This window comes from Oryzias latipes, chromosome 18 (genome assembly GCF_053564925.1).
Source record: "Oryzias latipes strain Hd-rR chromosome 18, Olatipes_Hd-rR_3.1".
Classification (NCBI taxonomy): Eukaryota; Metazoa; Chordata; class Actinopteri; order Beloniformes; family Adrianichthyidae; genus Oryzias; species Oryzias latipes.
Window position 1 is genome coordinate 8,131,938 of NC_136254.1, and position 130,399 is coordinate 8,262,336.

At 42.9% G+C, this 130,399-nt stretch overlaps 4 protein-coding genes, 5 long non-coding RNA genes and 2 pseudogenes across 12 annotated transcripts; 6 read left to right on the forward strand and 5 right to left on the reverse strand.

Moving 5' to 3' along the window:
* Nucleotides 1-4,558: 4,558 nt before the first annotated feature.
* LOC101164787 (uncharacterized) lies at nucleotides 4,559-6,001 on the reverse strand. Its single transcript, XM_004086753.4, has 5 exons — nucleotides 5,923-6,001; nucleotides 5,104-5,808; nucleotides 4,883-5,014; nucleotides 4,776-4,813; nucleotides 4,559-4,687 (listed from the first exon to the last, which is right to left on the reverse strand). Exons 1-5 carry the CDS (start codon nucleotides 5,969-5,971, stop codon nucleotides 4,559-4,561), a joined length of 1,053 nt encoding a protein of 350 aa, XP_004086801.1. The 5' UTR covers nucleotides 5,972-6,001.
* Nucleotides 6,002-29,007: 23,006 nt separating this feature from the next.
* Nucleotides 29,008-30,599, forward strand: LOC144981236 (uncharacterized). The gene is made up of 5 exons (XM_004086754.4): nucleotides 29,008-29,199; nucleotides 29,304-29,996; nucleotides 30,085-30,198; nucleotides 30,281-30,318; nucleotides 30,390-30,599. Exons 1-5 carry the CDS (start codon nucleotides 29,145-29,147, stop codon nucleotides 30,516-30,518), a joined length of 1,029 nt encoding a protein of 342 aa, XP_004086802.1. The 5' UTR covers nucleotides 29,008-29,144; the 3' UTR covers nucleotides 30,519-30,599.
* A 7,963-nt stretch (nucleotides 30,600-38,562) lies between these two features.
* On the reverse strand, nucleotides 38,563-41,137 carry LOC101169278 (uncharacterized; annotated as a pseudogene). Its single transcript, XR_013651189.1, has 4 exons — nucleotides 41,015-41,137; nucleotides 40,520-40,910; nucleotides 38,783-39,074; nucleotides 38,563-38,678 (listed from the first exon to the last, which is right to left on the reverse strand). The product of XR_013651189.1 is annotated as an uncharacterized LOC101169278 (transcript).
* Nucleotides 41,138-43,887: 2,750 nt separating this feature from the next.
* On the forward strand, nucleotides 43,888-69,715 carry LOC101165291 (uncharacterized). Of its 2 annotated transcripts, XM_078936735.1 has the most exons (4): nucleotides 44,410-44,762; nucleotides 44,860-44,982; nucleotides 45,053-45,090; nucleotides 69,566-69,715. In XM_078936735.1, exons 1-4 carry the CDS (start codon nucleotides 44,540-44,542, stop codon nucleotides 69,692-69,694), a joined length of 513 nt encoding a protein of 170 aa, XP_078792861.1. In that variant the 5' UTR covers nucleotides 44,410-44,539; the 3' UTR covers nucleotides 69,695-69,715. The 2 variants fall into 2 exon arrangements, 1 of the variants encoding a protein (XP_078792861.1); XR_013651240.1 differs by lacking the exons at nucleotides 45,053-45,090; nucleotides 69,566-69,715 and adding an exon at nucleotides 43,888-43,967 and having other exon boundaries at nucleotides 44,069-44,762.
* LOC144987141 (uncharacterized) lies at nucleotides 56,087-58,072 on the reverse strand. The gene is made up of 3 exons (XR_013651015.1): nucleotides 56,992-58,072; nucleotides 56,782-56,912; nucleotides 56,087-56,607 (listed from the first exon to the last, which is right to left on the reverse strand). It is a non-coding gene; the product is annotated as an uncharacterized LOC144987141 (long non-coding RNA).
* Nucleotides 68,343-69,465, forward strand: LOC101165542 (uncharacterized; annotated as a pseudogene). The gene is made up of 3 exons (XR_013651039.1): nucleotides 68,343-68,397; nucleotides 68,475-69,171; nucleotides 69,259-69,465. The product of XR_013651039.1 is annotated as an uncharacterized LOC101165542 (transcript).
* A 12,668-nt stretch (nucleotides 69,716-82,383) lies between the features above and the next one.
* LOC111949288 (uncharacterized) lies at nucleotides 82,384-82,630 on the forward strand. Its single transcript, XR_002875300.2, has 2 exons — nucleotides 82,384-82,455; nucleotides 82,521-82,630. It is a non-coding gene; the product is annotated as an uncharacterized LOC111949288 (long non-coding RNA).
* Nucleotides 82,457-82,873, reverse strand: LOC111949289 (uncharacterized). The gene is made up of 2 exons (XR_002875301.2): nucleotides 82,737-82,873; nucleotides 82,457-82,650 (listed from the first exon to the last, which is right to left on the reverse strand). It is a non-coding gene; the product is annotated as an uncharacterized LOC111949289 (long non-coding RNA).
* A 4,273-nt stretch (nucleotides 82,874-87,146) lies between these two features.
* LOC110014849 (uncharacterized) lies at nucleotides 87,147-87,461 on the forward strand. Its single transcript, XR_002289852.3, has 2 exons — nucleotides 87,147-87,286; nucleotides 87,352-87,461. It is a non-coding gene; the product is annotated as an uncharacterized LOC110014849 (long non-coding RNA).
* On the reverse strand, nucleotides 87,288-87,704 carry LOC105353773 (uncharacterized). The gene is made up of 2 exons (XR_908504.3): nucleotides 87,568-87,704; nucleotides 87,288-87,481 (listed from the first exon to the last, which is right to left on the reverse strand). It is a non-coding gene; the product is annotated as an uncharacterized LOC105353773 (long non-coding RNA).
* A 9,310-nt stretch (nucleotides 87,705-97,014) lies between these two features.
* LOC101165792 (uncharacterized) lies at nucleotides 97,015-98,520 on the forward strand. The gene is made up of 5 exons (XM_004086755.4): nucleotides 97,015-97,144; nucleotides 97,220-97,909; nucleotides 97,998-98,111; nucleotides 98,196-98,233; nucleotides 98,310-98,520. Exons 1-5 carry the CDS (start codon nucleotides 97,090-97,092, stop codon nucleotides 98,436-98,438), a joined length of 1,026 nt encoding a protein of 341 aa, XP_004086803.1. The 5' UTR covers nucleotides 97,015-97,089; the 3' UTR covers nucleotides 98,439-98,520.
* Nucleotides 98,521-130,399: the final 31,879 nt, after the last annotated feature.

A 130,399-nucleotide genomic window follows, 5' to 3' on the forward strand; every position in this document is an offset into this window, starting at 1 on the left:
CCTGGCTACAGTTAGGTGAAGGCGGGTACACCATGAACTGGTCATCAGACTGTTGTAGGGCCTCAAAATCACATATTCACTCATAGAGGCAATTTAGAGTCATTATATATCCAAGAAGCATTATTTTTGGACAGTGGGAGGAAACCGGAGTACCTGGAAAAAACCCACACATGCATGAGGAGGACATGCAAACACCACATAGAAAGATCCCAGCCGGGATTTGACATGGTCAATTTTTGTTATTTAGGGCCACATTTATCATTAATTGTCTATTTTTTGGGATAGTGAATAACTAAATAATGAAAATGATGTTTCTTTTCATTCACTACCAGCAGAGGTACTTGTGTAAAAACTAAAATCTTAATGTGAGCAGTGAATGCTTTCTCATGAGGTGGAGAAGACTGCTGTGCATTTATCCACCACTTAGGGCACCACTGCATTAAACTCAACACAAATCAAAGGATTCCCATAGGTTCTCTGTTGTGTTTCAATTTGCTCTTTGTCATGTTTCAAAGTTGTTCATCAAGAGCACTTTCTGCCACCAAAGGATTCTTCTGAATTTGAATTCTTCACAGATAGGATTTCGTGACTAAAAGATCTGGCATCTCTGTTGGAAATTCTTTGCACTGCAGTTCATGTCATGCCACCCAAGTGTTATGAGAAGCCACATCTTAAGCCTTAGTCAAATGAACACGTGCGGAGGTCGTCCTTTGGGTGCTACAGGTTTCAGAGTTGTTTAGGCCCGTAGATGGTCGTAGACAGGAGCGGCTGCATCCTAAAGGGAGAGCAGATGTGTCTTCCTTGTGGCCAATGCATCCATGTCAAGCATGTGGTAAGTATAATGTGAAGTAATAGTAAGGATAATGTAAGTTACACACTTATGACGTACAGGTGATGCTTATGGCGCCCTTTACGCAGCACTCCAGTCGCTAGTAAAGTGTGCGCACTGGCTTCTCACTGACTGTGTGCAAATGCTGCATGCACGAGGTGTGCATAAGTGCCCTTAAGATGCCCAAACTTTGCTCTGCCTAATTTCCTCCTTTCTAACAGCAAGGCTGCACGCAATGAGAGAGCAACAGACACTCAAAGAGGGCAGACCCATCACTGGAATGCCACAAAATGTCCCCTTGTGCAATCCACAGGGTTTGGGGGGTAAAAAAGGTTTCAAAAAATCCAATAAACATGCTTGCATTTAACGTACTTAACCCTTACTTATTCTAAAGTGTTGCCTATGTGTTTTGCTACAGGTTGTCGCCTGCAACACGACGGTAGTAAAAAAAATTGCATGAACATTTTAGCCATGGGGTTTCAGCGAGTGGTTTATGATCTTGATGTTTTGCTTGGACCGCCTGTGTGCCCTGTTCAGATTTGACCCTTTTTTCAAATCCTTTTTCTGAAGAGATTGCTGGGCCAAGTCTGTTTCATGTAAAACTGCACACTTGCACACAAAACTTCGCTTGCACATTGAACATTTTGTTTTTGTTCTGGATATAAATGTTTCATTTTACACAAAGATAGTACATTTTGCAGTGGCCCGTTGTTCCTCTCCTTTCCAGAGCAAACCTCCAACTCTAGATGTTCCTCCATTTGCTCCCTGCTCTCACTATAGATCACAATGTCATCTGCAAACATCATGGTCCACAGAGATTCCTGTCTAACCTCAATTGTTAGTCTGTCCACAGAACCAAGAGGGAGTTTAAAGTTGATCCTTGATGTAATCCCACCTCCACTTTGAACACCTTTTACACAACCACCGGTCATCTCAACACTGTCATCCAGCTCTTACTCATGTCCTGCACAGCTCAGAAAGGTGTATGTTTCTCCTAGACTTGATATTTGTGACACACCTCCTCCTAACTCCTGCGACTTTCGATTGACAGCTACCCCTCTCGTGATTCCTCTGAGAAGACCCGGATGTGGTTTGTCATTTGTTCTTAGCATTCATTTGTCCTTTCGTGGGGCATTGTCTTCTCATTTCTCTGCTCAGACTGTTGAACTTGAGGCTTTGACAGAAAATGTTAAGTGGTAAACGGTGTATATTTATATGGTGCTTTCCTACCTTCTCAAAAGGCCCAAAGCACTTTACACTCATAGTCCCAGTCACCCATTCACACACACATTCACAACACTGCAGAACACTGGCAACTTATAACCACCAGCACCAATGTGGGTTTAAGGGGGTTTTAGTCAAAGACACTATGACACGGGGCACATGACATGGGTGCATCACACAGAACGGGAACTGAACCTGCGATCTTGCTCTACCTCTGCTCCATGACCGCCCCATGAAATCAATAAAATGAACGACCGTGGGAGAATTTCTGGCAGTGTGTTTACCTGGTTATTCCCCGTGGACGGTTCAGCCCAATTAACTCAGCTGTTCTGTGACCTACTTGAAGAACCAGGTGTGCGCCCTACGCCCTCTGTCATCTATGAGTGCTGCGTTTGTCGACGGTTCTCCATGCTCGCTGTTAACCTTCTCGCTTTTCTCAGCATCATGATGTCCCTCGTCCTTTTCAGACAGCGATCATCTCTCCTCTTCCGGTGTGGAGGCGTTAGTGATTTTAGTGTTCTTAACACCATATTTCCACCACGAGAACATAGGAACAAAACACTGGAGCACGTGCAGAGAGGCAAACATGCAGTAACAGCAAGAAATGGAAAAAAGGAAGTAAAGGAACAAACAAAGCATCTGTTCTTCTTGTTTTATGTTATTAGAATAAATACAGTCTCCATATCACAGAAACACACAATAATTAAAAATTAGAGCATTATCAGTAGCCAATAAATAAAATCTTGACTAACATCCTATGTTTTATCAGTGGCCTTTCATAGTTATTCCACCAATATTCTGTATACTTGCTAATTTCAGTTCAAGGTGAAGCGTGGAGATTCTGTTGGAATGAAAGCACACAGACGGGGGTTTCCAATTCAAGCCAAAGATTTATTACCCTAACAATATTTCTAGTACAGATAAACGGGCTCATTCAATTTCCCTGAATGCCTTTTATTAAAACAGGGCTCACAGCAGGAATACAAAGAATGAGCACTGATTTATACAATGTATGTATGGATATGTAAATGCAGAAAATGAGGGTGCAGAATCCGCCTGGTCAGTGGTCTCCACGGGTCCCAGGGCCATTAGCTGTCAGGTAACCATCTGCACAGAGAGAATCCAGAACACAACCTACAAAGAGCCTTCCCCCCACCGTGAGTGCCTGGCACCCACCTCCCCAATCTGACCTCCCATGTGTCTGCTCCTCAGCGGCTGTACTTTCTGAGGAGGCTGAGGAGGTTCGGCATGTCCCCAAAGATCCTCAGCAAGTTCTACAGCTGCATGGTTGAGACCATTCTGACCAGCTGCATCACAGTGTGGCACGGCAGCACTACCGCCATGGACCGCAAACGCCTGCAGAGAGTAGTGAAGTGCGTCCAAGATCACCAGGACTCCTCTTCCCTCGCTGCAGAGCATCTACAAATGCAGGGTCTCCAGGAGAGCTGCCTCCATCATCAAGGACCCCACCCATCCACAACAAGGTCTGTTCACTCTCCTCCCCTCAGGACGGAGGTACAGGAGTGTGAAGTGCAGGACCACCAGACTCAGGAACTCTTTCCCTCTGCCATCAGACTCCTTAACAGCTGACAGGAGTCTGAAACAACAAACTGCACCTTTGCACATCCTCATTGTTCGCTACTGTTATTATCACTTTTTGCAAATTTGCACTTTTAGAATTGCCATTCGACATTTTGTGCTTTGTGTGTATGTTGTGTGTGAATTGTTTCAGTTTCCTCTATACTTTTGGCATTCGGAGCAGACAACAAAGAAAGAATTTCATTGTCCAGGGAAACCCGTTTCTTACTGTGTATATGATAATGAACCCTTTGAATCTTGAATCTAAACTGCAGTGGAGCCTCTCACATGTATAGCATGCATGATGTGCTGCAAATGATTCTGAACCAGTTCTATGGGTTACATATTGTTTAAGTTCTATGTGTTATGTATTTTTCAGAGGCCATGATTGCTGGAGCCTGCGCTTCTAAATGGCAAAGGTGAGGTAAAATTTAGATAAGGCATTATTCTAAATTCATTTTTCATACACAGTGTTTAATCTCTCAATGTTTCTTCCTATTCTGCAGATTTCTCCCTCAGAAAAGTTGAATTGCTCTAGCTTTAACACAGCATGTAGTTGGTCGGCTCAAAAGAAACATAAAAAAAAAACTCATTCTGATGTGGAACAACCATTTAGAAAAAATCAAAACGTGTGAAAGCACAAAACAGTGGATCCTAAAAATCTTTGTTTGCCCTCTAAATAATTTGTCACAGACAGATATGTCATATCTAAAAAAAAAGATCTTTTACATTTAAATAATGAGCAAAAGGACCATAATTCACTATATAAAACACAACTATCAAAATTTTTCAAATTTACAAAAGACATTTATTCAGAAAAAATCCAGTATTTCTATTTGAATGATAAAAACTTAGAAAAAAATACAGTTTAACATTTTTTGTTTTTAAGAGAAAAAAATAATTTAAGCTCTTCAGTGACCTAAAGGTTCAGTTCTGCTGTCTCACACTGGCATAAACACAGTCTGTGTTTATGTCGTTCTTCTGACTTCTTGATCTGTTGGACTTCTTAACATTAACAGCAGCATAATGGAGGCTTTCTGTGTCTTTGTTCTCAGCCTGAAACCAAATTGACAGAAGAGAATCACAGTGTGAACTTTGTGAGAATCCAAGATTAACATGATAACTGAAGAGAGTTGAGTCTCACCTCTGTGCTTCTTAAGGGGGCAGCAGGCGATCTTTCCTCTGGTTATTGAAGACAGAAAAGTTTAATTCAAGAACACATTTGTAAAACAGTGAAAGAAGATTGTGTACCTGTGGAGGTGCAGTTGTTGCTCTTGTTGATTTTCCAAAGCAGAAAAAGCAGAAAAACAACGAGGACGCTCATGACCGTCAATAATCCAACCAAAGTGTTCAGAATCACAGAGTTCAGAGGAGCTGCAGAGTCTGGAACCAGATAAAAATAATGATTTAACTTTAAATTCCCTGGAATATTGTTTCATCCACAAAATTTATTATTTAAAGGTAAAACTCACCTATGAGATCCAGCTTGGTCCCGTTTCCAAACAGTATGTGTCCACATGAGACAACAGCACAGTAGTAGATCCCAGCATGAGACTCTGTCAGGTTCTTCATGTGCAGCTCATAGACACAACTGTGTGTTTGTGTGTTCTTTCTCTCACACTGATCATTCCTGCCTCCATGAGTGTAAATGAGTCCTGGATGAGAGTCTTCAGAGTCTTTGAACCAGTAAACTCTGTGTTCTTCATCACAGCTCCCAGTGTGGACTGTACAGTTCAGAATCACAGAGTCTCCTGCATGGATGTTCTCAGAGGACGACGGACTCACTGAAGTCTGGATGGTTAAACCTGAACCTTTTACATCGATGGTAAAAGCTGATGAGAAATTCAGATCTTTTCCAAAGTTTGCTACACATAGGTAAGTAGCAGAATCTGAATATTGTAGATCTAAAATTGTCAGGTGATTATTTTGGTTTTCTGTATGCAGTAAGAAGCGTGGATTGTCATTAAAGTCATGGAAGAAATTGGGTTGTTTTCTATATCTGAAAAATCTTGAGACCAGCTTTGGTTTCTGTCCCAAAGCTTGTTTGTACCACGAGACCCATATTAGATCATCCACTTCATAGATACATGGTAAAAACACAGTTTCACCTTTGTGAGCTGATTTGAAATCAGTCTGTTGATGCAACAACGAGGACGATGTCAGAAGAATCTTTCCAACTAAAGTGAAATGCAGAAGAAACATTAACAACTAAGTTTGCAGCCAACATTTCTATCAAACTTTAGTGAAAAGCATCTAACATTTGTATCAAAAGTTTTTTAAAAGAAACTCACCTGAGAGCAACACCGTCAGGAATAAGACAAACTGAGCAGATGTCTTCATGTTTGCATTCTTGCGCTAAATTGCAGACAGTTGGACTCTTTCTCCTCTTTGGCTGAGAAGAGAAAGTGTCTGATTGGCTCATTTCATGTCACAACCTACCCACCTCTTATGACAGGAAGAAATGATCAAAGTGACAGGAGCTTATATTAAAAAGGTGAATTTAGTTCAAGAAATATTGGAAACATTGACAACATTTGAATTCCTTTATGCTTTACTAGCTTTTGCAAATTCTTTTCAAATTATATTACATGCAATATCTTGAAGTCCCAATGTGCAGGCTTGGACACAAATGGTCAACTAACAGCTCTGGGAGCTCTGTATCTAGCTGTATCTACCTGTTTTTTGTGTCCTCCTCATTGAGGTCTGCAGTGCTCAAGTTTCCACCTCAATGTCCCCTCTCATGCCTGCAGCAGAGCTGAAATCAAGAACCAGCATTCTGTCTGAGCTTGAGCCAACATTCATGCCACTCTGTACAACAAAATTCGATTAAGAGGTTTTTTTTGGTTTGTTTAGCAGAATCTTTTCTTTGCCACATATTATTATTGTATTCCTTGTTGGGGTGTATGATAATTCTTTAACTTGTTTTGTTCAGCAGTTGAGCAAACAGAAAAGAGCTGAAGGCCTCTTGTGTTGGACACATTTTACTGTTACAATCGAGGTTCATGAATCTTCTGACACACAAGGTTTATACAGGGGGCAAAAAAGCATTTAGTCAGCCACCAATCGTGCAAGTGCTCATACTTAACTCTTGTGCTACCCAACTCCCACTTTAACATTGGGAGTTGGGTCATCTAGACCCACTAGACAGTGCGCTGAACCTTTTTTCTTCAATGATTTGTGATCTTCACTGGTGTCCATGGATTACATGAAATCTTTCCACCTTTATCCACCTTTTTCATGGTAGGGAGAACACGTCAATGTAAGGGTGGGGTCATCTAAGATAGGACAAGGGTTAAACAGATGATAGAGGCCTGTTATCATAGGCATAATTATGAGAGACAAAATGAAATCTAGAAAATCACATTGTCTTATTTTTTAAGATTCTATTTGTGACATTTTGGGTAAGAGTGCTTTAGTGCCGCTGCAAAGACCCTCCTGGAAGGCAGAAATAAAAAGATGAACTCACTGACAAAATTATACAAATCCTAACATCGTCCACCTCCACAATCAGAAGATTGGAAATATTAGCAGCTATTGTGCTTTCATTAGCCATTGATGAGTCTACAGATGTCATATATAAGGCCCAGCCTTTGGTCTATGTGAGATTTTTTCAGAAACAGACCAAAGAGATTTGGGAAGACTTGCTGGGTGTAAGGCCGCTTGGGATGCACGCAGTAAGGGAAGACATTTAGGAAACTATTAAGGAGATGCAGATCAAGATAATCCACCTTCCGGGCAAGCCAACGTCAGCCACCCAACCAGGGCCAGAATGATTGCCACAGGGCCTCCCAGCACCAGAGAGCAGGAGGGCACAGGGGACAATGAGCTAGAACCTAGCCCAGCCAGAGAACAGACATTTGGCCATGGCAGACAGCACCCCCAGCCCCAGGAAAGCAGCCCACCACCACCAGGGAGTTCTGAGCATCCGGCCACCGCAACCTCAGGCATGAATTAGGGCGCCCAAGGGAGACACGCTTCAGGCAACCACCGTAGCCCTGAGTGAAGTCTGGCATTGAGTGAGGATGGGCCTCTCCCCCCGTGCCCAAGAGTGGAAGAGGTCCCCGACTAGAGTGGTAAACATGGGCCCACCAGTCTCCCCCAGTGTTGGGATTTAACCTTTTTTTTTAATTAAATCCAGACTTTTTTTCTTCTAAAGGCTTTAGGTTCGTTTTTAGAAATGATTAAACAGTGAGAAATTTTTACCAAAAACAAATGTAAACGCGATAGTAGGCAGCACTTTGTTTCAGTTCAATTGAATTGATTAATAACACGGCATTTCACAACTGAAGCCTTATACACAACTGTCCTTACGGGTGGATAAAGGCTGTCTGCAAGTGAAAAAAGGGCAAAGGGGCTCGCAGGTGGCCCTCACGGAAAATATTAAGATTGCAGAGAGCTTGGAGAGCCGTTGAAGACAAAATGTTCATGCACATTTATTTATGGGCATGCTGGGGGGTCGGGTCATAGTGAATAATTGAACAACACATAACATTTAGTAAGGGTGAAGTAGGTGAAAAACAGACAGACATACAGATTTTAAAAAAGCTTTTGAACTCTGCGCACTGTGCAAAGGGCCAGTGAGGGTTCATGTGACAAGTATTCAAACTCTCTTGCCTGAAAACCCTCATTAGCAAGTACAGAGGTGAGACGTTTCTTGTATTTGATAAGGAGATTTCTGCACACATCAGGAGGACTTTTGGTCCCCTCTTCTTTGTAAATGACATCTAAATCTTAAAGATTTGGTGGCTGATGCTGAGCTTCAGGTTGATGTTATATCAAGGGCACTCCATAACCTTGATACACGTCTTCAGCCACTCCTTGGTTGTCTTGGCTGTTTGTTTTAGGTCATTAACCTGTTAGAAGACCCATCCACAACCTGATTTTACCCTCCTGGCTTAAGGAGGGAAGGAGGTTCATACTCAGGATTTGGTGGTACATGACTGTCCATCTTCACATCCACATATTGAAGTAACCTTGTGCAGAAATACACCCCCAAAGCATAATGCTTCCAAGTCCATGCTTGAAAGTGAGGATGGTGGTCTTGAGGTCAACTGGCTTGGAGCCCCAGACCTATAGGTATACTGATGGTCAGGTTCTTCTATTTTGGTACAATTGCACCAAAAGTTGTCACCTTAACCCCCAGCTTGTTGCTGATGGTTTTGTACCCGATTCCGGTCTTGTCCAGGTCTAATCTTGAAAGCTTTTTAGTCTTTCCCATGTTGGAGAGTTTGCAGTCTGACTGATTCTGTGGACAGGTGTCTTTTCTACAGGTGATTAGTTCAAACAGGTGTCTTCAATTAAGGTTGATTAGCAGAGTCTAACTGTCTGTGAGCCAGAACTCTAAATGGTTACAATGGGATCAAATACTTAATTTGCTCAATGAAATGCAAAACATTATATAAATTCTTTAATGTAATTTTTTAAATTGTCTTTGTGATTTTCTATCTGTCATTGTTCAAATGAACCCACCATTAGGATGACAGAAGGTTAGTTTCTTGTAACCCTTGTGCTATCCTAGGCACTTTAACATTGGGAGTTGGCTCATCTAGACCCACTAGACAGTGCGCTGAACCTTTTTCTCCAAACAGAACAAGGGTTAAAGTGAACAAATTCACAAAATCAGCAAGGGGTCAATTACTTATTCCCTCAACTATGAGGGAAGTCAAGTCAGATGTTCCGGTCTCTTTCATGTCCTCTGTGAAAGAACATTTATTCCAAAGCTACGGTCACATATACAACTGTCACCACGCAGTGGAAAGTCATTGGCAGAATCTTCAACGTTAGCCCAATTTTTCTAACAATTGTTGGGGTGGTCATAGATGCACCCTGCAGCAGTCAGGTGGGGATGACGTCATTACAAAAACTGACAGCTGGGCGGTCCCAGCCGGGTGCAGCTCTGTCTGGACGATGTATAAATGTCCCTGGACGGCGGCCGTCAACATTAAGCGCCCCCTGCTGCCAGCAGCCCTGGGCAATGTTCCCTACTTGCTTGCGCAATCAGCACTGCTTGCACTTTCTCAGTGCACAAAAAATATGAATAAAATATATATATATGTATATGTATATATATATATGTATATGTATATATATATATATATATATATATATATATATATATGTATATATATATATATATATATATATATATATATGTATGTATAAATATATATAAATAAAATTTCACACTACTTACATACACAATTATACTATTTACATCAAAAAGCAAAGTTACAAAATCAAGTTCACTAGAGATGTGGCGTTCACGAACAAACCAAACGGATCATTAATGTGACCGATGGGAAGGGACTTGAGGTCAAGTGGGAACTGTTCTGTATTTCTGTTTTTACCTACTTCCACTGAGTTTCACATGGTCACTTAAATGCTTAAACAACCTCATTCTTCTTATCTCTTATCTCCAGTGCACACCCCAAAAAAAGGAGAAAAGGTAAGCCTCAGAGTTGCAGTGCGTACAGCGCCGGGGGGGGGCAGAGGCCACAGTGCATTTAGCTTGTGTGTATGCACAGACTCATGAACAATTGGAGGGAACATTCTTGCATCCAGACTACCACCCCGCTACCTCCAAATGTGTCGGGGGGGTTGTTGACAGATGAAAAAAATCGTCCGGTCATCGTTGATTTCTTTTTCCTATTCTTTTTTTAACTTGTCCTGTCCAACAGCTGAGCAGATAGATGAGAGCAGAAAGCCTATAGTGTTGGACATATTTTACTGTTACAATAGGGGTTATAAATCTTCTGACACACTAGGTGTGACTCTTCTCATGACAACACAGGTCGGTTTACAACGGGCGTTTATTTGTACTTCTGCAGGTCATCACACTTCTTGTGGGACATTGCGTGCCTTCGCTTTCATTGCGCCTTCATTACGCCGTGAAAACTATAACAAAACATTATACATGTTTGAGGAGAAAATAAACAATACAAAATAACACAAAACAAGCATAACAAATACCTCGTTTCCGCTTGTCAAGTAAAAGAGTCTCTTTGAGTCCAAGGTATTTCTTTTTGCAGCTCTTTCTCCCAGCTTGAACTCCTAATTGTTGCAACCTCGTGAGCAAAAGACCGTGCTCACCTGCGGCCAACATAAAAGGCTCAAATTCTCCTGAACAAAATCAAACAAAATTCACTGTACACTCCAAAGGAATAAAAATTAAATCACCAATTATTAAACGTTTCACAACCCATGAACTTCAATAAAATATATAAATTTCAGCTGCATTTACACTCCCACCAAAATCACTCCTATGAAGAATAAATGGGATTTTCATGTCAAACCACTACTGCTTTGGTTACTCACTCTGCTTCTACAAGCGTTACAACCTTATGAACAGGTCTATCTAAATGCAGTAGTCTAGTGTGTGAATTTCCTTTATTCTGTGTAGTCTCACTGACAAGTAGAGTTAACTTTCGTACGATGCCATCTTGACTAGGATAGGTTTGTAAGACTCTAGCAAGCTTCCACTCATTTCTTGGTGTGCTTTCATCTTGTAGAATCACAATATCATTCACTTTCAGGTTTCGTGTTGAGTTTTGCCATTTCTGACGTTGTTGAAGGTTTAGCAAATACTCTCGCTTCCATCTTTGCCAAAATTCATTGGCCAGGAATTGCACTCTTCTCCATCTTTTATGCAGATATAAATCTTCTTTGCAAAACTGTCCAGGAGGAGGCAGTATGACTGAAGATTTCATAGTCAGTATATGGTTTGGTGTAAGAGGCTCTGGTCCGGTGGGATCATTCAGGTGCTCCACAGTTAATGGTCTGCTGTTGATTATAGCCATTGTTTCATAGAGAAAAGTTCTCAGAGATGTAGTGTCAAGTCTGGTTCCTGTCTTGTCAAGCATGACTGCAAGAATACTTCGGATCGTTCTTATTTGGCGCTCCCAAACTCCACCCATGTGACTTGAAGATGGGAAATTTGCCACAAACTCACAACCAAGAGCCCTTTGACGTTCTGGGTCCACTTTCTTGAGCAACTCAGAAAACTCCTTTCTGGCTCCCATGAAATTGGTGCCTTGATCACACCTTAGTTGGCGAACTGGTCCTCTGATTGCCACAAAGGTTCGAAATGCATTTATGAAAGCATCAGTCGTCATATCATCCAGTGTCTCAATATGAACAGCTCTCGAGCACAAGCAAGTAAACAAGAGGCCATATCTTTTTAATTCTTTCCTTCCATCCTTTACTATAAATGGACCAAAACAGTCAAGGCCACAATATGTAAAAGGAGGGGTTGTTTCCGTCCGCTCTCTTGGCAGATCAGCCATCTTCTGAACTTCTGTATTTCTCCTGTATCTCCTACATTTCACACATTTGTAAATATGTGAGGAGACCATGTTTCCACATCCAATTATCCATATCCCATTTGCTCGCAGTTCATTCATGGTCATTCCTCTGCCCTGGTGACAAACACGCTCATGATAGTGTTTCACAAGCAAGGATGATACATGAGACCTTTTGGGAAGTATAGCTGTATGTTTTACACTAAAGTCCAGGGTTGATCTGCAAAGCCTTCCTCCAACTCTGAGGACTCCGTCGTCATCAAGAAAAACATTTAAACGGTATAACTGATTGTGTTTGTTAAGAGAGTTGACTTTTCCTTGTTTTAATTTCCTTATGTCTTCTGCGAAGGCTTCTCTTTGTTCCAACTTAATTATAAGCAGTTCGGCTTGTCGCCTTTCCTCAAGACTGCTTGTCTCATTTGATCTTGGTTGTACTCCCTTACGTTCTTGGACAAATCTTCTCAGCCTGGCAACAGCTTTCACAACTCTAGACCAGTCTGAAAACTTGGTGAAGCGGCTCAGAACTGAACCCGTTTCTGTTTTCACAGTGTTGACACAAGACTTGCGAAGCTCTGGGTCGGATATTTCCAAAACTCCCACCATCTCCTCTTCACCAACTTGCATTTCAAGTGTCTGTTGCCAGAGATAATCTGGACCCGTTAGCCAGTTAGATTCTCTTAACTGTGATGCAGTTAACCCCCTTGAGGCATGGTCAGCTGGATTGTTTTCTGAACTGACATAATGCCATTGCTTTGGTTCTGAGCTCGACCTTATGCGCTGAATGCGGTTGGCTACAAAGGTGTGGAACCTCTTTGCATCATTGTTCACATATGCAAGAACAACCTTTGAGTCTGTCCAGAAGTACACATCCAAATTTTCAATCTCAAGTTCCTCTTTGACAGTATCACTGTTCCGAACTGAGGTTACTGCCGCTGACAGCTCCAGTCTTGGTATGGTGATCTGCTTGGTGGGGGCCACCCTTGCCTTTCCCATTACAAGTGAACAACACACCTTTCCTGATTCACTTACTGCTCGGAGATATGAACAGGATCCGTATCCATTACAACTTGCATCTGAAAAGTTGTGGAGTTCATACTGTATGAACTTGCCAAAGCTTGAAGATAAGTAGCACCTTGGTATCCTGATTGTTGGCAGTTGGGATAAGTCTCTCAGCCATTACTCCCATCGAGACTTGATTTGCTCTGGGAGGTCTTCGTCCCAGCTCACTTTCTCTTTACAGAGCTCTTGAAGAATTTGCTTCCCAAGCAATATGTAAGGAGCTACAAATCCCAAGGGATCAAAGACTGAAGCAACTGTTGAAAGAACTCCTCTTCTTGTCATGGGCTTGTCCTTGACAATAACTCTGAACTGGAATTCATCAACTTCAACACACCACTGGACACCTAAAGCACGCACGATGTAAAGTTCACCAAGAGCCATGTTTATGTCTTCACTCTGTGCACGTTCTGCAGGTGGTATTGCAGCACAGACTTCTGGATGGTTAGAGACAAACTTGTGGAGACGAAGATTCCCAGTTCTACATAGAGCTCTTGCCTCATTCACCAGATGTATGGCTTCAGCTGGAGTTTCACAGCTTATTAGGCCATCATCAACATAGAAGCTTCGTTGAATGAAATTGATAGCCTCTTTGCTAAAGGTTCCGTGGCCCTGTGATGCCAAATATTTGAGTCCAAAATTAGAACAGCCTGGCGATGAGGCAGCTCCAAACAGGTGTACTCTCATTCTATATACTGCAGGTTCGGAGCTTAGATTTCCATTTTCCCACCACAAGAACCTGAGGTAGTCTTGATGGTCTCTTACAACATGAAATTGATGGAACATCCGTTCAACATCACACATGATAGCTATTGGACCTTTTCTGAACCGGCAAAGCACACCAACTAAGGTGTTTGTGAGATCTGGCCCAGTAAGAAGATGGTCATTTAGAGAGGCATCTTTGTATCTAGCTGAGCAGTCAAACACCACACGGATCTTACTTGGCTTGTGTGGATGGTAAACCCCATGGTGTGGAATGTACCATACAGGCTGGTTATCCAACTCAGAATGTGGAACCTTTTCAGCATCTCCTCTTGATATTATGTCATTCATAAAATGAACATAATCTTTGAAGTACTGTTCATTCTTTCGCAGCCGTCGCTCTAATGAGGCTAACCTGTGCAGTGCATAACTTTTGTTATCTGGAAGCTCAGGCTTGTCCTCCCTGAATGGCAGTGGGAGTTCATAGTGGCCATCTTCTTTCTGCCTGATGCTTGCCTTTACCTTTGACAAGAAGAGAAGGTCATCTTGAGAGACTTGATTAACATCTGATGCTTGATCTGAGAAATCTGACTCTAATGCTCTGATAATTTCTGTTGAAGTGATTTCTCTTATTTGAGTTTGACATGCAAAGCTTACTTCTCTCCTGAGTTCAACTGATGACTGTGCAGACGGTGTTACTTGGCAGACTATTATTCTGTGGCTGACTCCTATAGAGTCAACGCAATCACTTGAGGATTGTGAGCAGCCAACAATGCTCCAGCCCAGATCAGTTCGTTGACCATATGGCTGAGTTTCTTTACCAGGCAGAATCTCCTTTGGTTGAAGGGCTTGGTGGCAGTTATACCCAATAAGAAGGCCGACTTCACAAGACAGCAAAGGTGGGATCTTGTCAGCCAACTTTTCCAGATGAGTCCACTTTAGAGCAGTAGCTGATGTTGGGATGTGTGATCTATTTGCTGGAATATATTCTCGTGTGAAGACTGGTGGCAGTGAGATTCTTCTTTCCAAGTTGTATCCTCTTACTTGTAGGTTTGTTAGCCTTTGACATGAAATACTTGCTAACTTGGATGACATTGTGGACAAACGCAGACTTACATTTTCCTTGTGCGTGTTGAGATCTTGTGCTACTTCATCTAAAATGAAAGTAGTATCACTTTGGGTGTCTAATAATGCGTAAACAAGAATCTCTCGATCTGGTTCCTTTGAGGATGATACCCAAACTGGTACTATGGAGGAGGTTTGTGAAATTTGACTTTCTTGTATCACTCTGTTTGATGTTGCTGCTTCAGTGGTTTTCTTCGTGTTTTCATTTTCTGTTATTTTATCCTTTGGATTTTGAAGTGTTGACCTTTGCTGCTCTTTAAAGTCATCATTGTGCAAACAGGTGGGATGCTTCTTCTGACATTTTCCACATGTACTTCTTTTGTAGCACCTTTTTGACTGGTGGCCAGCCTTCAAACAGCCAAAACAGAGCTTTTCTGCTTGCACAAACTTAACACGGTCTTGCAAATTCTTTTCACAGAACTTTTTACATTCTGCGATGAAATGTCCTGAATGTTTACAAAATGCACATGGTGGGTTACTTCTTTCTGTTGTGTTTGTGAACAGAGTCTTAGCTTGAACTGGTATATATTTTGGTTGTTTGGGTTTTTCTCCTTCCACACTCTTTAATGCTTGTACTGAAAATACAGGATCACAAGCAAGATCTGCTTCTCTTGAGAGGAAGTCCACTAGTTCTTTAAACCTTGGATACGTGTGAAAGGTTTCTCTGGTTTCCATAACCTTGCGGTTCCAACTGGAAACTAACCAATCTGGAAGTTTGAGCAAGATCTTTTGGCACTCATTGCAGTCATTGAGAACTTCCAAGGTCTTTACATGTGACATAGCCTTTTCACAGCTCTGGAGGAAGTCTGCAAATTCTCTAAGTTCATGTGCATCCTTTGAACTTATTTTTGGCCAACTGTAGAGTTTATCACTGAAAGACTTCCCTATGATGAATGGATCACCAAATCGTTTTTCCAAAATCTGCCACGCTGAGTCATATGCAGCCTCTGTTCCGAGCATGAAAAATCCTTCTACAGCCTTTTTTGCAGAACCGCCTACATACCTTTGAAGGTAAAACAGCTTTTCATTCTTTGGTATATTTTTTTTGTCTATTAGTGTCTGAAAAGACACTTGCCAATCTTTGAATTTCAAAGGATTTCCAGTAAAAACTGCGGGCTCAGGTGTTGGAAGACGATTAGCACTTATGCCTTCTGCTAAAATACTAACAAAGTTTGCACTGTCTTGCATATGAGTCGTTGTTGTTAGGGGTGTCGTCATTTGGTATGTGATTGCTTGTGGAATAAATGGAGGACTTGAGGCATCAAGTGTTTGAACAGGGGCTGGAAAAGACTTAGGAATCACAGGAGGTCTTGGTCTTTGAAGCATAGATGATGACTTTGTCAAAGGAAATTTTTGAGAAGTACTTACTCTTTTAGTGTTACCTTGTATGAGGGAAACTTCTGCTTGGTCGTAGACTTCTACTCTAGCTTTAGCAGCATTTAGCCTTTTGACTTCTTCGAGTCGTTCAAGTTTTCTACGTTTGTCTTGTATAGCCTGAAGTCTAGCTTGTTTCTCTGATTCAAACTGAACAAGACGCTCCTTATCTTCAGCCTCCAGCCTTTGAAGTTCAACTGCTTCCTTTTCTTGTTCCTCCAACACTGCCAAAACCTCTTGACATGCAGCAGCTTCTGCAGCAGCTTCTCTTCTTTTAGCTGATTGGACACTTGAGTGAAAAGAATCACACTTTGACCTATCAGACATTGACTGAGATGACGAAACTGTTGAATTTAATATTGATCCAATATCTGGCCAAGGTTCCTCATCTTCATCTGCTGGTGACCCTTGAAGCTGTCTTTTAGCCCTTTGGATAATAAATCTTGACAGTGACATACAGGTATCAACCTTGCGCCGCAGGTCTGACTCAGGCGTACATACTTGGCGCAGCTCATCGTACATTCCCTGTACAGCAGAAGAGGTAACTTGAAGGTCCTCAATTATTTCATTTAGCTCCTCCTTGGAAACTTTATCTGATAACATTTCTTTACTGATTCTTGCATGATATCTCCACTTTTCATATGTCATTTTGTACTTGCGTTCCATTGTTTTCAGTTTTTCTTTTTGGAGTTCTTCTCCTTTTTCAGTCAAGCTTCGAATTCTTTCACTTCTTCGTAGTATTTTTGCTTCTTCTTCAGGAGTAAGGTGAACATTTTCAACTTGGGCAGATGGCTCAGCTTGCTCCTCTTGCTTGTGTGTTTGTGCATGTGACATCTTATCAAGTGAGTAAGTGTGCAAATATTTAGGAATATATATTTTAGACAATATTTTTAACTTGTTTAAATTTTCAAATGTAATAAGCTTATCTAAACATGAAAGTCAAATGATCTGTCACTAAATTAAATAAATGAAATTTAAAAACACTTCAAGCCTAAATTGCAATGGAAAAACATTTAAAATAACAATAATAATACTGATGAACTGTAGTATTAACTTTGCTTTCAAATATTTTAACCCCTTAAATGAACTTTTTTTTTTCTTTTTAAATAAGTCACAAAAACATTTTCTTGATATGTAACAATATAGTAGAAACGCCTTAGAATTCCAAAGATAACAAATAACTTATTTCCTTAGCTGCAACCTTTAAATCCCCTTTTTACACTATTTCTTTACTTTTTGGAAATTAACTTTCTGGGATTCAATGGACCAGCTGCGCTTCCGACAGTCTTTTCATCTGCTTGCCTGCATGCGGTAAGGAAATGGGCGTCGGCTTCCTCGTGCCTCTCGGCTCTGCTTAGCGGGCTTCACGCTGCAGTCTCCTGTCTCCTCCCCGTGTGGAGCAGTCGAGTTTTCACTGTGACTCTTCTCATGACAACACAGGTCGGTTTACAACGGGCGTTTATTTGTACTTCTGCAGGTCATCACACTTCTTGTGGGACATTGCGTGCCTTCGCTTTCATTGCGCCTTCATTGCGCCTTCATTACGCCGTGAAAACTATAACAAAACATTATACATGTTTGAGGAGAAAATAAACAATACAAAATAACACAAAACAAGCATAACAAATACCTCGTTTCCGCTTGTCAAGTAAAAGAGTCTCTTTGAGTCCAAGGTATTTCTTTTTGCAGCTCTTTCTCCCAGCTTGAACTCCTAATTGTTGCAACCTCGTGAGCAAAAGACCGTGCTCACCTGCGGCCAACATAAAAGGCTCAAATTCTCCTGAACAAAATCAAACAAAATTCACTGTACACTCCAAAGGAATAAAAATTAAATCACCAATTATTAAACGTTTCACAACCCATGAACTTCAATAAAATATATAAATTTCAGCTGCATTTACACTAGGTGTATGTTGGAATAAACCCCTTTTTTGCTAGATGTTTACAATTATTACAGTCAGGTTAACAAGTGATATAAACCCTAAAGGGGGCGGGGCCTGTCCACACTCAAATGCCACAAACATAGCTGTTGGCTCCAAAAAAAGCCCACATACAAAACGTGTCAAGATGTACACAGTTCAACTGAAGTACACACGCATGCTTTTGCATTCGGACCTACCCTTGTGAAATATTTCATTCAGTCACACGAACTAGTTGTGCAAAGGTGAGCTAACACCTGTGCTCGAGTGGATCTTTATGTTCTACTAAAGTGAATGATAGAATGTAAAAAGAAGGAGGGAGAGTGCCCAGCCATCCCCACACCAAGACCCCTCCCGTGGCATGACCCCCCAACACCCGCACGATAGCAGATAGAGAACAACCGCCTGCCAGGCGATCACATCCGCCACCCAGGCCAGGGCCAGTAGAACCGCCACGGGGGCCCCCCAGAGCCAGAGAGCAGGGAGGCATGGGGGGACAGAGAGTGGAAGCTCCAGCCCAACCTGGAGAGCAGCCCCCCGGCCACGCCGGTAGGGCCCAACGCAGGTCCCAGCCCCAGATAAGCAGCCCATCACCACCCAGGAGTTCTGGGAATCCCCCCCAAGGTGACCTCCCCCCAAGGCTGCGGCTCTCACTGGGTTTTTAGCGAGCTACCAGAACATTTTCTAAGGCCCCCCAAGGGGCACTCGCCCCACGCCCCAGACAACCACCCACCCAGTCCCCGGTTGGCCCAGGTGAGAGCAAGGCAGGGGCAAGCCACCCCTGCCCAGGAGGAGGACACCCAAGAGGGTCCACAAGGAATGTTGTTACCATGGCCTGACCAGGCTCACCCATAAATGGTATCTGGAGAAGGTCGGCGCTCGAGAGCAAGGACCAGAACCCTCACTGCAGGGACAGGGACAACCCGGGGCTCAGATGTAATGTGAACTCCGGCCCCCAGTCTTGCCAGAGAGACAGGGATTCCTCTCCCCGCGTGGAGAGAGGCCCGCCGGGCCCAGGAAGCCAGCACCCAAGGAACACGGCCATTGTTGCCAAGGGCCTGGTACCCCCTACCAGGGATGGGGTAGGGGACTGTTGGTTGGAGGTCCCACCTTCCTTGTATAATGTATGTGTATTTATGAGCGTGTGTGTGTGTGCGTCCATGTGTTGGGGGGTATATTTTTAAGGGGGTAAAGGGTGCGTGTACTAAAGGGGTGCCATTAAAATTGGCGGGTAGGGCACTGAGGCAAGGCAAGGCAAGGCAAGTTTATTTGTATAGCACAATTCGTACACAAAGTAATTCAAGGTGCTTCACAAAACAGAAAAATGCATTAAAATTAATCACAGTAATATCCAAACACCCCCCCCCCCTTCCAAGGGTCCTACATGTCTAAGGAACTGAAAGGAGGGGGAACCCGCTCCCCTACGATAACCAAGGAAGGGAACCTTCATCGCAGGCTGCCCCCCCCCCCTCACCCTAGTAAGTAATTATATGAGGACGAGGGTAAATAGGGGACAGCTGGTGGACTGTCCCCGGGTGGTGAGACAACCGTCCCCCAGCCACCCCAGCATTGGGCCCATGTCCCGCAGCGCCAGCCCCCCAGGCCCCACACCACACAAGAAGAGAGGGGTCACTGTTGAATTTTAACTTTTTGTTAAAACCGCGCAGCGCAGTATGTATAAATGTGACTGCCGCTGCCCGATTACAAGTGCCACCGTGTGGCCACTGGAATTTAGATGGCATCATCGTTGTTAATCAGCATAGATGCTGCTGGTTACATGAAGTCAAAGAGAGCAGCATCAACCACACGCTGCTGCTCCTGGGGGGGGTTTCAGTGTTCCTCTGTGGTTTTTCACACTGATGCTCCTGTTCAGACACGACTAAAACCTTAATGACTTTAAATGAACCTTAATATTTTTAAAGTTTTAAATTGTTAAGTTTCATATCAAAGTTTATTCTGTTTTTCAGAAAACTGTTTGTGGTCTGGACTGAAATCTTCCTGCAGCAGAAACACACAGAGCAGCTCAGTTTTTGCAGCCTCTTCTTGTAAGAATGCTGCTAAGATTCCCCCCCCCCCCCATCTACCTTTTAGTATGAGTCACCGGTGACAGAACATGCAAATGCTTGCTGATAAAAAGAGTTTTTAAACAACTACTTTACTGAAACATAAGTTGAGGCCCATCTTTTAACAGAACTAAGTGAATCAGCATCCAGGTCTCCATCTTCTGTGCATCTCTTGCTTCTTCTGTCCTTTGGTGGGAAGTCCGGACCGGCAGAGTTCTGGATTACGGAGATGAAACGTTTAGGCTGAAACCAGAACCCAGTCTGTACTCATCTCTGTGTATGAAGGTCTCTGAGGTTTGACAGAAGTTTGTCTCAACAGCCTCCACATCTGTGCTAAAGTCCTGAATGCAGCATTGCCAAACTTCATTTCCAATTGCTAAGGTCATGATTGAGTTATGTCTGTCCTAAAGTACGGCTTTAAATACTCTTCTGTCTGGCATCAAGCTTCAGCCCTTAACTCTGGTTCAGCTTATGACACTAGTTTTCAACATTAATTTATTTCTGATTTGTTGGCCAGCAAGATTAAGACCAAAACACTAATGGGGTCTAAAAAAGTCTCCACCTTCTGATCAAATGATGCAGTTTTTATATTTTTTATTTATAAGAACTGTAGTTTGTGTGTGGGTGGGGAGGGAATAATTATATTTTTAAAATCAACTGTTGTTTGGCTGCTTGTCCCTTTGATTGACAGGTGGACAGGCCCAATGGGTGAACTTTAAACGTCCTATACTTTGTTAAACCCAGTGGCCCATCTTTAAAGAAGCAAAGTTTGTCAGAGTAAAATCCTGCTTTTCTGTTCTGTTTTTGTCTGAGAATCTTCTCATTTTCACCTCAGTGAACTTGCTTTAGTGATAAAATCACTGGCTTCTTTTATTAACATCTGTAACCGTTTAACCCTCTGCATATATTTACCTTCACCTCTCATCTGGTATTAGTGTTATCTAAAATTATCTCTGTGATTCATTAAAGATTTTGCTTAAAAAAACCTTATGACCTCATTAATGTTCTCTTATAACATCTCAGCTCGTTCTTATAGACTTTCATTTTATTTAAACAATATTTTTTAGGATGATGTGTCAAAATGTTTCTACAAATACTTTTATATTTAGACTCTGGTATTTAGAAAAGAAACTTTCAGTTTAGAGGATAAGAGTCATTGGTGTGAAAGGTGAGCAGGATCTGCTAAATGTGGTTTTACTGCAATGAGCTCAAGTGTCAGAGAAAAATACCCCTCACCACTGTATTTTCCATGGGGGTCTGGGGGGGTCAGTGGACCTTTTGTTTGCTCTGTCGTTCAAGCAAACATTTTTATGCACAAAATGCAGTAACTTAATGCGTGTCATAAACTGCCCAGTGACTCATAAATGTTTTAACTTCATCAAATCTTTCAGTGTTTGTTCAGCAAAGACGACAAAGCAAAATGTCTACAACACTGCAATCTAGAGAAAAATATATGGCTTTTCTTAAACTAAATACTCTGTTAAATCATAGCAATTTTAAACTTTTCTAAAGGCTGACTCCAAAATCGAGCCTTGTTTTTCTAAAAGCATAGATGCTGTTGGTTACATGAAGTCAAAGAGCAGCTTCAACCACACTCTGCTGCTCCTGGGGGGGTTTCAGTGTTCCTCTGTGGTTTTTCACACCTCACACTGATGCTTCTGCTAAGACTACAACATCACTGAGCATCAAAGTGTTAAAGACACAACATGAACTTACAGAAAACTGTAACGCAAACGTTGCTTGGAGTTTTCATTTAATCACAAATTCTTTCCAAAAAATGCAAAATGTTTACTGGAGAACTTTTTAACTTCAGCTAGAGTTAAACAAAACTAAAACTTTAAATGAATTTAAATGTTTGTAGAGTTTTAGAATGTTAACTTTCATATAAAAGTTTATTCTGTTTTTCAGAAAACTGTTTGTGGTCTGGACTGAAGTCTTCCTGCAGCAGAAACACACAGAGCAGCTCAGTTCTTGCTGCGTCTTCTTTACTCTTATTCTATTTTTGGATCCTGTTGATGCTGCTCAGACCACACTGTGCTCCTCCCACATCTACCTTTCAGAGTTTTTTTTTGAGTCATTGATGCACAAACGTGCAAATGTTTGCAGATCAAAAGAGTTTTGAACTCAACATTTCTCCTTTATTGAAACATAAATTTAGCATAAATTTATGTTTCGAAACATAAATTTAGGTCCATCTGTTGGAAGAAGGGCTGCACGGTGGCGCAGCGGTTGGCGCTCTTGCCTTACAGCAAGAAGTGGCCTGGTTCAAGTCCCAGCTGGGGCACATGAAAAACAACATCAATGGGGGACCTTTCTGTGTGGAGTTTGCATGTTCTCCCTGTACATGCGTGGGTTCTCTCTGGGATCTCTGGCTTCCTCCCACCGTCCAAAAACATGCTTCATACGTTAATTGGCAACTCCATGAGCCCAAAAGAGACAAAACAGAATAGAAAATGGATGAATGTTGGAAGAACAAACCCCATCAGCATCCAGGTCTCCATCTTCTGCAGGAACCTGCTTCTTCTGCCATTTTGACTGATGTTCAGAGCTGCAGAGTTCTGGATTCTGGAGAAAAAACTTTGGAAGCAGAACCCAGTCTGCACTCATCTCTGTGGATGAAGGTCTCTGGTTTCATTAAACTCTGACAGAAGTTTGTCTCATCAGCTTCCACATCATTGCTAAAGTCCTGAATGCAGCAGCTTCATGGATAATTCAGAGTCTCTGTTTCATGAACACACTGACAGTCTCATCTTTATCAACCAAACACAGCTGCTCTGAGATGGTGAGGTTCATTAAACTGAGCTGCAGTTCCAGCTGCTTCCTGATTGAACCTGGTGGCAGCACACAGCACATGTCTGCAGCTGCTTCTTTGAAGGAGACCTGCTTCCTCTTTGCTAGCAGTTCAGATCATCTGATTCCAGATTCTGACAACCAGAAAATTCCGTCTAAACCTGTGAAAACACAGTTTTTGAATAACACAAACTCCAGGAGGAAAAAGACTAAAAGGGTTATTTAATGAAGGTGTTTTAGCAGCTGACTTTGTTCAATTTGTCAATAAGAAATGTAATTATTAGCTGTGGACTGCTACCCATGCCTAGGTCACAACTCCCCTAACAGGTAGATTCAGGTTGTCTCCAGTCGAAAAACAGGCAAACCTCTATGGGGCACACCGGTGGCCCACGTAAAAATATCAAAGTCATAGACAACTTGGTGAGCCCGTAATGTTTTACAGATTTTTTGTAAAGGCTTGCTGTGGGCGACAGGTCTTGGCAAACACTTACCGTACTGTCACGACCATAGGGTGCACTGGATTATAGGGCGCAGTTTTAGTTACGGCACGTTAAAACCGGTAAAACATGCATGCTAGTGTAGCGGGAGCAAAACTGAATTGGTCGTAATTTATTTTTATTTTTTTTCAGTCATCAATCAGCATCCAAAAATCCATCAATATCCTCATCTTGTGTATCTGAAATGAACAGCTGGGCTAAATTTTTGTCAAACACGCCAGCTTCCCTTTCGTCATAGTCAGAGTCAGCATCAGAGTCAGAGTCCGTCTCGTCGCTCTGCTTGTCGTGCTGGTCCCCTTCTTTTCGACAGCGTGACTCACCGGGAAACCGGGAGCATGTGAGTAAGGCATCAGCAGTGTTTGATCGATGTAGTCAGCTGGGAACCAATTCTTATTAAAAATGAAAGGAAAGAACAAGGGGCAGAAGAAGGCAGGGCAACCATCTTAGGGCCCGTGGTAGATCTATTTGACACCTACTGGGGCTGCGGGGTCGGGGGGGGGGGCTTGTATGGCTTTTTCCTTGGGGGGGGGGGGGGGGGGCTGCCTGGGAGAGATGGAGGGCCCACTTTCGGTATGGGACCTTGGAGGTGTAACCCTTGTGGTATCCTAGGCACTTTAACGTTGGGAGTTGGGTCATCTAGACCCACTAGACAGTGTGCTGAACCTTTTTTCTTCAATGATTTGTGATCTTCACTGGTGTCCATGGATTACATGAAATCTTTCCACCTTTATCCACTTTTGTCATGGTAGGGAGAACACGTCAAAGTAAGGGTGGGGTCATCTAAGATAGCACAAGGGTTAACAGGTCGGGGTCTCCGCTGAGGCAATCGGGGGTCGCCCCGGCTGGTTGGCTTCCTTGGTCCCGTCGAGGCCTCTCCAGAGCTCTCCCAAGGCCAGTGCCTGGGGGCGGCGCTTTCTGGCTCCTCTCTCTCTCTGTGGGGTGGGTGGTGTGGGGCCTGTGGGGTCGGCACCTCGCGGGATGGGACCCCTGGGCTGAGGAGACCTGAGCCCTATGCTGGGGGGGGGGGGGGGGGGGGGGGGGCACTGGCTGTTTGACTTACCCTCTTCCTCATATAAACTCTTATTAGGGCGATAGGGGGGGATGGTTTCAGCCTGCAATGTACATTTGGGGGAGGAGCCACTTGGCAGTGTTCCCCCTTCCATGGTTGCCGTATGGAATAGCCCCCCCCGTTCTTGGTTTTAATTGCACCTTAGACATGTAAGACCCTTGGTGGGGGGGGGTGCTTAGACATCACTGCCAGCAAGCAGGAGATGTCATCTCAGTGCCCTACCTGCCAATTTTAACTGCACCCCCTTAGTACACACACCCTTTACCTCTCAAAATATACAATCCAATACAAACACACATACATACACACAAACACCCTCCCAAACACACACATGCATTTCACAAGGAAGGTGGGACCTATGACCATCTGTCCCCTACCCCATTCCTGGTAGGGGGTACCAGGCCCTTGGTAGCAACGGCCGTGTTCCCTGGGTGCTGGCTTCCTGGGTCCGCAGCCCTCTCTCCACGCAGGGAGAGGGATCCCTGAGTTCTCTGTCAAGACCAAGAGCCAGAAATCACATCACACAAGAGCCGGGGGGCGTCCGTGTCCCTGTGGTGTGGGTTCTGGTCCCTGCCCCTGAGCGCTGGGCCTTGCCAAATTTCCAACTGTTTTACAACACTTCCTGTGAACCCCCTCTTCCCCTGGGTGCCCTCCTGGGTGGTGATGAAGTGCTAGTCTGGGGCTGTGGGTGCTCTTCTAGGGCGGGGTCCCACGGCAGGGGGGCTGCTCTCCAGGTTGGGCTGGAACTTCCACTCTCTGTCCCCCCCATGCCTTCCTGCCCCCGTGGCGGTCCTGCTGGCCCTGGCATCGGTGGCGGATGTGATCGCCCGAGGGGGGCGGTTGTTCTCTATCTGCTGCCGTGCGGGCGTTGGGGGGGTTCTAGCTGCCGCTGCTGCTGCGGCGGGGGTCTTGGTGTGGGGATGGCTGGTCACTCCCCCTCCTTCTTTTCACATTCCACCATCCATTTTAGAAGAACATAACACTCACTTGAGCACAGGTGTTGGCTCACCTTTGCACTAATAGTTTGTGTGATTGAATGAAATGTTTCACAGTAGTTGGTCTGAAGGCATAAGTATGCGTGTGTGAACACTATTTGTATTGTGTACATGTAGACATGTCTGTAGGTGGACATTTTTGGAGCCAACAGGTATGTTTGTGACATTTGTGTTTGTATTACATCTGAATCTCACAGTAACGAGTATAACCATCCAAAAACTTTTTGCTTTGTCCTGCTTCATGGTCCCCCCCCCCCCCATAATCACCCTCCTACCCCCCCTCACATCCCTCTCTCTTCTTCCCTCCTTTCCTTTTCCGTCCGATCCAACACAAAAAAAACAACAACAATGAGATGAATCATTCATTCAGAAAGATCAATGCAACATTTTGTTTAACTTTATTGATTTTTCACAGAAATGTAAGTGATAAAATGACTTGATTTTTAAATAATTTATTTGTAAATTATGGTGGAGAATAAATATTTGGTCAATAACAAAAGTTCAACTCAATAAATTGTTATAAACCCTTTGTTGGTACATTTTCTATCTTCAAAAGGTTTTCACACACTGTTGCTGGTGTTTTGGCCCATTCCTCCATGCAGATCTCCTCTATAGCATTGATGTTTTGGGGCTTTCAATTCCTTCCAAAGATTTTCTAAGGGGTTCAGATTTAGGGACTAACCAGGTCGCTTCAGGACCTTGAAATGCTTCTTACGAAGTGACTCCTTTGTTACCCTGGCAGTGTGTTTGGGATGGTTGTCATGCTGAAAGATCCAGCCACGTTTCATTTTCAATGCCCTTGTGGATGGAAGCAGGTTTACTCAAAATCTGATGATACACGGCCCCATTCATTCTTTCCTTTACACAGATCAATCAACCTGGTTGTTTTGCTGATAAACAGCCCCAAAGCATGATGTTTCCACCCCCATGCTTTACAGTAGGTATGGTGTTGTTTGGATGCAGCTCAGCATTCTTCCTCCTCCAAACATGATGAGTAGAGTTCTTACCAAAAAGTTACATTTTGGTTTTATCCAACCATAGGACATTCTCTCAATCCTCTTCTGGATCATCCAAATGCTCTCTACTAAACTTCTGACTCCTGCACATGTACTGGCTTTAACAGGGGGACACATCTGGCACTGCAGGATTTGAGTCCCTGGCGGTGTAGTGTGTTACTGATTGTAGCCTTTGTTACTTTGGTCCCAGCTCTCTGCAGGTCATTCACCAGGTCTTCTAGTTCAGGGATATTGGCTCACCGTTCTTGTGATCATTTTGACCCCACAGGGTAAGATCTTGTGGGGAGCCCCAGATGGAGGGAGATCATCAGTGGTCTTGTATGTCTTCCATTTCTAAATAATTACTCCCACAGTTGATTTCTTCACACCAAACTACTTACCTGTTGACCTGCATCAGTCTTTCCAGCCTGATGCAGGTCAACAGTTTGCTTTCTGGTGTCCTTAGACAGCTCTTTGGTCTTGGTCATAGTGGAGTTTGGATGGTGACTGTTTGAGATAGAGTACAGATGTCTTTTATATAGATAACCAGTTCAAACAGGTGCTATTAATACAGGTAACGAGTGGAGGACAGAGGATCCTCTTACAGATGACGTTACAGGTGTCATGGTGCCTTTTGCAGGCTTCTCCTCCCCCCTCCCTTCTCTGCCCTACCTTCCAGATTGGACCCAGCTGTTGGCACTCATCTCATCACCTGCCTGCTCTTTTTAAGAAGATCCATCTCCAGCATTTGTCGCCAGTTTGTTGCCCCACTAGTGCATTACCTGGTCTCAAGCTTTTGTCTGTTGCTCTCGTTGCTCATGCTTTATATTAACCGCTCTTCTCCGCCTCGTCTACAGGACGAAGTACCACGAGTGTCAACCTGGGTCCTTTCTTCTCACGAGCAGTCTGATCCTCATCAGAATCCAAAGCCTCCAGCCACGCCACGACTTTGAACCACATTGAAACTCACCTCAAGTCTCGGTTCCTCTCCATGCCTTGACCACAAATCCACGCCACATCACTGGGCACAGTCGCTTCACAAGAATCATTATACCGTCGGAAAAACCTCAACAATACTCACCCGCTGGTCCTCATCTAGAAAAATAAATCTGTTAGTTCTCCATAATTCTCCTGTGCTCCTTCCGGGTTCCAGCGTCTGGGTCTGTTCAGGCTAAGCCGATCATGACAACAGATCTGTGAGAGACAAAAAATTGCGCTTGTTTGTAGGTAATCAAATACTTCTTCTCCACCATAATTTGCAAATAAATTCCTTAAAAAAAGAGTTCAGAGTTCTAAAAAACAAATTAAAAAAACAAGTGAGGTTAGTGAGGCTAGGCCCCACCTCTCATTGTGATAAAATAGAAAATAGTACATTAAGTAAATATTATTTTCAAGTGATCCGTGTTAAAGATGCATTTTCAGTTGATCAAACATGTTTTCCACAGTTTCTGAGGTTAAAATCTGCAAATTTGAGTGTTGTGCGATCACATACGAAGCAGAAACTCCGGGTGAGGCTCTGGAGCGTTTCGCCTCATGTCTGAATGTTGGACTCAGTTTTTACAGAGACGTGCACTCAGAGCGCTGATGTAAGGGTGGAGAAAAGGCTGCCGGTTAGGCGAGCCTCGCCAGCAAGGGGCAGACGTGAGCTGACAGCTGCTTCGTAGCTACACTGGTGCAGTAGAAACAGAACAGACTGAGGACGTCTTTCTCCATTGAGAGGGAGAGACTCATTAAAATAAAGGAAAATAAGGAAGACTTTTCCAACAGATCATAGAGCTTTTTGTTGAGAAGGATCGGAGGACAGACTCAAAAAGTAAAGCCAAACATGGTTTTCAATTTTGTTATTTAAAATAATGTCATGGGAGTAAGTGGAAAAAAATGTAAGTATTTGAAAACTAAATATTAGGCGTAAAGTAATTATAATTATTCATTATCATAGACAACATTTGATAACACTGATTAAAGCTCCAGAATTTGAAGTTGGAAAAATACCAGAAATAGTTACTGAGGGTCAGAATTAATGTGCTGAACACATCTGTATACTTTAATTTGTTTACAGTATATATGAATAATTTATACACAAGAAGAGTGCTCTATCCATGTCTATAAAATAAATATTCTCTTTAGGACAAATGTGTTCTTGTGTGCATCTTATATACTGTTACCCTGTTGGATGAATGAGGACATATTCAGTTCTTGCAATTGTAAATCAGTGCCTCACCAGCCATCAACCTCACCGCACGTCACTGGTCAAAGGGGTTGCTGGAGCCTATCAAATAGTACTGGGCAAAGGCTTGGTAAACCCTGGACAGTCCATCACAAGACCAAACAGAGGCAGACAACTACACATACTCACATCTAAGAAACATCTCTAGAAACAACACTTAAACCATCAAGCATGTCTTTGAAATATGTGAAGAAGGCGGAACAAAATACAAAAACCCACATTGTCAGGGACTGATGGTGAAAGACTGTAACTATGTCTTGATGACTGCTCTACTGTGAAATAAAAGATGTTATAGAGCATGTGATTGTTCAGTCACTTCTGATTGGTCGATCACATCCAGTCCTGACACTTAAAAGTAGAGAACTAACTAGCCTCTCTCAGTGAGACTCAGCAGGTTCAGAAAAATGACTCTTCTGGTGTTTGCTGGCTGTGTGACATGTCTGCTCCTGGGAACCGTGGGTGAGTTTCATCCTTTTAAGAGTTACGATAAATATTTGTTATGCTGAACTCCAAAAGTTGAAAGATTAAATATAAAAACGCATGTTTGTTCATTTTCTCATCAGCTAATTCTTGGGCTCAGAAATCGTCTGCTTCTTTACATTTTGAATCAGTTTTTGTTGGACAAGAAGTGACTTTAAAATGTTTTCATGGAGGCACTGTGGCAGATTTCTTTTTTTGGTATAAACAACCTCTGGGACAAAAACCACAGCGCATGTCTACATTTTTGGATTATAACAAAAATGGAACTTTTTTGGATGATTTCAAGAAGGATCTACGGTTTGAACTACAGACAAATAAAGACACACACCACTTGAAGATCTCAAATGTAAAAATGTCAGATTCTGCTACCTACTACTGCATCAGTTCTTATTCTTATGCATTTACATTTTTGGAGGCCTATAGTCTCCATGTGAAGGACCATTCTTACATCCAGACTTCAATGGATCAGTCGTCCTCTCAGAACATCCATGCAGGAGACTCTGTGACTCTGAACTGTACAGTACACACTGGGAGCTGTGATGAAGAACACAGAGTTTACTGGTTCAAAGACTCTGAAGACTCTCATCCAGGACTCATTTACACTCATGGAGGCAGGAATGATCAGTGTGAGAGAAAGAACAACACACAAACACACAGCTGTGTCTATGAGCTGCCCATAAAGAACCTGACAGAGTCTCATGCTGGGATCTACTACTGTGCTGTTGTCTCATGTGGACACATACTGTTTGGAAACGGGACCAAACTGGAACTCACAGGTGAGTTACAGTGATATTTGTGGAGAGTTAACATAGAGTTGTTGTAAAAAAGTTAACATCAGAAATGTGTTTGTGTGACTCTCTGCAGGTCAGACAAACTCTTTGTTGGTGTATTTCTTAACTGGAACTTTGACCTTCATGAGCATCCTTGTTGTTTTTCTGGTTTACAAGATTAAAAAACACATTTGCTTCCAGTCTAAAGGTACAGAAACTATGAATCTCAGTTTTCTCACAGTTCTCTGAACATACTGTTTGCAAATGAACATTTTGTGTTTTAAAACCAGATGAGGGGTCAGCAGCTGCCTCTACACCAAATACAGAGGTTTGATATCATTTCATTATTAATAACAAATGTTATTGTTTCAAAGGTTGAAGTTTTTGTTTCATCTTCAGGCTGAGAACAAAGACACAGAAAGCCTCCATTATGCTGCTGTTAATGTTAAGAAGTCCAACAGATCAAGAAGACAGAAGAACGACTTAAACACAGTCTGTGTTTATGCCAGTGTGACACAACAGAACTGAACTGAATGGGATCTTCAACTGAAGGGGATGTTCTGTTGTTTGTTTTGAATGATAGGATTTTAAATAAATTATAAAATGACATCTCTCTCCATTGTCATGAATTTAACAACATTTTATTGTTGTTCAAAATGTTTTTCTGTTTAAATGTTTCACCAGAGGTTTTTGCACGGAGTTTCAAAGTAGCCCTGTAACATCCCACCCCATGGGAGGGAGAACATAGGTCACATAAAGAATACATTTAAAGCCGGTAGGGTTTAGACTGCCAGGGCAGCTGTTTATTTGATGGACAAACAAAACCTAAAGTGGAATTTAAACCAGAGGAACATTACCAAGACAAGACCATAAATGAAAAGAAAGACCACACGCAAGAAGGAAAAACCAGGCCTTTCCCACAGGGAAAGCTAAGTCCAACAGCAAGGGCAAGGTGAGAAACGCAGTTCTCTCAGGGAATTCAGCTTCTACTGGAACAAGGGCTGCTGAGGCTTTTAAGTTTCCCGCCCAGCCTGGTTATTGGACAAAGGAAGGAAGCCACAATCATCTCCTGCAGGAGGTGGAGTCTAACAGTGTGGTGGAGTAAGGATTAGACACACACACCCATTCACACAAACAAAATACACCGAAAACGCCTGAGGGCATAACACCGCTCCCTTTAAGTTTCAAACCCATAGGCCTAAGGGTTTTTAACCAGAACCACCAAACAAATTCAGGTGTGTGTGTTACATTACCGAAGATGGAAGCAGAATTATCCGGACTTGGAGAGGACATCTGCTAACAAGTTCTCTGTACCATTTTTGTGAGGGATTTGCAGATAATAGTCCTGCACCAATTAAACCCAATGCATGGGAGGCTGATTGTGGTTATACATCCAAGAAAGAGAAACAAGTGGGTTGTGATCAGGAAGACAACAACTGGCAGAGGACTGGATCCAACATACACATCAGGGTTGAAGTGAGAGCAACAACGCCAACGTTTCCTGTTCTATGGTGGAATAGTTCTGCTGCTGTCTGTTAAACTTTTTTGAAAAGTAACAGACCGGATGTTTCACGTCATCTGCATCCTTCTGCGGAAGAACCTTACCAGCACCCTTTTGGATGGCATTGACTTCCAGCACAAAAGGCTGAGAGGGGTCTGGTGCAGCTAGAACAGGGGCATGACATAACATATACTTCACACTATCAAAAGCATGCTGGCATTTGGGGCTCCAAGTAAACTTTGGACTAACCAAAGCTGTAAGAGGACAGACGACAGACGGAAAGTTACTGCAGAAGTTCCTGTAGTATCCTACGACACCAAGGGACCCATAACCTACGCAAGTCACGATAAGTGGTAGGAGTGTGGAAGCTGATTGATTCAACCTTGAACTCCAAGGGTCAAACTTTCCCCTGCCCTACTTGTCTTCCCAGATAAGTGACTGTAGCCTGTGTAACCCCTGTGCTAACCTTAGCATTTTAATGTTGGGAGTTGGGTCATCTAGACCCACTGGACAGTGCTCTGAACGTTTTTTCTTCAATGATTTGTGAACTTCACTGGTGTCCATGGATTACTTGAAATCTTTCCACCTTTATCCACTTTTGTCATGGTAGGGAGAACACATCAATGTGAGGGTAGGGTCATCTAAGATAGCACAAGGGTTAAATCAGCATTTTGCCAAATTTAATGCAAGCGGTGCGTTTGCCAAATGGGAAAATGCTGTGTGCAGCGTCTCAACATGCTCCTCCCAGGTTGAGGAGTAGACGACTACGTCATCCAGAGAGGCACTCCAGTTTGGAAGGCCAGCAAGCACGATATTTATCAATGAAGATTGAAGATTGGCCGGCGCGTTACACAAACCAAATGACATTACGGTATATTGTAAGAAGATGTCAGGTGTAACGATGCTGAAATTTCTAAGGCACGCTCTGTCAAAGGGACCTGCCAATATCCTTTCAGAAGATCCAGAAATCCTAGAAAGAGGATAGGAATCAAGGACTGTGACCGAGTTAACTCATCTAAAAATCTGTGATGAACTGAGGGATTCCATGGGGTTTCTTTTCCACCAAACACGGGGAGCTCCAGGAACTGACACCAGGCTTAGCAGGACCATTTTTCACTAAATAGTCCGTTTCCTGTTTCATGAGAGTTCTCTTCTCAGGATTAACATGGTATGGATGTTGTTTTATTGGTTTATTTATTTTCACAGCAATATCGTTTTTGAAAACAGTAGTTAAAGTTGGCACATCATTGAAAAGGCACGTGTATTTTGAAACACATACTCGTGCATCATGTAGATGGTCAGGTTCTGCTGGGAGAACTTTGGCATCTCAGAGTTGGACAGTCTAGCACAGCAGCGAGGTGATGAAGTAAGGCGCAGACCGTCATCCTTCACAGAGTCATCAGGGTTATCTGGCTGAACAGTGACTGCGGCAGAGACCCGTGGAGTTGGAGTCACAATGGACTCTGAAGCTTCACGCTAGTGAAATGGCTTTAACATGTTTATGAGACAAACGTGAACTGGACCTCTGGATCGAGGAGTGTGGCCAAAAACTAGTTCAGCTGGACTGAATCCAAGTGACTCCTGTACAGACTCACATGCAGCAAACAAAACAAAAGGGACACCCGCATCCCAATTGTACATTAACTCAAAACAATATTTTGAAGCCTGGATTTTAGAGTTTGATGCCAACTTCTAGTGGACCCTGAGACTATGGATGGTACGCATTAGAGGTTCTATGAGTTATGCCGAGGTTTTGGATGACCTGTTTAAACAAGCTGGATTTGAAATTGGTTCCTTGATCCGTTTGAAGTGTTTTAGGTAAACCAAAGGTATAGAAGAAGTTTGAAGTTTAATGACAGTGTGAGCGGTTATTTTTTGCAGAGGTACAGCCTCAGAAAAATGTATGGCTGCGCACATTATAGTAAATAGGTACTGGTAACCGTTTTGGGTACGAGGCAAAGGGCCAACACAGTCACTAATTATGCGATCAAAAGGGTTTTCAATTACGAGAATTGGTTGTAACCGCACGAGCTGGCTACAACTTGCGCTGTATGATTTGGTACACTATCATAGACATGAACGTGAAAATCTGCAAGGGTTTTTTGTAAGACTTCGAGATGTGGCACACCTTACCACTGGCTACATTGTTTGCAAACAAAAAAGCCACCCCTTTCATGGGTAATGTCGGACAAAATGCCATGGGGAAGACATCAGATATGAATTCAGACCTCAAATGGACTCGATGTCGGGGCGAGGAGTAAACTTCACGCCAATTCCACATAGTATGATGTCATATACACAAGAAGAACAGGCTGTGAAGTTTAGTCGCCAGATTTGACATGCAAATTTTAGCCAATCAGTTCAACCAGAAAGGTTTCCTCTCCCAACTGACAAAAAGCCCCCTTAACTGTGCGCGCAAACACAGCGAGCGCGCAAAGGGGAAGTGAGCATGCAGGATCACGGCTCAGTTGGGATTGTAGGCGTGCAGTTGTAAAACGCGGGGTCGCTCGGTTAGAATTGCTTATGCGCGCTTGTAAGGTTCGCTCACTCAGTTCCTGAATACACCCGCTCAGTTGTCTTTGCTCTCGTTCAATTTATGGCAGCGGTGAAGCGCCATACTAAAATCACAGTTAGTGATCCATCTGTATCTCTCAATAAGCACACAGGATGCCTAACTGTGCATTCACCACTCAGTGAGTCAAATCCTTCAAGAACCAACGGCTTAAAACAGAAGTCGAGAGTTTGATCGCATTTAACTGACGGAGGGTCGGGATGAGTCCATGGGCCACGTACAGTTTCATTTTTCTATGCAAATATTATTATTATATTTATTGCAAATATTTCAAAGCCACACGTTACAAATGAATGCTTAATGTAGTGTATTTTTATAGACAGTTTAGGGAAGGAGGAAGTACCCAGGCGCAGAGAGGAGAAAGAGGCAGAAGGTTTCAGGGAAAACAGGGGCTTTAATAACTAAACAAACCAAATTACGACTGCATCAGGCAGGCAAACTCGAAAAAACGAAATAGACAAGAAATACACATAAACAGGGGAGACCTAATACTATGGATCAGCACAGGAGGAAGGGAAAGACGAGACTTAAATACACACAGACAAATGAGACACAGGTGAACACAATCAGGACAGATGGGGACCCAAAGTGAAACTCACTACTACAACAAAATAATTTACAACTACAAAATACAACTACAGAATAAAACAGGAAGTTAACTCAAAACATCACAGAACAAAAAACAACTAGGACACAAAAGCAAAGAACCTAAAACCATGACATAACCCCCCTCAAGGAACCGGTCTGGAGGACGACCGGGAGGCCGTGCTGTCCGGCGAGGCAGGTCTGGCCAGCAAACGGCTGGTGAGTCAAGATCAGAGTCTCGGGCACGTATGGAGTGATATTTCTGCCACCACGTTGCACACAAAACTTTCTAAGTTGAACACAAAAGTTTCTAAGTTTTTTGCTCAATTGTTTTTTTTGCTTTCAAAAACTTTTTTTTGCTTTCAAAAAGGTTTTTTGCGTTTGCAAAACACATTTTTTCGCGTGCGTTGTGTCAAATCTTGCTTTTGTCCTATCTTTGATTTTGCTGACCAGTTTGAGTGCGACTTAGTGTGTTATGACTGCCACTGGCATCGCCAAAAAGAAATTTGCATGCGTTGTGTGTCATCTCACTTTTTTCCTATCTTTACTGAGTTAAGTTTCAGTTTGACGTGACCAAGCTGCAATCAAACAGCTGCTGATTGGTCCAGATTCTAACCAATCACATTGCCATATGAATCTATCATGGTGTCTGTTGCCGAGGCTCAGAGGCTGAACCAGCTCTTTTTACCCTCATTTTTGTATTTTTGGATGAAGACGTTTTCATTTTTTTAAATATAGTTTTGACAATAATTCACATTTTCTTTTTTTAGCATTAGTTCATTTTTATTAAGTCAGATTTGTGAATTTATGGCTGAGGATCTCCTGAAACTGTCATGTTTATCTGCTGACATTAAATCAACAGGCCTGTGTGTGATCTGTGAATCCTGCAGAGCAAATTATTAGTGAAAAGTGTGATTTTCTTTAAGGTCTTTTTGTTAAAATAAAACAATAAAAGATTCAAAACACATATTATTTAATGCTGCACACATGTTTGGGATCAGATGAACAGCAGTAATAAGCAGAAGAATGATGGCTCACCACAGTAAACTCAATGTATATAACACAGAAGAGGCATTTTTTGACTTTTATTATCATTTATGTTTTAGAACTTGTAAGCGTTTGTCTAAAGTTAAAAAATATTAGTCATAAAAAATGCTATTTTCTCTTAAAATTTCAACCATTTTTGACTAAAATAAAATAATTGTTCAGATACAAATCTTAAAAAGTGTTGCTTCCCTGCTGGACAGAGTCAGAGCTCGGACGTTTTTTTTCTGCTGCAGATATTTTAAACACGTTCATCACTACACTGACATGAATAAATACTAAACTCTGTTTGATTTTAGCTGCTTTGCTGCTCCTTCTGGGTTTTACTCTGAGAGAAACGGGCCAGAATCATTGAAAACGGCAGAACCCCGTACGAACAGAACCGACACAAAGTCCATGTCTGCCTCGGCGTACCGTCAATATCCGTGATTGGTTAGAATCTGGACCAATCAGCAGCTGTTTGATGGCAGCTTGGTCACGTCAAACCGAAACTTAACTCAGCAAAGATAGGAAAAAAGTGAGGTGACACACAACGCATGTGAATTTCTTTTTGGCGATCTCAGTGGCAGTCATATCACGCTAAGTCGCGCTCAAAGTAGTCAGGAAAATCAAAGATAGGACAAAAGCGAGATTTGACACAACGCACACGAAAAAATGTGTTTTGGAAACGCAAAAAACGCTTTTGAAAGAGAAAAAAAGTTTTTGAAAACAAAAAAAGTTTTTAAAAGCAAAAAAAATTTTTTGGGAGCAAAAAACTTAGAAAGTTTTGTGTTCAACTTAGAAAGTTTTGTGTGCAACGTGGTGGCAGAAATATCACTGCATAGGCAGGTGGCTCGAGCTCAGAGTCTGGGGCAGGAGGCTCGAGCCAGCAGTCTGAAGCCGGCAGCACATATCCACAAAAAATCCTTGTCAGCCTTTAAAATCCTGCCCAAGATGTCAAATGAAGCTATAATTAATGTTAAAAAAAGAATCCAAACTCAGTTATAAGTGGAAAATCTTAATTTGAATTATTCTGATCTCCCAGATCTCATCCCATCACCCCTCCCTGTGATTATTTCTAGGATTAAATTACTTAAATTAAGGCTGGCTTCCTAAAAGTAAATACAATTACAAAGAGACAAATGAGCCATACGCAAAGGTAAGTTAGGGAGACATAGGTGAGACACAGGTGTCTTGTATGGATTTCTCCTTTTTTTCCACATAATAAGCGTGTGCGCCCTGCTTACACCCAATTTTCCCCTGCAGACAGCCCATATCCATATGGGCAGTTGTGACAAATGCTGTACTCGTGATTAGAGTTTGCCATAAGTGCATGCAACTTACATTAGCCTTGCAAATATTTTATGATTTACTTACCACACACACAACAATTCTACATTCCATTTTGAATGAGCTTCTTGGGAACTGCCAGACACACCTCTACTCCCCTTAAGATGGGCCTTGAGTCAGCTGCTCCGCTGTACAACCACAGGCCTGAACAACTCCAGAAACCAGCAGCACCCATACAAGTAAACCCCCATACAGATGCATGTGACCATAGATTCAACATTATAGACTTAATAAGACATGCAGCAAAACATAATACTTTTTGTGTTCTAAAGTTTGAAGAAAGCTGAGCTGAGCTGAAGGCAGACAGCAGCAGAGCTCTATTCTTGAGGACTGAAAGGCCACACAAATATTAATAAGCTGTTGTCCAATCGCTATGAACACCTGTCCAGCAACACAACTGGAAACACCGCAACTTAAACACAAATTGATCTGGTCTTTGCTACAACCAGCCACAAATAAAACGCCCTGCTAAAAACGCAGTGCTGCATGTAAACAGCCTGATCTTAACCTAATTTAGCATCTAGTTAAATAAAAAAACTTTTTTTTTTCATAATTGGAAATAAATTGAGGTATCATTGAGTTAAAACGTTCTTTATGTTTCCTGGTCAAAATGTGTAATTCTGATTCCTGCCTTAGCATTATTTTTTTCAGTTATTTTACTAAAACCAGAAAGAACATGACAATAATCAATCATTGTCACAGTTAGTGCGTTAGTGTAAATGTCTTTGGGAATATTGTGTGGTAAAAATTTGAGTTAAGGTTTACAATCAAGATCATTTGTTTAAATCTTTAATACAGGAAGACAAACATTTTTATGACATACAACAGACATCTTTAGGAATATATGGCTATCATAATCTAAAATGCAAAGTTATTTATTCCAACAGATAAACATTCTGCCATGTGCTAAGACGCACAAAGCTACATTCAGCTCTGCTGCTTTGCTCTGAAATACACACACACACTCCAGGTGTTCTCCATCTCCTTTATCTTGATTCCCCTGAATGCAGAGTAACAGGGATCTTCATCCTAGAAAATGTGAATTTCTAATCAAAAAAGGTATTTAGATTATGCTAATAAACATTTTTCTCTGTGTAACCTTCACAGAACAGTGGCTTTTAGTTACCAAACCAAGTCTTACCTTTGTTCTTGTCAAGACTGAAGCTGCAGAACAGAAATGTTTTTGTTAAACAGGCCATTTAAAATAATTAATGCACATAAAAAAAAAAAAAATTCAAGAAAAAGAATTGTATCAACTGCAAAATAATCTTATTGTAAAAAACATGTCTTAGTGACTAGAATTGTTATCTAAAATAAATAGGAATTCTTGTTAGGAAATTCTTTTTTTTACCCTTTTGACATATTTTTTCATTTATTTAAAGACGTTTTTCAGACTTTTTTTTAACTTCTCATAGGTGGCCTGTTTTGCAGTAAAAAAAACACAGTGAAGATAAGAATGATCTTAAACACCATCTTTTAAGCAAAATCCTTTTTTTTGTGGCATAAATTATACATGTATACATGTAATTATACATTGAAGTTCACCCACCCTTGGCTTTGCAGCTTGTTGTCTTCAGTATTATGTAAGATGTGATCAAGATCAGCGACGCTGCCAGAGCTCCACTCATAAAATACATGAATAGAGGAAATTTTGATTCTTGCGCTGAGAAAATTTCAAAGAAAACATAAATAAAGCGAAATGGAGTTTACAAGAAATACAAACTTTTGTCAAAAGCATTTCGCTTACAAAGAGATTCTCACCTCTAAGGTCCAGCTTGGTCCCGTTTCCAAACAGTATGTGTCCACATGAGACAACAGCACAGAAGTAGATCCCAGCATGAGGCTCTGTCAGGTTCTTTATGGACAGCTTGTAGACACAGCTGTGTGTTTGTGTGTTGTTCTTTCTCTCACACTGATCATTCCTGGCTCCATGGGTGTAAATGAGTCCTGGATGAGAGTCTTCAGAGTCTTTGAACCAGTAAACTCTGTGTTCTTCATCACAGCTCCCAGTGTGTACTGTACAGTTCAGAGTCACAGAGTCTCCTGCATGGATGTTCTCAGAGGACGACTGATCCACTGAAGTCTGGATGGTTAAACCTGAACCTTTTACATCAACTGTAAAAGCTGCTTTAAAAAACAAATATGTTTGATGATCTGAAATGCAGAAGTAAGAAGCGGAGTCTGATAGGTTCAGATCTGAAATTGTCAAATTACTACTTTGCTCTGATGATTTTAGCGTAAAGTGTGGATTGTTCTGGTATTCATGGGAAATTTGTAATGGTGTTTCATATTTGGTAAAATATGCTATAAGTTTTGGTTTTCGTCCCAGAATATGTTTGTACCATAAAATATATTTCAGAAAAACTCCGTCATAGAAACATGGTAAAGTCACAGTTTCTCCAATGTGAGCTGATAGAAAAACACTTTCTTGGTGATCAGATGAAGATGATCCCAGAGGAGGGCTCTGTGCTGAAATAAAGAATTAAAAATCAAACTTTTTCCATTTATTTCTCAATCTCAACACAGTTTAAAATATTAATTATTTTTAAACCTGAAATATCATAACTCACCAGTGTTCCCTGAAAGCAAACATGTCAGAATAACGACAAACTGAGCAGGTGTCACCATGTTTGGATTCTGGCGCTGAATGACAAAAAGCTTGACTCTCTCTACTTTATAGACGAGAGACTGCATCTGATTGGTCCGTCTGAAGTCACACACTTTCCCTTCTTAGGAAATATGATGTCATGTTCACAGAAACAAACCATGTCAAGATTTTATCTAGACAAGATCAGTGCAGGGAAGGAAAGAAAGATGAGGAACTTGTGGTTTGAATTAGATACAGTCTTAGATAAGAAAATACATTTTAATCATGCTACATGTAATTTAATTTTGTAATCTTAAATTTGTAGCAGCAGTCCATCAACTTTTTTTCAAGTAAATGTTAAAATCGATTTAAGAAAAGTAATCTATTGTTTCTTTCTCTTCAGTTTTATTGAATATAAAAGAAACATTTTCTCCAGGTAAAGACTTGTTCACATGTTGATCCAGGCTCCTTAGCTAAACACCACTATACTAGACATGTGTAGTGACATGTGCAGGGGTTGACCCAAATGGATGCTGCAGGTTTCTAGGTTGTTTGGTCTTAAAGAGTCCTCACAATGACTCTGTCTTGGATTCCTGATTCCCATGACCTTTCATTTTGCATTTAGCTTCATCTGCCTTCATCCTTAAACTGTGTTCACACTGAACAGGATTCATGTGTCATTGATGTAGAGTTTCAATGTTAAGTCAATGTACAGACGCAATTTGAGCGTTGGGGCGCAGTGCGTTGGTCCGGCAGCTGTGCATTTTGAGTGTCGCGGCGCAGCGCATCCAGAGTTGAAATAATTGAACTTTGGCGAGGTTTACGCATTGCGTCAACCAATCAGGGACTTCTTCTTTACAGCTCCCAGTGTGTACTGTACAGTTCAGAGTCACAGAGTCTCCTGCATGGATGTTCTCAGAGGACGACTGATCCACTGAAGTCTGGATGTCAGACGACGTGTCCCTCACATGCAGACTATACGCCTCCAAAAATGCGAATGCATAAGAAGAACTAATGCAGTAGAATCTGACATTTTCACATTTGAGATCTTCAAGTGGTGTGTGTCTTTATTTGTCTGTAGTTCAACCCGTGGATCCTTCTTGAAATCATCCAAAAAAGTTACATTTTTCTTATAATCCAAAAATGTAAACATGTGCTGTGGTTTCTGTCCCAGAGGTTGTTTATACCAAAAATAGAAATCTGCCAGAGTGCCTCCATGAAAACATTTTAAAGTCACTTCTTGTCCAACAGAAACTGATTCAAAATGTAAAGAAGCAGACGATTTCTGAGCCCAAGAATTAGCTGAGAAAAAAATTAACCAACAAGCATTTTTATATTTAATCTTTCAACTTTTGGAGTTCAGCATAACAAATATTTATCGTAGCTCTAAAAAGGATGAAACTCACCCACTGTTCCCAGGAGCAGACATGTCACACAGCCAGCAAACACCAGAAGAGTCATTTTTCTGAACCTGCTGAGTCTCACTGAGAGAGGCTAGTTAGTTCTCTACTTTTAACTGTCATGACTGGTTCATAACGTCTATAACATCTTTAGTTATTATGTTACAGTAGAATATCAGAGAAGTGAAAAGTGAGTTGTTATTACAGATATAAAAATATGAACACAAAGTTTGCAGCGTTGAAAGATCTGATTGAATATAAGACCTGAATCTTTTTCACAATAACTTTGGGCTGCAGTTTAGCTCAGGTGGTAGAGCAGGTCGTCCAACAACCAAATGCGTGGCGGATAAATTGCCGCTCTCCTTAGCTGGCCGTCACCCCCCGAGCATGGCTCATCTGCAGCTCACCGTTCCCCCCAGGGGATGTGTCAAAATGCAGAGAACAATTTGTGGGATAAATAAAATTAAATTAAAAAAAAAGATACTTGTAGAAGTAACGTTTCTTTGGAACTATTATCATCAACAACTGTAATACAATGGTTTTAAAAAACACTTGTTTTTTTTTAAGTAATGGTAGTTTCACATACAGCATGTTTGAGAAAAATGGATTTGTGAAGTCAAGTCACACCATAAACACCCCTCCTCCATGATGTTCTGACATGCCAACCTCAATTCTGTAAGACAGGGTTGGGTAACCCCATATCTGGCTCTTTTGATGGCTACTTCTGGCTCACAGACAAAACTTTAGTTATAAAAATAAATTTTCCATTAGACCAATAATAAAAAAGAAAGTAACATAAGGTAGATATAGGAACAAATAAACATAACAGTAGCAGTAGTTCCTGTGTGACAGTTTCTGTGGTTTTTTTCCATTTTCTTGAGTGGTCAGGAGTTCATCAGAGTGACAGCTTGGGGGAAGAAGCTCTCCTTGTGGCGAGTGGTTTTGGTGCGCATTGTCCTAAAGCGCCACCCTGACGGGAAAAAGGCTGAAAAGGCAGTGTCCAGGATGAAAGGGGTCTTTTACGATTCTGCCAGCCTGCTTCAGATCCTGGATCGGTTTTTATGGAGGGGAGGCTAGAACCAATAATCCTCTCAGAAGATCTAATGATTCTCATAAAGATGAGTCTGTGTATGTCGTGTCTGGTTGCTGATTCCAAACCAGACCGTGATGGATGTGGTCAGAACAGAGTGGATTATTGCCGTGTAGAAGATGGTCAGCAGCTCCTGAGGCAGGTTGAACTTCTTGAGTTGTCGCAGGAAGTACAACCTCTGCTGAGCCTTTATCTGGAGTGAGTCAATGTGAGAGGTCCACTTAAGGTTCCGTGAGATGGAGGACCCCAGGAACCTGTGGAGTCTGTTGAGGGGACAGTGCTGTTGAGAATTGTGTGTGGGGGGGTGTGGTATGGGGGATTCCTCCTGAAGTTCACTGTCATCTCCATCATTTCTCCACTTAGTGGGTTCAACTCCAGGTGGTTCTGGCTGCATCAGAGGACTAGCCGCTCCACTTCTCCTCTGTATGCAGTCTCATCACCATCTTAGATGAGCCCAATGACTGTGGTGTCATCTGCAATTTCAAGAGTTTTACAGAGGGGGGCTCCTGATGTGCAGTCATTGGTGTAGAGGGAGAAGAGCAGAGGGGAGAGAACACACACATAGATGTCTGCAGGGTCCAGGTGATGCAGGATGTAGTGGAGAGCCATGTTGACTGTGTCATCCCCTGACCTGTTTGCTCTGTAGGCAAACTGCAGGGGGTCTAGCAGAGGGTCAGGGATGACCTTCAGATGGTTCAGCACCAGTCGTGCAAAGAATTTCATGACTACCTAGGTCAGGGCAACTGGTCTGTAGTCATTAAATCTTGTGACTGGGGACTTCGTGGGAACTGGGATGATGGTGGAGAGTTTGAAACAAGCAGGGACCATGCACATCTCCAGGGAGCTGTTGAAGATCCCGGTGATGTAAACTCTGGATGTGCTGCGCCGCGACACTTAAAATGAACTGCTGCAGATGCACGCTCAAATTGCGTTTGTACATTGACTTAACATTGAAATTCTACACCGCTGACACATGAAACCTGTTCAGTGTGAACACAGTGTAACCCTTGTGCTATCCTAGGCACTTTAACATTGTGAGTTGGGTCATCTAGACCCACTAGACAGTGCGCTGAAACTTTTTTCTTCAATGATTTGTGATCTTCACTGGTGTCCATGGATTACATGAAATCTTTCCACCTTTATCCACCTTTGTCATGGTAGGAATAACACATCAATGTAAGGGTGGGGTCATCTAAGATAGCGCAAGGGTTAAGGATGAAGGCAGATGAAGCTAAATGCAAAAAGGTCATGGGAATCAGGAACCCAAGACAGAGTCATTGTGAGGACTCTTTAAGACCAAACAACCTAGAAACCTGCAGCATCCATTTGGGTCAACCCCTGCACATGTCACTACACATGTCTAGTATAGTGGTGTTTAGCTAAGGAGCCTGGATCAACATGTGAACAAGTCTTTACCTGGAGAAAATGTTTCTTTTCTATTCAATAAAACTTAAGAGGAAGAAACAATAGATTACTTCTCTTAAATCGATTTTAACATTTACTTGAAAAAAAGTTGATGGACTGCTGCTACAAATTTAGGATTACAAAATTAAATTACATGTAGCATGATTAAAATGTATTTTCTTATCTAAGACTGTATCTAATTCAAACTAAAGGTTCCTCATCTTTCTTTCCATCCCTGCACTGATCTTGTCTAGATAAAATCTTGACATGGTTTGTTTCTGTGAACATGACATCATATTTCCTAAGAAGGGAAAGTGTGTGACTTCAGACGGACCAATCAGACGCAGTCTCTCATCTATAAAGTAGAGAGAGTCAAGCTTTTTGTCATTCAGCGCCAGAATCCAAACATGGGGACACCTGCTCAGTTTGTCGTCATTCTGACATGTTTGCTTTCAGGGAACACTGGTGAGTTATGATATTTCATGTTTAAAAATAATTAATATTTTAAACTGTGTTGAGATTGAGAAATAAATGGAAAAAGTTTGATTTTTTAATCTTTATTGCAGCACAGAGCCCTCCTCTGGGATCATCTTCATCTGATCACCAAGAAAGTGTTTTTCTATCAGCTCACATTGGAGAAACTGTGACTTTACCATGTTTCTATGATGGAGTTTATTTGCAATATATTTTATCGTATAAACATATTCTGGGACAAAAACCAAAGCCTATCTCTCTTTTCAGTAAATATAGTGCAAAATTAATTTATTACAATAATTATAAGAACAATCAACGCTTTACTTTAAAAACATCAGACCAAAGTATCAGTTTGATCATTTCTAATCTGAAACAATCAGACTCAGCAATTTACTTCTGTATAGCTGGTTATCAAACACACATGAATTTCTCAGCAGTTCTTACAGTCAATGTAAAAGGTTCAGGTTTAACCATCCAGACTTCAGTGGATCAGTCGTCCTCTGAGAACATCCATGCAGGAGACTCTGTGACTCTGAACTGTACAGTACACACTGGGAGCTGTGATGAAGAACACAGAGTTTACTGGTTCAAAGACTCTGAAGACTCTCATCCAGGACTCATTTACACTCATGGAGGCAGGAATGAGAAAGAACACACAAACACACAGCTGTGTCTATGAGCTGCACATAAAGAACCTGACAGAGTCTCATGCTGGGATCTACTACTGTGCTGTTGTCTCATGTGGACACATACTGTTTGGAAACGGGACCAAGCTGGACCTCACAGGTGAGTTTTACTATTGAGGAATAAAGTCAGTGGATGAAACAATAGTCAAGGGAATTTAAAGTTAAATAGATTTTTAATCTGGTTCCTGACTCTGCAGCTCCTCTGAACTCTGTGATTCTGAACACTTTGGTTGGATTATTGACGGTCATGAGCGTCCTCGTTGCTTTTCTGCTTTTTCTGCTGTGGAAAATCAACAAGAGCAACAACTGCACCTCCACAGGTACAGAATCTTCTTTCTCTATGTTAACAAATGTGTTCTTGAATTAAACTTTTCTGTCTTCAATAACCAGAGGAAAGATCACCTGCTGCCCCCTTAAGAAGGTCAGAGGTGAGACTCAACTCTCTTCAGTTATCATGTTAATCTTGGATTCCCACAAAGTTCACACTGTGATTCTCTTCTGTCAATTTGGTTTCAGGTTGAGAACAAAGACACAGAAAGCCTCCATTACGCTGCTGTTAATGTTAAGAAGTCCACCAAAACAAGAAGTCAGAAGTACGACTCCAACACCGTCTGTCTCTATGCAAGTGTGAGACAGCAGAACTGATCTTGTTTTTTTATTAAATTATCTGAAGGTATTTTCTACAAAAATAATGTACGTTTGGCTTGTTGTTCATTAATACACATCCTCTTGTTTGGATAACCCAGTCTTTGTGTTAATTCATCAATTTTTGCTTTACAGTGTTATGATTTGTTTTGAGGTTTTTTTTTTGGAAACAGGAAAAATAAATTCAGTTGTATTTCATTCTTCAGCACCAGGCAGGATCTGAAAACCTATTTACAAAGAAAATAGTAAGAAAACTACAAGACAAAAACATTTAAAATACTCCCTTTAAAAAGAACGAACTAGTCTTCCAGTAAGAAATTGTGGGTTTAAGGAATGAAAGCTTTATTCAAAAGACATTAATTAATTTACTGCTAAACTCATTTAACTTAGAAGGAACCCAGCAAATCTTCCAACATTTAAGCTAACTAAACAATCTGTTTTTCTCGTTTTGTGTTCAAGGTTTTATGGATAAAAGACTGTTCAGTTTACGAGCTTTAAACCCGTAGCTATTTGGACACCTTTTGACTGTTTATCTTTGGTTTAGGAGTGTTGGCAATTCTGTGCATTTCCAGAACTGCAATTTTAAACATGTTTATGTCTTGAAATATGTGTCACTGTGATGGACCAGTCATGATTGAGTCACAGATTTGATTAACCGGAATGTGGATTTTATTTACACTCCAAAAATATATAATTCTAAACATTACAAAAATGGACTCACCACAAATATGTCTGCCAGACAATTAAAGCAAAAGTTCAATTATAGACCTAAAGCAAGCAGAACTGATTGAGTCAATAAAGAACATCCGTCTATCTGTATTCTTAGCCTGCTGTATTTCTGTCGGGGTCACAGGGTTGCTGGAGCCTGTCCCAGCTACAGTTAGGTGAAGGCGGGTAAACCATGAACAGGTCACTAGACTGTTGTAGGGCCTCAAAATCACACATTCACACATAGAGGCAATTTACAGTCATCAATTAACCTAAGAAGTTTGATTTTTGGACTGTGGGAGGAAACCACAGTACCTGGAGAAAACCCACGCATGCATGAGGAGGACATGCAAACACCACATAGAAAGATCCCAACCGAGTTTTGACATGGTCAATTTTTGTTATGTGGGGCCACATGTATAATCTTCATTGTATTAATGTTCTGGATAGTGAATAACTAGCTAATAAAAATGATGTTTCTTCTCATTCAGCATTAGCAGTAGTACTCGTGCAAATACTAATATCTTATTGTGAGTAGTGAATGCTTTCTCATGAGGTGGAGAAGACTGCTGTGCATATATCCACCACTTTGGGCACCACTGCATTAAACTCAACACAAATCAAATGATGCCCTATAGGTTCTCTGTTTGTTGTGTTTCATTTTGCTCTTTGTCATGTTTTAAAGTTGTTCATCAAAAGCACTTTCTGCCACTGGACTTTTCTTCACAGACACATTTCCTTGACTAAAAGATCTGGCATCTCTGTTGGAAATTGTTTGCACTGCAGTTCACGTCATGCCACCCAAGTGTTATGAGAAGCCACATCTTAAGCCTTAGTCAAATGAACACGTACGGGGGTTGAGTCGCTTGGGTGCTGCAGGTTTTTGAGTTGTTTAGGCCCGTAGATGGTCGTAGACAGGAGCGGCTGCATCATAAAGGGAGTGCAAATATGTCTTCATTGTGGCTAATGCATCCATGTCAAGCATGTGGTAAGTATAATGTGACGTAATTGTAAGGATAATGTAAGTTACAAACTTATGACGTACAGGTGATGCTTATGGCGCCCTTTACGCAGCACTCCAGTCGCTAGTAAAGTGTGTGCAATGGCTACTCACTGACTGTGTGCAAATTGTGCATGCATGAGGTGTGCATAAGTGCCCTTAAGATGCCCAAACTTTGCTCTGCCTAATTTTCTCCTTTCTAACAGCCAGGCTGCAAAATGTCCCTTTGTGCAATCCACAGGGTTTGGGGGGTAGAAAAAAATTTCAAAAAATCTGATAGACATACTTGCATTTAACCTACTTAACCGCAGAAGAAAACTTGCAGAAGAAACTAAATTCTGTAAAGTGTAAAAAGAATTGCCCCACTTATTTTTTACAAAAATTGTCCGATGTCCATTTTTTGTTGGGAGTCGGGATCGCTAAAAATTTCAGAAGTCGGACTAAACACCAGGAAGGGGGGTGGGAAGTGGGGCAGGCGTCAATGAATAAAAGCTCTTCTCTGGTTGGTCAGACCACTCTGCATGTGTTGCATTCACTAAAGCCAGGAAAGTACAAAAGGGACTTCATCATTAAAGTAACAGGGCAGTTCTGGGATGGAAAAACACTTGGGGATTGATAAAAAATGTTTGGGGCTGGAGCTGGGGATGCCCAGGCCAGGCGACACCACTAGTCTGGCCCCCCAGAGAAGATGTGTTACTCTTATAAGTATAATGTTTTCTTTTCAAATCTCTCTTCAGGAGTAGGAAGTTGACCGATGTTATGACTGTGAAAAAAATGTGTGTTATTTCTCATATATTTGACTGGATTTTGAGTGAGGGATTTTGACGCAGTAGGGGAAGACATTAATGAGGCAATTAAGGAAATGCTGATCAGAGCAGGAGGGCACAGGGGACAGTTAGCTAGAACCCAGCCCAGCCAGAGAACGGACCTTTGGCCACGGCAGACAGCACCCCCAGCCCCAGGCAAGCAGCCCACCACCACCAGGGAGTTCTGAGGATCCGCCCACCCCAACCTCAGGCATGAATTAGGGCGCCCAAGGGAGACACCCTTCAGGCAACCACTGTAGCCCCGTGTGAAGTCCGGCATAGAGTGAGGATGGGCCTCTCCCCCCGTGCCCATGGTAGAAGAGGTCCCCGACTTGAGTGGTAAACATGGGCCCACAAGGCCCCCCCAGTGTTGGGATTTAACCTTTTTTTGTTATTAAATCCAGACTTTTTTTCTTCTAAAGGCTTTAAGTTAGTTTTTAGAAATGATTAAACATTGACAAATTTGTACCAAAAAAAATGTAAACGCGATAGTAAGCAGCACTTTGCTTGAGTTCAATTGAGTTGATTAATAACACGGCATTTCACAACTAAAACCTTATTCACAACTGTCCTAACGAGGGGGTCAGGTCATAGTGAATAATTGAACAACACACAACATTTAGTAAGGGTGAAGTAGGTGAAAAACAGACAGACATACAGATTTTAAAAAAGTTTTCGAACTTTTCTTGCATTTGATGAGCAGATTTCTGCACTCATCAGGAGGACTTTTGGTCCCCTCTTCTTTGTAAATGACTTCTAAATCTTAAAGATTTGGTAGCCGTTGCTGAGCTTCAGGTTGATGTTATATCAAGAGCACTCCATGACCTTGATACAGTTCTTCAGCCACTCCTTGGTTGTCTTGGCTGTATGTTTTAGGTCCTTAACCTGTTAGAAGACCCATCCACGACCTGATTTTACCCTTCTGGCTTAAGGAGGGAAGGAGGTTCATACTCAGGATTTGATGGTACATGACTGTCCATCTTCACATCCACATTGCAAAGTAGCGTTGTGCAGAAATACACCCCCAAAGCATAATGCTTCCAACTCGATGTTTGAAAGTGAGGATGGTGGTCTTGAGGTCAACTGGTTTGGAGCCCCAGACCTATAGGTATACTGATGGTCAGGTTCTTGTATTTTGGTACAATTGCACCAACAGTTGTCACCTTAACCCCCAGCTTTTTGCTGATGGTTTTGTACCCCATTCCGGTCTTGTCCAGGTCTACAATCTTGACTCTTAAATCCACTGAAAGCTCTTTAGTCTTTCCCGTGTGGGAGAGTTTGCATTCTGAGTGATTCTGTGGACACGTGTCTTTTTTACAGGTGATTAGTTCAAACAGGTGTCTTCAATTAAGATTGATTAAGAGAGTCTAACTGTGTGTGAACCAGAACTCTAAATGGTTACTAGGGGATCAAATACTTAATTCTGAAAGGATCATTAATGTGACCGATGGGAATGGACTAGCGGTCAAGTGGGAACTGTTCTTTTTTTTGCTTTTTCCTACTTCCACTGAGTTTCACATGTTCACTTAAATGCTTAAATAACCTCATTCTTCCTATCTCAGATTCAGTGCACACCCCAAAAAAAGGAGAAAAGGTCAGCCTCAGAGTTGCAGTGCGTACAGCACGGGGGGGGGGGGGGGGGGGGGGGGTGCTCACAGAGGCCACAGTTCACTCAGCTTGTGTGTATGCACAGACTCACGAACAGTTGGAGGTAAAATTCTTGCATCCAGACTAACACCCTGCTACCTCCCAATGTGTCGGGCGGTTGTTGACAGTTGACAAAAAATCGTCCGGTCACAAAATTTTTTTTTTTTTTTTTTTACTTGTCCTGTCCAACAGCTGAGCATGCAGATGAGAGCTGAAAGCCTATAGTGTTGGACATATTTTACTGTTACAATAGGGGTTATAAATCTTCTGACACACTAGGTGTATATTGGAATAAACTCCTTTTTGTCATGATCTGAACTAGGTGGACCCAGATGCTGTAACCCGGAAGGAAGAGGCAGATAGGTGAAAGTTAAGTAATGGGTTTTATTTTGAAAGGGCCGGCGGATCCAGGAGGGGGATGTGGCGTAGAGCTTGACGAGGAGTCTTCGGCCCGCGGTGTACACGTGAGTTTCTCTGGGGCGGGATCAGCACTCTTGACGGCGGCGATAATGGAGTTCTTGACGGTGGCGTGGCAGGAGATCTTGACGGTGGCATGGCTGGAGTTCTGGAGGAGCGTGGCGGACTTCAGCTTCTGCTCGAGATGGTAGTGGACTCGGGTTACTCTCGAGGAGAAACGGCAGACCTGAAGCACAGCAAAACAAAGCAAGGTAAGCAGGCGAAGCTTGGCATTGAGGGCCAGACGTGGCATGAGGTGAGGTGAGCACCATCAGGCTTAACGAACTGGCGAAGAAAGCTTGAGGTGGATCTCCTTAAATAGCAGGTCTGTAGATGAGGTGAGTAGTAACAGCTGCGAGTCGTGAGCAGAGCTGGGAGGGGGAGGATCCTGACGGGCCACCATGACACTTTTGTAATTTAGGCTAAACTTTATTCAACTTACTCATATCTGCAACAGTCTTTTGTTGGACCGGACGGAACATGTCAACATGTGCACAGTTCAACTGATGTTCACACACGCATACTTATGCATTCGGACCGACCCATGAGAAATATTTAATTCAGTCACACGAACTAGTTGTGCAAAGGGGAGATAGCACCTGTGCTTGAGTGGATCTTTATGTTTTAATAAAATGGATGATAGAATGTCAAAAGAAGGAAGGAGAGTGGGGCCCCCAAGGCCAGAGAGGCGGAGGGGCACCGGGGGAAAGAGAGTGCAGCCCCAGCCCCACCAAAAAAGCAGCCCCCTCGCTGCACCAATAGGGCCCCAGACGAGTACCTCACCACCACCCAGGAGTTCTGGGCATCCCCCCACGCCGACCCTGGGCAGGCCAGGCCAAGGGAGACCCGCCCCATGCCTCAGACAACCACCCACCCAGTCCACGGTTGGTCCGGGTGAGAGCAAGGCAGGGGCAAGCCACCCCTGCCCAGGAGGAGGACACCCAAGAGAGTTGGGGGTCCACAAGGAATGTTGGTACCATGGCCCGATGGAATCTGGAGAAGGTCAGCGCTTGAGGGCAAGGTCCAGAACTAAGGTTGGGCGATGTCCCTTAAATTGGCAGTTTATGGTTTTTACAGTAAAACATCGGGTTGGACGATGATATTGTCGCGGTGGGGTGGGGTGGGAGGGTATTTATAATTTTTCGTTATTATTTAATTATTATTCGTTATTTTACTTTATTCTTTTTATTTCCCAACTGATGACTTATCCAGGCTGAAAAAATAATGTCCAGTATAAACTGAGTGACTTTAACAGAAAAAATAACAAACAAAATAGAAAAGAAGTAGTCTGCTCCTGCACTTGATTAGTCAAGTGGACCGAGCGACCGAGTCTCTGAGCAGAGCAGACTGACTTACAGCTTTGTGTTTGAGGGGAAAGGAGGATGCTTTGTTACGTGTGCGCTATGTGTGGGAGACTTCGGACTTGACGAGCTGCAGAACCCAGGAGAACCATGTCCCCCGGTAAAAGTGTGTGTGCGGGAAGAGCTCGGACCACCAGCTCACACGAGGGCATTGGGGGACTGTGTGTACTTAAAGCAGAAATGTCGCTCAGTCCTTAGAAACCGTTCAAACAATCAACGTGGATTTGTGTTTTTAGTTGTGTCCCGACAAAATAAAGATTTTATCCCCACATATTTATGTGCAGCCAAGATGCAGATTGCAGCACTTCCCGCCTGGATTCTATGTTCATCAAAAATGTTCATCATAAATGTTGTTAGCACGTGTTAGCCTTCTCCTAACCTTTCTTCTGGCACCGTTCTTCCACAAAAAAACACTGACCACAAGGATTCAAATTAAAATGATGAACGAACAAGCGCTTTATTATAACAGTAACAATAATAAAAGCACATTTAAAAGATCATCTCATATATTACAGAGCTGCCAGATATGTATATATGTGGCAGCTCAGCTTGTGTACAATGGGACTCATTTCCTATTCCGGTATTTTCAACACTACTGCGCATGTGCGAATGATTTAATCCGCTGAAAGTCTGACCATGTGAACGTTTGTTATAATTGGAAAAAGTTTTTCTGATCCCATGTACACAGTTGAATCTAATCCAACCATTGATTCGTTTAAGATATTTTGCACATGGCAACCGTGGCTTATGATGTCGACTTGCAGCGTGGTGGGGTGTCTCTCCATCATGATGTCAGTCAGCCATCGTCCATCCTCGCAACCCGAACCAGAACCTATACCGCAGAAACGCGGACACCCCCCGGCTCAGATGTAATGTGAACCCTGGCCCCCGGTCTTGCCAGAGAGCACAAGGAGAGAGGGCCGCTGAGCCCAGGAAGCCAGCACCCAAGGAACACAGCCGCCATTGCCAAGGGCCTGGTACAACCTACCAGGGATGGGGTAGGGCACTGTTGGTTTGAGGTCCCACCTTCCTTGTATAATGTACTGTATGTGTGTTTGTGAGCGTGTGTGTGTGTAAGTGTATTGGGGGGTATATTTTTGAGGGGTAAAGGGTGTGTGTACTAAAGGGGTGCCATTAAAATTGTCGGGTAGGTTACCGAGAGGGCATCTCCTGATTACTCACATTAATGTCCAAACTACCCCCACCAAGGGTCTTAAATGTCTAAGGTGTAATTACAACCGAGAGGAGGGGGGGACCACTGCCAAGTGACTCCCCCCAATGTACATCACAGGCTGATACCCCCCCCCCCCCCCCCATCACCTTAGTAAGTGATTATATGAGGAAGAGGGTAAATGGGTGACAGTTGGTGGACTGTCCCCAGATGGTGAGACAACCGTCCATCAGCCCCCCCAGCATTGGGCCCAGGTCTTCTCAGCTCAGGGGCTTCAACCCCTGAAGCGCCAGCCCCCCAGGCCCCACCCCCCCAAACCCACACAAAGAAAGAGGGGTCACCATTGAATTTTAACTTTTTCTAAAAAACCTCTTAGGACAGTATGTATAAATGCGACTGCCACCGCCCGATTACAAGTGCCACCGTGTGGCCACTGGAATGAAGATGGCATCATCATTGTTAATCAGCATAGATGCTGTTGGTTACATGAAGTCAAAAAGAGCAGCTTCAACCACACGCTGCAGCTCCTGGGGGGGTTTCAGTGTTCCTCTGTGGTTTTTCACAACTTACACTGATGCTCCTGTTTAGACACGACTAAAACCTTAATGACTATAAATAAACCTTAGTGTTTTTAGAGTTTTCAAAATGTTACGTTTCATGTAAAAGTTTATTCTGTTTTTGAAAAATATGTTTGTGGTCTGGACTAAAGTCTCCCTCTAGCAGAAACACACAGAGCAGCTCAGTTTTTGCAGCCTCTTCTTGTAAGGATGCTGCTAAGATACCCCCCCCCCCCCCATCTACCTTTTAGTATGAGTCACTGGTGACAGAACATGCAAATGCTTGCAGATAAAAAGAGTTTTTAAACTACTACTTTACTGAAACATAAATTGAGGTCCATCTTTTAACAGAACAAAGTGAATCAGCATCCAGGTCTCCATATTCTGTGCATCTCTTGCTTCTTCTGTCCTTTTGTGGAAAGTCCGGACCGGCAGAGTTCTGGATTCTGGAGATGAAACGTTTAGGCTGAAACCAGAACCCAGAATGTACTCATCTCTGTGTATGAAGGTTTCTGAGGTCTGACAGGAGTTTGTCTCAACAGCCTCCACATCTTTGCTAAAGTCCTGAATGCAGCATTGCCAAACTTCATTTCCAATCCCTAAGGTCGTTATTGAGTTATGTCTGTCTAGCTCTGAAAGTACAGGCTTTAAATACTCTTATGTCTAGCATCAACATCTCAGCTCATTCTTAAAGCCCCTCATGTCCTTTAAACAATATGTTTGAGGATGATGTGTAAAAATGTTTCTACTAAAACTTTTACATTTAGACTCTGGTATTTAAAAAAAAACTTTCAGTTTAGAGGATAAGTGTCATTGGTGTGAAAGGTGAGCAGCATCTGTTAAATGTGGCTTTACTGCAATGAGCTCAAGTGTCAGGGAAAAATGCCCTCCACCACAACCACCACCTTTATTTTCCATGGGGGGGGGGGGGGGGGGGCAGTGGACCTTTTGTTTGCTCTGTCGTTCAAGCAAACATTTTTATGCACATAATACAGTAACTTAATGCGTGTCATAAACTGCCCAGTGACTCATAAATGTTTTAGCTTCATCAAATCTTTCAGTGTTTGTTCAGCAAAGACGACAAAGCCAAATGTCCAAAACACTTGAAAAGTGTAAACTGCAGTCTAGAAAAAGATTCATGGCTTTTCTTAAACCAGATACTCTGTTAAATCATAGCAATTTTAAACTTTTCTAAAGGCTGACTCCAAAATCGAGCCTTGTTTTTCTAAAAGCATAGATGCTGTTGGTTACATGAAGTCAAAGAGCAGCTTCAACCACACTCTGCTGCTCCTGGGGGGTTTCAGTGTTCCTCTGTGGTTTTTCACACCTCACACTGATGCTTCTGCTAAGACTACAACATCACTGAGCATCATAGTGTTAAAGACACAACATGAACCTACAGAAAACTGTAACGCAAACTTTGTTTGGAGTTTTCATTTAATCACAAATTCTTTTCAAAAATGCAAAATGTTTAAACCTGTTAAAGACATTGGATTGACTGATCAAAACATTGGAAAACCTTTTAACTTCAGCTAAAAGAAAACACGACTAAAACTTTAAATCAACCTAAGTATTTGTAAAGTTTTTCAATGTTAACTTTCATATATAAGTTTATTCTGCTTTTCAGAAAAATGTGGTCAGGCAGACACACACAGAGCAGCTCTTTCTTCACTGCCTCTTCTTTACAATTAATCTATTTTTGGATCCTGTCAATGCTGCTCAAACCACACTCTGCTCCTCCCACATCTACCTTTCAGTAAAAGTTATTTTTTGAGTCGTCGATGCACAAACGTGCAAATGTTTGCTGGTAAAAAGCATTTGAACTATTAACCTCGACATTTCTTCTTCATTGAAACGGAAATTTAGGTTTGTTTGTTCGAAGGACAAACCCAGGGTATGGGGTTTGTCTCCATCTTCTGCAAGAACCTGCTTCTTCTGCCCTTTGACTGATGTTCAGAGCTGCAGAGTTCTGGATTCTGGAGGAAAAACTTTGACTGGAAGCAGAACCCAGTCTGCACTCATCTCTGTGGATTAAGGTCTTTAATTTCATTAAATTCTGACAGAAGTTTGTCTCATCAGCCTCCACATCTTTGCTAAAGTCCTGAATGCAGCAGCTTCACGGATCATTCAGAGTCTCAGGCTGTGTCCGAATTACCGCCCTAACCCCTAACTACTAAAACCCTATATAGTGCGGCACTATATAGTTCTCTATATAGTTCTCTGAATTTTCAAAGCAATTCGGACACCCATGCTCACTAGTTTTCTCTTTCGGGTGTTTTCAAATGGCGCTTGGCACGAAAACAAAGTGGCGCATTACCGCCACCACCTGGTCTGGAGGGGAACTACTTCTATTTAACGCGGAGAATGACACCCATTTGTCAAAGTAAAAATACAATAAATATGAACATTTTATGAAGACTATTTATGAATCTGCTGTGTTCTGATCATGGAAAATGTGGCTGATTTATAAATAATAAAATTACAAACACATTGGTGGTGATTTTATGTATTTGTTGATAAATAAACCCCCATGTTATTACTCCATGGCAATATTTATTTTTGTGCCGCTGAACGATTTACGGGCTCTTGCGAGGAGGCATTTTTTTCTGTAGTTTTCTCTTCTACCTTACTGAAAATAACTTTATATATGAATCTGTCCGTGTTCCTGGCAATAATTCCACCGTTTTTCATGGGATCAAACCAAAAACGAGCAGATATGCAGCATCACAGGACGGCAAGGACAAGCAGACGTCTCAGAAGATTTCCTCTGGATGCCCTGACCAGACAGAATAACTTGTGAGTTAAACTTTTTTATTAGTTCAATTTAGGCATTTGTCACTAATTGTGCTCAAGGTTACACAGTCTGCTGGGTAAGAGTTTAAAATTATTTTTCAACACTGGACTATGAGTTGTATAGTCTAACTACATGAAACACTTGTGAGATCAAAGTTTAGTATTTTTTATTCAGTCAAACCATATCACTTGTTTTAAACAAAAATACTTTAATTTTTAAATATTTATATAAAAATCCAAAAACCCAGCCAAAAAAAACCACGAGATTTTCCAGCATAAACTAAAATGTAAGACATCAGAATAAAATGAAACATAAAAAAAATCAGATTTAATTTTCTCAATGAAATAATTATTTTTCTATTTTCCAGGGTCTTCCACGTCTCTACTGTTTTGCCAACATAAAGGTGTCTGTCGTGGCCCTTTACGCTGACGCTCAGTACGACACAAAACCAGACTTTCGGTTGACCCGCAGGACCATCGAGCATCTGGTGGAGCAGCTTCGGGTTCCTCACACTCTGGGGGGGCACACAGGAGACTGAGGTCCTGGTGTTTCTTTTCTGGCTGGCATGTGGCACATCATACAGTGTGGTAGCCAGGGCCTTTGACATGACACGGTCCACTGTGAGGGACGTTGTCCACAGGACGGCAGACCGCATCCTCCAGCTGATGAGCAGGGTCACCCAGCATCCAGTGGGAATGAACTGCCATTAGTCACCTCTGGTTTTTTAGCAGCTTGCTTGGTCTTCCACCTTCCAAAAGGTCGTGGGGAGCATTGGTGGCTGCCACCGAAGAATAAAGGCCCTAAAAGAAAATGCAGCTTGTTATTTTAACAGGAAGCTTTTTTATTCCATTCAACTGCAGGCTGTATGTGACTCTAAGCCAAATTCATAGATATTTTTGTTGGGAATACAGGATCAGTCCACAGTTCACAGGTTCCATTAAAAGCCCAATTTATGTAAATCAAACATTACCCACCTGAAGGATCCTTTTGGGTGATGGTGGGTATCCCTGCATTGCTCATCCCATCACGCTGCTGACACCCTACAGGGAACCCATGAGGAATGGGGTTCAGGCCCGTTACAACCAGCACCACGCCAAGGCATGCTCTGTGGTGGAGAGAGCATTTGGCATTATGAAGATGAGGAGGAGAGCAATATTTCTGGGGGCACTGGAAGTAAAACCAACCTTTGCAATGAAAATCATTGCCTGCAGTTCAGTTCTGCACAATCTGTGCATCAGCGAAGGGGACTGCTTGGAGCAATAGATGTTGAGCCACAGCAGGAACCAGTAGGACGGGTAAAGTGGTGTCCGTCTGCGAGGACAAATCTCTGCTTTCCTTTCAGCTCCAACTGTGACACACATGACTCTAGAAGACCAGGATTATTGTTAAGATGTATAAAAATAAATGTTAACATATAAAACGAAAATGTAAATATGTACATTTGATATTTATATGAAAATCCTCAGATTTAAATAATACATGTAAATAATTCATTTTTGTTCCTGCATTTATTAAACAAATTGCAAAAACAACGACGACATTACATTTTGTGAACAATATTTTAAACTCAGGTAACCTTAACAGACTCTCCTGTCACTCTTTGTCCCTTCGTGCTCTTTCCTCCTCTCCTCTTTCAACAACAACCTTTACCCCAACATGACAACGATTACAGTTTAATGATAAATAAATACAAATCTGATCAAGTGTCTCTTATCCCATCCGGCACGAGCTTGCCTGATAACAAACAGGCTATCTTTCTCCATCCACAGATGGATCAGATTTTCCTCATCCTCGTCTGTCCCTACATATATAAACACATTTTAAAAATGTTTTAATAACTTATGACAACGGTTAGAACTCACTGCTTTTTGATGTACTATCAACAGCGTTTGTTTTTAGCCTTCAATGCTAATTCGCGCTAGCGTTAGCTTTAGCATTACCGAAATTGATGAGCTTCAAAACAATGTAGGTTGTCGATTGAGGAATATAACATATTAAACACATCATCTTACGTATTTACAAATATATTTTACAACATATACAAGATACTTTTAAATATACTTACATTTTTAAGTCTTCTTTCTAGCGCAACCGTCCGCCATCTTCGAATAATTCAAACGCAGTGTATTGTGGGTCACACGCAATGCATTCTGGTATGAACGCAGTGCATTCTGGGCAATATTCGCCGATCGAGTGAGCATCGATCCACACTGGTTTTGCGTAGAGAATTCTGGGAAATTTCTAGTGCACATGATTTTTGAACTGTAGATTCGGACAGCACTACAAAATGGCAACCGCACAAATATATAGTGCACTATATAGGGGTTAGGGCGGTAATTCGGACACAGCCGCTAGTTTTCTGTTTCATGAACACACTGACAGTCTCATCTTTATCAACCAAACACAGCTGCTCTGAGATGATCAGTTCATGAAGCTGAGCTGCAGTTCCAGCAGCTTCCTGATTGAACCTGGTGGCAGCAAACAGCACATGTCTGCAGCTGCTTCTTTGAGGGAGACCTGCTTCCTCTTTGCTAGCAGTTCAGATCATCTCAGTCCAGATTCTGACAACCAGAAAATTCAGTCTAAACCTGTAAAAACACAGTTATTGAACAAACACCAGGAAGAAAAGGACTAGAGCAGGGGGGACTCCTTACATCGATCGCGATCGACCGGTCGATCTTCAAGGACATGAGGGTAAATCGCAGGCCAGCAAAGATAAATAACCCAAAAAATAAAATGTACTTCAAAAAAATCTGTCAGTGAATCAAAATCCTCACTGAGAAATCCGAGACTTGATTGACTTGCAGAACGGCCAATCGAACATCGTCTGATACATACGTCACTCCAGACGCGTGTTTAAATACACCGAGCGAAAATTCTGTCTGTCATCAGAAAGTGGCTTTCTGCCCCGCGGTACGTCAAGTCCCCGGCAGAAGACCACTCTGTCCCACTGGAGTGTTTGTTAGGGCCCGAGCCGCCCCCGCGTATCTCCTCCTACTACCGGCTCCGCAGTTTCCGACCGATAAATACGACCTCATTAAAGAAGTCGTTTTTTTCCGTGGCACGTGCTTCGTACAGAGCCAGCAGCGCTTTTAAAATGCCATTCTCCCCGCATTGTAGGCTGTCTCCAGTTGAAAAACAGGCAAACCTGTATGGGGCACACAGGTGGCCCACATAAAAATATCAAAGTCATAGAAAACTTGGTGTTCATACAGATTTTTTTCGTATGGGCTTGCTGTGGGCGACAGGTTGTGGCAAACACTTACCGTATTGTCACGACCATAGTGCGCACTGGATTATAGGGCGCAGTTTCAGTTACGGCACGTTAACACATACCGGTTAAACATGCATGCTAGTGTGTGTTTTAAAGAGGCAGCGGTAGCAAAACTGAGTTGGTTGTGAATGATTTTTTAGTTTTCAGTCATCAATCAGCATCCAAAAGTCCATCAAAGTCCTCGTCTTCTGTATCTGAAATGAAAAGCTGGGCTAAATTTTTGTCAAACACGCCAGGTTCCCTTTCGTCATTAGCCACGGTTACATGTGCAAAATATCTTGATCGGATCAATAGTCGGATCAAAATCCAACCGTGTACATGGGATCAGAAAAACTTTTTCCGATTAGAACGAACGTTCACATGGGTCACACTTTCGGTCAGAATTTGGGCATGCACAGTAATGTTGAAAATACTGGAAGAGGAAATGAGTCCCGTTGTAAACAAACTGAGTTGCCATATACATTCATGGAGCATATACGAGACGATCCTCTAAACGTGCTTTTATCTCTTGTGCTATCCTAGGCACTTTAACATTGGGATTTGGGTCATCTAGACCCACTAGACAGTGTGCTGAACCTTTTTTCTTAAATGATTTGTGATATTCACTGGTGTCCATGTATTACATGATTTCCTCTCCACCTTTGTCATGGTAGGGAGAACACGTCAATGCAAGGGTGGGGTCATCTAAGATAGCACAAGGGTTAACAATGTTATTTATATTATGAAGCGTCTGTTCGCTCATTATTTTATATTTTATCCGTGTGGTCAGGGCTTTTTTTTGTGGATGAACAGAGCTGGAAGAAGGGTTAGGAGTGGGCTAATAGAAAAGAAAGAAGAAACACCCATGCTCAGCCGCATCCCACAATCCTTTGATTCCATTAGACCCAACGTGCACGTGACCGCCACTACAATATGATGCAGCTTTCAAGTTAAAAGCAATCGATAAAAGCAGTGTGAAAGTATCCACCGTCACCAACAGGTTTGGAAAAGCCGGTCTGCTGCGTGACGGAGAGGACAGCGCAAGAAAGGAGTGAATTTACCTCTGAGTCAGAGTGACACTAACCCATCTATGTAGCAGCTCAGTAATTTACGAGATGATCTTTTAAACATGCTTTTATTATTGTTATGGTTATTATGAAGTGCCTGTTCGCTCATCATTTTATTTTTAATCTGTGTGGTCAGTGCTTTGTTGTGGCAGAACGAAGCCGGAAGAACGGTTAGGTGAAGGCTTACATGCGCTAACAACAACATTTAACCTGGATGAACGTAAAATCGATGTGGGAAATGTTGCCACCTGCAACTTGGCTGCACGAAAATATGTGGGAACAGCATCAGCCTTTAATTTGTCAGGACATGACTAAAACACAAATCCACGTGATTGTTTGAACAGTTTCTAAGGACTGAGCCATATTTCTGCTTTGAAAAGCTCACACCTCCCCAAAGCCGCTGTGTGAGATGGAGACATGGTTCTCCTGAATTTGGCTGCTCGTTCACTTAGAGCTGCGGGACAGATAGCAGTCTGAAGCCTCCCGCATGTAACAAAGCATCCTCCCTGCCCCTCAAACACAAACTTTTTCAAGTTCGGCTGCTCTGCTCAGAGACACGGTTCGCTCCGTCCACCAGCATTCGAGCCCCGCGTGCAGGGACCGGACGTCAGGGGGCACGAAGCGCTCCTCCCAGGTGGCCCCTCGCTAGGTCGGGGTGTCGGAGAAGATCGGAAGGGAGAGACAAGGAGCTTGCGGAGCAAGGGCGGAGCGCAGAGGCGTCCGCACTTTGCACCGGGCGTCCGTGGAGCAACAGTGTGTCACTGTTGTGGAAGGAAACTTCTGGCGCATCTGCTCCGCTGAGGCGCGCGCATTTAAGTCACTGCTGTTCTCTTTTACTGGTATGTTTTTTTAACCAGCCCTGTTACTACCTGTGGCGGGGTCCCGCCAGGAAAGAATGCAGAGGAGCCAAGGTGAGGAGGTTCTTTCTTTATTCAATAACAAAGTTGCTTCACGCAGGGCCGCACCAGCACGTGTCACCCCCGTCACTCCTCATCTCCACTTCCTGTGACACTTCCTTATGAACCTTACGCCCCTCCCACGGGCGGTGCTCTCCATTAGGCCACAGGAAGGTCACAGGAAACATGTTAAAACATAAAACATATACAAATACACAAACAATGAAACACAGTGTGGTCCCCCTCGTCATCTGACGGTGCCACACCGTCACACTACCATATTGCTGCCATGTCAAAGAGGGCAGGAGAGGAGAGCTGCTCTCCCGTTCTCCCCTCCTTCCGCTGCCGCTCCCTGCTCCTTTTTAGACACGCACGCGGTTTCAACACGTATACATCCTCAATCTACAACAATGTGTGGAGAGGGTTAGCCCCGCCTTAAGCCCCTAAGACTCATGGGAAGTGGGGAAATATGGGTGTAAATTTCGTCACCATAACTGAGGGAGCTGTGAGCAGAAGTCACGTGCATGCTGTTATGCAGATGTGGGTGTGTTCTAATAAATGGGGTGACGCACTGTTAAGTCCTCCCTCAGTGAGACTGTAGGCAATCGCATAGTCTGTGGGTCAGGATAATCAGTGACAGACCGATACATGCAGCTTGTATACAGGTGCGGCTTGTGTATGTAAATTTTGACTTAACCTCCTTAAATAGAGTAGGTGTGGCTTGTAATCAGGTGCGCTCTATAACCTGGAAATTACGGCAACATAAAGAATACATTTAAAGCCGGTAGGTTTTAGACTACCAGGGCAGCTGTTAATTTGATGGACAAACAAAACCTAAAGTGGAATTTAAACCAGAGGAACGTTACCAAGACAAGACCATAAATGAAAAGAAAGACCACACGCAAGAAGGAAAAACCAGGCCTTTCCCACAGGGAAAGCTAAGTCCAACAGCAAGGGCAAGGTGAGAAACGCAGTTCTCTCAGGGAATTCAGCTTCCACTGGAACAAGGGCTGCTGAGGCTTTTAAGTTTGGTTATAGCCTGGTTATAGGAGGAAGGAAGGAAGCCACAATAATCTTTGGCAGGAGGTGGAGTCTGACAGTGCGGTGGAGTATCCCTCAGCATAGGATTAGACACACACACCCATTCACACACCAAAATACACCGAAGTCGCCTGAGCCAAAACACCCCTCACCTTAAGTTTCAAACCCATAGGTCTAAGGGTTTGTGTGTGTGTTACATTACCGAAGGTGGAAGTGGAATTACTCAGACTTGGACAGGACATCTGCTAACAAGTACTCTGTACCATTTTTGTGATGGATTTGGAGATCATAGTCCTGCACCAATTAAACCCAATGCATGGGATGCTGATTGTGGTTATACATCCAAGAAAGAGAAACAAGTAGGTTGTGGTCAGGGAGACAACAACTGGCAGAGAACTGGATCCAACATACACATCAGGGTTGAAGTGAGTGCAACAATGCCAACGTTTCCTGTTCTATGGTGGAATAGTTCTGCTGCTGTTTGTTAAACTTTTTTTAAAGTAACAGACCGGATGTTCCACGCCATCTGCATCCTTCTGCAGAAGAACCTTACCAGCACCCTTTTGGATGGCATCCAACTTCCAGCACAAAAGGCTGAGAGGGGTCTCGTGCAGCTAGAACAGGGGCATGACATAACAAATACTTCATGCCGGCATCCAGGGCTCCAACTAAACTTTACCTTTGGACTAACCAAAGCTGTAAGAGAACAGACAACAGACGGAAAGTTACTGCCGACGTTCCTGTAGTATCTTACCATACCAAGGAACCTAGGCAAGTCACAACGAGAGGCAGGAGTGTGGAAGCTTAAAATTGCTTCGGCCTTGGCCTCCAAGGGTCAAACTTTCTCCTGCCCTACTTGTCTCCACAGATAAGTGATTGTAGCCTGTTTAAATTAGCATTTTGCCAAATTTAATGCAAGTGGTGCTTTTGCCAAACGGGAGATTGCTGTGTGCAGCATCTGAACATGCTCCTCCCAGGTTGAGGAGTACATGACTAAGTCATCCAGATAGGCACTCCAGTTTGGGAGGCCAGCAGGCACGATGTTTATTAATCGCTGAAGATTGGCCAGCACGTTGCACAAACCAAATGACATTACGGTATATTGTAAGAAGATGTCAGGTGTTACAAAGGCCTCAATTTCTAAGGCACGCTCTGTCAAAGAGACTTGCCAATATCCTTTCAGAAGATCCAGCTTATTTACAAAATTGGCTTTCCCAATATTGTTAATACAGTCATCAATCCTAGAAAGAGGATAGGAATCAAGGACTGTGACCAAGTTGACTTTTCTAAAATCTCTAATGAACCGAGGGGTTCCATCGGGTTTCTTTTCCACCAAACATGGAGAGCTCCAGGGATTGACACTAGGCTTATGAAGACCATTTGTCACTAAATCATCAGTTTCCTGTTTCATGAGAGTTCTTTTCTCAGGATTGGTGTGGACCTCTGGGAGTGTGGCCAAAAACTAGTTAAGCTTGGCTGAATCCAAGTGACTCCTGTACAGACTCACGTGCAGAAAACAAAACAAAAGGGACTCCCGCATCCCAATTTTACCTTAACTCTAAACAATATTTTAAAGCCTGGATTTTAGAGTTTGATGCCAACTTTTAGTGCACCCTGAGACTCTGGATGGTACGCATTAGAGGTTCTATGAGTTATGCCGAGGTTTTGGATGACCTGTTTAAACAAGCTGGATTTGAAATTGGTTCCTTGATCCGTTTGAAGTGTTTTAGGTAAACCAAAGGTAAAGAAGAAGTTTGAAGTTTAATGACAGTGTGAGCGGTTATTTTTTGCAGAGGTACAGCCTCAGGAAAACGTATGGCTGCGCACATTATAGTAAATAGGTACTGGTAACCGTTTTGGGTACGAGGCAAAGGGCCAACACAGTCACTAATTATGCGATCAAAAGGGTTTTCGATTATGGAAATTGGTTGCAACCTTACAATCTGGGTACAGCTTGCGCTGTATGATTTGGTATACTATTATGGACATGACCGTGAAAATATGCAAGGGTTTTTTGTAAGACTTCTAGATGTGATCCAACTTTATCACCAGCTACATCGCTTGCAACCAGAATAGCCACCCCTTTCATGGGTAAGGTGGGACAAACTGCCATGGGGAAGACACCAGGTATGAATTCAGATCTCAAATGGACTCGATGTCGGGGCGAGGAGTGAACTTCACGCCAATTCCACATAGTATGATGTCATATTCACAAGAAGAACAGGCTGTGAAGTTTAGTGTGTCTGCTAAAATCACAGTTAGTGATGGATGGATGGATGGATGGATGGATGGATGGATGGATGGATGGATGGATGGATGGACAGCACTCCCCCTGCACCCTCTTTGATACATGCCACAATTGCTGTGTCATCTGAAAACTTTTGCATGTGGCATGCATTGGAGTTGTAGTGGAAGTCAACAGTGTAGAGCAGGGGTGCTCAATACATCGATCGCGATCTACAGGTCGATCGCCAAGCCACTATTGGTAGATCACATGTCAATAACATGTCATCCAGTCTTTTCTTTTTTCTTTCCTTAGCTAGGCTGTTATGTAATTGGCTTGTCTGTTAAGCGCCCTCAGGTAACATCCATCCCTTCACTTGATTGATATACAGGTCAACCAGTTAGATGACCTCTGATTGTTTTTTAACGTACAGTTAGGCCAATCAAACAACACACCTAAGCGCTGCAAAGCGCGGTTCGTTACCTCCCAAATTTTCGCTTGTGCCTTTTTCCTCTTAAACTTAAAGTCAGACAAGGAATAAAAATGGGTGAGGAAGCAGCCAAGTAAGACGAAAAAAACATATCACTTTCATATGGAATGGGAGGAGGAATTTTTTTTCACAATGACATTTTCAATTAGTCTCATCTGCCAGTCTACCGTCGCAATACCAAAGAAGGGAAATGTGGAGCAGCATTTTCGGACTCTTCATGGAAAATAAGACAGCGAAATTCCACCAAAAAGCGAGCTGAGAAAGACAAAAGTGAAGGAGCTAAAATCCAAGTTGTTGGGACAGCAGTCTTTTTTTACACAAGTTACTTCAAAAGCAAAAGCTGCCACTGAGGCATCACTCCGAGTCAGTCACATCATCGTTAAGAACCAGAAGTCCTTCCAAGACGGAGAGATGTTAAAAGAGGCCTTCGTTGAAGTAGCTGATTCATTGTTTCGGGACTTTAAAAATAAATCAGAAATATTGTCTTCGATCAAAGTTCTCCAGCTGTCAAGAAGTGCAGTTGCATGGCGCTGTGAAGCCATGGCTGAGGACTTAACCCAGCAATTGTGGAGAGATATCGGAGTTTGCGAGTGTTTTTCACTGCAGCTGGATGAATCTACGGACGTGAATGACACAGCCCAGATGTGCGTTTTCATTCGTGTGGTGTTTAGTAATATGACTGCAAAAGAGGGACCGTTAACAGTACTGCCCATGAAAGAAAAGACGCGAGGAGAAGACATATTTCAGTCATTCAAAAACTTAACTTCAAAAGATACAGCTCCCAATGTACAAATTGGTGTCTATCACCACAGATGGCGCACCTGCAATGATTGGCCACGTACATGGATTTGTTACAAAGTGTAGGCAGGACGATGCTTTCCCAGACTTTTTGAATTACCATTGCATCATACACCAACAAGCATTATGCGCTAAAATGCTCAACATGAAAGAGATCATGGATGTTGCAACAAAGATCGCCTGTGCTATTCGAGCCCGATCTCTTCAAAGACGGTTATTCCGCGCACATCTGGAGCAGGCTAACAGCGACCACTCTGACTTGTTGCTGCACACTGACGTGAGGTGGCTCAGCCGAGGGAAATTCCTGCAAAGATTTCGAGACCTCTGTCCAAAGGAGTTTTTTCGTGCAACGGGGCATGCAGAATACAAGCAACTAAATGACGGTGAGTGGCTGTTAGACTTGGCATTTTTAACGGATCTGACAAAAACGTTGAATGACCTCAGTCTAGAGCTGCAAGGAAAAGGCAAAACAGTGATCAATATGATCAGCTCAGTTAATGCTTTCAAACGCAAACTGCAACATCTGTCATCAAAGCTGCAGCGTCATGATTTGGCAAACTTCCAGAACCTGGTGTCAGAGCTAGAGATGCAAGGGAGGGCTTGTGTGCAGCTTGACAGTGCACGCTACACAGAGCAGATTGACAAATGTCTGTCAGAATTTGACAAACGCTTTCAAGACTTTTCTTTGCTTGAGCCAGTTGCTATGTTCATATGTTTTCCTTTTCGGGAAGATGTGGAGGTTGATTCACTCTCATCACAAATTGCAACACTGTTTCACCTGAACTCTTCTGGAGTGGAAGATGAGATGCTCACACTACAAGCAGACATTGAGCTGAAGTCCAGAGCTCATGGGCAATTCTGGAACTTGCTCGCTGAGGGAAAGTACCCCAACCTGAGGAAATGTGCTTTGTCCTTGACTGCATTTTTTGGCTCAACTTATTTATGTGAGTCTGCCTTTTCCCACATGAAGATAATTAAGTCCAAGAACCGCTCCACTATGACTGATGAGCATTTGGAAGCATGCTTGAGGCTGGCTGTAAGCAGCTACTGTCCGGACTATGCAGCCCTGACTGGTTCAATTCAGTGCAAGTCATCAGAGTGAACTCGGGTAATGGCAAAAACTGTACAAAGTTATGTTGTATTGTACAATATGTGTGGTTATGTAACACACGTTTACGTTAAAGTTACGTTACAGCCCCCCGTGTCCAGGTAGGAGAGGGCCCGGTGTAAAGGTATAGGACGGCGTCCTTAACTCCTACCTTTGGTTGGTAGGTGAACTGGAGAGGGTCCTCATCACCCTGCACCTGGGGTCGCAGGAGCTGCAAGACCAGCTGCTCTAGCGTCTTCATGACATTCAAAGTGAGGGTGACCGGCCTGTAGTCGTTCAGCTCACTGGGGGGACTCTCATTGGGTACAGGAACAATGCATGACGTTTTCCACAGCGATGGGACCCTCCCCAGCTGCAGGCTCAGGTTATAAACTTGCTGTAGGGGGTCTCCCAGTTCTGCAGCACAGGCCTTAAGAAGCCGTGGACTCACTCGGTCTGGGCCAGCTGCCTTCCTGGGGTGGACCCGTCTCAGCTTCCTGCTCACTTGATCAGCAGTGATGGAAAAGGGGTGATAGTTGGGATGTCATGACAGTGCTCTGAAACTTTTTTCTTCAATGACTTGTGATCTTCACTGGTGTCCATGGATTACATGAATATATATATATATATATATATATATATATATATATATATATATATATATATATCTACACAGGTATATCTTCAAGACATTGTCGACTGAAAAGTAGCTCACATGCCAAAAAAGTGTGAGCACCCCTGTCCAAGTGGAAGTAACTACACTAACCCACCTGATCCTGCTTGTCTCCTCCAGTTCGTCTCCTCCACCGCCAGACCTGACAAACACTTAAACAATATGCAAAAGTAAGTAAGTTTGATGTAGGTAAGCTACAGACTGTCGTTTGGATTTTCCATTTTTTCAATCCCCCCACAAAAAACCTTCACACTATACAAGGTTCTATCAACATTGTTTATGTGATAAGTGGGCACTCATTGTGCACTCATTGTGCAGGTCTATTAGAAAGAAGGAAATCAAACAATCAGAGTGTAGCTGTGGGCATGTTAAATGCACTCATGTGTCACCTTCACATCCTGTGCCTGCAGCACTTGTTCACGATCAGTAAGGGGCCAGGACTTGCACCTTACTAACAATTTAAGTGTGGCCCAAGAGCACTGTATGGCAGCATCACCTATACATGTATGTACGTGTAACTTACATTCTCCTTACAAACACTTCACAATACACTTACTGCACAGCAGTATGTTCCATTTTCAATCCAGTAAGGTCATATATAAATTTATTCATTTGATTTTTACTCAGCATTCATGTTTCTGAATTAAATCACTGAGGTCTGTAAATGTTGAGACGTTTGGATATTTTTTTAGTTATAAATCAAAGGGGGTTGCTGGAGCTTATCAAATACTTTTGGGCAAAGGCTAGATAAGGCCCGGACAGTTCATCAGTCCATCACAAGACCAAACAGAGGCAGACAACAACACATACTCACATCTGAGAAACGTTTCTAGAAACAACGATTAAAATATCAAGCATGTCTTTGAAATATGTAAAGAAAAAAAAAAGATGTTATAGAGCATGTGATTGTTCAGTCACTTCTGATTGGTCGATCACATCCAGTCCTGACACTTAAAAGTAGAGAACTAACTAGCCTCTCTCAGTGAGACTCAGCAGGTTCAGAAAAATGACTCTTCTGGTGTTTGCTGGCTGTGTGACATGTCTGCTCCTGGGAACAGTGGGTGAGTTTTATATTTCATCAACTCTACAAGCTAAAAAATTAAGTATATAAATGTGTGTTTGTTTATTTATTCCACAGCTAATTCTTGGGTTCAGAAATCGTCTGCTTCTTTTACATTTTGAATCTGTTTTTGTTGGACAAGAAGTGACTTTAAAATGTTTTCATGGAGGCACTCTGGCAGATTTCTTCTTTTGGTATAAACAACCTCTGGGACAGAAACCACAACGCATGTCCAAATTTTTTGATCATAAGAAAAATGGAACTTTTTCAGATGCTTTCAAGAACAATCCACGGTTTGAACTGCAGACAAATGAAGACAGAAACCACTTGAAGATCTCAAATGTGAAAATGTCAGATTCTGCTACTTACTACTGCATCAGTTCTTACACTTATACATTCAGATTTTTGGAGGCGTATAGTCTCCATGTGAGGGACACATCGTCTGACATTCAGACTTCAGTGACTCAGTCGTCCTCTGAGAACATCCAAGCAGGAGACTCTGTGACTCTGAACTGTACAGTACACACTGGGAGCTGTGATGAAGAACACAGAGTTTACTGGTTCAAAGACTCTGAAGACTCTCATCCAGGACTCATTTACACTCATGGAGGCAGGAAAGATCAGTGTGAGAGAAAGAAGAACACACAAACACACAGCTGTGTCTACAAACTGCCTATAAAGGACCTGACAGAGTCTCATGCTGGGATCTACTACTGTGCTGTTGTCTCATGTGGACACATACTGTTTGGAAACGGGACCAAGCTGGACCTCACAGGTGAGTTACAGTGATATTTGTGGAGAATTAACATAGGGTTGGTGTAAAAAAGTTTAACCAGAAATGTGTTTGTGTGACTCTCTGCAGGTCAGACAAACTCTTTGTTGGTGTATTTCTTAACTGGATCTTTGACTTCATGAGTATCCTTGTTGTTTTTCTGGTTTACAAGATTAAAAAACAAATTTGCTTCTAGTCTAAAGGTATAGAAACTATGAATCTCAGTTTCTCTCACAGTTCTCTGAACATACTGTTTGAAAATGAACATTTTGTCTTTTAAAACCAGATGAAGGGTCAGCAACTGCCTCTACACCACAAACAGAGGTTTGATATCATTTCAATATTATGAAAAATATTATTGTTTCAAAGGTTGAAGTAAAGTTTTTTTTATCTTCAGGCTGAGAACAAAGACACAGAAAGCCTCCATTATGCTGCTGTTAATGTTAAGAAGTCCAACAGATCAAGAAGACAGAAGAATGGAGCCAACACCGACTGTGTTTATACCAGTGTGAGACAGCAGAACTGAACTGAACATGAGGATCCTCTGTGTTATGCACTAAAAATTTTTTCACAATTTTTTGGTATGTTTTGAATGTTGTATTCTAAATAAATAATAAATTCATGTCTGTCTGCATTGTCGTGACCTTTTAAAACTTTTTTTTTTGTTCAACATGTTTTTCTGTTTTTAATGTTTGACCAGAAGTTTTTGCGCCAAGCTTGAAAGTAGCCCAATTTGTTTTTATATTGTGCTTAAAGAATTGGTTTGTTAGTTACATTTTGTCATTTCAGTTCTAATAAACTCCTTTTTCACTTGGGACATGACACTAAATTAGTAGGGCTTGTGAGTTTTATCAATCTTCCAAATTCACACGTTATTCATCTGTATTGATGTCACACATGAAGTCGTAGTAAAATAATGATTAAATATTTTGATATATTGTCAGAACAGTTTATTATAAAAACAAGAAAAAAGCTGTATCTTCAACTGCACGGCAGAACCTGTTACAAAAACTTCAAGTGCATCAGGAGGATATTTTTTGACACAGAATTTGACACAACCTGTTATAATATATAACACTGTTATAATGTAGTTCAATAAAATTCATAGTGTCTGGATCGATTGAGAAAAAAACAACTGTGTGAGATGAAGGAAAAACCAAAGATGTCACTGTCATAATGTAATTACTACGAATATTTCAACGCTCCACGTTACAAATAATGGCTTGATTGTCATGGTATGGCTAGGAAACAGAGTGACCCAGATGCTGAAACCCGGAAGGAGACTCAGACTAGGAGGAAAGTTTAGGAGTTTTAATTTGGCTGAAGGTGAGTAATGGCGTTTTCCTAGAAGGATGAACATCGGGTGGCTGGAGGAGTCTTGCAGGGGGTGTCCAGGAGCGCAGCACGTGAGACCAGAAGATCGCGACCATGTGATTTACAGAACTGGATAATCCTGAGGCAGAACGAGAGGAGAAATTAATAACATGAAACATGACAAAACACAGGAACTAGACGTGGCCAGACTAAGCACCGTTGGAGGAACAACGAACTGGCATTGACTGAAGATCCACAGGATCCTTATGAAGGCAGAGGCAATGATGAGGTGAGTGGAATCAGCTGGTCGCATCCAAAGCAGGAGAGGCGGGGGAGGGGGAGAGTAACTGACAGGCCACCATGACAGTACCCCCCCCTCAACGACTGCCACCTGGCGGTCCAAGACGACGATCGGGATGGTCACGGTAGAAGTCGTCGATCAGGGTATGGTCCAGAATCAGGGAACGGGAGATCCAAGAATGTACCTCTGGACCATACCCCTCCCAATCCACCAGAAACTGCACACCACGTCCATGGCGCCGGACATCCAGGATCCTGCTGACCGTGAAAGCAGGGGCGCCGTCGATGGTACGGGCGGGCGGCGGGGAAGTGGACGGCGGGCACAGCGAGCTCTCGGTGACTGGCTTGACCTGGAAGACGTGGAACGTAGGGTGAATCTTGAGGGCGGCCGGGAGGCGAAGCCTGACACAAGTGGGGTTTATGACACGTTCTATGGTGTAGGGTCCGATGAACTTCGGGGTCAATTTGCGTGACGAGGCCTGGATGGGAATATTCTGGGCGGACAACCAAACCTTCTGGCCAGGCTGGTAATTGGGACTCACCCCCCTGTGGCGGTTGGCTATCTGGCAGTTGCTCTCCTTAGTGCGAAGGAGAGCCGCCCTGGTCTGCTGCCAGATGTCACGACATCGTTGGAGGTGGAGCTGGACCGAGGGCACTGCCAGATCCAATTCCTGTGAAAGAAACAGAGGGGGTGAGTAGCCCAAAGAGGCCTCGAAGGGAGATATGCCAGTAGCCGTGGAGGAATGGCTGTTGTGGGCATATTCCACCCACACCAGGAACTTAGACCAGTCCTCTTGATTCTGGGCCGCCAGACATCTGAGAGCCGCCTCCAGTTCTTGGTTAGCCCGTTCCGCCTCGCCGTTGGACTGGGGGTGGTAGCCTGACGTAAGACTGACAGTGGCGCCCAGGGCGGAACAGAAAGCCCTCCAAACCTGTGACGTGAATTGGGGACCCCGGTCTGACACAATGTCACAGGGGATAACCATGATGGCGGAAGACTTGATTGACGAGGATGTCGGCTGTTTCCGAGGCAGAGGGGAGCTGTGGCAGAGGAATAAACTGAGCAGATTTAGAAAAACGTTCTATGACAGTCAGGATGACCGTATGGCCTTGCGAAGGTGGAAGTCCGGTGACAAAGTCTACCGCAATGTGAGACCAGGGACGGCTGGGCGTGAGCAGTGGTAATAGTTGTCTGAGGGTGGTCAATTGGAGGTCTAAGAGCGAGCACAGGTGGTACAGGCGGCGACAAACTCCCTGACATCGCGCTCCCTGGTGGGCCAAAAGAAATGTCGTTTGATAAGTCTGGTGGTACGGTAGACCCCCCCATGGCAGGCGATGCGAGAAGTGTGCCCCCACGTGAGCACGTCTGACCTAAGGGCGTCAGGACCAAACAGGGTGCCAGGAGGGCAGGAGATGCCTTCAGGGATTTCGCCTTGAGAACCTTGCTTTCAACCTCCCATGTGAGGTTACCGACAAAACATGAAGTGGGTAGGATGGGAGAGTCAGAGCTAGTTTCGGAGGCGTTGTATTTTCGTGACAGGGCATCCGGTTTTACGTTGCGGCTGCCGGGGCAATAAGTTATCGTAAAATGGAAGCGATCGAAAAACAAGCACCATCGGGCCTGACGGGAATTGAGCCGTTTGGCGCTGCGCAGATAGGCAAGGTTCTTATGGTGAGTTAAAACGAGGAAAGGTTGTTCCGCTCCCTCCAGCCAGTGACGCCATTCTTCCAGAGCCAACTTGATGGCTAAGAGCTTACGGTTTCCCACATCATAGTTTTGTTCGGCGGGACTCAACTTCCGGGAAAAATAGGCGCATGGTTTGAGTTTTCCTGTGGTCTCCTCGCGTTGGGACAAAACAGCTCCCACACCGGAGTCAGAGGCGTCAACTTCCACTATAAACTGTTTAGTTATGTCAGGTTGAATGAGTATGGGAGCGGATACGAAGAGTGACTTGAGTTTTTTAAACACTGCATCAGCCTCCGGGTTCCAGGAGTAGATTCTGTTGACAGATGTGAGTTGGGTGAGTGGGGCCGCAATGCTGCTGTAATTACGGATAAACCGGCGGTAGAAATTTGCGAACCCTAGGAATTGCTGGAGCTTCTTCCGGGTTGGGGGAACTTCCCACTGGGACACTGCCTCAATTTTGGCTGGATCTGGGCGGATATTGCCAGCCTCGTTTATGTAGCCAAGAAATGGGATGGTGGACACATGAAACTCACATTTCTCGGCTTTGACATAGAGCTGGTTTTCGAGCAGCCTTTCGAGAACAAGGCGTACATGATGCTCATGCTGTGCGGGATCGGTGGAGTAAACTAAAATGTCGTCCAAATAAACAAAGACGAACCGATTGAGAAAATCTCTCAGGGCGTCATTAACTAAACGTTGGAAAATAGCCGGGGCATTGGTAAGACCAAACGGTATAACTAAGTATTCATACTGCCCTAGAGGTGTGTTAAACGCCGGTTTCCACTCGTCCCCTTCACGCATACGCACCAAGTGATAGGCGTTGCGGAGGTCGAGTTTTGAGAAGATCTTAGCCTGTTGGACCGAGTCAAAAACTGAATCAAGTAGCGGAAGAGAATACTTGTCCTTGACCGTAATTTGGTTGAGCTCACGAAAATTAATGCAAGGTCTAAGAGACTTATCCTTCTTCTCCACAAAGAAAAACCCTGCGCCAACAGGAGAAGAAGAAGGACGGATATGCCCCAAAGAGAGGGCTTCTTGTATGTAATTTTCCATTGCGCTTTTTTCTGGTCCAGAGAGATTATAGAGCTTCCCCTTGGGAAGTGGAGCTCCATTTAACAGTTCGATAGAGCAGTCGTAAGGGCGATGGGGTGGCAAAGCACTAGCTTTAGAAAAAACGGAGCGGAGGTCGTGATAGCAGGCAGGGACGTTAGTGAGATCAATATCCTTGACGAGACCCGGATTGGGCAACTTATTAGGAGGCATGGCGGAGTGTAAACAGTTAGCCATACAAAAGTGCTCCAGTTAACGACACGAGGTGCGCTCCAGTCATTGAGCGGATTATGAGTTTGGAGCCAAGAAAAACCTAATACTATGGGCGTTTGAGGACACTGGGTGACAGAAAACTGGTGGTATTCACGGTGATTACCAGAGGTCAAAATGAGAACGGGACTAGTGCACTTTGTTATTTGTGTGAGTTGTTTACCCCCCAAACCAACAGCATTGATTGGGGTGGAAAGTGAAACCACAGAAAGCGAGAGATCCTGAACGAGGCGTTGGTCGATTAAACTATGTTCAGCCCCGGAATCTACTAGGGCTTGGAGTTCAACAACTTGGTTTTGGTTACTAATTTTGACGGTAACGAACAAGAACTTAGCGACTAAGGCGAGTTCAGAATTTTCCCCTCGTGGCCTGTCATCTAACGGGGGGGTTCGGCAGTTCAGACGTGAGTTGCATTGAGAGACAAGATGGCCAGGCTGGCCACAATAAAAGCATAAACCTTTCTCCCATCGTCTCTGTCTTTCTTCTGAAGGAAGCTTAGCATGACCGATATGCATGGGTTCAACAGAATGGTTGCAAGACAATTCTCGGTTGGGAGGAGCTGCCAACATAACAGGGGCAACGAGGTTAGCCGATGGCGGCGGAGGCTTACGTTTCTGTTCATTGCGGCGTTCTCGGAGTCGGGCGTCGGACCTCAGAGCGGCGGTGACTAGCTCTTCAAAAGAGTCGGCTTCTGGCTTTGAACATAGGTGGTCTTTTATTCGTTCATTCAATGACTGATAGAAGATGCCTTTAAGAGTGGGATGCGGCCAACCAGCTTCAACGGCAAAAATGCGGAAGTCGATGAGATGATCACTTACCGGGCGGTTACCTTGTTTGAGACTCAGTAACCGCCGGGTGGCTTCTTCCTGCTTTCGTGGCTGGTTAAAAACCAGTTTGAATTCCCCAATGAAGCGGTCGAACGGAAGGTGAGTAATGGGATGGGCGGCCAGAAAAGCTTGAGCCCACTGAAGTGCTTTGCTGCGGAGAGAGTTCACAAACAGAGATATGTGGCTGCGATCTGCCTGATAGTACCTGGGAGCCTGTTGGAATATTAATTGGCATTGAAGCAGGAACCCTCCGCAGGTTTCAACGTCGCAAAAAAAAGGTTCCGGCTGGAGACGGACATTTTCCGGGATCTCGGCGGATGTAGAAATGTGATTGTTGCCGGAAATGGGAACTTGAGCAGCGACAGCGGGATTAGCATGATGACTGGTAGTAGTACTGAGTAATTGCGTTATGCTATCGAGGCGATGGAAAATATCCCACTGTGCCGATGACATGAGAGTGATGGCCTCTGCTTGATGTTTAAGGAGACTACCTTGTGGCGTGGTGGAGCCCTTCCAGGTCAGCTGGGTCAGGAGTGTGGCCAGTTCGTTCTGTCACGGTATGGCTAGGAAACAGAGTGACCCAGATGCTGAAACCCGGAAGGAGACTCAGACTAGGAGGAAAGTTTAGGAGTTTTAATTTGGATGAAGGTGAGTAATGGCGTTTTCCTAGAAGGATGAACATCGGCTGGCTGGAGGAGTCTTGCAGGGGGTGTCCAGGAGCGCAGCACGTGAGACCAGAAGATTGCGACCAGGTGAGTTACAGAACTGGATAATCATGAGGCAGAACGAGAAGAGCAATTAATAACATGAAACATGACAAAACACAGGAACTAGACGTGGCCAGACTAAGCACCGTTGGAGGAACAACAAACTGGCATCGACTGAAGATCCACAGGATCCTTATGAAGGCAGAGGCAATGATGAGGTGAGTGGGATCAGCTGGTCGCATCCAAAGCATGAGAGGCGGGGGAGGGGGAGAGTAACTGACAGGCCACCATTACATTGATGGTCACAAAACATAATAAAGTATATTTTAATAAACAGTGTAGTGAGAGTGAGATTTATCGGCTTTCACTTATGTTGTCAGTAAGACCCTGGACCTAATGGTTCTTTAAGCGTTACAGGTTTAGTTACAGGTTTAGTTTTTACATCAATAACTTAATTCAAAGCACAATCTTCATACAAAGGGAAGATAGTGATCTAACTATTAACTCAGAGGGATAGTAAACCTATTCATAATGAATCCATGTCAGGCTTTAACATCTTGTCCAATATGTCAAATGAAGCTATAATTGATGTTTCAAAAAATAATTAAAAGTCAGTTATTGGTGGAAAATCAGAATTATTCTAATCCAGATCTCATCCCATCAATCTTCCTTGTGATTATTTCTAGGATCAAATTACTTAAATTCAGAATGGGTTCTTAAAAGTCGATATAGAGCCAAATCAGCCAGTCTTTTGAATGGTTCTTTGAAATAAACTGATCCAAAAGATTCAGCCCAACAAAGAGCCACAAATTCCATCTCTAGAATACTAATACAATATGCAAAGGTAAGTTAGGGAGATGTAAGGGAGACACATGCACGTGTGATGGATTTTTCCTTTTTTTTCCACCCCACAAATTTTACCTACCGCCTATGAGCTGTTCACTGCCTACACCCAGACAGACAGCCCATATCCAGCCATATGGGCAGTTGAGACAAATGCTGTACGGGTGATTTGAGTTTCGAATAAGTGCATGCAACTTACATTAGCCTTAAGAATCTTTTACGATGCACTTACCACACACAACAATTCTACATTCCATTTTGAATGAGCTTCTTGGGAACTGCAAGTAACACCTCTACTCCCCTTAAGATGGGCCTTGAATCAGCTGCTCTGCTGTAAAACCACAGGCCTGAACAACTCCAAAACTGGCAGCACCTATACAGGTCAACCCCTATACAGGTGTATGTGACCATAGATCAACATCATAAACTTAATAAGACATGCAGCAAAGCATAAAATACTTTATGTTCTCTACACAGATATTAAAAAGCTGTTGTCCAATTGGTATGGACACCTGTCGTTGCCTCTTATGGTGCTTAATCTCGTATCCTGTCTTGCTTCCATGTTTTTGCCTCTTGCTAATTTTTGCTCTCATGCCTCAGGACTACCATTCACCAGAGCCACCTGAGTCAGAGATCCCCATGAGCCGCCGCTACGTTCTTGAAAATCCTGAGGACCACATCAAGACCTCCAGTCACGCCACGAGCCAGGTCTTTGCAAGACCTCCAGTCACAGCACGAATTCTGTCCGTGCCAAGATCTCCTGCTACGCCTAGGAAACCTAATTACGCCAGAACCTCCAGCCATGCCACTACTCCTAACCAGGCTACGAAATTAAACTTATTACTTACCATGTAACTTACCTGTGTTTTCCTTCCGGGTTCCAGCTTCTGGGTCTGCCTCGTCTCTTAGTCATGACAGAACGAACTGGCCTTACTCCTGACCCAGCTGACCCGTAAGAACCGTAAGCCACCAACTACCATTACTCAGCAATCTATCGCTTCTAATTCATCTCGTCCAGCTGTTTTCGAAAATCCTTGCAAAGTTCTGGAAGAACCCATGCAGATTGGACATTCCAAGTTATCTGCAGAAGAGCGTCAAAAACGTAAGGAGGAGGGTTCATGTTTTTATTGCGGCACTCAGAGTCATCTAGTCTCACAATGCCATTACGGTTAACATCAGATCCCCCCGCTAGAAGACAGGCTGTGGGTGGGCTGTTCATTGAACTCCTCTAAGAAATAATTACTGTTTGTTCCTGTCAAGATTTGTCACCAGTCAGAAGTTTCTGACTTTCAAACCCTTCTCGTTTTCGGAGCCGTACAAAGTTTAATTGATCATGATCTCGACACGCTTCTTTCACTGCCCGTCAAACCTCTGGACACCCCTATCAAAGCTGCGGGTTTAGGGGGTCAAGCCCTTTCTCTAATATATACGTATATATATATATATATATACTCTTCATTACTTCCGGTAACCACAGGGAACGTATTCAATTTTTTATCACTCGCTGTCCTCAGACCTTTTATTGTTCTAGGATATTCCTGGCTCAAATTACATAATCCTCAATTTGATTTGACTCTCCAATGCATAACCAAATGGAGCAATATGACTTAGAAAAAACTCAACTTGAATTTCAATACGTCTTTATTTGAAATAAAATTGTCAAATTTAGTTTGATTAATGATCACAATGTTAAGCGCTGCAACGGTATCTCATACATGAGTTGCTTTTACCCAGGCACATTTTTAGTGCTTTTGTTTTGGTAACTTAAAATATAGAGAGGGGACTGTCAGCATTGTCTGATTTCCACCACAAAATATATTTCATTGCTTAAAACAAATGGAACGAATATGCACTAACCAACAAGGATGTAAAACTATTATTGAGGAAATAAAGTGATGTTTATTTTCAATAATTCTTAATGTAGCTTCTCCAGTACTTTTAAAGGGTTAGGAGCAAGAATGGTGTTTCAGAAAGGGGGGGGGGGGGGGGGGGTACAGACCAATTCTTTCCAGAAACCCAACCAGCCACAAAGAAAATACCCCGCCGTAAATGATGTGCTGTATGTAAACTGCACTTTTTTCCTCAGAAATGACCATTCCACTGTGTATTTATAGTCATTTTAGAAATATCTTGAGATATGAATTGGATTTCTGGACATTATTTTTCTCTAGATCTGTTCCGAAAATTAACGTGGCTTCATTCTATGAAGGTCAAAACACTGACCTCAGCCCGATCTCAACCTAATTTAGCATCTAGTTAAATACAAAACATGACTGAAAACATTACTTTTGATTGGAAATAAACTCAGCCATCAAGGGGTTAAAACTTTCTTTCTGTCTCCTAGTCAAAAAGTGTGATACTGATTCCTGCCTGAGCATTATTTGTTTTCAGTCCTTTTATTAAAACCAGAATGAATATGATCATGAATCTTTGTGTTTGATAATTTTGTATTCATCCCAATAAGGAGAAATTTGAATGTCTGTTAACACACACCCCTGCTTTGGACTAACAATTCAGAGAGGAAGCATGTGGGAAGAAGCTCGTGAACCCAAAAAAACCCCCGATGCATGCAGAGGGAGAACATGTAAACTCCCCACAGAAAGGACCCAACTGCTTTGTGTGGGGTTAGTCTATTTTGTTTTTGTTTATCAGCTCCAGTATAAAGCTACACTATATTACCAAAGGTTTTCTTTCACTCTTTTAAAAGATCAGAATCAGGTGTGCTGATCACTTTGCCTGGCCACAGGTGTATAAAATCAAGTCCCTTAGTTCCAGTGAAAGGAAGTTTGAGTGCTTCAGGAAACCAAAACATGTTGGACAGTTCCATGCTTCCAACATTGTGGGAACAGTTTGGAATGGGCCCCTTCCTCTACTACCGTGACTGAGCACAAAGAAAGGTCCATAAAGATATGGAGGGCAGAGTCTGGTATGGATGAACTTGACTGGCCTGCCATAGTCCTGATCTGAACCCAATAGAACACCTTTGGGATGAATTAGAGCGGAGACTGAGAGCCAGGTCTTCTCCACCAACATCAGTGTGACTTCACCTTTGTGCTTTAGGAATAATGGTCCAAAATTCCTAGAAATACTCCTTAACCTCGTGGACAGCCTTCCCAGAAGAGTTGAAGCTCTAATAGGAGCAGAAGATGGATAAATAACTCTGTGGGTTAGGAATGGGATGGCACTTAAGGTCATGTGTTAGTCAAGGCAGGTGAGCAAATACTTTTGGTAATATAATAATTGAATTAGCACAACATTTTTTATGCATTAAAAACTTCAGTTTGTATTACTGGTTTAGTTCTTTTTCTGGTCCTCCTCCAGACCCCTTCCTTCTGTCCAGTTTCATTTTTAGGTTATCTGGATCTGACCCTTCAGGTGGGAACCTTTGAGGATTGGTGCTGTTTTAAGTCTGATTCACACCTGCACACACATTCACACACTGATGGCAGTGCCCTGCAGGGTGCTAGGCAGACCCCCATACTCAGTGTGGAGTTCAGTCTCCTTTCCAAAGACACTTGGATGCATGCACAGCAATGGCAGAAACTGACCCTGTGACCTTCTGAAAAAATGCTAACTGGACACATTTCTTTTCCTGTTGACTTTATTTTGTTTGACACAGCAGATTTTTTCTGACAAACTTTTTTGCCCTCTTCTTCATCCAAAAGAGAAGTGAGGACTCTCATCCTCTGTAGGACCAAGAGGTCGAAAAATAAAGTTGCCTTGTTACATAAACACACAAGGAAACCACTAAACTAATTTCCTCCATTTGGTCCTTCAACAAGAACACTTTCTGACTCTTCTACTGAACTATTGTTGTCATCAGTTTGTGGTTGAATAATATAAAGAGACATAAACTTTTTGCAGAAAAGATGTTAGAGAAAAAGTTAAAGAAAATTCTGTTAAAACTTCCTGCTGGAGACCGAAAGGGTGTAGAGTTTGTGAGGGCAAAAGTCTGGTCTTCATTGTGTAGACCACAGGCACACAAAGATTTGTAGTGTACATTTCTTTGGTAATAGTATGTGGTATAAATTAAAAAAAAACAATGAGTTACGGTTTACAATCAATATCGTTGTTTTAAATCTTTAATACAAAAAGACAAACATTTTTAATGACACAAACCAGACATTTTTTGTAACACAGCTAGACTGCTTAAAAATATATGGCTATTGTGATCGAAAATGCAAAGTTGTTATTTATTCGAACAGATAAACATTCTGCCATGTGCTAAGGAACACAAAAATACATTCAGTTTTGCTGCTTTGCTCTGAAATACACACACACACACTCCAGGTGTTCTCCATTTCCATTATCTTGATTCCCTTGAATGCAGAGTAACAGGGATCTTCATCCTAGAAATTATGAATTTAACATCAAAAAAGGTTTTTAAATTATACTAATAAGCATTCTTTATATTATTATTTTTATTCTCTGCTTTGAGTCACCAAACCAAGTCTTACCTTTGTTCTGGTCAAGGCAGGAGCTGCATATTTCTCCTCTTGTTAAACAACAGAAATATTTTTTGTTAAACAGCCCATTTCAAAGCATTACTGAAGATAAAAAAGACACTTGTTTCAAGAAAAAAATAATCTTATAAAGAAAGTTCTTCAACTAAAAAATAATCTTGTAAAAAAAGCATCTTAGTGACTAAAGTTTTTTTCCTAAAAAATAGGAATTCTTGGTAAGAAGACTTTTTTTTACCCCTTTGGCTATTTTTATTTTTATTTAAATACATTAACATGTAAAACATTAAAGTTCACCCACCGTTGTATTTGCAGATTTTTGTCTTGTGTATTATGAAAGATTTGATGAAGATCAGCGAAGCTGCCAGAGCTCCTCTCAGGAAATACATGAATAGAGGAAATTTTGATTCTTGCGCTGAGAAAAGTTTGAAGAAAACATTCACAAATCCATATGGCATTTACAAAAAGTACAAACTTTTGTCAAAAGCATCGCTTACAAATAGATTCTTACCTGTGAGGTCCAGCTTGGTCCCGTTTCCAAACAGTATGTGTCCACACGAGACAACAGCACAGTAGTAGATCCCAGCATGAGACTCTGTCAGGTTCTTTATGGGCAGCTCATAGACACAGCTGTGTGTTTGTGTGTTGTTCTTTCTCTCACACTGATCATTCCTGCCTCCATGAGTGTAAATGAGTCCTGGATGAGAGTCTTCAGAGTCACAGAGTCTCCTGCATGGATGTTCTCAGAGGACGACTGATGCACTGAAGTCTGGATGTCAGACGACGTGTCCCTCACATGGAGACTATAGGCCTCCAAAAATGTCACTTTATAAGTGTAAGAACTGATGCAGTAGTAAGTAGAGGAATCTGAGATTTTCACATTTGAGATTTTCAAGTGGTTTTTGTCTTCATTTGTCTGCAGTTCAAACCGTGGATCGTTCTTGAAATCATCTGCAAAAGTTCCAATTTCCTTATGATTGAAAAATTCAGACATGAGTTGTGGTTTCTGTCCCAGAGGTTGTTTATACCAGAAAAAGACATTTGCCCCAGTGCCTTCAAGAAAACATTTTAAGGTCACTTCTTGTCCAACAAAAACTGATTCAAAATGTAAAGAAGCAGACGATTCCTGAGCCCAAGAATTAGCTGAGAAAAAAATTAACAAACATGCATTTCTATTTTTAATCTTTCAACTTTTATAGTTCGGTGTAACAAATATTTATCAAAGCTCTTAAAAGAATGAAACTCACCCACTGTTCCCAGGAGCAGACATGTCACACAGCCTGAAAACACCAGAAGAGTCATTTTTCTGAACCTGCTGAGTCTCACTGAGAGAGGCTAGTTAGTTCTCTACTTTTAAGTGTCAGGACTGAATGTGATCGACCAATCAGAAGTGACTGACCAATCACATGCTCTATAACATTCATCAGTCAATAACTATTATTATATATATATATATATATATATATATATATATATATATATATATATATATATATATATATATATATATATATATTAATTATTATTTTACAGTAGAATATCAGAGACGAGAGAAGTGATTTGTAATTACAGATATAACAAAATGAACACAAAGTTTGCAGCGTTGAAAGATCTGATTGAACATGATACCTGAATATTTTTAATGATAACTTCAAAATGAAAATGTGATACTTTGTAGAAGCAACGTTTCTTTGCAACTTTTATCATCAAAAACTGTAAGATAATGTTTGTATAAAAACACTTGTTTTTAAGTAACCGTAGTTGTCATGATTAGCAAGCGTGGTCGACTCAGGTGCTGGAACCCGGAAGGAGGCTCGGCAGGCAGTGAGGTGAGAATAATGAGGTTTTTAATTAGAAAAGGTCAGGATGGACTTGAGCTCCAGTATCCTTCCAGATTGTCCAAGGAGTGGTTGGAGGGTATTGTTGGCAGCAACCGCGTGATCCGAGACTGGGGTTGGAGAACGTCCGAGCGAGACGGCGAGAGGTGACCCGTGATCAGGTATGCTCCTCCGGTAAGCGAGGTCCTGGAATGAATGTGGAGACAAAAGCAGTTTAGTGGTAAGCAAGAGACAGGCAAGGGCCAGAATCTATGAGAGGCCAGGAGATGCACCATAGGAGTACAACGAACTAGCGTCGGTTACAGGTCCGTGGTCTCCTTAAGAGTCTGCTGGCTGATGAGGATGAGGAGGCGCAGCTGGAGGCATCAGGTGGAGCTGATGAGGAGGACCCGGCCGGGGGCACCGTGACAGTACCCCCCCTCCAACGACCGCCTCCAGGCGGAACAGGGCGGCGATCGGGGTTGGCCCGGAAGAAGTCGTCAACGAGGGAGGGATCCAAGATGAATGAGCGCGGGACCCACGACCGCTCCTCCGGGCCATAACCCTCCCAGTCCACCAGGTACTGGTATCCACGACCCCGGCGCCGAACGTCCAAGACCCGGCTGGCGGTGTAGGCCGGGGCGCCATCGATGAGCCGGGCGGGTGGAGGGGAAGCGGACGGCGGGCAAAGGGAGCTTTGGTGGACAGGCTTGACTTGGGACACATGAAATGAAGGATGGATTTTGAGGGCAGCAGGTAACTTGAGGCGGACACAGTTGGGGTTGATTACACGGTCGATGGGAAAAGGCCCGATGTAGCGGGGAGCCAATTTACGAGAGGTTGCCTGGAGAGGAATGTTCCTAGAAGAGAGCCACACCTGTTGCCCTGGCTGGTAAGAGGGACTCACCACTCGGTGACGATTCGCGATCTGGCAGTTACTCTCTTTGGAACGCAGGAGAGCAGTCCGAGCCTGGTGCCAAACTTCCTGGCAGCGCTGGAGATGGAACTGCACGGAGGGCACCGCCAGATCGAGCTCCTGGGTAGGGAACAAGGGTGGTGAGTAACCCAACGATGCCTCGAAAGGTGACATACCCGTCGCTGCCGAAGGATGGTTGTTGTGAGCGTATTCCACCCATACGAGGTAATCCGACCAATCCCCTTGATTCTGGGCCACCAGGCAGCGTAGGGAAGCCTCAAGTTCTTGATTGGCCCTTTCGGCCTGGCCGTTAGATTGGGGATGATACCCCGACGAGAGGCTGACGGAGGCCCCGAGGGCGGAGCAAAAGGCCTTCCAGACTTGGGACGTGAACTGTGGACCCCGGTCAGACACGATGTCGGATGGTATGCCATGATGACGGAAAACAAAATTAATCAGGATCTGGGCTGTCTCGGTGGCTGTGGGCAGTTGAGAGAGGGGAATGAAATGAGCAGATTTAGAAAAACGATCAATGATGGTAAAAATGACCGTGTAACCATGAGAAGGAGGCAGTCCAGTGACAAAATCAACGGCGATGTGTGACCAGGGTCGGCTGGGCGTAGACAGAGGATGGAGATGACCAGCAGGAGGTGAGTTGGATGACTTGGCCCTGGCACAGGTGGTACAGGCAGAGACGTATTCGCGTACGTCGCTTTCCATGGAAGGCCAGAAGAAACGGCGTTTAAGGAGCATGAGGGTGCGGCGAACCCCACCGTGGCAAGCGATCTTAGACGAATGGCCCCAGGTGATGACATCAGACCTGAGCCTATCGGGTACAAACAGGGTACCAGGCGGGCAGTTAGTATTATCGGGTTTCTCACCTTGGGCCTGTTGCACTCTCGCTTCTATGTCCCACGTGAGGTTGCCCACAAATAGAGAGTCCGGAATAATGGGTGGTGTAGCAGATCCGTCGGTGGTGCTGTATTTTCGGGACAGGGCATCGGGTTTGCCGTTTTTGCTGCCTGGACGATAGGTGATGGTAAAATTAAACCTGTCGAAAAACAGACACCAACGGGCCTGTCTGGAGTTGAGTCTCTTGGCTGAACGGAGGTAGGCCAGGTTCTTGTGGTCAGTCCACACAATAAACGGTTGTTCTGCCCCCTCCAACCAATGTCTCCATTCCTCCAGTGCCAGCTTGATGGCCAGTAGCTCCCGGTTGCCGACGTCGTAATTACGCTCAGCAGGATTGAGTTTTCTTGAAAAAAAGGCACAGGGTTTGAGTTTGCCGGAAGGTGATTCACGCTGGGATAACACAGCCCCTACCCCAGAGTCCGAGGCGTCTACTTCAACAATAAATTGCTTGTGAGGATCAGGTTGAATGAGGATGGGGGCTGAAGTAAACAGTTCTTTAAGTTCATGGAAGGCAGAGTCAGCAGCGTTGTTCCAAACATAGGGAACCTTGATGGAGGTAAGCTGAGTGAGTGGGGCTGCGATGCTACTATAATTTCTTATGAATCTCCTATAAAAGTTGGCGAAACCCAGAAACTGTTGTAGTTTTTTGCGAGACTGGGGAACTTCCCACTCAGACACGGCTCGTAGTTTTGAAGGGTCTGGTTTGATTTGGCCAGCCTCGAGAATGTAACCTAAAAACGCTACAGAATCGACATGGAACTCGCATTTTTCGGATTTAACAAAAAGCTTGTTCTCCAATAAACGCTCGAGGACAAGCCGGACGTGATGACGATGTTCAACTGGGTTATTGGAGTAGATGAGGATATCATCCAGATAGATGAAGACGAAGCGGTTAAGAAAGTCCCGCAGGACGTCGTTTACGAGCCGTTGAAAGATGGCAGGGGCGTTGGTGAGACCAAAGGGCATGACTAAGTATTCATAGTGTCCGAGAGGGGTATTAAAGGCGGTTTTCCACTCGTCCCCCTCTCGAACCCTAACGAGATGGTATGCGTTACGCAGATCTAGTTTCGTGAAAATGTTGGCTACCTGGACGGAGTCGAAGACGGAAGAAATAAGGGGAAGAGAGTATTTATCCTTTACCGTTATTTGGTTTAGCTCTCGGTAGTCAATACAGGGTCTGAGGGTCTTATCCTTTTTCTCAACGAAGAAAAATCCCGCTCCAACAGGAGACGTGGAAGGGCGGATGTGACCGAGAGAGAGCGCCTCCTGAATGTAACTCTCCATGGAGAGTTTCTCAGGTCCAGACAGATTAAATAACCTACCCTTGGGAAGGGGGGCTCCACTGAGGAGTTCAATGGCGCAGTCATAAGGCCTATGAGGTGGTAAAGCACAGGCCTTAGACTTACTGAACACGGTCTTGAGGTCATGATAACAGGATGGAACCTTAGACAAGTCAACATCCTCCTGTTCTGGGAATTTGGCAGCGCCTGAGGTGGGAAGAGCAGAATGTAAACAATTAGCCATGCAGAAGGTACTCCAGTTAACTACCCGGGATTTAGACCAGTCTATTTGGGGATTATGTTGGCGCAACCAGGAAAACCCTAAGATAACCGGGGTTTGAGGAGAGTCGGTAATAAAGAACTGATGGTACTCGCGGTGATTACCGGACGAAATCAGCTGAATAGGTTCCGTACGTTGAGTGATTTTTGAGAGTAATTTACCCCCCAAACCGGCAGCCTTAACGGGAGTGATTAGAGCTTCAACCGGTAGTTGAAGTTGACGAACGAGATTAGAGTCTATGAGGCTGTGTTCAGCTCCAGAGTCAATTAAGGCATTACATTCATGGACATGATTCAGACATGAAAACTTGACAGGCATGAACAGGAAAGGCTCTGTGGTCTTTTCCGACAGGTCCCCTCGCGACCTGTCGCTTAGCGAGGGGTTCGGGAGTTTAAACGGATGGGACAATGTGAAACAGTGTGGCTGGCATCTCCGCAATAAAAACATAATCCCTCGTTGCGGCGTTTATGCCTTTCAGCAGGAGAGAGTTTCGAATGTCCTATCTGCATGGGTTCGTCAGTGAAGCTGCTAGAGGCGTCAGCGCCAGCGGTCGTAGGATGGTGAACCTGAAAGGAATGGTGAGGAACGTCAGAGGAAGGCCGGCGTGTGGTTAAACTCCGTTCTGCCTGGCGCTCACGGAGCCGTATGTCAGAGCGGAGCGCGGCGGTCACAAGTTCCTCAAAAGTATCCGCTTCGGGTTGGGTACATAAGTGATCTTTGATTTTGTCATTCAGGGATTGATAGAAAACACCCTTGAGGGCAATGTCCGGCCAGCCCGCTTCAACCGCCAAAATCCGGAAGTCTATAATGTGGTCGCTCACCGGACGGTTACGCTGCTTAAGGCTGAGTAACCGCCGGGTCGCTTCCTCCTGTTTGCGTGGTTGGTCAAAAACTAGTTGAAATTCACCTATGAAGCGGTCAAAGGGGAGATGTGAGAGTGGATGGGTGGCCAAAAAGGCCTGGGCCCACTGAAGAGCTTTGCTGCGGAGGGAATTGACAACTAAGGAAATCTTGCACTGATCTGAATGATAATACCGGGGTGCTTGTTGAAAGAGCAGTCGGCACTGTAATAGGAAACCACCGCATGTTTCTACGTCACCGTGAAAAGGTTCCGGCTGCGACCGGATGTTTTCCTCCGGGGAGACGGAAGTGACGGTGGTGATGTCATCCGAAGCGGGAGGTGTAGCAGCGGCGATGGGGCTAGAAGCTTGGGCCGAAAATCCGGCTAGGGTGTGCGTGATGCTGTCCAGGCGGCGGAATAACTCCTGTTGAGCAGCGGACATTTGTGAGAGGGCATCAGACTGACGACTGAGCAACATACCTTGTTGAGCGATGGCAAGGCGGAGTCCCTCCGGGTCAGCTGAGTCGGAGGAAAGGCTAGTTCGTTCTGTCATGATTAGCAAGCGTGGTCGACTCAGGTGCTGGAACCCGGAAGGAGGCTCGGCAGGCAGTGAGGTGAGAATAATGAGGTTTTTAATTAGAAAAGGTCAGGATGGACTTGAGCTCCAGTATCCTTCCAGATTGTCCAAGGAGTGGTTGGAGGGTATTGTTGGCAGCAACCGCGTGATCCGAGACTGGGGTTGGAGAACGTCCGAGCGAGACGGCGAGAGGTGACCCGTGATCAGGTATGCTCCTCCGGTAAGCGAGGTCCTGGAATGAATGTGGAGACAAAAGCAGTTTAGTGGTAAGCAAGAGACAGGCAAGGGCCAGAATCTATGAGAGGCCAGGAGATGCACCATAGGAGTACAACGAACTAGCGTCGGTTACAGGTCCGTGGTCTCCTTAAGAGTCTGCTGGCTGATGAGGATGAGGAGGCGCAGCTGGAGGCATCAGGTGGAGCTGATGAGGAGGACCCGGCCGGGGGCACCGTGACACGTAGTAATGGTATTGTAGTACGGGAGCCGGTTTAGCTCGTGCTGGTTCGCGGCGCCTTCCATCCGTGAAACCAGGGTTCGACTCCGGGCTGCTCCCTGTTCCCTTCTCTGCCCCTGTGCCAGTTCCAAGCCCGGTTTGAGAAGGTTGCGTCAGGAAGGGCATCCGGCGTAAAAAACATTGCCAAGTTTACCATGCGACTTGTTCGCTGTGGCGACCCCTGATGGGAGAAGCCGAAAGCGGAAGAAGTAATGGTATTGTAGTAGGTTTAGGGGATGTCATCTGGACTTGGTTTTAAAGTTGGAAGACGTTTCACCTCTTATCCAAGAGGCTTTGTCAATTCTGAAATAGCTGGTCTAAGAGCTGGTATATATGCGCTCATGGGGGAGGAGTCAGACCTGAAACTGGAGGTGTTGTCCACTTAGCCTACGTGGTTTCGGGTCTGGATGAATGAGAGTCTTCATAGACGTAGTAATGCTAGTTTTACATACAGCATGTTCTAGAAAAAATGGATTTGTGAAGTCAAGTCACACTATAAACACTCTTCCTCCATGCTGTTGTGACTTGCCAACCTCAATCCTGTAAGACCTCTGACAGCATAACACGCTAGTGAGTGCTTGATGCCTAATCTAACTCAGTGGTCTTTTAATTAGTATTATGTTGTTTTGTTTTTTACTAAAAAAAACAATAAAACAAAAGTGTCTGCAAAGAGGAAGAAGTCCATCAGAAATTTGCCTCCGAGTTGTGAGCAGGGCTGTAAGCCTCCACTAATTTCCCATTATCCCTTTGTTTACACTCTCTCCTGCTAGCTTACAGCCGCTCACAACCCCAAACTAACATGCAATCGGATGCATCAGAATGGAATGGAGAAGAGAGCTTGTGGAATGCCCACTATAGTTTGTACGTAACAATGACAAACATTTTCAAATGTTAGCATTGCAGTACATACTATACTGCTATGCTAATGAGCTGTTCCGTGTGTCACCAGTATGAGACCACAAACTGGTTTAATGTCATACAATTTTTTTACAGACCAGACTATAGGACGTGTCAGATAAATACAACAAATGTATTCATAAGATACTCATAAACAACAGCCTTCAATCCACTATGCATTAGGGTTGGGCGATGTCCCGTAAATTGGCTGTTGACGATGTTTGCTGTCAACCATCGGGATGGACGATGACATCGCCTGGAGGGGGGGGGGGTGGGGTGGGGTATTTTTACATTTTTCGTTCTTATATAACTGCTATTCGTTATTTTTCTTTTTTCATTTTATTTCCCAACTAATGACTAATCCGCGATGATCCAGTATAAACTGAGGGAAGTGACTTTAACAAAAAAAGTAACAAACAAAATAGAAAAGAAGTGTAGTCCGCTCCCGCACTTAACTAGCGAATTGGACCGGCGGAGTGCGGATTTACAGCTTTGTGTTTGATGGAAAGGGGGGGGGGGGTACATGAGCGGTATATGTGGGAGATTTAAGACTGCGATCCGTCCCGCAGCTCTAGGGGTACGAGCTACCGAAGTCAGAACCGGGTCTAAAAGTGTGTGTCTGAGCTGAGCACAGCTCGGATCGTCAGCACACACAGCGGTTTGAGCTTCAAAGCAGAAATGTCGCTCAGTCCTTAGAAAACATTCAAACAATCACGTGGATTTGTGTTTCCAGTCGTGTCCCGACTAAATAAAGGCTGATGTTATTCACAGCATGCAGCGCCACCCAAAGCTAATGTTGTTAGCCCGTGTTAGCATACTGCTAATCCTGGCTTTGGTCAGAAAAAGCACTGACCACACGGATTAAAATTCAAATGATGAGCGAACAGGTGTTTCATAATAACCGTAACATTATTAAAAGCACGTTTAAAAGATCATCCCGTATTTTACCGAGCTGACATGTCAATGTATATAGCCGCTCGGCGCTGTTTAACATTGTTTTGTATTGAATTGTTACATTCAATAAAGTTTGAAAAAAAAAAGCCGCTCGGCGGAATTTATATCCTTCCAGTTTTCAAACCCTACTGCGCATGTGCGAATGATTTTTTCCGACGGAAAGTGTGACCTTAGTGAACGTTTTTATATTCTGAAAACATTTTTCTGGGCCCATGTAAATGGTTGGATTTTAATCCGACCATTGATCCCCTCAAGATATTTTGTACATGTAACCGCGGCTTATGGTGTTGACTCGCAACGTGGTGGGGGCGTGGCATCACGATGGTGGTCTCTCCATCGGGATGTCAGTCACCCATCAGGATGGACGATGATATCGTCCATCGGCACAACCCTACTTTGCATAGAACTTTATTATTAAATAACTTTAATAGCAGTGTCTAGTCTACCATACATCAAAGAGCCGGTGTTGTTCCAAGCACGGTGAGGTTCTATAGATGCAACATTACTGTAACCGACATAATGGCAAGAATTGAAAATTTTATCATTTTTTTCAAATTGTCTTTGGTTAAGATTTCATATAAAAATGAATGATGTGCAGGTAGAATTAGGAAAAGTGCATTTTCTGTGCCCCAATCTGTCCTCAGCCTGGTTTCATTTGAGTTTACAGCTACATGACCTTAAAAACATGTTTATGCTATTCATGAATTACATTTATGCAATTTCATTTTTGTAAAAATAAATAAGAAAAAGTTTTTCATTATCTTTAGCTGGTTCAGACACCAGGTGACTCACAGCTCTCCTCATGGGGGCATTGGTTCGTCATCTAACGTGTTTTTGCAGGTAAGCTGTGGATTCTAAAGAGTTGTTTCTTTATGCTTTCACCATTGAGTACCTATCTGCCCTTTATCTTGGTTTTTGGACCACCTAGAAATTCATCCTCTACCTCCATGCACCCTCTGGAGTTTCCCCTCCTTCTTTCCCTCTTGTCATTATTCACATCCAGACGACAGATCACCACTATACCAGCCACTACTCCATCTGCAGGACAGCTCCTTAACCTCCTAGTGGTTAGAGGAGGTTACTACACTGACCCACCTGATCCTGCTTGTCTCCTTCAATTAGTCTCCTCCACCACCAGACCTGGCAAACACTTAAACAACACCCAAACGTAAGTAAGGTTGAAGTATGTGAGCTGCAGACTGTTTTTTGGGATTTGTCTTTGTTAACAGGTTGATTGTCCAATGGGTGTGCTCCCAATTATTGAGAATTCTTCTCAGGTGTGTTCCCTGTGGTCATGCCATGTGACTGCCTATTTAAACTGCACCTGCACCAATAAACAATTGATTGTATGTTCTAACTGCAGACTGTGTCCCAGTGTGTGCTTTTGCTCCCCTTTAGAAAGCCACGTTTAACAGGTTATGGGCCCAGATGCACTGATGTTTGCCCAGACATGGTGTGAGTAGCAAAACAGTTTGATAAGCTATTGTTTCAAACTTTTGGAGTGCCAGCACCATGAGTGAAAGGACAAGTTCATGTTGGTCTCGTCTTGTGTTTGACGGAGACGAAAAGAATTATGAACTCTGGGAGACAAAGTTTTTGGGACATTTGCGGTTACAGAAACTGAAGGATACAATTCTAAATGAACCTGCCACAGATGCGGATGAAGACACACTGGCTGAGGATGCAGCGAAAAATGCTGAAGCATATGCTGAACTTATTTAATTCCTTGATGATAAAAGTTTGTCTCTGGTCATGCGAGAGGCCGCTGATGATGGGCGTGGCGCTCTCAAGATATTGCAAGACTCCCTGCAAAAGTTAAGTGGTGAAAGTGTGACTGATTACATCATACGTGCTGAGACTTCAATCATAGCGCTGAGGAACGCCGGAGAAGTTTTGAGTGATGGACTACTGGTTGCAATGGTCTTAAAGGGGTTGCCAGAATCATTCAAGCCTTTTTCAATTTTTGTCACTCAAAGCGATGAGACCCTCTCTTTTGCAGATTTTAAGACCAAATTGCGCAGTTATGAGAACACTGAAAGCATGCGTACCGTTTTATCCCTTTTGGGGTCACGGGGCTGCCGGAGCCTATCGGGCCACTTGTGGGCGAAGGCAGGGGGGACACCATGAACAAGTCGCCAGTTTGTTGCAGGGTAGAATGTCCTCACTCACAATTTACTCCCGCACTCACACCTATGGTCAATTTAGAGTTGCCAATTAACCTATGAAGCATGTTTTTGGATGGTGGGAGGAAGCCGGAGACCCCGGAGAGAACCCACGCATGCACGGGGAGAACATGCAAACTCCACACAGAAAGGTCCCCCACTGATGTTCTGTTTTTCACGTCCCCCAGCCGGGACTTGAACCGGGGGCCTTCTTGCTGTGAGGCAAGAGCGCTAACCACTGCGCCACCGTGCGTCATGGGTGCCCAGGCACAGAAAACTAGTGCCCTGTCAGGTGCAAGGATGCGAAATGCAGAGAACAGAGACATTGAGTGTTTCCGTTGTGGTCAGAGAGGACACAAGGCAAGACAGTGTCAGCGTGGTCAGCAGTGGTACAGCCAAGGCAAGAGCAACACACGGCGAGGAGGTCGGAAGCAGCAGCGACAGGACAACGCACGCGGAGTATCCGAGGAGACGGATAACACCTTTGCCTTCTTGGTGACCGCTGATTATCAGCCAGGGAGCGAAATCACCAGAAAAGGGTTGATGGTGGACACTGGTGAAACATCGCATATCATTACAGATCTTGCTAAGTTTAAGAGCTTTGACGATCAATTCCAGGCTGAAACACACTGTGTGGAACTGGCTGATGGGACAAGGTGCAAGGGGGTTGCGGAGCGCAGAGGAGAAGCACCGGTGTGGCTGGTTGACAGCGGGGGACGTCACATTTGTGCCACACTGAAGCAGGCGCTGTATATCCCCTCCTATCCCCAAGACATCTTCTTTTGTGAGAGCTGCAACTTCCAACGGAGCAACAGTAATCTTCAAGGAGGGAGAAGACGTCCTGAAGTACAAAGACGGTACACGTTTTCTTATTCATGAACACAACAGACTGTTCTATTTGCCTACGGTTCCTGAGAACAATAACTGTGATCAATCTATGAGTTGCCATAACATTCAGACGTGGCATGAGATTTTTTGACATTGCAATTATAATGATGTTCAGAAGTTGGAATGTATTGTTGATGGCATGTCAATTAAGGGTAAAGTACCTAAATCTATGCAATCTGAAGTGTGTATTCAAGGTAAATTCATTCAAAGTAGGAACAGGAAGTCTGATGTAAGGGCAACGTTGGCATTAGAGCTGGTACATACTGACTTGGCAGGGCCCATTAACCCAGAGTCCAATGAAAGGTTATAGGTATGCACTTTCCTTTTCCGATGACTACTCCAGTGCAATGTTTGTGTATTTTTTAAAGCACAAAAGTGATACTTTGGAAGCTACAGAGAGATTTCTAGCTGATATAGCTCCATATGGCAAAGTTAAATGTATCAGATCTTATAATGGTACCGAATTTGTTGGACAGGGTTACCAAGCACTACTTCGCAGGAATATGATTAGACATGAAACATCAGCACCATACTCGCCACACCAGAATGGTACTGCTGATCAGCATGATCAGGCACAGATCAACATTGATTACTGCTATAAGATGGTTTCGAATGTGCCTCAAACTTTTAGAGAGGCTGTGACTTCATCCAACTCAAGAGAGTGGATAGATGGAATGGATGAAGAGATGAAATCATTGCAGGAGAACAACACATTTACTCTGACCACTTTGCCTGAGGGCAAGAAAGCAGTGGGGGGTAGGTGGATCTATGCAATCAAATGTAATGCTGATGGGTCTGACAAGGTATGCAAGGTAGGCAAGGTATGTTGCCAAGGGATATAGTCAGGAGTTGGGAGTAAATTATGAAGAAACTTTTTCTCCTACTGTTAACCTAACCAGTGTGAGAGTGTTAATGTAGAAAGCTGCCCAGGAAAGCTTGATCCTCCACCAGATGGATGTTAAGACAGCCTACCTACATGCACCAATTGATTTTGAAATTTACATGGAACAGCCAGAGGGATATGATGTAAAATCTCAGACAAATGAGAAAATTGTGTGTAAACTGGAAAAATCATTGTATGGGCTAAAACAATCAGGTAAAAATCGGAACAAAATGTTACATGATTACCTGTGTGAAAACAACTTTGTACAAAATCCAGTTGATCCTTGTGTTTACAAGAGAGAAACAGAATATGAAAAAATAATAATATTGATATGGGTTGATGACTTGGTCATAGCTGCCAGTGATGGAAGAGTTTTAAAAACTGTCAAAGATCTGGGCAGGCTGAAAACTTTTTTGGGTATTACCTTTGATCAGTGTGATGGTGAAGTGACCATGTCACAGCAGAGTTATATTGATAAACTGCTGGAGAGGTTTAACATGCAAGATTGTAAACCCAGGTCGACACCTTGTAAACCCAAGTTGTATTACACTGATGGTGGTAAAAAGATGAGTGACCCCAGGAAGTACAGAGAGGCCGTAGGTAGCCTAATATACCTTTCCTCATGCACTAGACCTGATCTGAGTTATGCTGTTAGCAGATTGTCACAGTATTTCAGTGAACCAACAGAAGAACAGTGGACAACTTTAAAGCATGTACTAAAATATCTGAAAGGCACAAATGATAAGAAACTTTGTTACAGGAAAAGTGATGAAGGATTAAGGCTGTGGGTTTACAGTGATGCAGATTGGGCAGGTGACACCAATGACAGACGTAGTACTTCTGGTTATTGTATTAGCCTAAGCAAAAATGGACCCCTGATTTCCTGGAAGACCAAGAAGCAGCCAACTGTAGCACTGTCAACATGTGAGGCTGAGTACATGGCTTTAGCTGCCACTATACAGGAATGTTTGTATTTGACTCAGCTGCTTCAACATTTCGATGAGTATCAGTATGACAAAACTGTGATCTATGAAGATAGTCAAAGCACAATTGCACTGGCAAAGAATCCTGTAAATAGACAGAGATGCAAGCATATTGATATTAAATATCATTTTGTGAGATCAACTGTAAACAATGGTGAAGTGTTTTTGAAATATTGTCCAACGGATCAGATGGTTGCTGACCTAATGACCAAACCAGCAACAAAACTAAAGCTACTTACCTTTTGCAGATTCTTGTTTGGATTGTTAACAGGTTGATTGTCCAATGGGTGTGCTCCCAATTATTGAGAATTCTTCTCAGGTGTGTTCCCTGTGGTCATGCCATGTCACTGCCTATTTAAACTGCACCTGCACCAATAAACAATTGATTGTATGTTCTGATTGCAGACTGTGTCCCAGTGTGTGCTTTTGCTCCCCTTTAGAAAGCCACGTTTAACAGTCTTTTTTTTAAATCCCCCACAAAAAAGCCTTCACACAAGGTTACATTAACAGTAGCTGCGTTTTATGGGCAAAAGTAATCGGAAAGATTGGAAATGCGTTATCTAACCACACCGTTCGGAATACTCTGCCCCGGTCAGACTCGTTCGGATCAAAATTTCTTTCCGATGGAGATAGGTGGGTTATACCTATCGTTTATCCGATCGTTGAGCATGTAAACGGTTCATTCGTGTGTCACTACTGCTCTGGTTTACGTTATGCATAGACAGTGTTTCACTCCAGAGAAAGCCTTGGAGCGCATACGGGACCGACCTGCTGCTCTGCGGAGGCCCCGTGAAAAGCGCCGCTCCGCTCTCGCCCCGCTGGCTCTTCGCCTCTCTTACATCCTCACGAGGGAGATTTGTGTTTCCAGTTGTGTCCCGACAAAACAAAGACTGATGTTATTCCCACACATTTACGTGCAGCCAAGATGCAGATTGCAGCATTTCCCGCACGGTCCTGGATTTTGTGTCCATCAGGCTAATGTTGTTAGCTCGTGTTTATAGCCTGTCCTAACCCTTCTTCCAGCTCCGTTCTTCCACAAAAAAAGCACTGACCACACGGATTAAATAAAACGATGATCAAACAGGCGCTTCATAACATTCATGACACTAATAAAAAGCACGTTTGGAAGATTGTCTCGTATGTTACCGAGCTGCTGCTGCATAAATGTCTGTGGCAGCATTTTGTTTACAACGGGACCTATTTCCTCTTCCGGGATTTTTTTTACCACTACTGCGCATGCCCAAATGATTTATTCCGACCGAAGGTGAGACACTTGAAGGTTTTTCTAATTGGAAAAAGGTTTTCTGTGCCCATGTTCACGGTTGAATTTTAACCCGACCATTTATTCCATCAAGATATTTTGGCCATGTAACCGTGGCTAGTGTTTAAGTGATAAGTGGGCACTCATTCACCTTCTGTGCAGGTCTGGCTGTTAGAAAGTAGGAAATCAAACAATCGGAGTGTAGTTGTGGGCATCCCATGAGCATGTTACATGCAATCATGTATCACCTTCACATCCTGTGCATGCAGCACCTGTTTACAAGCAGTAAGAGGCCAGGACTTGAACTAGCAAAATTAAGTGCAGGCCAAAATAGCTATCTGGCAGCATCACCTTTATATATATCTACGTGTAACTTACATTCTCCTTACAAACACTTCACAATACACTTAGTGCACAGCAGTATGTTCCATTTTCAATCCAGTAAGGTGCCCACATAAACCTCTGGTGAACTAAAAGGCACATCTGCCCTCCCTTTTTGCATCCAAACACCTGCAGCACCTGTACGGGGGGTTGACCCCTATGGGAGTATGTGAGTAAGGCATCAGCGCTGTTTGATTAATAGACAGTTGGGAACCAAATGTCATTTAAAAATATGAAAAACATCTATGCAGCATTTTGGACTATTTCAACAGAAATTTAAGCAATCAAATATAACTTTATTCATTTGATTTTTACTCAGCATTCATGTTTCTGAATTAAATCTCTGAGGTCTGTAAACGTTGAGACGTTTGGACATTTATTTAGTTTTAAATCACATGTTACCATTTGCTGTCACAACTTAGAAAAAAAAACAAGCTGAGAGTTTAATTCTGGGAACTTTGCTCCAGTTGTGGAGAGCTTTTTTGTTTAAGTCCCTACTTTTACATTTATGAAGCTAATGGAGTGACTAGACGCACAGTGACAGACAAATTCCACACTCTCAGTGCTGACCACATTATTTAACAAAAGAAAACCAACAACCATTTTTCTACTAAAACCACTTTATTTCTGGTCAAAGGGGTTGCTGGAGCTTATCAAATACTATTGGGCAAAGGCTGGGTAAACCCTGGAAAGTTCTACAGTCCATCACAAGACCAAACAGAGGCGGACAACAACACATACTCACATCTGAGAAACATTTCTAGAAACAACACTTGAAATATCAAGCATGTCTTTGAAATACATAAAGAAAAAAAAAAAGATGCTAAAGAGCATGTGATTGTTCAGTCACTTCTGATTGGCCGATCACATCCAGTCCTGACACTTAAAAGTAGAGAACTAACTAGCCTCTCTCAGTGAGACTCAGCAGGTTCAGAAAAATGACTCTTCTGGTGTTTGCTGGCTGTGTGACATGTCTGCTCCTGGGAACAGTGGGTGAGTTTTATTTCATCAACTCCACAAGCTAAAAAATTAAGTATATAAATGCGTGTTTGTTTATTTATTCCTCAGCTTATTCTTGGGCTCAGAAATCTTCTGCTTCTTTACATTTTGAATCAGTTCTTGTTGGACAAGAAGTGACTTTGAAATGTTTTCATAGAGGGACTGTAGCAGATTTTTATTTTTGGTATAAACAACCTCTGGGACAGAAACCACAGCGCATGTCGGAATTTTTCGATTATAAGAAAAATGGAACTTTTTCAGATGATTTCAAGAACGATCTACGGTTACAACTACAGACAAATGAAGGCAAAAACCACTTGAAGATCTCAAATGTGAAAATGTCAGATTCTGCTACTTACTACTGCATCAGTTCTTACACTTATACATTCACATTTTTGGAGGCCTATAGTCTCCATGTGAGGGACACGTCGTCTGACATCCAGACTTTGGTGACTCAGTCGTCCTCTGAGAACATCCATGCAGGAGACTCTGTGACTCTGAACTGTACAGTCCACACTGGGAGCTGTGATGAAGAACACAGAGTTTACTGGTTCAAAGACTCTGAAGACTCTCATCCAGGACTCATTTACACTCATGGAGGCAGGAATGATCAGTGTGAGAGAAAGAACAACACACAAACACACAGCTGTGTCTATGAGCTGCACATGAACAACCTGCATGAGCCTGGGATCTACTACTGTGCTGTTGTCTCATGTGGACACATACTGTTTGGAAACGGAACCAAGCTGGACCTCACAGGTGAGTTACAGTGATATTTGTGGAGAGTTAACATAGAGTTTGTGAAAAAAAGTTCACATCAGAAATGTGTTTGTGTGACTCTCTGCAGGTCAGACAAACTCTTTGTTGGTGTATTTCTTAACTGGATCTTTGACCTTCATGAGCATCCTTGTTGTTTTTCTGGTTTACAAGATAAAAAGACAAATTTGCTTCCAGTCTAAAGGTACAGAAACTATGAATCTCAGTTTTCTCTCACAGTTCTCTGAACATGCTGTTTGCAAATGAACATTTTGTCTTTTAACACCAGATGAAGGGTCAGCAGCTGCCTCTACACCACAAACAGAGGTTTGATATCATCTCAATATTATGACAAATGTTATTGTTTCAAAGGTTGAAGTAAAGTTTTTATTTTCATCTTCAGGCTGAGAACAAAGACACAGAAAGCCTCCATTATGCTGCTGTTAATGTTAAGAAGTCCAACAGATCAAGAAGACAGAAGAACGGAGGCAACACCGACTGTGTTTATGCCAGTGTGAGACCGCAGAACTGAATTTGTTTCAAATAAAAATATTTTCTACAAAACTACAAATCTACTTTTTGATTTTTTATAATAGATACTCTTGTTTGGAATATTGTCCCCAACTTTTGGATATTTGAAATGTTATTACTTTTTTCTCTCATGAACTCTGGAGACTCAGGTGTGTTTTCATCTGTTTGTACTGTCATGATTTTGATGAGAAGTGAAATTCTGGAAAAATAAGAACCTCTGTGCTTATTAAAACTTGTTTTACATTTTTTCAAGATTTATTTATTGTCATTGTAATTAATTCAGCTTCTTTCATCTAACTCTGTCTTCTGGATCCTCTCCTCTAACACCAGCTACATTCATGTCATCATGTCATCCATAAACCTCCTCTTTAGTCTTCCTCTTGACCTCTTGCCTGGCAGTTCTAGACTCAGCATCTTTCTATCTACATATTCACTGTCTCTCCTCTGGACATGTCCAAACCATCTCAGTCTGGCCTCTCTGACTTTATCTCCAAAACCTCTAACGTCTTCTGTCCCTCTGATGTCCTCATTCCTGATTCTATCCATCCTGGTCACTTCCAAACAGAACCTCAGCATCTTCATCTCTGCTGCCTCCAGCTCTGCTTCCTGTCTTTTCCAAAGTGTCTCCATGCAGAACAACATGGCTGGTCTCATCACAGTTTTGTTCACCTTTCCTTTCACTTCAATTCAATAAATTTATTTATATTTAATATTACAACAACAGTCATCTCAATGGGCTTCAAACCAGTAGTTTGTGTAATAAACATGAATCATAAAGAACATAAAGCTATAGAATCAAATAGGTAATGGCTAAACTAAGCTGAACAGACTAAACTTAACTGGGTATCCCTGCACTTAGACCTTCCTTCTCTGTAAGAAAAAAACTTCAGCTGAAACTCTTTTATCACACATCACACCTGAAACTTTTCTCCACTCATTCAAACCTGCTTGCACTCGCGTCTTCACTTCTTTTCACACTCTGCATTATTCTGGACCGTTGATCCTACACATACACTCTTCCACCTTTTGATCTCTTCTCCCTGTAATCTCACTCTTCCACTTGTGTCCCTCTCATTCACACGCATGTGCTCCATCTTGCTGCATCTAACCTTCACTCCTCTCCTTTCCATGGCAAACCTCCACCTCTAGCTTCTCCTCCACCCGTTTCCTGCTCTCAATACAAATCACATCACAGTCCATGGTGACTCCTGTCTAAACTCATGTGTCAGCCTGTCCATAATCACTGCAGACAGGAAGAGGCTCAGAGCTAATCCCTGATGTAAACCCACCTCCACCTTGAACTCCTGTCAACAGTACAGCATACTTCACCACTGTCTTACAGTCCTCATACATGTCCTGCACTCCTCTAACATACTTCTCTGTCGGTCCAGACTTCCTCATACAATACCACAGTTCTTCTCTGGGCATCCTGTCAAGAGCTTTCTCCAGATCTCCAAAGACACAGTTCAAGTCTCTCTGACCTTTCCTGTACTTCTGTATCAACATCCTCAAAGCATATATTGCATCTGTAGAGCCCTTTTTATGACATTGAACCTATCTGCTGATCACAGATGTTCACTTCTGCTCTTAGTCTAACTTCAACTACTCTTTCCCATAACTTCATCGGATGGTTCTTCAGATTCACTCATCTGTAGTTGCCACAACTCTGTGCATCTCTCTTATTATTAAAAAAGGGCACCGTCACACTTCTCCATTCTTCAAGCTTCTTCTCACTAAGATCCTGTTAAACAACTCAGTGAATAACTGAGTTTGAATTATAGTATTTTACTGAAAATAGATAATAAATTCACATGTGTTTGATCTTTTAAAGTTAGATATGAAATCCTAATTACAACAGTTTTGCATTTCAACACAACAGGAAACAAGAAACATAAAAATGATATTTTTATATGAATAAGATTAACTTCAATTCGTCCAGTAAGAAGTGTAAGGTATGATGAATAAAGACTTTAAGAAGATGTTTATGATTCTGATTCTCTGTGAGCTTCAGGATTCAAACGTAGTTCTTTTAACATAAGAAGTTCCAAGATCTGCAAAGTATTGAAGATTTGTTTTTAAAATTTAATAAATAATGATATATATTTTGTCCTAAGTTCACCAACAAAAATATAAAGCTATGACTTGGCATAATATTTATTATTCATATTAAGTCCAGTCTAGATCTCTGGTTTAGTTCTGGTTCTGGTCCTCCTCCAGACCCCTTTCTTCTGTCTAGTTTCATTTTTTTAGATTATCTGGATCTGACTTTTCAGGTGGGGGTTCTTTGAGGTTTGGTGCTGTTTTGACTTTAAGTCTGATTCACACCTGCACACACATTCACACACTGATGGCAGTGCCCTGCAGGGTGCTAAGCAGACCCCCAGAATCAGTGTGGAGTTCAGTTTCTCGTCCAAAGACACTTGGACACTTGGACAGCAAAGGCAGAAACTGACCCTTTGACCTGCTGATAAGACGCTGACTGTTCTACCTCTGCACCACTGCTGCCCCATATTTTTTTGTCCTTTTGACTTTATATGGTTTGTCACAGCACTTTTTTCTAGATAATTTCTTGTCCCTCTTCTTCACCTAAAGGAAAAGCTAGGACTCTGATCCTCCTCTCGAAAAATAACTCTGTCTTCTCTGCTTTGCTGATTGGAACCAGCTGTGGATACTCACCTCATCCTGCTCCAGCCTTCATAAGGAGATCCAGCTCCAGCATTCATCGCCAGTTCGTTGCTCCTAATCGTTGCTTATGTCTGGTTACCACGTTTTGCTTTGTATTCAAGTTTACCTTGTACTTACCTCGCCTTGTTGCTCCGCTGTCAGGTTTTTGTCATCACGAGTATCCACCTGGTCCATCCTCTCCACGCCACGTTCCTGTCTCGCTCATGCCTGTCAAGCCAAGACTCCTGCCAAGAACCTCTTCGGTACCAGAGCCCGTTCGCCTTGCTTCGGATCCAACTCCTAAATCATTCATTCGGCAAGAATACTGACTGTGCTTCACCTGCTGATGAACATTTTCCACGCCACTGGAAAAATAAATTTCTTAAACTACTATTTGGCCTGAGTTTCCTTCTGGGTTCCAGCATCTGGGTCTGCCACGTTATACGTATCATGAGAATACAAACACAAGAAAACACTCATATCAATCTCCTGCGTTTTGGTCCTCGAACAACAATACTTTCTGACATTTTTACTAAAACTATTGGTGTCAGTAGGGTGTGATCGATTAATCAGAAGAAAAACTAACTTTTTGCAGAAAAAGTATAAAAGAAATAGAACAACAGAAAACTTGGTTAAAACTTCCTGTTGTAGACCACAAAAGGAGCAGAGTTTATTAGGTAAAAAGTCTGACCTTTATAGTGTCAAGCACAGATTCACACACACATACACAAAAAAAAATGTAAAGGTCTTTGTGAATAGTTGGGTAATGTAGGTGTCAGAGGGGGAGGGTGAAGCCCCAGAGCTGCCACAAATTTAGGGATCCACTGGGGAGTTTGCCAGTTGCTCCAGAGACAGCCAAAGCCTTTGTAGGTAAAAGGTTTTAATAAAATACTCTAAAACCAGTAAAGGTTAAAAAAAAAAGACAACCAGGATGACATAAAACACATTTAAAGCTGTCGCATCAAGAGTCTTTAGGAGAACGATGGTGAGATGTCCATGTGACGCTATAGTCCAAGTGTCAACCTTGACGTTCGTCCCGCCTAAGTTCTTTGCATGAGCCGGCCTGCACTCCAAGCCACCAATTCACATGCAATAAAAATAAGACCAACCCACAAATAGTTTTAAAAGCACTAAAACAATCATGCAAAAGACTGAAAGTCAATCCCTAGAAAACCCAAATAAAATCCACTGGCGACTGAGCTAATATGGAGTCCTAAACTGTTCTTAAATAAATAAATAAATGTGACCTCATGCAAATACACAATCAACAAACAAATCTCTCATAAATATATAAAAAGATCATGAAATTGTGAAAAACCTGCAAAGAGATTGTAAATTAGTCATTATATTTTTAAATATGTTTCATTTTTCATTAAAAACCTGTTCATTATTTTAAAACAGCATTTTAAAATATTCATTTTAATCATGTTGGAAATATATAACTCCACATGTTGGTTCCAATAGTCCTCTCTCTGCCCTCGCAGGCCACACATTGTTTCCCATTAGAAAAGAACAGCCTCACTGCTCTGTGTGTAACCACACCCTCCCACACAGGTGTCCCTCATTCACTATCAGCAAGTTGTGAAAGCAGTCACATACGACCTGCTGACATAGGCAAATAAAAAAAAGAAACAAGTAAAGGCTCACTGTCAATTTCATAGGTTATAATTTTTATTACAGGGCAGACATAAATCAAAACCTTTGGTCTAAATGCAAAGCTGAAAAAAGTGAAATGGAAGGTAATCATCTTGCCAGCAGGAAAAACATTCTGAAGTTCTGACTCACACTAAACAAAGACATTTAGCTTTGCTGCTTTGTTCTGACATACACACACTGACTTGGGGTGATTTGCAGCAGAGGGTGAACTGGCTGGGATGAGGGTCAGCACCGCTAAATCCAAGGCCATGGTTCTTGACCGGAGAAAGATAGTTTGGCATCTCTGGGTGGGTGCAGCGCTCCTTCCCCAGATGGAGGAGATAAATATCTTGGTGTCTTGTTCAGAAGTGGGGGAAGATGAGAGTGTGAAATCGACAGGCGGATTGGAGCAGCGTCCTTAGTTATGCTGTAGCTGTACCAGTCTGTTGTGGTGAGGAGCCACAAAGCCACAAAGCTAACCTCTTAATTTACCGGTCGATTATTGTTCCTATACTCAGCTATGATCATGAGCTCTGGATCATGACCGAAAGAACGAGGTCCAGAATTCAAGTGGCTGAAATGAACCTTCCCTGTAGAGTGGCTAGTCACTCCCTTAGAGATAGGGGGAGAAACTCGGTCACCTGGAGAGAGCTCAGAGTAGAGCCATTGTACCTCCACATCGAGAGGAACCAGTTGAGGTGGCCCTGGCATGTAGTCCGGATGCCTCCTGAACGCCTCCCTGGTTAAATGTCCTTGCTCCTAAATATTCCACAGTCAACTTTAAGCTCTGTCATACCAAATGGAAAAGTTTGGGAACAACAGCAACACAGCCACAAAGTGGTAGACAGTATAAACTGACGGAGAAGGGTCAGTGAATGCTGAAGCACATAGTGCAAAGAGGTCACCGACTTACTGCACAGTCAATTGCTACAGAGCTCCAAACTTCATGTGACCTTCAGATTAGCCCAAGTACAGAATGCAGAGCGCTTCATGGAATCGGTTTCCATGGCCGAGCTGCTAAACCCAAGCCACACATTACCAAGTCAAATACAAAGCGTCAGATGCAGTTGCGTAAAGCACGCCTTGACTGGACTTGAGAGCAGTTGAGATGCTTTCTCCAGTGTGATAAATCACTCTTTTCCATCTGGCAATCTGATGAACAAGTCTGGGTTTAGAGGAGGTTGCCAGGGGAACGGTACATTTTGGACTGCATTGTGCCTAGAGTTTGACAACCTCATCAGACTCCAGGAGATCAGACACAAAGTCATTACTGATAATGTCAACTTTCAGAACATTGATGATGTCAGCTTGGCCACAATAAACAGGGTTCTCCGGGGCCAAAAGATGCAGATTAAGCAGGTCTATAGGGTTTCCTTTGAGTGCAACTCTGCGCGACACAAAGGCCTACATTACGAGTATGTGCAGGTAAGTATACATCCATGTTCAGAGTACAGTTAGTGTTGCACTGTTGCAGTGCAGTGCAGTGTTGCAGTGTTGTACTGTGTTGCCCAGTGGCCAACATTACTTCTGGACAATACTGTACTTCCTGATTGACTGTTGTTCTAAACACCTGTGCACTTTCGCATTTTCATAGAGGATATTACAGTTGGACACGATGGCCAGACCTCATGAGTACCTCTTCCTGGATGACGATGGCTTCAACGTGCAGAAACAAAGGCAAAGATGCCGTAACATCATTGGCCAAAGAGCCATCACTGAGGTTCCTGGCCAACAGGGGGGTGATATTACTCTTTGTGTGGCCAATTTGGGACAATTTTGCCTTCCACAGAACAAACCAAATCAGAGAGTCGATCACCACTTTTTGAACGTCTGTCTGCCACCCTACTCCCCTTTTCTGAACCCTATAGAGGAGTTCTTCTCATCTTGGAGATGGAAGGTTTATGACAGACACCCATACACTAGAGAGAACCTCCTAAGTGCAATGGAGCTGGCCTGTGCAGACATCCCAGTGGAGGTCTTCCAAGGATGGATTTGTCATTCCAGGGAACTTTTCCCGCAGTGCCTGGCAAGAGACAATATAGCCTGCGATGTGGATGAGGTGATGTGGCCCGATGCAGCTCTGCAACATGATGCCGCACAGTGATTGTGGTGTAAATACTGTAAAGTAAATAAAATAACTTCACACTCAATCATGTTTTCAAGACTACTGTTGTGTGTAATAGATTTTGTTTTTGCATTGATTTGTGTTACAGTAGTTTACATGCAGAACTTAGATTTACACTCTTCATATAAAACTAACAAATCTAAATGCCTAATCCTCTATAGGGATCTAAAAAAAGCCATACTGTAAAGTTTCTAAAAATATGCATTTGCAGTTGTGAAAAAAAAACCTTCTCACAAATTGAGCATTGTGTTTTCCATTGTTTTGCTTTAGTGTGTATTGACGTGTATAGTGTTTACAGCTTTGAAAGCTTCGAGCTGCTCGTTTGCTGTAAAAGTTTGAGTTTTGAAGTGAGAAGGTGTGCTTGTGTTCATGTAGCTTTAGAAAAGGGTGTTGTGTTTAGATATTGGGGAACATGGAGGAAACGTTTTTGAAATGTGTTTCAGCATTTCAGAAAAACTGTAAAACAATGTTTTTGATGGTGATGTGTCAAAATGTTTCCACTAATACTTTTATATTTAGACCCTGGTAGTCTTAAACCACCTTCAGCTTAGAGACAAGAGTAAAGGATTGGTGTGAAAGTTGAGCAGCTTCTGTTAGATGTGGTTTTAGTAACATGACGTGTTGCATAGTGGTGCAAAGGTGCCTCTCTCTGCAGCAGAATTAGCTGATTTTTGTTGTTTGCAGAAAAAAAAACTTGACTGCTGTGGACTTTTGCTTATAAGCACAAGGCTGCTTTCTACGCTTTAGAATCTGCTGGAATTGCATTATTTGCATCAACAGTTGAATGGTCATGGTAGTTAAAAAAGATAAACGCTGCAGCTAAAGCTCTGGTGTAAAAGCGTAAAACCACTTTGAGTTTGGAGGACAAGAGTCAAGCGTTGGTTTGGCAGCAAAGCAGCTTCCGTTGAATGTGGTTTTAGTGCAGTGAGCTAAAGTGTAAGAACAATGTCCCTCCAGTGGAAAATATGTTGGGGGTGTAAGAGAAAATTTTGTTGGCTCTGTTGTTCATTCAAACATTTCCCAGCAAATTATACAGCAACCTTAACTTTCATAAACTGTCCAGTAAATGTAAAATTATTTTAGCAAAAAATTGCACTTTAAAAAAAGGGCCAATATACCAAGCATGATTTTAAAGGGCCTATACTGTGCTTTTCAGTGTATTATGATGGTCATTCCTCAGGAAAAGGAACCCCAAAGTGGTATTTTGATCTGTTCACGCATTTCTGAGCGTAAAAACCTGGGCTCTGAGCGAGCAGGTTCTCAGGTTCTGACGTAGACCAGTGAGAACCGCCACTTCCAAGAAGAGTCTATGCTGCCAGCACCGCCCTAACACACACAACCACTTTCTCCATGGAGCTAGCAGTGATGGGCAAAACAGTTTTATTTTATATACAGTATGCACACCCATCTTTGCAAGAGTTTGGATGTTGCTTGACATGCTGCAGAGGCCAGCTCTAGGTTGTGTCATGAAATGGACAGGACCAACAAAGGAAAAAACCCGATGCCTCAGGGATCTTGTCGTCTTACTTCTGGGTTGGAAAGAATCCAAGAAAATTTTTTAAAAAATCATAAAGAATCTATTTTTGTGTGCCAAAGGTCGTAAATTATCATATAAAAGGGATATTGTTAACTATAAAATACTTTAGAATAGCATGGTATAGGCCTTTAAAATAATCTAACCCTCTTTTTAACCCTTGTGCAATCTGAGATGACCCCACCCTTACTTTGATGTGTTCTCCCTACCATGACAAAGGTGGATAAAGGTGGAAAGATTTCATGTAATCCATGGACACCAGTGAAGATCACAAATCATTGAAGAAAAAAGGTTCAGAGTACTGTCTAGTGGGTCTAGAACTCCCAATGTTAAAGTGCCTAGGAAAGCACAAGGGTTACTCAGCATTGATGCTGTTGGTAACATGAAGTCAAACACAGTAGCTTCAACCACACACTGCTGCCCCCTGCAGGGTTTCATTGTTCCTATGTGTGATGTGGCCATGGATGCAGAGATATAGCGGTCAACTCTGTCTTTACTTTGTGTCGAAGTGCCTTTGGGCGAGAAACTGAACCCCACATTGCTCCTGCTGGTAATTGGTTGGCATCAGTCTTAGGCAGGGCAGCTGATGTGTGTGATCTGGTGTGCATGGGCGAATGTGACTGATGGTAAAACGCTTTGGGGCTTCAAGTAAAGTAGAAAAGTGCATGAGTATGCACTATTTACCATTTATCATTCTTCACACCACACTCTGCTGCTCCTGGGGGGTTTCAGTGTGCCTCTGTGGTTTTTCACACCTCACACTGCTGCTTCTGCTCAGACTACAACATCACTGAGCATCATAGTGTTAAAGACACAACATGAACTCACAGAAAACTGTAACACAAACTTTGGTTTGTGCTACAGTTTTACACAACATTGGATATCCTTCAACTTCAGCTAAAACAATACGTAACGTAAATCTTCATGATATTAAATAAAACCAAAGGTTTATAGAGTTTAGAAATATTGACTTTCGTGTAAAGGTTTATTCAGTTTTTCATAAAAAACGTTTGTGGTCAGGACTGAAGTCTTCCTGCTGCAGAAACACACAGAGCAGCTCACATTTTGCTGTCTCTTCTTTACACTTAATTTAGTTTTGGATCCTATTGATGCTGCTCAGACCAAACTGTGCCCCTCCACCCCCTCCCACCATCTACCTTTCAGTATGAGTCAGTTTTCGAGTCACTGGTGAACAAACTTGCAAATGTTTGCAGATAAAATGAGTAAAAACAATGAAAATCAAGATTTGTTCATCTGTACGGAAGAACAATCAGCATCAGCATCTTGGTCTCCCATCCCCTTTTTGTGGGAAGTTCAGAGCAGCAGAGTTCTTTTTCCTGAAAATAAAACTTTTAGACTGAAACCAGAACTCAGTCTGCAAACATCTCTGTGCATCTCCGTGGTTTCATAAAAGACTGACAGAGGTTTGTCTCATCAGCCTTCATGTCTGTGCTAAAGTCCTGAATACAGCAGCTTCATGGATCATTCGGTCTCAGTTTCATGAACACACAGACGCAGTCACATCTTCCACACACCGCTGCTCTGAGATGATCAGTTCATGAAGCTGAGCTGCAGTTCCAGCAGCTTCCTGATTGGACCTGGTGGCAGCAAACAGCATGTCTTCAGCTGTTTCTCTGATGGAAACCTGCTTCCTATTTGCCTTCAAACTTCAGAGCAGTGTAGATCAGATCATCTAAGTTCAGATTCTGAAAATTACCTGTCAAATCAAAGTTTCTGAATGTGACATAAGTAAAGAAAAGAAAAAAACATGATTGCATCCTTTGCAATAACACTGTTTATCTTCTGTGGTCTTGCTGTTTTGTGGGGGTTTTTTTGGTGCCATTTATCATGCTGTTTTTTAAACATTGCATCATGTTATGTTCTGCGTCCTGATTGTTCTGCCCTTCTGTTCATCTTGCAAAGAAGATCTTTCATTTTATTCTATAAAACTGAACTGTTTTTTGTTTGTTTAAACTTTAAGAGTGTTAAGTGTGAAAATGCTAGTCTCGGTCTGAGAAAAGAGCATAATGTGTACTGACAGTTATTACACCCTTAATACATATATAATATTTGTATAATCAAGTTCATTACTGTGGATTGCATTTATCAGAGGTTATTACGTTCACACCGAACACAATTAGCACATGGAAATAGCATCCGCTGCCTCTCTTTTGACGTGTGCCACATCCAAAAATACGTTCTTTTACTTGACATTCCAAATGAATGTGGGAGGAGCTAATGTAAAAAAAATGTTTAGCCTCATCGCTATATAAGGATTGACTGTGAATTTCATTTACAATGACTCTTCAAACATTATGCACAAGATCACCTACTTTTTTATTGAAGCATCTGATTGGCTAGTTTGAACAACTTGCACTACAGAAAAAAATCTTGTGAAAAATGTAGGACTAGCAAGAACGTTAAAAAGATGTATCAGAGAAAAAATGTTAATTCTGAGAACAAATTGACCAATAGCTGTTTATTTCTCAGTAGAAGTCTATGGGATTTTGGCTATTTGGGTCCAGGCAGTACTTCCAGTTTGGAACGTGAGGAGGGAATGGCTCACACAGTCCAGTTCTCTAACACAGTCAATGTCAGAGGCTCAGTCTGAAGCCTATCATTTCATTTTTTAAAAGACCTTTTAACATTTAAACTCATTCAAATAAAAAAAATAAAAAATAAATCCACGAGAGAATGACTATATCCATATTTTTCCACCTGAAGATGCTCCAATACTGTCACTAACAACAATTACAGACAAAAATCTCCAGTTTCACAGCTCTACGGCAGCGGTGTGGAATTCTATATGTTTTACAATCAACCTGTTTTGAAGCTCCTAATTGGCTAAAAACACCTGATCCAGGTAATCAACAGCAGATAAGGCAGGGTTTCTGGAAAACCAGCAGGTTGTCGGCCCTTGAGGCCTGGATTTGGAGACCCCTGGCTTTAAGGTGTCACTCACGTAACAGAGGCTGGAATAGTGAAACGTTTAAAAAAGGAGGAAGTCATGAATTTTTTTTTAATTTCATGCAACAGTACAAATAAGTTTAAAATAAAATAGGAATTGAAATCAATCTCTTAAAAGAGTTTTGGCCAAAAAGCTGCAGCAGATTAAAAAGACAACTCAGTTATTCAAACATACAATTAGTCTATTTATACTTAATATTACATAATTCGTATATTTAAAAGCCATGAAAGCCTCCACATTCAGAAATTCCTGAGATTTTCATAAAACTGTCCCTGTGTTCATTTGTGCAGGTTTGTAGTGAGAAGAACAAAATGAGAGTCCGAGTGTAAACACAAATGTCTGTGAGGAGAAGTCCACATAAAACAACAGAAACTGTTTCTTTAAAACTGACATATATATAGCCCTAAAACACAAAAAATTCTATAGAATATTTTACAACAGTGTAATTTTTAAAACGGTGGATTGAAGAAAAGATTTATTTATTCCATTAATGCACAGATTTCACACAAAAAAATACATATTTGCTACACAAAAATAAAACAGATCCCTTAGCTGTTTTTCTAATCATCTTATGGCTTCTAAGTTCGCTTCCTTCCACTCCCTTTCAAGCAATATTTATTAATATGTCTAATTATCTTAAGTTTGATTCGTCGTTGTATGAATGTATAACTGATAATTGTATTGTTTTTCTGTATTCTTATTTGATTGCTTGAAATAAACCATTTCAAATCAAATCAAATGGTTCGAGACTTTCTAGACTTTTAATTCGATTTAATTTTCATGTTATGTTCTTCAGCATTTGCATTTATTCAGTCATAAATCTTATAATTTCAGATTTTGCAATAAAAAAGTGACATTAAAAAGTTAAATTTAACAACTTCATTTACTTTTGAACATTTTCTGCTCTTCTGATTGGCTTCTACGTTAAAACAAACAAACGATTTAGATTTAGGAACCAAAATAAGGAACATGTTTATGGAGGCTCAGACGTATAAGAAATACTTGAAACAGGCCTGAGACTCACCTAAAGATCCTTAACTTAAAGAGTCCATTTGTGAAAGCAGGTGAAGTCAGCAGCAACTGGTCAGACATGTCATCTCACCCAAGTTTTTAAGGACATTACATTTGGCAGATTTCAAAACTCAAATTCAGGTCACTTACCATAATTTAGACATTATTTGTTGTTACTCTACCATTAAGAAGTTATCAAAAAAGTGCTTTGGACGTTTGAAGCGTGTGAAAAGATCAAAGTGTGTATGGTTCAGAAACACCATTTTCTTTAAATTCCAATTAGATAAAGAAACGTATAATCAGATTTGCTAAAAATCTCTAAAAAAGGCAAAAGGAAGCCTAATGCAGGCTTACATGTATTAGTTGTCACAAAAGAAAACTTACGTCTATCCACAAATCTCCCTTTTTCTTTCTGGGAGAGATGTGTATCATTTCTTTGTCTATTTTTTGGCTCTTCAGTGAATACATTTAAACATTTAAACCTCTTTTTTTTTTAGTAAAACTCATCAGAAAACATGTGTGGGTCTGAGATGCTGTATTTGAGGGACAGTGGGTCTATTTAGTGGTTGCATAAACCACCTTTGTGTATGCAGCATTTATCCTGGTCTTTGCTTTCCATTGGAAACTTACAGCTGCATAGTTTAAAGCATCAGAGTCCAGGCTCTGTAAAGATAGTTGAGTTACAATTCAAACAACGTAATTACAAAAAAGTAATTAATGTTCTTATTCACCTCTTTTAGTTGTCTTTCAACTGAAGCTGAAATAATAAATAAACATCAACTGTTAAAAAAAGAAAAGTTTTTTTGTGGGACTTTTTTTATATGCATTAAAAATATTTAAAAATGTACCTTTTGGATAAGACCGGATTTTCATGAACAGCATGATGATGACCATCAGAAGAAAAGCAATAATGCTTCCCACAATCACGGTCTGAAGGTCTGGTGATCTGGACATTTCTAAGTAGCAAGTATATAAATTTAAAGTTATGTAAAAAAAAACATCCAGGTAAAAATGTAATATTTTTCTAAATGATCTTACCATATACCAGCAAATACGTTGCACCAAAAATAACTGCGCTTGTACTGCCTCTATGTCCACAGAAATATAGTCCAGAGTCAGAGAGGTTCACATTTTTGATGTTGAGAAAAACATGTGTGATGTTAGATGTCATAAAAAATCTTTCTTTGAATCCATCCTTCATTGAAACATTGGACTCTGAGGTTATCATTGATGAAATGATTGTGGCGTTGCGTCCATCATTCAGTTTGAACCAGACAATGTAAGATATGAAGTTGCTGAAGTTTGAGCACTTCAGTGTAACTTCTCCTTCAGGTTGAACTTTCACTGTGTGAAACTCAGGGGTTGACAAAGAGATCAGACCTGAAAGAATAAAGAGAAATTTAAATCTAGCAATCAAACCAGTCTTTGAGAACAATCCAACCAGAGAAACGTTGGTGGTTTACGCGCGAAAGAAAGCAGTTACTGTGCTAAGAAGAAAATGTAGAAGTACTTACTGAGGGTGCAGAGCAAAACCAGAACCAAGGTAAGGTTCACCATTGTGTGCACAGCAAAACTCCACCTTGACAATGTTTGCTAGTGAACTGTGCTGCAGATACAATGATCTGAAGATAAGGAGGGGGCTTGTCTACCGAGTGATGCAACTGCTCCTTTCTTAATAATAATAATTTACATGCCACAATGACTTGTTTTTTTCAAGAGTGAGAGGTTCCATCATGAGACGGTAAAACGGAACTTTTCACAGTTTACGTGAAGCAAGAGAGTTTTTACTCATGTTGTTTTTAGAGATACTTTTGTTTAAAAATGTTTCTATATTTTCTATTTATTTTCTTCTTCATACCCATTTATATTCTTTATTTTCCTGAATAAACTACTGCTTTTGTGCAAATTTTTTTCCCCGCAGAACATTAAACCGGAGATCATTAAAACCAGGGACGGTAGAGTTTTTGCGGAAGACGATCTCTTAAATGATGAAATTGTTTTGCTTGTAACAAACAATTTTAGCTCTGAGCGCATTGAATCATCAAAGAAAGTTTTGTTTGAGGTCTGCCCTACTACCTTTCACACTGCATCTCACACAAAGGCACACAAAAGGATATTGACAACGTAAAGATGCGTCTGCAAGTGCTAAACGAGTGTGGGGACAATATTCCAAGGTTTGTCTCACACTATTTGGATGAGCTGCCTCCTGTTTCATTCAATCATGTTGATGACTTAGCTCTATTGTCACGGATGGAACAAATAAGCAATGATATACTGTGACGGTGTGGCACCGTCAGATGACGAGGGGGGGGGGGCAAACCGTGTTTTATTGTTTGTGTATTGATGTGTTTTGTTATTTATGATTACCACCTGTGGTGCCGCCTGGACGGGAATGGAGAGCAACGCCCCGTGGGCGTGGCATCCCATTTAAAGGTGAGCACCGCAGTTGGTGAAAGAAGGAGTGAAAGTGTGTGCTGTGTGCTGCATGGCCCTGCGTGTAGCAACCGTGTCTGAATTAAACACTGAACCTCCTCACCTTGGCTCCTCTGCATCCTTTCTCGGCAGGACCCCGTCACATATGGTGTCAGAAGTGGGATAAGATGGCCAGCCGTGGAGGTAAACCCTCTGCAAAGCGGAGGAGTGGACTTCGTTCTCAGGAGAAACTGGAGGAAGGAGATCCTCAAGCCACTTCAGACCAGGGTGAGACCTCTGAATCAGTGCCGCCTAATTCATCTTCTTCATCGTCGGAGGGAGAGGGGCGCCCAAAGCCCAAATCTGTCTCATCAGGCGCTGCAGATGGGGAGCTGATGAACCTGCTTAGAGACATTCTGAAAGCGCAGCAGCAAAGAGAGGAGGGGGTTCTGGAGGAACTGCGACACCTGAGGATGTCCCTTCAGCCTCAACCAGATGCTCCATCAACATCGCAACAAGCGGGGGGGTGTCACTCCAAGTCCAGTGAGTACCAGCAGTGTAAGAAGATTGCTACCAACCCCAGCCACACAGCGATCCCGGAGGTCAGTGCAGGACTCACCTCAGTCTTCAGACAATGAAAACAGGGGATCAGACAGACGATTTCACACTGATCCCAAAATACTGCCTTTTCAAGCAGGTGAAGATATTAAGAACTATTTACTGCGCTTTGAGCGCATTGCAAAAACTTGGAGGTGGCCAGAGGTTGAGTGGGCCTGCAGACTCATCCCACTGCTGTCAGGAAAGGCATTGGAGGCCTACACAGCTATGGATGAGAAAAAAGCAGACTCGTATACTGACCTCAAAGCTGCTTTGTTGGAAAAATTTGACATTTCACCTGAAACCCACAGGCAGCAGTTCCGAGCGGTTTCCCTGCCAGCAGGTGAAACGCCTACAAAGACATACCACCGTCTCAAAGGACTTTATCGTCGATGGATACGACCGGAGCAGCATTTAAAAGGAGGAGATTGGTGAGAAAATCATCCTGGAGCAACTTCTGCGAGTGTTCCCTCCTGATATTCGGACCTGGGTGAAGGAGCATGAGCCAACGGATGGGCTGACAGCTGCCAAGCTGGCTCTTCAGTACCTGAATGCACGAAAAGGATCTCTGCCTCCTCGAGGGACCAGCAGTGCACCTCGTTCAGGACAACCAGCATCACATGTTTGTCTGACAAGGGGAGGAAGCCAGCCGGAACGTCCAGGTACCACAGCCATTAGCCAAGACCGCAGGTGGTGAAAGGAGGAGTGAAGGAGGTGCCATGCGCTGTGTGGCCCTGCGTGTAGCAACTGTGGTGCTTACTGTTCTTGAATAAAGACAGAACCTCCTCACCTTGGCTCCTCTGCATCCTTTCTCGGCGGGACCCCGCCACATATGGTGTCAGAGGTGGGATTGCAGAGGGGCCACAAAAAGGTGAGGACGCAGCGGCGTGGTGGGGACGATTCCCCGGCAGCTCAGCGCCTCCTCCAGGTACTCCATCCTCTGAGGAAGAGGGGGTGGATCCGGGTGGCCTCGTCGGAGCGTCAGGCCTGGCCAGGGGCCCGGAAAGCGACACCACGGCGTCCAGATCAGCGTCCATGACGAGCGGCGGACCTCGCGGGCAGCAAGGGCGGACCGCCGGAGCACGGAGACAGCCGGAGGCGGCACGGGCATACCGCCCGGTTCCACTGCCGCCGATGCAGGCATTGGAGGCCTGCGCGGAGAGGGACAGGGGGCGGACCGACGTCTACCGGGCCGTCAGCGGAGTGCTCCGGGAGAGGCGCAACATCTCGCCTGGAACTTGCTGTCGGCGCTCCGATCGGCTGAGGTGCCATCCGGGAGGAGACCAGCGGGGGCGTGTGGCCGAAGGAAGGGCCTTAGCCGGGGCTGGGACCGACTGGAGCAGCGCACCGAGGAGCGGATCGTGCATCCAACCGACGCGAGGACGTGGGTGGAGGAGCACGCGTCGGAGGAAAGTCCCGCTGATGCCGGCAGACCAACCGGACAGGGCCTCTACATTAGGCAAGGGGCGCCTGCGGAACGGGTTGGTGGATCGGCGTGGGCTTGCGCGGCGGCGGAGGGCTGGACTGGATCGCCGCACACCGTCGATCTCTCAGAGGAGGGGGATGGTGTGACCGTGTGGCACCGGCAGATGACGAGGGGGGGGGCACACCATGTTTTATTGTTTGTGTATTGATGTGTTTTGTTATTTATGATTACCACCTGTGGTGCCGCCTGGACGGGCATGGAGAGCAACGCCCCGTGGGCGTGGCATCCCATTTAAAGGTGAGCACTGCAGCTGCTTGAAACTCACTCTGGAGTCTCAAACTACTGCTTGTGAAAGTCTTCATGCTGTGACGGCTTCGATTACTTCAATGGAGTGGCAGCACGACTATGCTGAACCACTCACCAGCGAAAAGATAACAAACAGAGGAAACATCTGACAGTAATACCGGACAGCCTGCAGGACAAGCCCCAATGTCTCCAATGTGGAGTGTTGTGGTGTGGGATGGACGCTGGCAGAAAGGAATGGATGTAAAACCTGCTTCAGTTTCAAAGCCCCGAGTGAATCACGCTGCCAGACGTTCCCGTAAAACTTCTGGCATTATTGGAACTGGCTGTATGAGTGGGAAGAAGCAAACTTATATAATCCCACCCCTAAAAACCCCACCAAAGAACAAGCTTCTGCAGTCAGTGGTTTAGTGGCCCCAGAAAACGCTTGGGGTGTGAATAAGGCCTCTGTTCCAGTGGTGGACGGCGGCAAAACCAACGCGTAACAAGTACATTTTGTGTCATCTTATTTGACAACAAAACATGCAGATTGTATCATATAATACGTGTGACCAGTGTACTTGTCAAAGTGTTGCATAATTTAAATCAAGTCTTTATGTTGTCGATAAACTGTTGAATGAGTGTGACATTTTATGTCTGCAGGAAACTTGGTTTGCCGAACAGGACTTGGACAATGTGAAATCATTACATCTGGACTTGCTTGTTGCTGGTGAATCCACCAATGATCTAAGCACAAGACTTGTCCGTGGTAGAATACCTGGCAGCGTGGCTATCCTCTAGAAATGTTAAGTATGACTCTGTTGTTAAAGTTGTGAGACTTTATGTTGATTGGGCTGTTGGCTTGGAAATTAAGATAATTAAGAAACTTGTAAAAATGAATGTTTACATGCCTTATGAGTCTTATCTATTGGAAGGTAAATTTTTACACAAATTAGCATTCATAGAAGCATTTATTGAAGATAGCACCTCGACTTGTGTGTTTGTTATATATATATATTTTTTTTACTTGACCTGTCCAACAGCTGGGCAGGCAGATGAGAACTGAGGGCCTCTTGTGTTGGAAATATTTTACTTTAACAATAAGGGTTATTAATCTTCAGACAAGCCAAAGGTATGTCTGAATAAACCCCTTTTGTAATTGAGGCCAAACTTTATTAATTTCAACCATGTTTGAAAATCTTTGGTGTTGGACCGGACGGAAAAGGAAAGAAGGGAAGAAGAGAGGGGGGGGTAGGAGGGTGATAATTGGAGGGGAGGGGGGATAAGACCATGAAGAAGCATAAAACAACAAGTTAGAGACATTCTGGGACCCCCCCCCCCCCCCCAAGGGCCCTGTACCCCCCACCAGGGAAAGGGTAGGGGACAGATGGTTCTAGGTCCCACCTTCCTTGCAAAATGTGTGTGCGTGTGTGTGTGTTTGAGAGGGTGTGTGTGTTCATGTGTGTGTGTTTATGTTGGAATGTATATATTGAGGGGGGAGGTGTGTGTGTACTAGGGGGGGTGCAGTTAAAATTGGCGGGTAGGGCACTAAGGGCACATCTCCTGATTACTCACAGTGATGTCCCCTCACCCTCCCCACCAAGGGACCCTAAATGTCTGAGGTGCGGTTAAAATTGGCGGGTAGGGTGCTAGGAGGACATCTGCTGCTTGCTGGCAGTGAGGAGGAATTTTAAAATCTATTCTAAAACGGACTGGGAGCCAGTGCAGGGACGCTAAAACTGGAGTGATGTGGTCTCTCATTCTGGTTCCGGTTAAAAGTCTGGCGGCAGCATTTTGGACTAACTGGAGTTGATACACACTCTGCTGTGAAAGGCATGTGTAGAGTGCGTTACAATAGTCCAAACGGGAAAAAATAAAAGCGTGAATCACCATTTCTAGACATTTTTTTGATAGGAGAGGGGTTATCCTGTATGACCTATGTAGTTGCCAGAAACAAGATTTGACTACTGATTTAACATGCGTCTCCAAATTCAAATCGGTATCAAATATCACCCCCAGATTTCTGCAGTTTGAAGAAACATATTTAGACAGAGACTCCAATTTCTGAGCCACGCCATTTCGGGCCTCAACTGAACCAAAAATAATTACATCCGTTTTGTCCATATTCAATTGCAAAAAATTTTGGGCCATCCAGGTTTTAATATCAGCAATGCAGCTATTGAGATTATTTAAAAGACCAAGGTCACCAGGTTTAAATGATAAATAGAGTTGCGTATCATCGGCATAAAAATGAAAATTAAGGTTATGTCGGCGAATTATCTCCCCCAATGGCAACATGTAAATTGAAAATAACAGAGGTCCCAGTACCGATCCCTGGGGAACGCCACATGTCATTTTCACTTTGGACGAGCAAGAATTGCCGATGAACACATTAAAAAACCTGTTCGATAAATAAGAATAAAACCAGTTAAAAACGGTGCCAGAGAAACCTACCCAAGATTTTAGACGTTGTAATAAAATGGAGTGGTCAACTGTATCAAATGCTGCACTGAGATCTAAAAGAACTAAAATGGATATTTTTCCTGAGTCTGCAGCCATTAAAAGGTCATTCATCACTCTCAGCAACGCAGTCTCTGTGCTGTGGTTGGCCTTGAAACCAGATTGAAGGGTCTCAAATAATTTATTTTTATTTAAAATGGAAATTACCTGCTCAGCCACTAACCTTTCCAGGATCTTAGCCAGGAAAGGCAGTTTTGAGATTGGCCTGTAGTGCTCCAAGCAACTTGGGTCCAGGGTGGGTTTTTTCAATAGTGGCTGAATCATAGCAGCCTTAAAATCATCTGGGACTGTGCCAGTTGAAAGAGAGGTGTTCATTAAGAACAGTATGTGGGAGCTAATCGATCCATATATTTCTTTAAAAAATCTAACCGGCATAATGTCCAGAGAGCAATGGGATGGTTTCATTTTATGAACAATCTCAGAAAGAGTGTTGGGGGAGATTGACTGAAAGTCTTCTAAGACCACTGTGGGTCTTGCAGGTGGAGTTGACAGAATAGGAGGTGACATAGATCTGGTAAAGGATATCTGAGACCTAATGTTAGAAATTTTGTTAAAATGATTTGCAAATTGCTCACAGATTACTGGGGAAGTCGGTAAATTGCTAGTATGTGGAGCTTCACTTAGCTGATTTATGACCTTAAAAAGTACCCTGGGATTATTTCTATTGGCATCAATTAATTGGGAGAAGTAGTCTGATCTTGCCTTTTTCATTTGACGGTTAAAATTATTCATGTGATTTTTCAAGGTGTCCAAGTCCACAGTTGATTTAGAAGCTTTCCATTTGCGTTCGGCTCTGCGACAGGTTCTTTTTGAGTTGCGAATACTATCAGTTATCCAAGGCAGATTTTTATTTTGGACTTTTCTCAACCTGAAAGGGGCAATTTGGTCCAGGATGCGTGCAGTCGCTGAGTTAAAATTTGATAAAATACTGTTTGCATCAGAATTTAAACCCAAAGGGGCAGAGAAAAAATTTCCAAAATTTGCTGCAGTAGATGGGTTGAAGACACGTGAGTAAATGAAATTAGCCTTAGACTCAGGGGGATTAGCATTTAGTTCTGGAGAAAACAAAATGCACTTACGGTCAGACATAACAAAATCCATACATGTCACATTGGGGACTGAGATCCCACATGTTAGAATAGTATCTAGAGTATGACCTTTAATATGGGTTGATCCAGTGATAGCTTGATCAAGGTTAAAAGAATCAATGATGTTTAAAAATTCCCTTGCTAGTTGATTATCTGAGCAGCACACATGGATGTTGAAATCTCCAGCAATGATAACTTTATCATGTGTTGGCATAACCAGGGAGAGAAGTTCAGCAAACTCCTCAATAAAACCAGATGTTGATTTGGGGGGCCTATAAATAAGAATACATAAGACTTTACTCAAACCACTTATATAAAAATATAAAGACTCAAAAGATTTAAAATCACCAAAAGTGGCTGAAGTGCAGTTAAAATTATTGTTGTATAAAATGGCAAGTCCCCCACCCCTCCCTGAGGGTCTGGGTTTGGTAAAGAAGGAGAAATTGGGCGGGGAGGATTCTATCAGGGGGACACAATCTCCATCCCTGAGCCAGGATTCTGTTAGCATTAGAAAATCTATTTTGTTGCTAGTAATGAGGTCATGGCAAGTAAACGATTTGTTAGCCAGGGATCTAATATTCAGAAGTCCAAAGCGTGTAGGATATGATACAGGGTTTGATGAAAGATTAATAGTGACCAAGTTATGAGGATTTCTAGACCTCTTATTTTTAAGAGGATAATGGTTCTTTGGCTGGTTGTAAGAGGAATTAAGTGGATGATTCCTATTATTATATAAAACAGTTATATTATATATGGGTTGAGGTTGTGATGAACAATAGTATGCTGACAAAGGGGATTTCCTTTCAGAATTAGTTGCACAACAGTTGGGATTCTGTGAGGTAATTGAGCAGCAGGGGGAGCTGGTGAGATAACCGCGCAGCTCATAAGTAGCAGAAGAAGACGCTGGAGGAGCGCTTTGTTGTGAAAACAGTCAGTCACGTGGTAATGTCTGAACCGCAAATATCTGATATTTGCTGATAAAACCCCCGCCAACCCCCCCCCAGCACAGACAAAGGGACCACTCCCCCAAGCCAAGCCAGACCCCCCCCCCCCCCCCAACACGCACCCCCCCCCCCCAAGCCCAGAGGATCACGCAGCGCCCCAGCCCGCCCCACACAGGCACCGGACCCGACCAACGGAGCCCACACCAACCCCCGCCAGGCACCGGAGGCCCCGACCCCCACCCCGAACCACGGCAGAAGGGCAAGGAGCAGTGACGACCAGGCCCCCCCACCCCCTAAGTCATGGAGTTAGCTATGGGAGACCAGAGAGACTGAATTCTTTCAAAGTTACTTGAGCTTTGGGCTGACATTTTTTCCAAGCTGATATGATCAAGCAGCAGATTTCTGTGTTGACTTATATTTACATTTTTCTTGTTTTTCCAATTTATTAAAATAGTTTTTTTAGCAATACAGAGTTATGAAAATTATAGATACTAATCCTCCTTCTATATCAATGGCACTCATGTCACCAAGCACACAAAGTGACGGTGAAGCCGTGATCGAAACCTTAAGCCAGACTGATAGATCGGCACATACCTGCTGCCATAGAGTCTGGACAGGAGTGCAGAACCACAGTGCATGCATGTAATTGTCGGGTAGATTACTGTCACAGTGCTGACAAATGTCTGAGTTACTGAAACCCATCTTGAACATCCTCTGTCCAGTGTAGTAAATTCTGTGAAGAGTTTTGAAATGGATTAGCTGCAGATTTGGAATTTTTGTCAGTTTAAAGGTGTTTAGACAAAGTTCTGACCAGAAGCTTTCATCTGTGCTGATGCTCAAATCCGCATCCCATTTTGTTGTCGGAAGTGAAATATTATTATCTAAATTACATAAAAGTTTGTATATTTTGGAGAGAGTTTTATTCATAGAGAAATTAATCAGAGTGGTAACTACATCTGGTAGCTTTAAATCGTTGTCTCTGCATTTAAACTTTTTAGTAATAATTGATTTAAGTTGGTGATATTCCAAGAAGTTGTTTATTTCATGTTTGTCTTGACGTTCCTGGGGAGTTATGAATCTTCTATCAATAATTATGTGCTCTAGTTGTTTTATGCCCCCTGCTTGCCAAGCTGGGAAGTGTATCATTTATTTGTTTATAAGGATGTCTGGGTTGTTCCAGATGGGTGTCATTTTGCATGGTTGAATTGATGATTTTGATATTTTGAGAAATTCCCACCAGACTTTTAAAGTGGCAATTATATTAACAATTTTGAAACAATCCTGTTTTTTAACTGTTTGGCTAATAAATGGTAGATCTGACAGGTTGATCTTTCCACATAACGCTTGTTATAGGAGATTTTAATGCTGATCTCTCAGATTACTCATCAATATTTGGTCATCATTTAGGCAATTTCTGTGAAGAAAATAATCTCACCTAATCAAGCATAGTACTTCTCCCAGATACAAGCTTTACTTATATAAGTGATGCCTGGCATTCCACCTCATGGCTGGACAACTGCATCTGTACTCCTGATGCTCATGCTTCTCTGAGAAATATCAATATTCTAACATCAGATGCAGCCTGATAGCATACTGTGGCCGCCGGCCTGGGCACTTCAGTGATCCCTGCTGGCAGACTCACAATACTGAGGAGTCAATGGGTCGGGCAGAGCATGGATGTGAACAAACAACTGGAAACAAAAAGGAAACGGTGGCACCTACAAATAAATTTTGATTAACGCAAATAACCAAAAATAATACAACACACGCACACACGCAAACATACCTGCTTACACTGCTCAGAAGGACTACCCACAAGAGTCGCATGACCGGCCAAACACTGCCTGTGATCTAAACAGTTTGGTAAAATTAAGAATGGTGCGGCAGCAACCTGGAGGCGAACAAAGCATAAACATACCCGGCTACGGTTAGGGCCCAACACACAGCCGAAGGCTGCACACCTGCTGCACCTTCCAACCTGGAAGCAACTGGTCTCAGGCTGATCCTCTACTGACAGTGAGGCTTTTATCAGCCCTCTGCTGATGAAGCAGCTGGTGATCTTAATCAAGTGGCTCTCTGCCTGCCACACCAGCCGCTCTCGTTTTGTATCGGTGCCCCGACGATCAAGACCAAGGCCGAAATAGAGCCGACATGTGGACGTGTTGCTCCGTACTCCCAGCATTCCGCCCCCCCTCAAGTTTTTACCCAAAGTTGTGATTCAAATTTGATGTGATGGTTAATGTGTGGGATTTTACAACTGAATTGAAAGTCAAAAAGAAAAGTTCACAAAATGTTAAATTTTAGGTTACTGAAACCTATAGTTAAGTTACCAATAATTGGAATCTACAGTTTTTACAATTAAAAAAATTAACTCTTTACATGGGCTGCACGGTGGAACGGTGGTTAGCACTCTTGCCTCAGAGCAAGAAGGCCCCTGGTTCAAGTCCTGGCTGGGGGACATGAAAAACACAACATCAATGGGGACCTTTCTGTGTGGAGTTTGCATGTTCTCCCCGTGTATGCATGGGTTCTCTCCAGGATCTCCGGCTTCCTCCCACCGTCCAAAAACATGCTTCATAGGTTAATTGGCAACTCTAAATTGTCCATAGGGTGTTAGTGTGAGAGTGAATGAGTGTGTTATTGTGAACATTCTACCCTGCGACAGACTGGCAACCTGTCCAGGGCATCCCCTGCCTTCGCCCACAAGTGGCCGGGATAGGCTCTGGCAGCCCCGTGACCCTGAAACGGAATAAAGAGAATAGAAAATGAATGAATGAATGAAAGTCTTTACATTGTATAACTGAGTTGGGAAAGGTTAAGATTCAGTTAGGAATACGTGACATTTTATGTCACTGTAAATTACATCTGAGTTGGTCAAAATTAGGATTCAAAGCTAATCTAACTTGAAATTTTAAGTTCATACAACTTAGAACCGAGTTAGAAGAACTTAGAAAAATGAGTTTGCAAACTCCAACACAAAACTTAAAAAGTTTAGGTCCTTAACTCAAAATTTTGCGGAAGTCTGTTACCATACAAGTTAAAGTTCTAATAACTTTTCCTTTTTTGCAGTGTACTGTATATGTAGACAAGACGATGTATTCCTTTTTTGAGACATTGTCGTTTCAGAAGTAGCTCACATGCCAAAAGTGGACACCCCTGCCCTACAGGGAGCCCGTGAGGAATGCCATTGAGGCCTGTTACAACGGCACCACACCATGAAGACAAGGATGAGAGCAATATTTCTGGGGGTGTTTAAAGTTAAGGTAACTGTACTGTCCTCACTGAAATGGGACATACTTTTCATTAGACAGCTAGCTGAACTTTAATAAGTGAATGTTCCCGTACAGTTTTTTTTTATCTGTGCTGGAAACACAAATTCACAAAGTGGCACAGAGTCAATTCTCTGCTTTCCTATCAATAACTGAGCCAAATTACACGGAAATGTCCAGGCCTTCATTTCACGAACCTTCTATGTTTTTTTTAAGTTCTCCCACTCCTTGGCTGCACTGGATGAACTTATTAATATGGGTCAGCCTCATTTCCTGTATCAAAGCTCTAAATAGAAAGTAACAATAAAAACCTTTATGCCAATATAACAACAATTAACAGTTTAATGATAAATGTATAAAAATCTGTGCTGTGACCTGACTCGCGTTTGCCTGACAACAGACTCTTTCACCACCTGCAGGCGAAATGGTGATATTATGACTTGATCTTTGCTGTTTAATCTAAGATGCATACCTTTCCCTACCTTGTCCTGTATACTGAATAGATGTCGTCCTTTCCTCTGCCTTTCCCATTGCATCTGCCATTCTTCCATAATTGTCCTAATTTCTGTTCTTCCTTATGGAATTTCCATCTCTACACCCCGTTTCAATGCCCGCTTTGCCAGAAAATCCGCCATTTAATTTCCCTCCACCCCATTATGTGCTGGTACCCACATAGATCTAATACTGATCTTCAATTTTTCCAATCTGAACAAACTCTCATAAATTTCATACACTAGATCTGACCTGCAATCAGAAAAAATATTTTAAAGACATCAATGCTTTTAATGAGTGTAAGCAAATCACACCATCACCAATTCTATTCTGTGCCAACCAGTGCAAACGAAATTATGATGCAATCCAACATATTTTCTAAATTAAGGGATACAGAAAGAAAAACTCTTTGTTTCCAGATCTTTAGATCCATCTGCGTAAATGGGAATGAATGAAGCATGAACCATGTCTAACCTGCCTGCTGTGATTTCATCCCAATTCCTCTTCCATTTGCTACCCTCCATCTTCATGTGGCGATAAAAATCCACTTAAACGGTTGGACAAACCCACATAGGAGTGGCTCGCTACAAAGACTTCTTAACTAGGGTCTTATCATTAATCTTTGTTATTCTTGTCAATCTACACAATTCCCAACCAACACTTTCATTTTTCCCACTATCACTCTCCCAAAATACAGTAACAGCTCTTGTAACCATGTGATCTACATCGCCACTACCCTGTATGTTTACCCAATAATTAAGCAGCAGTTGTTTAGCTCTGAGATTTAAAGGCAGTTCCCCCATTTCAACCTGTGACAACACTGCAGGAGTTGACTTCATAGCCCCAGCAAATATTCTCAACGCCTGATTTTGGATGACCTCCACCTCATGTAACACCGTTTTAAAAACGGAATAATTCCCCAACGTGAACACAACATGAACAAGACACAACATCTTCTCTCTCTGTAAAAGAAGATACTCATACAAAGTAATATTCACACATTGTCATTCACTTTTCAACAGTGCGGTACTGTACTTAACACCTTTAGTAACCAAGTCACTCAGTCCAAATAATAGGTATTTAAACGGTAAACAAAAACTGTAACGTGTTGTTTATCTGTTCAATGAATAGCTATAACTTGAAAATCTGAAGTTTTTCTGAACACACAGCTACAAACAAAATCAATTACATAACATAATCCTTGTGCCATCTAGGTTTGTGTTTAGCATGAACTGGTTTCCATGTGGGTGGAGAAGTGTCATCATTCAATACCAGCTTGTTCAGTCGCCTCGGGAAACCGAGCAAGATGTGCAGCGTTTCATGTCTTCCCGTCACTGAGTTAGAATGAGTTTGCACCTCTGGCCCTCTCCTCGGTTGCAGGAGCAGTAAACCTGGGGTGTGCTTTAGCAACATGATGTGGCTTTCTTATTCACACTTTCTCTCCTGGCAGAAAAGATGGTGTACGTGAACCACGTCTAGCGTTGGTGTAACGTTGCATACTGCTCTGCTGTTTTTGAACTGGACAACAGGGGTTACTGGAAGAACGTCAAGTTTTGTTTGCATCTTCCTACCGTTGAGTAGCTCATAAGGAGAGATGGAGGTGGTCGCATGTGGAGTTCCACGGCACACCTGGAGCCAGTCTGTCACAGCCTCAGTCCAAGGTAGGGATTGCTGAATTGCACTCTGAATACAGGATCTGAGACCACGGTGAATCTCTCAACCGCCCCATTGCCAGCTGGGTAGTAGACAGATGTTCTGCTGTGTTATGCCTCGCAGAAGAAGAAAAAAGGCGAAAACGTGAGAGGTAAACTGTGCACCATTATCGGCAACTATGTTTTCAGAATTACCATGTCGACTAAAAACACTAGACAAGAACCGAATGACATCATTAGCAGTAGCAGTAGGTGAAAAAGCAAGTTCAGGCCACCTAGAATAGTAATCAGTCAGCGCGATGGCAAATCTGCAGGCAGTGTCAGCTGTCTGAAACGGTCCAACAATGTCAACTCCCTGCTTCTACCATGGTGCATCAGGAAGCGGAACAAGCTGCAGAGGAGCAGGATGTGTATGGGTTGTTTTGTCATTAGTCTAACAAATGACACATGAGGCTATAGCATCGTGCACTTGGGAGTCCATCTTTGGCCACCAATAAAGGTCCCTCAAGCACTGTTTAGTGCGCACAATTCCTTAATGACTCTCATGGGCAAGAGTAATTAGCATAGGTCTCACAGAAAGCGGCACAACAATCCTCAAACCTCTGAGGATGAATGTATCTAATGCTGAAAGTTCATCTTTAATGTTATAATAAGGAGCAAGTGCCTCTCTGACTGACTTAATAGAAGCAGGCCAGCCCTTTTCCATTTGAGAACGTAACGTAGACAAATCAGGGCAAGAAGAACATGCCAACTCAAAGTCAGACAAGGGAAGTGAAGATAAGCAGCAGAAATCTGTGCTACCATTTCTGGTTCTGGACTCGGAATGAATGTGTCAGCAACAGGCAAGGGGAGGTGGGAAAGACAATCAGCTGTATAATTCTGAGAGCCTGGTCGGTAAATGATGTTGTAATCAGACCAGCGGGCAACACGCATTCCAGCTCGACCCATCCCTTTTTCCCCGTTGTCAATGTTTGGTGATCTGTCCGGACAGTAAAACGTTGTTCCCATAAATATGTTCGACACTTCTCAGTTGCCCAGACGCATGCAAGTGCTTCTTTCTTAACAGTAGAATATTTCTGCTCTGTGACAGACAATGTGTGAGAGGCAAAAGCCACTGTTTTCTCAGTGCCATCAGGGTGCACCTGAGCTAACACAGCACCCAGTCCACAGTCACTGACATCAGTGGACACCACAGTGTGTAGGGTTGCATCAAAAGGTGCCAGAGCAGCATTAGTGACCAGGAGGTGTTTAACTTCCTCGAAACTGGTTTGTGCAGCCAAGGTCCAGGTCAATGTGTTCTTTTCCTTGGCACAGATATGCTTAAGGGCTACAACGGTTGCAAAATTGGGCAGGAATTTGGAGCACCAGGAAACCAAACCCAGGAAGGATCTCAGTGAAACAGCATCAGATAGAGGGGCTTTCAGTACAGCCTCAATGTGGTCCTGATCAGGAAAAATGCCATCTGTACTAACGACGTGACACAAAAAGCGCAATGAGGGTTTTCTGAAATTGCATTTTGGGTCATTGAGCACTAGTCCAGCTTTCTTGAGCCTCTGAAGGACAGCATCAAGGTTCTGATCCTGTTCAGAAATGGTTTTTCCAAAAACAATGAGATCATCCAAGTAATTTTGGACACCAGGAAGATCTCTGAGGATTTCTTTCATCATTTCCTGGAAAGCTGAGGGGGCAGAAGCGAGTCCGTATGGAACCCTGCAAAATCTGAAGAGACCATCATGAGTAATAAATGCTGTGAGGTCTCTGCTGTCTTCATGCAGAGGCAGCTGATAGTATGCATTAGCAGCTGATAGTATGCATTAGCCAGGTAAAATGTGGAAAACATTTTTGCACCCTGTAGGTTAGCAAATAATTTCATCCACGTGTGGCAATGGATAGCAGTCAGAGCAGTAGGGATGCAAGAAAGCAGCGATGGTTCTGCTGGCATCACCGGCGGTGCAGGCAGAGATTTGTGAGGAGAAAGGACAGTATTGCCAGAAATACAGATCTCGTCCCAGGAGAGGCGTGCCTTTTTTCACAACAAAGATTGTAGCTGAAGCTGTCTTGCCTCCTCTGACCACTGTGACATTTAAGCAGCCTACGACAGGAATTAACTTCCTTGTGTATGTCACCAGTTGAAGTTCTGGTGGGCATAATGGTGTATCACAAATATGCTGTTTGTAAATGTGATATGGCAGAATAGAGACAGCAGAGCCTGTGTCAACAGTAAGTTCAATGTGACTGTCCTGCTTGTACTTCGATTTAGGTAGGTAAGGATGAGGCTGTTTGGCTTGGACGGGCATACTGCGGTCTAGAGCCCTGCGCGGGACTATTTTCTTCATCCCGCTCCCGCCCGCACCTGCCGAATTTCTGACCAATCCCGCCCGCTCCCGCAATATGTATGTCCACTCCCGCCCGCACCCCCAAAACTCATAGAATTTAGTCCCGCACAGTAATAGAGATGCACTTATTTTGTATCGTCTCCCGTCCCGCAGGAAAAAAACACGTATTTGTATTGATATTATTGAAGAGATTCATGTCCCTCCTCCAGCCTCATCTTTTCATGCATTCCTCTTTGTGTAATGTGCAACTTAATTATTAAATATATTTTCACAATTCTGTTCGGTTGAAAGTGTGCGTGTGTCCGCGCGCAGACAGACGGCCTGAAGCGCGCTGAACCAGCTGGTAAATATGCAGGTCAAAGTCATTTGAATTGAGGAAGAAAAACATTAATGGTTCAACAGAGCTGAAAATCTATGAATTAATTTTTCCTGACGGAAAAATACTTTTTTTTTTTGCTTCAGCCTTTTCCCGTTTTTGCTGTTTTGCGCCTTAGTGGGGCATCGGCACGCAGATCTGAACACCATGCGTGTCTCACGATGAACCTCGTTTGAGGTTCTTTTCTGCTTCATCCATTGACATCATGTCCCCGTCAGGAAACCTCTGCTTCTTCCTTATCCCGCGCAGTGTTGCCAGATAGATTGACAGCTCTTTCATCCTTCTGTTGCGCTAGAGCGTTCCGACTAACGGGTTAACCTGCTATGACCGTATTTTGCGCTCTCTGTGTAGAATACACTGGGAGCGCGGAGAAAAACAACTCAGCTACAGAGGATGTGAACAGGTAAACAGGTAGAGAGGAAAAGCAGGTAAAGAGGTGGGGGAGGGGCTTTGGCTTCAAACTCTGTCAGAGAGATGGAAACACGGGCGTCAGATTCAGACGCAGCTTTCACTGCGGGAGTTGAAGCAGAGACTTTCTCTGGGATGATTTTATGAACTCAAACATGGAAACATGATTACCAAGCAGAACTCTTCAAAATAATAAACCTGATCTCTCCACATTCTTTGTGTCTAGCATGCATTGATAAACACATCGCTCCATGCAGCGATCAGACCAGAACTTTAGCTGATAGCTCCGCCCACACGCGACCACGGTATCAAGCTTTAAAGAGCACAATTTCTAAGAGGCGGGGCGTTGCACACCCCCAACAACAGGTTAGATGACAGTGGCCATTGGGCGTCTCTACCTGGTGCCTTCACGGAGCTTCAGAACATCAGACTCCAACAGCCGCACAGCCTAACGTAGTCCGCTAATATATACTCATGAGATATTCATCCCAGCACTGATCCCGCAGAGTTTTTTTTTTTTTGCCGCCCGCTCCCGCCCGCAGTACAATTCAAACCGCCCAATCCCGCGAGATTTGGGTTTGGTCCCGCGGGACCCGGCTGGACCCAATCCCAATGCAGCCCTCCACTGCGGTCTGCAGCTATTGCTTTAGCCTGCTGAACTGCAGATCCCAGTTGAGTTGAAAGAGTAAGTGCTGTTTCCAATGTTAAATCTGGTTCAAGCAAAAGTCTTTCTCTTATGCTGGAGCTGGAAACGTTTCGACGAACTGTTCACGGATCATTTCGTCCATCTTGCCATCAAATCCACATTTGGAAACAAGATCCCGTAATGCGGCCACATACTGCATAACTGTTTCATGTGGTGACGTTGTACAATGTCTGAAAGCGTGTCTTTCTACAACGCTGTTGAGTTTGGGTGAAAAGGGCCCTTCCAGAGCAGCAACAGCTGAAACAAAAGTGTCACCTGTGTCTGGCAAAGAGTAGAAAATCCGCTGTCCCTCAGTTCCAAGGCATTGAAGTAATGTGGCTCTCCATCTGGCTCCTGGCCACGCATCCCTGAGGCATATTATCATAAGCAAGTAGTTGTTGAACATACGCATCCACATGGCGTACAGTAGCGGCAGTTCTCCGGGACACTGCAAAAACACTGGCAGGGGGTGCACATTTGCCGCCATGTCGGTCAATTGAAAAATCGCCGGCAAAAACACGTGGGAAAACTCATCACCAAAAATGTTTTGAATTGCCCTTTGTCTGATAATCCATGTTTATCATGCACCACTGTTTTCATTTCAGTTAATTGTCCTCTGTCTACTTAAGTATCTTGATTTTTAGTTTTTCATCAGCTTTGTCTCTCTTTTGTTGCTCCCTCTGCTTTGTCATGTATAATCTAATTCGTCATTAGGATATCTAGTTTTGTTTGCATAGTATTATTCTACACATATTAATACTTATACTTAAAAAAACACAAGTTGTTAACCTTATTTATTGTATTATGTTTTCAAAACAAATTTAAGATGACAGTTTTAAAACTTTAAAACTGTCATCTTAAAATGATCACATTGTGGTATATTTAAGAGTTAATGGCCTTCGAACTATGCATTATCACTTTTCAACGCACACCGTGGAAGCCTGAACCGGTTGATTCCGTGAAGTGTTAAAAAGTGACAATGCATACTCCGACGGCCATTAACCATACCATGGTCACTTACAAAATAATGAAATATTAACCAGTTTTTAGTCCTTAGTTCTTGTTTTTTGCCAATTTTGATTTTTTTTTTTCACAAACAGCACACTATGTATTACGTGGTGCATCACATTGTCCAGTAACGTGACAATGCGCCGCACCACCGCTGCAGTCAAGATTCAGCGAAATTTATGGTATACCACTTTTTAACGCACACCCAACAGCCATTCAGAATCGAGTATTCACCCCGACCATGGTATAAATGTGATTATGTGAGCACCTATGTGAGAAATCTATGTTGATCAGTAGCAAATAAAGCCCAAATAACGTCTTGATAGTTTTTTTTTTTTTGTGTGTAGTGCTGTGTGTGATTGATGCTTCACTTCCGTTTTGAGACAGTGTGATCAAACCACATCATGTTATCTCAGCTGGCGTGGCCTCTTCCCCTCAGTCTGCCTGAGGTCCACCCCCTACACAGCGAGGCACATAATGCAACATTCTTGCTAGATTAAGAGGTGATAAAAAATAGCCCTCTGCGGACT

Bases quoted from the DNA above. Each gene is read 5' to 3' on its own strand.
- LOC101165792 (XM_004086755.4), top strand. From the start codon at position 97,090: ATGACTCTTCTGGTGTTTGCTGGCTGTGTGACATGTCTGCTCCTGGGA. The intron at 98,112-98,195 runs GTACAGAAACTA...TTTTAACACCAG, and splicing joins AATTTGCTTCCAGTCTAAAG to ATGAAGGGTCAGCAGCTGCC. The intron at 98,234-98,309 runs GTTTGATATCAT...TTTCATCTTCAG, and splicing joins CCTCTACACCACAAACAGAG to GCTGAGAACAAAGACACAGA.
- LOC144981236 (XM_004086754.4), top strand. From the start codon at position 29,145: ATGACTCTTCTGGTGTTTGCTGGCTGTGTGACATGTCTGCTCCTGGGA. The intron at 29,997-30,084 runs GTGAGTTACAGT...GACTCTCTGCAG, and splicing joins GACCAAACTGGAACTCACAG to GTCAGACAAACTCTTTGTTG. The intron at 30,319-30,389 runs GTTTGATATCAT...TTTCATCTTCAG, and splicing joins CCTCTACACCAAATACAGAG to GCTGAGAACAAAGACACAGA.
- LOC101164787 (XM_004086753.4), bottom strand. From the start codon at position 5,971: ATGAAGACATCTGCTCAGTTTGTCTTATTCCTGACGGTGTTGCTCTCA. The intron at 5,015-5,103 runs GTGAGTTTTACC...ATCTGGTTCCAG, and splicing joins GACCAAGCTGGATCTCATAG to ACTCTGCAGCTCCTCTGAAC. The intron at 4,814-4,882 runs GTACACAATCTT...TTCAATAACCAG, and splicing joins CAACAACTGCACCTCCACAG to AGGAAAGATCGCCTGCTGCC.
- LOC101165291 (XM_078936735.1), top strand. From the start codon at position 44,540: ATGAAGAACACAGAGTTTACTGGTTCAAAGACTCTGAAGACTCTCATC. The intron at 44,763-44,859 runs GTGAGTTTTACT...CTGACTCTGCAG, and splicing joins GACCAAGCTGGACCTCACAG to CTCCTCTGAACTCTGTGATT. The intron at 44,983-45,052 runs GTACAGAATCTT...TTCAATAACCAG, and splicing joins CAACAACTGCACCTCCACAG to AGGAAAGATCACCTGCTGCC.